This window comes from Equus quagga, chromosome 4 (genome assembly GCF_021613505.1).
Source record: "Equus quagga isolate Etosha38 chromosome 4, UCLA_HA_Equagga_1.0, whole genome shotgun sequence".
Lineage (NCBI taxonomy): Eukaryota > Metazoa > Chordata > Mammalia > Perissodactyla > Equidae > Equus > Equus quagga.
In genome coordinates, this window is record NC_060270.1 from 26,675,237 (window position 1) to 26,808,774 (window position 133,538).

General features: G+C 41.0%; 5 protein-coding genes and 1 pseudogene across 10 annotated transcripts in view; 1 reads left to right on the forward strand and 5 right to left on the reverse strand.

Moving 5' to 3' along the window:
* LOC124238642 (palmitoyltransferase ZDHHC19-like) overlaps positions 1 to 9,349 on the reverse strand; it is a 17,066-nt gene extending 7,717 nt beyond the window's left edge. Inside the window, 5 exon segments of the mRNA XM_046659825.1 lie at positions 277 to 449; positions 1,280 to 1,419; positions 1,958 to 2,079; positions 2,428 to 2,802; positions 9,333 to 9,349. Coding sequence (XP_046515781.1) covers positions 277 to 449; positions 1,280 to 1,419; positions 1,958 to 2,079; positions 2,428 to 2,802; positions 9,333 to 9,349 — 827 coding nt within the window.
* Positions 9,350 to 31,171: 21,822 nt separating this feature from the next.
* On the forward strand, positions 31,172 to 51,315 carry SLC51A (solute carrier family 51 subunit alpha). 2 transcript variants are annotated; one of them, XM_046658238.1, is made up of 9 exons: positions 31,172 to 31,367; positions 31,985 to 32,079; positions 42,956 to 43,110; positions 44,033 to 44,109; positions 44,577 to 44,735; positions 45,306 to 45,417; positions 45,701 to 45,847; positions 48,254 to 48,359; positions 48,872 to 51,315. In XM_046658238.1, the coding sequence occupies exons 1-9, from the start codon at positions 31,330 to 31,332 to the stop codon at positions 49,006 to 49,008; spliced, it is 1,026 nt and encodes a 341-aa protein (XP_046514194.1). In that variant the 5' UTR covers positions 31,172 to 31,329; the 3' UTR covers positions 49,009 to 51,315. The 2 variants fall into 2 exon arrangements, with proteins under 2 accessions (XP_046514194.1, XP_046514195.1); XM_046658239.1 differs by having other exon boundaries at positions 44,036 to 44,109.
* On the reverse strand, positions 49,720 to 89,528 carry PCYT1A (phosphate cytidylyltransferase 1A, choline). 3 transcript variants are annotated; one of them, XM_046658234.1, is made up of 9 exons: positions 89,061 to 89,528; positions 76,056 to 76,182; positions 64,201 to 64,300; positions 60,281 to 60,397; positions 59,438 to 59,589; positions 57,177 to 57,255; positions 56,349 to 56,491; positions 54,744 to 54,932; positions 49,720 to 53,837 (listed from the first exon to the last, which is right to left on the reverse strand). In XM_046658234.1, the coding sequence occupies exons 2-9, from the start codon at positions 76,170 to 76,172 to the stop codon at positions 53,631 to 53,633; spliced, it is 1,104 nt and encodes a 367-aa protein (XP_046514190.1). In that variant the 5' UTR covers positions 76,173 to 76,182; positions 89,061 to 89,528; the 3' UTR covers positions 49,720 to 53,630. The 3 variants fall into 3 exon arrangements, with proteins under 3 accessions (XP_046514190.1, XP_046514191.1, XP_046514192.1); XM_046658235.1 differs by lacking the exon at positions 89,061 to 89,528 and adding an exon at positions 88,710 to 88,986; XM_046658236.1 differs by lacking the exon at positions 89,061 to 89,528 and adding an exon at positions 80,322 to 80,442.
* LOC124238800 (uncharacterized) lies at positions 76,795 to 76,960 on the reverse strand (annotated as a pseudogene).
* A 1,301-nt stretch (positions 89,529 to 90,829) lies between the features above and the next one.
* DYNLT2B (dynein light chain Tctex-type 2B) lies at positions 90,830 to 108,807 on the reverse strand. Its single transcript, XM_046659826.1, has 5 exons — positions 108,353 to 108,807; positions 105,165 to 105,298; positions 102,002 to 102,071; positions 93,852 to 93,915; positions 90,830 to 90,982 (listed from the first exon to the last, which is right to left on the reverse strand). The coding sequence occupies exons 1-5, from the start codon at positions 108,805 to 108,807 to the stop codon at positions 90,935 to 90,937; spliced, it is 771 nt and encodes a 256-aa protein (XP_046515782.1). The 3' UTR covers positions 90,830 to 90,934.
* Positions 108,808 to 113,192: 4,385 nt separating this feature from the next.
* On the reverse strand, positions 113,193 to 121,474 carry TM4SF19 (transmembrane 4 L six family member 19). Of its 3 annotated transcripts, XR_006888151.1 has the most exons (7): positions 121,284 to 121,474; positions 117,045 to 117,246; positions 116,557 to 116,634; positions 114,387 to 114,556; positions 113,930 to 114,113; positions 113,554 to 113,652; positions 113,193 to 113,370 (listed from the first exon to the last, which is right to left on the reverse strand). XR_006888151.1 is itself a non-coding variant. In XM_046657877.1 (6 exons), the coding sequence occupies exons 2-5, from the start codon at positions 117,225 to 117,227 to the stop codon at positions 113,933 to 113,935; spliced, it is 612 nt and encodes a 203-aa protein (XP_046513833.1). In that variant the 5' UTR covers positions 117,228 to 117,246; positions 121,284 to 121,474; the 3' UTR covers positions 113,193 to 113,652; positions 113,930 to 113,932. The 3 variants fall into 3 exon arrangements, 2 of the variants coding, with proteins under 2 accessions (XP_046513833.1, XP_046513834.1); XM_046657877.1 differs by having other exon boundaries at positions 113,193 to 113,652; XM_046657878.1 differs by having other exon boundaries at positions 113,193 to 113,669.
* Positions 121,475 to 133,538: the final 12,064 nt, after the last annotated feature.

The following is a 133,538-nucleotide window of genomic DNA, read 5'->3' on the forward strand; positions in this document are numbered from 1 at the left end:
GGGTAAACCTCACCCCACCCTGCTGTCCAGGCCCCGGGCCAACTTCTGCCCACCTCCATCCACCTCGCTGCTAGATTCTCAACTCTCCGCAGAGCCTCCGAGACCCGCCCATCTCCCCGACCCTACCGCCCTCACTCCTCCCAGACTGATCCTCCCAAACGGCTCCTCTCTCGGACCCCGCCCACCGCTCGCCCCGCCCCTGTGACCTGGTCTGTCCCTTGGCTGTCCCTGCCCTCCCCACTGCTCCCCTGGAGGGCGCCACAGCCTGGCGGATACGCGACGATCTCGTCCATAGAGAAGGGAAGCTGAGTCCTGTACACTGGGAACATCAGGACGGTGACCAGCATGGCGCCCGAGAACAGGCATAGCGACAGGACCTACAGCATGAAGACACGGAAATTGCGGTGACAGACGCAGTTGTTGACCCACTTGCAGTGGCGGTCAAAGTCCTGGGCAAGAGGATGGGGGGCTCCCCTGCAGGACCAGGCCTGGCCTCCATAGCCCCCAAACCTGAGCCTTACCCTAGATGGTCCCCGGCACTGGCTCTGTTTCCTGGGAGAAACGAAGCCACAAAGTCCCAATCGCTGGCTTTTCTGTGGTTAGAGCACTTCAGGGCTCTGTGGCTCAAGGTCACCTGTCAAGAGGCCTCTAGAGACTAGGCCTGCCTGGCCTTCTGTGGGAACATCCTGATGTAACCTTGGGCAGGACAGAGAATATCTTGGGGCCTCTCTTTCCTCATCCACTGAATGAGAGTAAGGTTGACATCCCCTCACCAGCCTCCCAGGGTTTTGTAAGTAGCAGATAAGACAGCACATTTGTAAACCTTGGCAGGCCATGCACGAGAGAGAAAAGCTCTCAGAACACAGTTGATTGTCTGGCATGGAACCCCAGAAGAGGACAGGCAAATCCTCCCAGGCCGGGCCTGCAGCTGGCCATAGGGCCCTGGGGCATCTAGTGTCAGCGAGGCCTGGTGTAGGACAAGGGTGCCTTTCCTCCCCCTGGCCTGACCAGGGCAAGCATAGATGTGGATGCACCTGTGCCTGTCAGCACCTGGCTAGGCAAGGGCCAGCCTCCCAGGACAGCTGCAGGCACAGATGCAGTGACCTGCATGAGTGACCAAGAGTGGCTGGGAGTGACTGCCACTCTTGGCATTTAGCAGTCTTGGAAGTAGTTTCACACCTGCCACGGGCACCCCAAGTAAGTGGACCTTCTAGTCCCAGCCAGGTGCTGGGCAGGGCAGTGGGTGGGGGGCAGGTGGGCAGATGAGAGGGGCACTCACCTCCACACAAATGTTGCACCATGGGCAGTGGTGGGTCCGGAGCGGGTGGTGGAAGCAGCACCTTGGGCACCACTGCAGGCGGAAGGCCCTGTGGTTCACCCACACCACAGGCACCATCATGGGGCCCAGTTCGTTGGAGCCTGGCATGGGAAGAGGATTGGGCAGCAGCAGGAGCCTTTCCATCACTCTGCTGCTGGCAGGGGTGGGGGCAGCCCCGCAGCATCACAGGGCTCCAGGAAGGGTGGGGAGCAGGTGGGCATGGGAATTCCCGGTCCCCACTCAGCTGCCTGACCAAACTGGGAGAGGCTGGTAGCCCAAGGGAAGGTAATTTCCAGCCAGAGGAGCTCTGTGATGACACAGGCCTTTGGAACTGGGATTGATGCTTTAAGGAGTGTGTGCAGTGGGAAGGAGGAGAGAACTGAGTGGTTGTCAATACCTGGCTTCTCTCCCTGGCCTGCCCCGCCCTCCCCTCCAAGGCAACTGGAAACCTCCGGAATTCTGTTTTCCACATCCCGGTGGATTGGGAAATGAAGCACAGAAGCAGGGCCCAAGCAGAGGAGGATGTGGGGAGAAGGGGTCTTGAGGCCAAGAAGGGGAGTGGGGAGCACGTTAGGAATCATCTTTGCAGGCAGGAGCCTTTAGGTTGCTACCTCCTTCTCCCAGGGGCTGAGAACTCACCTTGATGCAAGATGCCAGGGTCTGACACATTGAGGGAAACGAGACTGAAGAAGGTCAGGATGAAGAGGGGGCCTGTGACAACGGGATCGACCCACTCCCTGTTCTGGACCAGCCATCTGCAACTGAGACCAGAGCAGGACTCAGCCCTGATCTGCGGGAGGTCCTGAGCTCCCCCCAGGACTCAGTCCACCTGGTCAGGACTCATAGACCTTAAAGCCTGCCATAAATATCCAGGCTAGTGACAGATCCACAGAGGCTCCACCAGCTGTCACCCAACACTACCCACCACCACCAGCTCCCAGGGGCACCAAGCACTCTATGCCTCAGTGCCTTTGCACATTCAGGGCCCTCTGCCTAGAATATCCTCCCTTCCCTGACCCCTCTTCTGCACTTCCCCTGCTCCATGCTATCATCATCTCTTTTTCTTTCTGTGTCTGTCAGAAACCTGCTGGCCTGGGTGGGAGACTCACGGGAATGCGAAGAAGAGGCCACTAAGGACGAGCAGCAGCTCGACACTGAAGGCAGCGAACAGGCTCAGGAGCATCCAGGGAAGTGGGTCCTGAGGTCTGCCACCCCGCAAGAGAGCGGCATGGCGGCACCTCCAGTGCCCACAGGCGCCCTCGCCGATACTGGCTCCAGGAGCCCTATATCCATAGCGACTGTTGAAGACATATTGAGCGCCCAAGCCACAGCCCAGGGTGGAAGGCAGAAGTCCCAGTGTGACATCACCGAGGCTGAGGAGAATGTGGGCTAGGGGCTCTGCAGCCTGTGACCAGCACTTCCAACGGCAACGCCCGCCACCCCCACTGGCTGGGGACTGAGAGGTCCTGCCCCTGCCAGGTTGGCTTCACTCCACAGGGTAGAGAAGCACATGGGGAGAAGGGGTGATTCCAATCGCCCTTTCAGGGGAAGTGCTGATCGAAGCAAACCGTGCTCACTGCTCACTCTGTCTTCAGCTTTTCCTTTTTGCTATCACAAAAGTCCACTTTGCAGGAGGGGGCAGCAAAATAATTTCACAGCTTCCCTTGTTTCCTGGCTTTTCTTGATGAAATTCTGGTCAACGAGATGTAAGCGGATGTCTTTCGAGGGTTTCTAGAAAAGCTTTTGCCTTCCTGATAAAAGGGGAAAAGGGCACAGCACAGCTCTGTTTCTTCTTCCTGTCTTGAACCTAGATGTGCTGGCCAGGGGCAGCCTCTTGGACCCGTTAGGCAACAAGTCAACATGCTACAGAGACAACATTAGATGACATTGTTGATTCACTGCCCCAGTCTTGAACTGCCTGCCTCTGAGCTGCTTATGATGTGAGAAAATAACTGGCTTCTCTGTTACATGCAGCTGACAGTTGTCATTCATTTTAGCTACTGAGCATCTAAACCCCTCTGTGTTTGGAAGATTCCCCCAACTGTGGCTCACAGTTCCAAAAGACCTGTGACTCAAGTGCCACCAATTAGTCTCAGAGCAACTACCACAAACCCACTGGGGAGTCTTTGCTGAGAGGCAGCCACTGCAGACATTTTCAGAGCTCCCATGTGTTGAAGTGTAGTGGCATTTTGATAGTCACTTTAGTTTCAACAGTGATTGTATTATTCTTGAACATGGATAAAATATGTGATTCCAAGATTCTTACTTTGCTTTAAAAACTTGGGCTGATATCGAATGGGAGTAATTGACCTGGAACATTCTCAGGAAATTAATTTGATTAAAAACAGAAGGGGCCAGCCCTGTGACCCAGTGGTTAAGTTCACCCTTCTCTTTGTCAGCCTGGTGTTCGCTGGTTGGGATCCTTGGCAAGGACCTATGCACTGCTCATCAAGCCTTGCTGTGGCAGCATCCCACATAGAAGAAGTAGAATAACCTGCAACTAGGATATATATGTTGTGGCTTTGGGGAGGGAAAAAAAAAAAGGAAGATTGGCAACCTATGTTAGCTCAGGGCCAATCTTCCTTACCAAAAAGTATATCTTAAAAAAAAAGAAAAAGTAAGCTTGGGCCAAATGCAGCCTGCCTGACTCTGAGGTTAAAAAAAAGAGAGAGAGAGAGAGCAAAAGTCCCTCATCAACATGAATTATTGTTACTTTTATTTTGACTATACAAACATATTTTTTCTTAATGACATTCAAATTAAGAAGTTAAAAATCTGTGTTCTAAGAATATTGTCTTATACTTGATAAGATTATATTTTAAATACTAAAGTTGAAAGCTTTAGATATTCTCATTTTTGCAATTTCATATAACTGTATATATGTATGCACATTTAAAATATCTACATATTGAAATATATTAAAATTAATTTTTTAAAAGTGTGTGTATCATAGAGAGGAAGAACTGCTAGCTTGGAAGAGAAATGATGTTTGGATCACAGTCTCTTTTCCACCTGATGCGCTAAAATGTTATTATTTTATCTCTGTCTATTCTACCTGATGGTAGAGAGTTATTATCTCACTTAACATAAATGAATAGTCTTAATTTTAAGCAAATTAATAGAATGATAAGATAGAATTAATAGAATGATAGAAGATTCCTCACTTCTAAAAAAAAGCTGAAAATGCTCAGTGTTTTTTATGTTACCTTCTGCTGTGACATCTACAAGACTGTTAGTCTGATTAATATCATGCCAACACTATGACCTTTCTTCTCCTCAGACACCTGTACTCACACAGAGCAACAACTCTTGCATGTTGCTATTTTCTGATGCTGAGCCCCAAATTCAGAAGAATGAAATTGGCCTTGTGTCTTTTTGGCTGCTAGGTATCACCAAAGGCTTGCTACCCACCCCCAAAACCCATGACATGGCACTCTCAAGCATCAAAGGATGTTAAAAACATAGAGATAGGGGCTGGCCCAGTGGCATAGCACTTAAATTTGCACACTCTGCTTTCGTAGCCTGGAGTTCACAGGTTTGGATCCCAGGTGAGGACCCACACACCGCTGGTTGGGCCATGCTCTGGCAGCATCCCACACACAAAATAGAGGAAGATTGGCATGGATGTTAGCTAGGGACAACCTTTCTCAAGCAAAAAGAGGAAGATTGGCAACAGAACTTAGCTAAGGGACAATTTCCTCAGCAAAAAAGAAAAAAAAAAAAACAGAGAAAAACTGATAAATAAAAAAGAATATTTAATCTGGGTTTTGCATGGGTAGGGGTTAACAATATGAAACCAAGCATGAAGAAGTTAAAAAATCTTCCCTAGAGCAAAAAACTTTGAAAGAAGCTTTGCTACCTGCAGCTGTGCACATTCAGCATAATCAACTGTTGCTCAAAACAAACGAGGTCTTGGGGCCAGCCCCGTTGCTGAGTGGTTAGGTTCGCGCTCTCTGCTTCAGTGGCCCAGTGTTTCACCAGTTTGGATCTTGGGCGCGGACGTGGTACCACTCATCAAGCCATGCTGAGGCAGCATCCCACATGCCACAATTAGAAGGACCCACAACTAAAAATACACAACTATGTACCAGGTGGCTTTGGGGAGAAAAAGGAAAAATAAAATCTTTAAAAAAAAAAAACTAACCAGGTCTTTCTATCCCTCCTTAGTATGTGAGTGAGCTGCCTTTCCCAGAAAGTCAAGGTCCAGACATCAAGATTCAGCCTCACAAAGCCAAAAGCAGGCTGAAGATGAAAATTAACCAGAAAAGTCCAGTTGGTCAAGGAAAAAGAAATTCAGTCTTCAAGGCCCAACACAGGCTGGCAGGAAGGCCCTAACCTGCATGGCCACAGGCTCCCACCCACCTACATAAAACCCCAGCACATGCTCTCCTTCCCCTACCTAAAACCCTAGAGAAAAACCTACCTTTTTCCCTTCAAGGAGGTGGATCTGAGTTCTAACTCCCATCTCCTCCTCTTTCAATACTAAAGGTCTTTTCTTGCCACAAGACTGGTGTTTCAGTTTTTTCTTTATTGGCCCTACTGTATGGCAGGTAAATGAACCTGTGTTTGGGTTTGGTAACAAATATGAATAAGTTTTCAGCAATTTGGATACTCTTGCAGAGTGGGGAAAAGCACACTTGAATTCAAGTGCAAGGCCCAACACAAAGACTGTCAATGAATTGGCTTCTGAGAATATTTTATTCCTTGGTTTAAAACACTTATGTCAATTGGCAGCAATTGTGGCACATGCTTTACATACAGATTAGTCTGTGTTTTCACTGTCCATTAATACATTTTCTCCTTAGGTTAATTATCAGTGGAGTCTTCATGAAATAATTATGGGAACCCATGCACATATCTACCTCACCCCAATACAGATTCCACTCTCCTCTATTCTGAGAATGTTAGCTACTCTAATACGTTAACCTGCCTGGTATCAACACATGGTTTCTCTGCTCCCTTCATTTTTGACTGAAGGTCCCTAGAGAAGCTACAGACCAGAGATTGGGTCTTCTGGAAGAAATGTCAGACAAGGAAAGCCTGAGAAAGGGATACCTGAAACAGACCCATGCTTACAGCCTTCCTAGAAGAAGCTAACTTGACCACCAGAGCAAACACCAGGGGGGACCTAACACTCGGGACTCCAGGACTACAGGGCCTGGGAACAGATGACTTCAAGAACATAGACTGTTGAGCCAGGGTTGACAGAATGAGAATTCATGACATATGACTGAATAACACCAATGAGAGATATCAGATGGTGGCTATTTGTTTCAGAATTTGTAGCTATTTGTTTCAGAATATTGTTGATCAGTTTTAATGTTTTCTGATGAGCATACAATAAGCTCCCTTTTTATGCTTTGTGTTCCATCTCCAAAGTCTGACTTATGCAGGCTATGACCATGACTATGACAATGGTCAAACTTATCTGATTGTTGGTTTTTCATTTAAATCTTTACTTGTTTGACATATTGGTCCAAAATATGTGAAAAGAACAACCCAGTTTTAAAGAGCAAAAATACTTCTTCACTGGGGCACACCGTATCTGAATCCAGGCATATATAAGAGGTCCTATATACTATCACTGTGAGTCTTAATATGGAAAACTGTGAATATATTTTACAAGCTAATTAATTCTCAGGAAATGTTTAAAATGATGCCCTAATAATTGGAATTCAGAGGAGTGCTTTTACACAAATTTAAGCCTGGGAAAATTTCAGCAGCCCTTTGAACATTCTATGAAACATTGAAGTGTGTTTTCTAGATAGTTCCACTTATTAGTGTCTATGACAACTCAATGGGAACTATAACATATGTTTAAAAATAAATACTTAGTCCATGCATGAACACTTTCCTGGCTGGTGGGTGAGCCCACCATGCCACAGTGGTCCCAAGGACTTGACCTGGCTCTGACCTCTTGAGGAAGCCCTACCCACCAAGCACAGCATCAGCACAACCATTAGAAGAGGTGGTGGCAGATCTATGCACCTGGGCAAATGCCTTCTGAGCCAGCACAAGCACCCAAAGGATTCCTACAACTTTCAACCAAAGGGGTGGGATCAGAAACACAGCTCCTGCTTCCCCCTAGCAGTAGCTGGTGGAATCTGTGACCTGATATGACCAGAAATATGCCAGAAAAAGATCAGTTCATCAAACATCATGAGAAACTATAGTAGTAATTCAGAGCATGAGGAAAATGACAATTCTCCAGAAACCAACCCTGAAGCCACAGAAATTTATAATCTACGTGACAGAGAATTCAAAATAGCTATCATAAAAAAACCTAAACAAGTTGCAAGAAAACTCAGAAAGTGCAATGAGATCAGGAATACAATTAATGAACAGAGGGAATTCTTCACAAAAGAGATTGAAACTATAAAGAAAAACCAGAAATGGGGGAGATGAAAAACATGATGAATGAGATAAGGAAAAAGCTGGATCCCTAAAATAACACAGCTGATATTATGGAGGACAGAATTAGCAATTTAGAGGATGGAAATATAGAAATGCTTCAGGTGGAGGAGGAGAGAGAATGAAAACTAAAAAGAAATGAAGAAATTCTTAGAAAAATATCTGACTCGATTAGGAAATGTAGCATAAGGATTACAGGTATTCCAGAGGGAGAACAGCGGGAAAGAGGAGCAAAGAACTTGTTCCAAGAAATAATAGCTGAGGACTTCCCAAACCTGGGGAAAGCACTGGAATCACAAGTAAAAGAAGCTAATATGACTCCTAATTACATCAATGTAAAACGACCTTCCTCAAGGCATATAGTAGTAAAACTGGCAAATGTCAATGACAAAGAAAAAATGTTAAGGACAGCAAGGCAGAAGAAAATAACCTACAGAGGAATCCTTATCAGGCTTCCACTGGATTTCTCAGCAGAAACCTTACAGGCTAGGAGAGGGCAGAATGATATATTCAAAATTCAGAAAGACAAAATCTTTCAGCCAAGAATAGTCTATCCAGTGAAAACATCCTTCAGATATGATGGAGAAATAAAAACTTTCCCAGATAAACAAAACCTGAGGGAGTTCATCACCAGAAGACCGTCTCCCCTACAAGAAATTATCAAGAAGTCTTTTACTCCTGCAAAAAAAAAAGACAACATGTTTACAAAGCTGTGAGCAAGGAGATAAATAGGCAGACAAAATCAGAAAATTGCAGCTGTCTATCAGAACAGGTTAGCAAAGAGTTAATTACAACATTAAAGATCATAGAAAGGAAAACATCAAAAATAACTATAATCATTTCATTTAAACCACAAACTCACAATACAAGATGGAATAAGTTATGACAACAATAACTTAGGGAAGAGGAAAAGGATGGAACCTCCTTAGACTAAGGAAATAAGAGGCTATCAGAAAATGGACTATCATATCTACAAGACCTTTTATACAAACCTCAGAGTAATGACTAAACAAAACATCAGAGCAGAGCCATGAATGATAAATAAAGAGAAAAGAGAAAATCATCATAGAGAATCAACAAACTGCATTGGCAGTCTGAAATACGAGGTATGAGAAACAAGGGAAATACAGAACAACTGGAAAACAAGTGACAAAATAGCAGCATTAAGCCTTCATATATCAATAATCACTCTAAATGTAAATAGATTGAATTCCCCAGTCAAAAGACACAGAGTCGCAGGATGGATTAAAAAATAAGACCCAAGAATATGCTGCCTCCAGGGAACACATCTCAGCTCTAAAGACAAACATAGGCTCAGGGTGAAGGAATGGGAGACAATACTTCAAGCTAATTGCAGACAAAAGAAAGCAGGTATTGCCATACATATATCAGACAAAATAGATTTCAAGATAAAAAAGACAAGAGACAAAGAGGAGCCATATATAATGATAAAAGGGACTCTCCACCAAGAGGACATAATATTTATAAATATATATGCATCCAACACGGGAGCACCAAAGCACATATAGCAACTATTAATTGACCTAAAAGGAGACATTAACAACAACAACATAATGGTAGGGGACCTTAACATCCCACTTACATTAATGGATAGACCATCGAGACAGAAAGTCAACAAGGAAATAGTGGAATTAAATGAAACATTTCACTAGATGGACTTAATAGATATATGGAGAACATTCCACCCAAAAACAGCAGAATACACATTTGTCTCAAGGGCACATGGATTATTCTCCAAGATAGACCATATATTGGGAAATAAGGCAAGCCTCAATAAATTTAAGAAGATTGACATCATATCAAGCACCTTTTCTGACCACAATGCTGTGAAACCGGAAATCAACTGCAAGAAAAAAGCTAGGAAAGTGACAAATATGAGGAGACTAAACAACACCGTAGTGAACAACAATGATCATTGAAGAAATTAAATAGAAATCAAAAAATATCTGGAGACAAATGAAAATGCAAATGTACCATACCAATTCATACGGGATGTAGCAAATGTGGTCATAAGAGGGAAATCATAGCAGTGCAGGCCCACCTTAACGAACAAGAAATATCTCAAATAAGCCTCTCAAACCTCACCTGACAGAATTAGAAAAAGAAAAACAAAGAGAGCCCAAAGTCAGTAGAATGAGGGAAATAACAAAAATTAGAGCAGAAATAAATGAAATCGAAACCAAAAAAGCAGTAGAAATGACTCATGAAACTAAGAGCTAGTTCTTTAAGAAGATGAACAAAACTGACAAACCCTTAGCCAGACTCACTAAGAAAAAAAGAGAGAAGGCTCAAATAAATAAAATTGGAAATGAAAGAGGAGAAATTGCAATGGATACTAAAACAAATACAAAGGACTATAAGAGAATACTTTGAAAAACTATATGCCCACAAATTGGATAACCTAGAAGAAGTGGATAAATTCTTAGACTCATACAACCTCCCAAAACTGAATCAAAAAGAAATAGAGAATCTGAATAGACCAATCATAAGTAAATAGATTGAAACAGTCATCCGAAATCGCCCCAAATATAAAAGTCCAGGACCAGATGGCTACTCTGGAGACTTCTATCACACATTCAAAGAGGATTTAATACCTATCCTTCTCAAACTCTTCCAAAAAGTTGAAGAAGATGGAACACTTCCTAGCACATTTTACGAGGCCAACATCACCTTGATCCCAAAACCCAACAAGGACAACACAAAGAAGGAAAATTATATGCCAATAATGTTGATGAACATACATGGAAACATCCTCAACAAAATATCAGCAAACTGAATACAGCAATACATTAAAAGGATCAGGGCAGACAATGTCAAGAGGGTGGCATAGGCAGAATCGGAATTCACCTCCTCTGACAGACACAACAAATTTAGAACTACTTCTGGAACAATTAACCCTGAGAGAGAACTGAAAACTAGATAAAAAGAACCCGCACAACAAGGGATGGTGCTGACTGAGATGGAAGAGCCAGAAATTCCTTTCCAGAGAGGAAAAAAAAGCCGCCTTCAAGCCATGGTGCTTCACTGCCAGCTGGGAGAACTCTTAAGGTACGAAGCCTTCCCTGGAGGAGTGGAGGATCTGACTGAGGGAGAATTACCACACTAATCAGCTTTTGGACTCAGCACAATCAAGACAAGTGTCATAATATCTAGCTTTCCTGGATATTAACTACATCAGGGAATACCCCCAGAAAAGCTATTGGACATAAGGGGGAAAAAAGCCTGCTCTTAAAGGGCCCATGCACAAATTCATCCATTACAGAAAGCAACCTAAAATCTCTAGAAGGAAAGGTGCACAGTTCTTTGATAGGCTCTGGGTGCATCTCAGTGAGAGGTGAGACCTCCCAAGACACTGAGATATTGGTAGTAGCCTTTATTGTGACCTAGTACAAGCATGCTAACACAGACACTAGTAGACACCTTTGGAGTTCTTCCCCTGGCCTGTTAGCCCAGGGTCTGCCCCACCCAATAGATGACCAATTTAATCCAGCTCAGCCATGGCAGCAGTCCACCCTAAGGACTGACAGCCCCCAACAACAATCCCTCAGGCAACATGTGAGCCCACATAGGTGAGGTGCCTGGAACCTCTGCTGCTGGGTGAGTGGGTCAGGCTCTGCATGGCAGAGCCTGTGTGAGGAGCAGGCTTCTGTTGGTGGAGTGTGTGGGATCTCTGCAGTGGAGTGATTGGGTCCACTTCAGTGGGTCAGGGCATGTGCACAGGGTAGGACTGTGTTGATGGTGTGTGTGGCCCTGTTGGTGGTGGGTCTTGTCAGCTGCAGAAGACTTGTGCTTCTCAAACAGCCACATAGGGGATCATCCCCACCTTCAAAAGCCTGAAACAATTCAGTGCTCCTATGCCTAGGGCCAGCCCCATTCAGCTGCAATGCTGAGAGTGCTAACAACAGCCTTGCAGGACAGAGGCTTACAGCAATTGTAAGCCCCTGAGCCTCACAACCAGCCATGCTTGGGGCCTACTCACTTAACAGAAAAACTGCAACAGGAATGTGCTATGAGACCTTGCAGCCAACTGTGCTGTGGCTCCCTATGCCAAATAAAGTGACTAAAGGGTCCATAGCAGCCACACACAGCGGAGCATTACAACTAGCTATCCAGGGGGACAGCCTAGCCTCCACATACACCTGCAGCAAGAGCAACCCTGCCACAACAGAAGGACACATGTAGTCTTCACAGGGAACACTCCTAAAACATTTGGAACTAGTGACAAGAGGAAAGCACACTGCTGGTCCTCATAAGGCATCTTGATTTTTTTAAGATTGGCCTTGAGCAAATATTTGTTGCCAATCCTCCTCTTTTTTTTTCTCCCCAAAGCCCCAGTCATAGTTGTAAATCCGAGTTGTAACTCATTCTAATTCTTCTATGTGGGATGCCTCCACAACTTGGCTTGTTGAGCAGTGCATAGATAAGAGCCTGGGATCAGAACCAGCAAACACTGGGCCACTGAAGTGGAGCACACAAACTTAACCACTCGGCCACAGTGCTGGCCCCTAAGGCATCTTTTACATAAGGCCTCTCCAACATCAGGAGATATAACTGACCTACCTACTGTGTAGATATAAGCACAGAGAAAGAGGCACATGAGGAGACAAAGGAATATGTTCCAAGTAAGGGAACAGGACAAAACCCCAGAAAAAGGATTAAATGAAACAGAGATAAACAATCTACCTTAGAAAACGTACAAGCTAAAAGTCGTTAGGATGCTCGCTGATCTTGGGAGAAGAATGGATGGACTCAGTGAGAATTTCAACAAAGAATCAGAAAATATAAAAAAGAAGCAATCAGAAATGATGAATACAATACTGGAAATGAAAATTTCACTAGAAGGAATCAATAGCAGAGTAGATAATACAGAAGAACAGATCAGTGAGCTGGATGAAAGACTAGAGGATATCACCCAAGCTGTACAGATAAAAGAAAAAAAGAATTAAAAATAACAAAGACAGTCTAAGGTACCTCTAGGACACATCAAGCACACTAACATTCGCATTATAGGTGTCCCAGGAGAAGAGCTAGACAAATGGGAGAGCGTATATGTGAAAAATTAATAGCTGACAACTTTCCAAACCTAAGGAAGGAAACAGACATCCAGGTACAGGAAGCACAGAGTGCACCAAGCAAGGTAAACCCAAAGAGGCACACATCAAGTCACATCATAATTGAAGTGTCAAGAATTAAAGATAAAGAGAAAAGCCACAAGAGAAAGGCAACAAGTTACATACAAAAGAAATCCCATAAGGCTACCAGCTGACTTCTCAGCAGAAACCTTACAGGCTAGAGGGGAGTGGCATGATATATTTACAGTACTGAAAGGAAAAAACCTACAGCCAAAAATATTCTACCTGGAGGGTCGGCCCCATGGCTGAGTGGTTGAGTTCACGCACTCCACTTCAGTGGCCCAGGGTTTCACTGGTTCGGACCCTGGGTGCAGATGTGGCACCACTTGTCTGGCCATGCTGGGGCAGAGTCCTGCATGTCACAACTAGAGGGACCCACAGCTGGAGATGAACAGCTATGTACCTGGGGGGTTTGGGAGAGAGAGGAAAAATAAAACTTTTTTTAAAAAAAGAATATTCTACCTGGTAAGGTTATCATTCAGGATGGAAGGAGATATAAAGAGTTTTCCAGACAAGCAAAAACTAAGAGTTTATCATCAAGAAAACAGCCTTACAAGAAATGCTAAACAAATTTAAGTGGGAAAGAGAAGATCACAAATAGGAATAAGAAAATTATCAAAAAGATAAGCAATAAAATCACTAGTAAAGGCAAAAATAAAGTAAAGGTACCAGACCAACCACCTATGAAGACAATATAAGGTCAAAAGACAAAAGTACTAAAATTATCTATTTCCATGATAAGATGGTAATGGATACACAAACACAAAAACAGAGGTTAGATATGATATCAAAAACATAAAATGTAGGAGGAGGGAAGTAAAAGAGTAGAGCTTTTAGAAAAACATCAAACTAAAGAAACCATCAAATTAACATAGACTGCTATATACATAGGTTATTATATATGAATGTCATGGTAATCGCAAACCAGACACCTGTAATAAATATACAAAAAATTAAGAGAAAGGAACCCAAACATACTACTAAAGAAAGCAATCAAATCACAAGAGAAGAGAGGAAAAGAAGAAGAAAGGAACAGAAAAGAACTACTAAAATACCCAGAAAAACAGTGACAAAATGGCAATAAGTGCATTCTTATCAATAGCTACTTTAAGTATCAATGGACTAAATGCTCCAATCAAAAGGCATAGGGTGGCCAGGTGGATAAAAAAAAGACCCATATATATGCTATTCACAAGAGACACACTTCAGACCTAAAGACTCACAAACTGAAAGTGAAGGGGTGGAAAATGATACTTCATGCAAATGGCAATGAAAAGAAAGCTGGGATGGCAATACTTATATCAGACAAAATAGACTTTAAAACAAAAGCTGTAACAAGAGACAAAGAAGGGCAGTACATACTGATACAGGGAACAATACAATAAGAGGATATAACAGTGGAAAATATCTATGCACCCAACACAGGAGCACCTAAATATATAAAGCGATTATTAACAGACATGAAAGGAGCAACAGACAGCAGCACAATAATAGCAGGGGACTTTAACACTCCATTTACACCAATGGATAGATCATCCAAACATAAGATCAATAAGGAAACACTGGCCTTAAATGACACATTAGACCAAATGGACTTAGTAGATATATACAGAAAATTCCATCCAAAAATAGCAGAATAAACATTCTTTTCAAACGCACGTGGAACATTCTCCAGGATAGCCCACATATCAGGCCACAAAACAAGTCTCAATAAATTTAAGAAGATTTAAATAATACCAAGCACCTTTTCTGACCACAACAGTACGAAATCAGAAATGAATTACAGGAAGAAAATCGGAAAAAGCCACAAATATGTGGAGATTAAACAAAATGCTACTGAACAATGATTGGGTCAATGAAACAATCAAAGAAAAAATCAAAAAATAAGTGGAGGCAAATGAAAATGAAAATACAACATGCTCAAATTTATGGAATACAGCAAAAGCAATTATAAGAGGGAAGTTTATAGCAATACAGGCCTACCTTGACAAACAAGAAAAATCTCAAATAAGCAATCCAACAGTGCACCTAAAGGAACTGGAAAAAGATGAACAAACAAAGCCCAAAATCAGTAGAAGAAAAAATATAATAAAAATCAGAACAGAAATAAATGAAACAGAGACTTAAAAAACAATAGGAAAATAATCAATAAACCAAGAGCTCATTCTTTGAAAGGATAAACAAAATTGACAAAAGTTTAGCTAGCTGTACCAAGAAAAAAAAGAGAGAGAAGCCTTGAACCAACACAATCATAAATGACAGAGGAGAAATTACAACAGACACCTCAGAAATACAAAAGATTATAAAAGAATACTATGAAAAGCTATATGCCAACAAATTGGATAATCTAGAAGAAATGGATGAATTCTTAGACTCATACAACCTTCCAAAACTGAATCAAGAAGAAATAGAGAATTTGGATAGACCAATAACCAGTAAGAAGATGAAAACTGTAATCAAAAACCTCCCAAAAAATAAAAGTCCAGGGGCTGGTCCCATGGTTGAGTGGTTAAGTTCACACACTCTGCTGCAGCGGCCCAGGGTTTCGCTGGTTCTGATCCTGGGCATGGACATGGCACTGCTCGTCAGGCCACGTTGAGGCAGCATCCCATATACCACAACTAGAGGGACCCACAACTAAAATGTACAACTGTGTATTGGGGGGATTTGGAGAGAAAAAGCAGAAGAAAAAAAAAAGGGAAGGTTGGCAACAGTTGTTAGCTCAAGTGCCAATCTTTAAAAATAAATAAATAAATAAGTAAGTAAATAAATAAGTAAGTAAATAAATAAATAAATAAATAAATAAATAAAGTCCAGGACCAGACGGCCTCCCTGGTGAATTCTACTGAACACTGAAAGAAGACTTGATACCTATCCATCTCAAACTCTTCCAAAAAATTGCAGAGGAAGGGAAGCTTCCTAACTCATTCTATGAGACAAACATTACCCCAATACCAAAAACAGACAAGGACAACACACAAAAAGAAAATTACAGGCTCACATCACTGATGAACATCGATGCAAAAATCCTCAACAAAATACTAGCAAATCGAATACAACAATCCATTAAAAAGATCATACGCCATGATCAAGTGGGATTTATTCCAGGGATGCAAGATTGTTCAATATCCGCAAATCAATCAATGTGATACACCACATTAACAAAATGAAGAATAAAAATCACACGATCATCTCTATAGATGCAGAGAAAGCATTTGACAAGATACAGCATCCATTTATGATAAAAACTCTGAACACAATGGGTATAGAAGGAAAGTACCTCAACATAATAAAGGCCATACATGACAAACTTCCAGCTAATATCATCCTCAATGGAGGAAAACTGAAAGCTATCCCTGTAAGAATAGGAACCAGACAAGGATGTCCATCATCATCACTCTTATTTAATATAGTATTGGAAGTCTCAGCCGGAGCAATCAGGCAAGAAAAAGAAATAAAAGGGATCCAAATTGGAAAGGAAGAAATGAAACTGTCACTGTTTGCAGATGACATGATTTTATATATAGAAAACTTTAAAGAACACACCAAAATCTTTTAGAAATAATAAATGAATACAGTAAAGTTGCAGGATACAAAATCGACATACAAATAATCAGTCGTGTTCTATACACTAACAATGAAGTAGCAGAAAGAGAAATTAAGAATACAATACCATTTACAATTGCAACAAAAAGAATAAAATACCTAGGAATAAACTTAACCAAAGAGGTGAAAGATCTGTACACTGAACACTATAAAACATTGTTGGAAGGAATAGAAGACACAAAAAAATGGAAAGCTATTCTGTACTTTTGGATTGGAAGAAAAATCATAGTTAAAATGTCACACTTCCTGAAACAATCTACAGATCCAATGCAATCCCTATCAAAGTTCCAGTGACACATTTCACAGAAATAGAACAAAGAATCCTAAAATCTATATGGAACAACAAAAGACCCTGAATAGCCCAAGGAATCCTGAGAAAAAAGAACAAAGCTGGAGGTATCATACTCCCTGACTTCAAAATATACTACAAAGCTACAGTAATCAAAACAACATAGTACTGGCACAAAAACATACACAGATCAAGTAGACAGAATCAAGAGCCCAGAAATAAACCCACACATCTATGGACAGCTAATTTTCCACAAGGGAGCCAAGAACATACAATGGAGAAAGGAAAGTCTCTTCGATAAATGGTGTTGAGAGACTTGGACAGTACATGCAAAAGAATGAATGTAGACCACTATCGTACACCATACACAAAAATTAACTCAAAATGGAGTAAAGACTTGAAGGTGATACCTGAAATCATGAAACTTCTAGAAGAAAACATAGGCAGTATGCTCTTTGACATCGATCCTAGCAGCATGTTTTCAAGTACCACGTCTGACTGGGCAAGGGAAACAACAGAAAAAATAAACAAATGGGACTACATGAAACTAAAATCTTCTGCACAGAAAAGGAAACTATCAACAAAACAAAAAGACAACCTAACAATTGGGAGAAGGTATTTGCAAACCATATAGCTGATTAGGGGTTAATATCCAAACTACATAAAAAACTCACACATCTCAGCAACAACAACAACAAAAAACCCAATTAAAAAATGGGCAAAAGAAAAAAATATGGGCAAAAGATCTGAACAGACCTTTCTCCAAAGAAAATATACAGATGGCCAACAGGCACACGAAAAGATGGTCAATATCACTAATTATCACGGAAATGCAAATCAAAACTACGATGAGGTATCACTTCACACCTGTCAGAATGGCCATAATTAACAAGACAATAAATAACTAGTGTTGAAAAGGATGTGGAGAAAAAGGAACTCTCATACACTGTTGGTGGGAGTGCAACTGGTGCAGCCACTATGGAAAACAATATGGAGATTCCTCAAAAAATTTAGGATAGAGCTACCAAATGATCCAGCTATTCCACTGCTGGGTATTTATCCAAAGAACATGAAAACATGAATGTGTAAAGATATATTCACCCTATGTTCACTGCAGCATTGTTCACAATAACAAAGACTTGGAAGCAACCTAGATGCTCATCAAGGGACAAATGGATAAAGAAGATATGATATATGTACATGATGGAACACTACTCAGCCATAAAAATGGATGAAATCTTGCCATTTGTGACAACATGGACAGACTTGAGGGTATTATGCTAAGTGAAATAAGTCAGAGGGAGAAAGTCAAATACCATATGATCTACTCATAAATAGAAGATAAAAACATAAACAAACAAACACACAGAGACAGAGATTGGATTGGTATATACCAGAGGGGAAGGGAGGAGGAAGGAGGGTGAAAGCAGTAATTATGCACATGTGTATGGTGATGGGTTGTAATGGATCTTTGGGTGGTGAATATGATGTAATCTACACAGAAATCAAAATATAATGATGTGCACCCTAAATTTATATAATGTTATAAACCAATGTTACTGCAATAAAAAAATTTTTTAAATGATCATACACCATGATCCCTGGGATTTATACTGAGGATGCAGAGATGGTTCAACATCCACAAATCAATCAATGTGATACACTACACTAACAAAGTGAGGAATAAAAACCACCTGATCATCTCAATACATGCAGAGAAAGCATTTGACAAGATCCAACAGCCATTTATGGTAAAAACTCTCAATAAAATGGGCATAGAAGGAAAGTACCTCAACATAATAAAGGCCATATATGACAAACCCACAGCCAACATCGTACTCAAAGGGGAAAAACTGAAAGCCATCCCTCTGAGAAGAGGAACAAGACAAGGGTGTCCACTCTTGCCATGCTTATTCAATATAGTACTGGAGGTTTGGGCCAAAGGAATCAGGTAAGAAAAAGAAATAAAAGGTATCCAAATAAGCAATGAAGAAGTGAAATGCTCACTGATTGCAGATGACGTGATTTTATATAGAGAAAATCCTAAAGAATCCAGCAGAAAACTATTAGAAATAATCAACAACTACAGCAAAGTGGCAGGGTACAAGATCAACTTACGCTAGTCAGTTGCATTTCTATACTCTAAGAATGAAGTAACAGAAAGAGAATTCAAGTCTACAATCCCATTTACAATTGCAACAAAAAGAATAAAATACCTAGGAGTAAATTTAACAAACGTAGAGAAAGACCTATACACTGAAAACTATAAGACATTATTGAAAGAAATCAATGATGACATAAAGAAATGGAAAGATATTCCATGCACATGGAATGGAAGAATACACATAGTTAAGATGTCCATACTACCTATAGCAAACTACAGATTCAATGCAATCCCAACCAGAATCCCAATGACATTCTTCACAGAAATAGAACAAAGAATCCTAAAATTCATATGGGGCAACAAAACACCCCGAATAGCCAAAGCAATCCTGAGAAAAAAGAAGAAAGCTGGACACATCACAAACCCTGACTTCAAAATGTACTACAAAGCTATAGTGATCAAAACAGCATGGCACTGGTACAAAAACAGACACACAGATCAATGGAACAGAATTGAAAGCCCAGAAATAAAACCACACTGTATGGACAGTTAATCTTCAACAAAGGAGCCAAGAACATACAAGAGAAAAAGGAGAGTCTCTTCAATAAATGGTGTTGGGGAAACCGGACAGCCACATGCAAAAGAATGAAACTAGGCCATTATCTTGCACCATACACAAAACTTACCTTAAAATGGATTAAAGACTTGAATGTAAGACCTGAAACCATAAAATTCCTAGAAGAAAATATAGGCAGTACACTCTTTGGCGTTGGTCTTAGCAGCATCTTTTCAAAAACTACGTCTACTAAGGCAAGGGAAACAAAAGAAAAAATTAGTAAATGGGACTACATCAGACTAAAAAGCTTCTGCAAGACAAAGGAAACCAGGAACAAAATGAAAAGACAACTGACAAACTGGGAGAAAATATTTGCAAATCATATATCCCACAGGGGGTTAATCTCCAAAATATATAAACAACTCATGCAACTCAACAACAAAAAAACAAACAACCCAATCAAGAAATGGGCAGAGGACATGAACAGACATTTTTCCAAAGAAGATACACAGATGGCCAACAGACACGTGAAAACACGTTCAACATCACTAATTATCAGGGAAATGTAAATCAAAACTACAATGAGATATCTCCTTACACCAGTCAGAATGGCTACAATTACCAGGACAAAAAATAACAAATGTTGGAGAGGATGTGGAGAAAAGGAAACCCTCATACACTGCTGGTGGAAATGCAAACTGTTGCAGCCACTATGAAAAACAGAATGGAGATTTCTCAAAAAATTAAAAATATGCAAAAAAGTTAAAAATAGAAATACCATACCATCCAACTGTCCCACTACTGGATATTTATCCCAAGAATTTAAAATCAACAATCCAAGGAGTTCACTGCAGCATTACTCAGAATAGCCAAGACGTGGAAGCAACCCAAGTGGCTTCTACGGATGAATGGATAAAGAAGATGTGATATATGTATATGTATATATATATATATATACTACTCAGCCACAAAAAAAGGACAAAATTGTCCCATTGGCAACAACATGGATGGACCTCGAGGGCATGATGTTAAGCGAAATTAGCCAGACAGAGAAAGACAAATATTGGATGATTTCATTCATATGCGGAAGATAAACACATGGATAAAAAGAACAGATTAGTGGTTACCAGAGGGTAAGGGAGCTGGGGAGGTGGGCAAAAAGGGTAAAGGCACACATATGTATGGAGATGGATGCAAATGAGACTGCTGGTGGAGCGCACAATGAAGTCTATACAGAAATTGATAAATAATAATGTACACCTGAAATTACACAATGTTATAAACCACTATGAGCTCAATAAAATAATTTAAACAAAAATAAATAAATAAAAATAGATACTCAGGAGGCTGGTTAGATATACAAAGTGCCTTTGTTGAGTCCCTTTACTTGTCATGGCAACGTAATTATTTTCAAAGTTTCTGTAAGAACTAGTCCTCTTTCCTAATTGCATAAATCAAATGTTATCCATGACTGAAATGTCACTCTTAAAAATAAATTTCATTTAATTAGCTATGACCAGCCCACAACTATGGAACAAGAACTATACTTTAAAAGTGGAAAAACACTAAAATGTCCTCCCAGAAAAATGGTAGCTGGCCCCTGGCTTCAGGAACATTGGACAGCTTGGGGCTCTCAGAGAAAAGGGAAGCTCCCACATTTGTAGTGACTGTAAGCAAAACCTGGAGGAGAAAGGACACTTGACCTTGACCTTGGAACCAACAAAAAAATATTTCTGGAATTTGGGAAGCATCTAAATGACTCTCCAGGCAGAATTTAATTCTCTAGTCTTAGTGCCTTCAGCTCTAGATTTCTTGGCCATGAAACAAGGAGGTCTTTGGGTATTTTTTATGAACACCTCTTCTTGTTTTACATAAATCCAACAGCCCAAATAGAACCTGGCACGCACAAGACGAAAGCCAAGGTCCTCCAGCCACACAAGATTGCCATCCCTGACCTGGTCACTGGGAGATTCATTTGGAAATCCTTGCCTAATGGAGGAAACAGGTGTAAACAAACAATATCAATGTGTGTAAAAATATAGCTGGTAATTGTGACTGTGTTTGTCTTCTAAAAATTAAGGTATACTTATGCTAATTTCCTAATTATTCCTAATTTCTACTTCCTATAAGAAATGTGAAAAGGCAACACATTCAATTAATGATATTGGCAAAACAAAACAAAAAAACCACAGCCAAAATGGAACTTCAAATATTATCTCAGTCAAAAAGAGATACTGAAAAAGAATTTAGTGAAAACTTAGTCTGGGACTTTTTATGTATAAAAAATTGCTAGCTGCTTCTGGGGAATAATTGATGTGCTTGATAAAATCTGCTAGATTTTAATCAGATTAAGATTTCTTCCAGATAGTTACCAAGATGACCTAGCCAACTGTCAATCAGAGGTCTAATTGTCTTGAATAAGACATTTATTTGAACTTTCTTTCTTTCATTCTTTTTTCTTTCATTTCCTTCCTCCTCCCGTCTCTCTCCCTCTCTCTCTCTCCCCCCCCGCCATCTCTCTTCCTATTAATGTTTTAATCAAGAGAGAAATCTTTGAATTGGACTGCTTAGAGTCCTCTGTACTTGCAGCAAGTTTGAAACAAAACTTTCATGCATGCTTGTGGTCAATTTGTACAAAAAGTTGTATTGTTGTATTGTCTACAATTTTTAGACACCACAATCTCCTGGTTTTCCTCCTTTATTTGCTACTCTCAGTCTCCTTTGCTGGCGCTCCCTCCTCTTCTGACCTCTAAATATTACATCACCCCGTGCTCTTCTCCATCTCCACTTCACTTCCCAGATGATCTCATTCGGTCATAGCTTAACTACAATCCACGTGTTTTTAACGCCCAGATCAATATCTCCAGCCCTGATGTCTCGCCTGGACTCCAGATCACATTTCCACCTGCTCAGACTACATCTGCACTTGGTGTCTAACAGGTATCTCACATTTAACTTTTCCAGATCAATCCCTGGATTCCTTCCCCCCAAAACCTGCTCCTCCTAACTGACCCACTGCCTCTCCTGCACTTGACCCTTAATAGACTCTGCTCCTAACAGTAGCCAGTGCTCCTTTTAAAACTTAGATCATGACCTCTGCTCAGAACCCTCCAATTGCTTCCCTACTCACTCAGAATGAAGGCCAAAGTCCTTACCATGGTGTTCAAGGCCCTTTTTCATCTGGGGCCACTAACTTCCTGACCTGATTTCCTAACACTCAACCCCTTGCTCACTCCATGCCAGCCAGGCACACTGGCCTCCTTGCTGTTCCTCAGACGCTCCTGGTATATTCTAGTCCTGGGTTCTTCAAACTTGCTGTTCTCTCCTTGGAATTCTCTGCCACAAATATTCATAGAGTTTGCTCCCTCGCTTCACTGAGCTCTTTATTCAAGTAGTGCCTTCTGCCATTATCCAGATGCTTGCATCTCCAATTTTATCCTTAGAATAGATTCCTAACAGTTGGATTTTGGGTCAATGGATATGAATATTTAAAACATCTTTTGCATAATTTGCAAGATACTTTCCAGAAAGTTTGTACATGTTTATAATACTATTATGAGCATACCCATATTATAATACTAACGCTATACTTAAATATTAACATAAAATAAGATCTCCACTTTTACAGATGACAAATGATACCTTGATCTTTTCATTTATGTCTCCTTAAATTACTTATGGAAGACAGTCCGATTTAGGTTTTTCACTGATAACTGGCTTCTGTGAGAGGAAAGGATTCTAGGAGTGCCAATGGGAAGACCCAACCACAAGGCAGGTGAGAGATGATAGTGATTTGAACTCGGGATACAGCATGGCAGAAGAGAGAAGTGGGAGACTTGCCTACGGAGGTCATGGTGGGGCACGAGAGGGAGGGAGGAATCCCATATGCCCCTCCTCAGGTCCAGGTTTGATGGGCTCGGGGGAAGAGAAAGCTGGATGTGGTGGGGAGGATCTAGGGAGGAGCGGGGTTGGGGTGGGGAGGACTGAAGGATCAGCAGAACCTAGATAAGTATTCAGAGGGTGAGCAGAAAGACTGTTGGGCATCTCTCACTCTAGGTGGCCTTTTCTTCCCTGGACCTCAGTTTCCCTGTTTATAAAGTGGGTATGTCACTGACTTGTCCTGAGGAACTCAAGGGTGGGTTTAGAAGCATTTAACTGTTTAATTGTTTTTCCAAATTGTCTTTTTTCTCTTTTGCTATGTTAAGGAGATGCAATTACCACCCTGAACCAGACCAAACCTCACCACAAGAGCTACGCCTATGACCTTTGCCTTATTTTTAATGCTAAGATCTCTCCAGGAGGAGTTTAGGCCTTATTCCTGCAGTGTGTGTGGAAGCATGTTTTCCAGCTGAGCCTGTGCAAGCGAATACCCACCTCTCCCTTTTGATTATTCATTCTGCATCTGAAATAAAAAGTCCCTGCTTCCCTTTGTTCAGGGACGCCATGACTTTGGAAATGATTCCGCATGGTCTCCTATTTGCTGCAAATACATCTTACTTTGTGAGACAACTACTTCTGGTGGACAGTCTGATTTAACTTGCCAGGAGGCAAATCCACTTTGGTTTCGGTAATAGGCACAGGAGGTGGACCAAAGGGTTCCTTTGAGATAGACCAGTTTTGCCCCCTAGTACTCAGTGTTGTGACCTCAGCAGTGAAGGAGAAGCCTCATGCCCTCCATGAGGAATCTGGGAGCAGTCACAGATGTGCCATATTCCAGCCCAGCACCCACCTAGCAACTTCTCCTCCAGCACCTGTGCAGGCAGGAGATGAGTTCCTCTGGCAGGTCTCATAGTGCATCCCATCAGCAGGGCCTGGCAACCAGCCTTCTCTTGGATCCCTGGAAGTGCCTGCTAATTGCATTCCTCCCTGACACTCTGCTAATTGCATTCCTCCTGATGGCTCTTCCTTCTGACCCTGCTGGAATTATTGAGGCAGCTCATTCACTTGAGGACCTGGACTCCAGTCCACCACCTGGCTAACCCTGAGGCTGCCAGCCTCAATGGGCCCCACATGATGCCTTCATACAGACGAGAAAGACACAGCCCTTCCTGGTGGCATCAACCTCTCACCAGAACCCGTCTAATGTCCAGCTGAATATGAAGTAAATTTTAGCCCCTGTCGTCCATCAGCCAGCTGCCCTTGTGCAGTGAACAACCTGTACAGCTATACTCAACAGACTTGTTTCTGAAAATGATGGAGAGAAATAGGAGACTGGGTTAGGGGCTGAAAATGTAAGAGAAAGAGGATGTGTTTTCCTGGGCAACTAGATGAAGAAAGTGTGAGCAACTGACATGAAATTTCAAAAAGGGAAGTTTGCAAGTAAAGGAAGTGCAGAGTAGGGATGACACCAGCACCAACTCCTTGGGTGATGGGACTGGGGAAAGGAGTGTCCTCCCTGGAAGAGTTGGAAGGGAACTGCAGGGACAAACGAAGAAACTTTGTAGAAGATAAAGATTGTAGAGAGTTAGAAGTCATCTACCCAGGCTGGGTAAAAACCTGGGGGAAGGTGGTTGACCAGACAAAGGATTGCTTATCAAGGTGCCAAAATGTTTGTGGGGACCAGTCCTTTAATTCGTGGTCTGCATGTCTTTTGTCTGTGGTGTTTTTACCTTCAAATTTATGAAGAGACTTTTTTTAGAAGAAAAAATATTTCCTTGAGAAAACCCCAAAAAATTGCTTATGGAAGTAAATATTTTTATACACCTATAGGTCATTTTATTGTAGTTGTTTTGTGAATTGCCCTTTTACATCCTTTGCTTGCTCACATTTCAATGGGGACGTTTTGGGGTATTTTTCCCTTTTTTTGATGTGGTAAATATACATAACCACGTAAAAAACAAAACAAAACAAACATAAAAATTTACCATTTCTAAGCATACAGTGCATTAAATGCATCCACATTGTTGTGCAACAATCACTACTATCCATTCTAGAACTTTTTCATCACCTCAGAGAGAAACTCTGTACCCATTAAACAATGACTCCTCACTCCCCCTCCCCCTAGCCCCTGGTAACCACTGTTCTACTTTCTGTCTCCATGAATGTGACTATTCTAGGTACTGCATATGAGTGGAATCATACAATATCTGTCCTTTTGAGTCTATCTTATTCCATTTAGCATAAGGTCCTCAAGGTTCATCCTTGGCCTTTAGCAGTCTTGGAAGTTGGTATGTTGTAGCCTATATCAGAATTTCCTTCCTTTTCAAGGCTGAATAGTATTTCATTGCATGTAAACACCACATTGTGTTTATCCACTCATCTGTTGTTTTCACCTTTTGGCTATTCTGAATAATGCTGCTGTAGGGGAGGAAGACATTTCCTCTACCCTCTCTGGGTTCGTCTGGCCAGAGAACAAATTAAATTTACATAAGACAGAATAACAGGAGAAAATTAAACAAAGCTTTATAACATGTATACATGGGAGAGGCTCAGGCAAGCTGAGCAACTTGCCAAAATGGCTGAAGCCACCACCTTAAATATCATATCCAGCTAAAGACAAAGGAGGATGTTGGGGGTGGGGGGAGTCAGTTACAGGAGGTTACCAGAAACAGGAATAAGATTATTATGCAGATTTAAGTCCTTGCATTCTGTATTGATAGGAGTTTCTAGAGATAAGGTCATCCCCCTTCTTCCTGGTAGAGAGAGGGAGGGACCTTTACATGTGGAGATTTCCTTTACAATGTAAATGTCTCCTAACAAAGGGCAAGCAAGTTCCACTCCTTAGAGCCTCCTTTTATTAAAAGTAACCATCCCCAAATAATCCTCATGCCAAAGAGACATACCTTGGGGTGGCCAATGCTGGTCCCCCACACTGCTATGAACATGGGTGTACAAATATCTATTCAAGTCCCTGCTTTCAATTCTTTGGAGTATAAATCCAGAAGTGGAATTTCTGGATCATATGGTAATTCTATGTTTAATTTTTTGAGGAATTGCTGTACTGTTTTCCACAGCAGCTGCACCATTTTACATTCTCATCAACAATGTGCAAGGGTTCCAATGTCTCTATGTCCTTGCTAACACTTTTTGTTTTCCTCTGTTGTTTTTTTATAACATCCATCCTAATGGGCATGAAGCAGTATCTCATTGCACTTTTGATGGAAGTATTGGGTTTTTCTTTCTAACCTACAGGAGCTCTTTTCTCTCAAAATTTCAGCTGTGTTTATTGCAAATATGTTCCCAGTTTCTTGTTTGCTTTTTAATTTTGTGTGCAATTTTTAATGTAAAGTTTTTGTTGTTTTTATGTAACCAAATCTATTGATCATTTCCTTAGCATCCTCTTACCTTACTTCTAAGTCTTTCCCTCTCCTACTGTCTGACAAATGTTTACCTATACTTCTTGTTTTCTTTGTTATTTAACTCTTTAATCTATCTGAAATTAAAGTAGTGGTAAGATATAAGGTAAAGGTCTAATTGTGTATTTCCCTCACATTGCTATAATAAATTGTCCCAGCATCATTTATCAGATAAGCTTTCCTTTCCCTCTTACCACGGGTACTCAGTTCTTGATATATACTAAGATCTGTGGGTGGTACTGTGAGGTGCCTCCCAGACTCCTTCCAGGAATGAAGAACTTATCCCCCAGCTGCTGGAAGACAGCCTCAGCTTTGGGGATTGCCTCCTCTAAGGAAAATTGCCCCACCCAAGGCTCCACCTCCTTTCAGGAACAGTTTGTTTGCATCCCAAGAGTAGTCAACATGAGCGTTTAAAGGCACAGCCACTTTGCCCCAATGCAGGACAATTCTGAAGGGCCATCTCAGCCCCCATGTGACCTTCAGGTTGGCCAAGGCTTTTGTTGGGCCCTTACCGCAGACCGACTTCTCCCTCTACTCAGTCCTGCTTCCTTCTCTTCTACTCCCTTCCACAGACGTTGAGCCCCAAATCATTCCCTAGTAAATGTTCTACATGACAATCTCTAGAATGTTTGTGGAATTTTTGTTTCATTAATTTATTGAATTTAGCACCATGTATTTCCATTTTTGTAGTTTTAGAATTCAGGGGGCTTTTTGCATTCTTAGTTATCATCATCTGAATCCCTAAAGTCATGATGTTATGTAGGAAACAAAAATATCATAACACAAAACTATTCACTAATGAATAAGAAATGAGGCCCCACTCAAACAACACCTTTCATTCAAAAGTAGCATCTTTGTTTCCACCTCAACTGCAATGTAAAACAATGCCAAGTGCAGGTACAATGAAAACTTATTGCAAAGTGAAATTTAAAATCTTGCAAAACAATCAGAATGTGATGATGTTTATAGAAGTCATATTTAAATCACCATTTAAATCTCCCAAAAAGCCATCAACCAACGAGGAGCTAGTCTAAAACAGCTAAAAATTGAAGAAGGGACAACATGGTAGGCTCTTCAAAAAAGAATGGCCTATGGCTTCCCTGGTAAATTCTACCAAACATTAAAGGATGAACACGAATCCTTCTCAAAGTCTTCCAAGAAATAGAAGAAGAAGGAACACTTTCTAATTCATTCTATGAGGCCAATATTACCATGATACCAAAGCCAGATGAAGACATCACACAGGTACACAAAAACTACAGACCAAGATCCTTTATGAATATAGATGTAAAAAATCTCAAAATACTAGAAAACTGAATCCAGTGCATATTAAAAGGATCACACACCATGACCAAGCAAGATTTATCCCAGGAATGCACAAGGGGTTCAACATATAAAAAGTCATCAATGTACTACACCATATTAACAGAGTGAAGGGAAAAAACAGCACCATCATCTCAATGCAGAATAAGCACTTGGCAAAATCCAACCCTTTTTCATGATTAAAACACTCACAGACCATACTAGGCATTTATGAAAACCCCACAGTTAACATCATATTTAACGGTGAAAGACTGAAAGCTTTCTCTATAACATCAGGAACAAGATAAGTGTGCCCGCTTTTGCCACTTCTGTTTAACATTGTGCTGCAAGTTCTAGCCAGAGCAGTTAGGCAAGGAAAAGAAATAAAAGCATCCACATTAGAAAGGGAGAAGTAAAAGGATCTCCATTTGCAGATGACACGATCTTGTCTACAGAAAACCCTAACAAATACACACACACAAACAATTAGAGTTAATAAACGAGCTCAGCAAAGTAGCAACGATATTCATAATAGCCAAAAAAATGGAAACAACCCAAATGTCTATTAACTAATGAATAAATAAAACAAAATATGATATATCCATATGACAGAATACTATTCAGCCATGAGAAGGAATGAAGTACTGATACATACTATGACGTGGATAAACCTTGAAAACATGCTAAATGAAAGAAGTCAAATGCAAAAGGCCACATATCATGTGATTCTATTTAGATGAAATGTCTAGAATAGACAAATCTGTAGAGACAGAAAGAAGATTAATGGTTGCCAGGGTATGGGAGGAAGGAGGAATTGGGAAGTATGAGGCTTCTTTTTGGGATGATGGAAATATTCTGCAATTAGATTAATGGTGATAGTTGCATGACATTATGAATATCCTATAAACAGTGAATCATCCAATTTAAAATTACTAAAATGGTGAATTTTATGTTACATGAATTTTATCTCAATAAGAAATTTCTTAAAAGAGAGAGAATGGCTCTAAATAGCAAATGATTGAGGAACCCTGGGGAAAATCAATGAAACTCATGTTTCTGTTTTATATTTTGATTTTTCAAAAATGACCCTTACAATGAGAAAGCCAAAACTGAAATGATAGGTGTCCTATCACGTTATCATACAATTTTGTGAGGAAAATTAAGCCAAAAAAATGAAGTGAAGGAAGCTTTGTTCTTCTTGGTTCTAAAAATCAGTGTCTGAGAGGTAGCAGTCCAAAATTAGCAAGAGAATCTGATTGGCTGGTCCAGCTCGTCCTCTCTTGCCACACCTGAGCTATAAATGGGCTGGCCTTGAGTCAGGGCATTACCCTGGACTAGTCATGGATCACCCTGTACAGAAGATAGCCACTTAGGGACTTTGGGGGGGTGGCCAGAAGTACCCCATCAGAGCCAAAGCCCTTGCTCTCACCAACACCTTGCCATTCCTCCCACCATCCTTATCCATCCTGAGAATTAGCCAGTCTCCCCTGGGTCCCCCAGCGCCTACTACCCAGCTGCGGAAGCACTGAGTGTCAGCCCAGCCACCTTCCCTTCCTGACTCCTTCCTGCTCTTCAACTCCCCTCTCTTGCCTCCCCCACCCCCCAATTCTGTCCTGAAGAAGTTTCAGAGAACATCCTCAGTGCCCTGTTATCTGCTCTGGGGAAGTCTAAAGTTCAGGGCTGTGAGCAATTAAGCTCAAAGCCTCTCATCAGCCAGAGATGAATGACCCAGGGAGCGCTCGGTGAAAATGGTTTGAGGAAGCTGAGTCAGCCTGTGTCTTAGTCAGGGGTATGAGGTGATTGACCCTTTGGGTGTCAGTGACCTTGCTTCTTTGTTGTGCCTCTACCTCCATCTTAGCAGGTAATAGGGCCCCTGAGACTCCTGGTTCACTGCATTGTCCTGTTCCCAGAAGTGCACTTTGGGAGGAGGGCGAAAGAGGGAGAGGATTCTGCTTGACCCCTGGGAGATATTTTGAGGTACTTTGGGACAGGAGTAGGGAGTCCTCTTGGCACCACATCAGTAACTGCTTCCTCTGATCATGTCTACTCACCAGCCCAGCAGGGGCAGGAGCCTCCTCTGCCTTCCTAGAATTGACTCTCTTGAGTCATGGGCCCTTTCCTTACTATCAAAAATCTTCACCCGAACCTCAGCAGAGGCCCTAACCCAGGTCCCTCTGCCTCTCTCCACACCTCCAGAGTTTCCTTTCTAACCTGGTGTCATAACCTCTCTGAAACTCAGTTTCCTTATCTGCAAAGTGGGACTAAAGATAGTATTCTATAAGAGTGATTGTAAGGTTTAAACGAGATAAGGAACATGTTGCATTTCCTACAGCACCTGGTGCACTATAAATGCTTAACAGACATTAGCTGCTGCTGTTTCTGTGATTTTTATTATTTTATCAGTCATGCAACCAATTCACAGGAGTACTGAGTATGAGTCAGGCCCTGTGCCAGGAACCTAGGGTCACTGTGTTTGGCCTCAAATAGGTTTAAATCTATTTGGAGAGAGAAGAGAAATCACCAATCAATAAAATAGTTCATAAGCACATAATTTGGCACAGCTTTTCAAAATCTGTCAAAATGCTCAGAAATCTCACTCAGCAACTCTGCCTCTTAAATACAGCCTCCTTCCCACTCACTGCATCTTTGGCTGCTGTTTGGCTGGATAAGCCTGTCATCAAGATGTGGTGGGCTAGGCTTTGGGAAACCCAGACGGACCTCAGCTGGCTTTTCCAGCTAGTCCTCCCCTCCACATGCCAGGCCAACAGTACCAACACAGTCAAGGCCTCAGCCCTGACTCTCCTGTCTCCAGGGGACCAGAGCCTGAGCTCCAGACAGGTTCCAGGGTGAGGGGTTGCTGACCAGGAGGTATTGCAGAGAGGATTGAGAACTTTGTCCCTACCCCTGCCCTAGAAGGCTCCTTGGCGGGGGATGTAGGATGGGGGTGGGCCAGGGACAAGGGGTGGCCAAAGGCATTTGTGGGAGGGAGGCAGGAGGGACCACACCTAGGGACAGGGAGGAGTCAGGAACCAGGGAACTCAGCCAGCTGAGAGGATCAAATTCCTCCTGGGTGAACTCTGAGATAGACTCTAGGAACTTGTGGGCACAGGAGGCCCGAAGAGGGGAAGAGCCAGAAGAGAAGACCCAGCCACTCCACCTATCTGCAGCCTGGATCCTCTGAGAAAAGCCAGCAGGCAACGGGGCAAGCGGGAGCCTCCTCTTTCAGTGCCCCCACCTGCCCTCCCTTCCTTGCCCTTCGGTGCCTGCTGGGAGAGCCAGGGAGGGAGAGAAGACGATGGAGTCAGGCAGGACGCAGATAAAGCTTGACCCCAGGTGAGTGAGAGCGGCAGGCCCTGAGCCAGAAGCCAGCTGCTAAGCAGCGGCCAGCTGCCCCTATCGCTCTGGCCTGTCTCTCCCTCCCTCCCAGGGCCCTCTGGCTCCCAATACACAGAATGAGATGGGACTGATAATGTTCATGATGTTCTCAAAGACACTGTGGGGTTAGGCCAGTGTGTGACCCCAAGAGCCTTGGCTTTGCCCCTCAACTGGAGAAAGATCCCAGAGGTGGGGACTGTGGGGGGCATGCACAGAATGTTGACCAGCTGGGGACCCATCTCTGGTGCTAAGGGTCCCAAGGCTGCTAAGCTCTTTCTCTAGGACCCCGCTGTTTCTCCCTAGCCAGCCCCTGGGCTGCTGCCTCGATGGAAGTAGAGTGAATGGACTGTGGGCTTTTTGGGCACCTCAGCCGGACCTGCCCGTGGCGTGGGTGGCAGCCTGCCTTACACACTAGCCTGGACCAATTCTCCATTCCCTCGAGGCCTTCAGGGGAAATGGACAAGCTCCCTGAACCCAGGAGTATTTGAGGGAGTGTCAAATAACTAGTGTCCCTTCTGGTACCCTCCTCCTTCCCCAAGTCCCCATATTCTGAAGTCAGGCTGACGTCTCTCCAGGTACACGGCAGATCTTCTGGAGATACTGAAAACCAATTACAGCATCCCCTCTGCCTGCTTCTCAATCCCTCCCACTGCAACGCAGCTTCTGAGAGGTAAGTCAGGGACCCTCCCCAGAAGGAACTGAAAGGAGGAAATGAGCATCCCAGTGGGAAGTCAGCACAGCTGAGAGGAGCTGAGAAGAGGTGGTGCTGAGCTGGCCAGCCTGGAGAGCCTGGGAGGATGGCTGTCCCAGAGTCCATCATGGTTTAAAGCCTTGCAGAAGAGCAACTCCTCAAGGAGCCAGTAGGTCAAAAAAGGGGAATGACACCTCAGCCTGGAAGACAAACCTGCATATGGGACCTCCCACAAATCCCAGACTCAAAGCTCATTCAAATTGGGGACACTGGCCTGGAGCATTTTTCAGACCCCAGGGGCATCCAGGGACTCAAGACTGTATCATTCTAGAGGGGTAGTTACTATGAACAGCATTCTTAAAACTTAGTGAACCTGTAAAAGTATTCTGACAGTGTTGGCCCACTAAATCCAGTACTGAATTGCTTTTGAAAGTGAGAGGCAGAGGATGGGACTCAGTTTATTTCCTGGACACCTAAATCATGAATAATCAAATGAACCTAGCATCTTTATAGCAAATGTGTTCATATCTACGTTTTATTTTGTTTTCCTACTGCACGATTAACTACACCTTAGACACTGATAAATAGGAGTCTGTGTCTCTATGGTATCCTTAATGCTTTCCCAGCCTCCTTCCTGATGTTGTCACCTCAAGGAGCAGACGCTTTCTGAATAACAGGATGTGGTCAATGTGCGTTAGGAGACAGACATAGGCATGGCCTGGGACAGTGTTCAGCCCTGTTTCAGATGCTCTGAACCAGAGCACATGCCAACTGCCAGAGAGTAACCAGAAATACCTTGTAGCTGTTCTGTGGTTTGTGCCAGAGGGCAGCTGCAACCTCCAGCTCCCGGAACCTCTTGTTCAGAGAGTACAGTTGGTGGTACAAGTCTTCCCTTATATCAGTGGTTGTCAACCAGAGGCAATTTTGTCCCCAGGAGACTTCTGGCAATGTCTGGAGGCAGTTTCAGTTGTTACAACAAGAGGGTGCTACTGGCATCTAGTGGGTGGAGGCCAGGGATGCTGCCTGGAAACAAAGGAAAGCCCCCTACAACAAAGAATTTTTTGGGTCAAAGTGTCAATAGTGCTGAGATTGAGAAACCGTACCTGACCCTGTGAAAACAGAGCTCACATTGCTTTGCTACAAAGTGTGCAAATAGAGGGATGTTCAAAGTAGGGAGACCATACTGGGTCTGACAGTCGGGCGAGCTGCCTTGCTCCAGGTGCAACTGTCGGTGTTGGTAGCAATTGGAGTGTGGAGAGCAGGCAGTGGGCACTGCTGGAGGGGGGATAGAGACAGAATGAGCAGGCAGGTCCCCCAGACACTGAGGAGCTGGATCTAGCAGGATTCAAGGTTATTGGTGGGAAGTAGGGGACAAGCGAGAGGGCTGGGCAGGAAAGGTGGGGCCTGATGAGTGTCAGGCAGAGGTGTTGTACTTTATCCAACAGATGGAAGGAGCTGGTGAGGGCTCTGGGATTGGGAGGGGCTGAATGGTGCATCTGGACCATTAATCAGTAATCAGGGTGGCTTCAGGGAAGAAGCGCTTTGAGAAGCAGGGGTATAAATGCGAGGTTATTGCCCCAGCCCAGCATGAAGGACAAGAGGCTGAGCCAGGGCAATGTCAGGGAAAGGAAGGGAAGGTTGGGGAATATAGGCATTTCAAAGGAAAAGCAGGCAATCTGGTAAATATCTATACAAGGTAAGTGAAAGAAAAAGAGACTCTAATGATGACTAGGGATCTGGGCAATGGTGATAACACTGACAGAAACAAGGAGTCAGGAAGAGGCACCCATTGGAGGATGTGGTGAAACCCCTTCCTTCTTCATTTGTAAACTGTGTTGTTCCTTAAATTAAAAGCTGTTTAAAAAAGAGCTATTCTGGGAGAACTATTGAACCTTTCAATAATCTGTTTTCGAAATGCCTGTGATATGATTGTAATTATAATCCCAACAGGATTTTTTTTAATGATCCAAACATGTATATGGAAGAGTGAAGGGCCAAGAAAAGCCAAGACAATTTTGAAAAAGTGTAAGGAGAGTACCTGCCCTACCAGAGATTAAGGCTTATACTAGGACTATAGTAATTAAAACAATGAGGTACAAACTGTACCTGATGAGCAGACAAATGGAACAAAATCGAGGGCCCAGAATAGACCCCTACCCATTCGGGGACTGGCTTTATGAAAGGATGCTACACACACCAGGAGGCAAGATGGATTCTCCAGGAAGTGATGCTGGACAATTGCCTGTCCCTATGGCAAATAAATAAACATGAAAATAGCTCCAGAGTAGCTTTAATTCAGATTAAATACCTAAATGTAAAATGTAGGCATTTTTACAAAAGAAAATATAGAAAGATATTTTTATGATTGGGAGTAGATAATAATTTCTCAAAACACAAGACAGCACAAATGATCACGGGAAAGATTGACTATATAAAGTAAACAAACTTCTGCACAACTGAAAACACTAAAAACAACATTAAAAGCCAAACCATACATCAGGAAAAGATATTTTCAAGCCTCTAAGCAATGAAGGATGAGTAGGCAGTATAAGAAAAATTACCCAACAAAAACTGGCTAAATTATATGAACAGATGATTCATAGAAGAAGAAATCAAAATGGCCAATATACAAAAAGGTTATCTATTTTGTTAGTAATTAGGAAACTGCGAATTAAACAACAAAATATCATTTATTACTATCTTATAGGGAAAAAAAGGCTGATTTTTCCCAAGTGATGGTGAATTTGAGGCAAACTATGAACTCTCATAGACTGCTGGTGGGAGTAAAAAGTGGTGTAGCCACTTTGGAGGGTGATTAGTTATCTGTAACACTCACGATTCTCATCTCCTACCCCCCCAGCAGTTCGAATCCTACGTGTAGGAATAGAGGAATTCTCCTATACGTGCCAAGGAGACACCTCCATGAATGCTTACTGCATCATTTGTTTGTCATGATGAAAACAACCAAAAATCATGAAAACAATGTTGGGTGGAAAAAGCATTTTGCAGGATGGTGCCATTTATATAAACTTTTTAAAGATGCAAAGCAATATCATATGTTGAATATGTACATATGTTGTAAAAATTAAAACATAAATGGAAAAGATATACACCAGCTTTAGAGTAGTAGTTACCCCTGAGGGGTGAGGTCAGGAAGGGAAAAGGATCTGGGAGACATATACAGGGGCTTTGAGATACATCTGTAATGTTTTATTTTTCTAAAAACAACTTTTGGAGCAAAATTGGCAATTTGGTAACACTCTTTAAAATGGGTTATGGTTATATTTACGTTTGCTCTATTATTTTTTTTTCAACTTTTTTTTTTTTTTTTGAGGAAGACTAGCCCTGAGATAACATCTGCTGCCAATCCTCCTCTTTTTGCTGAGGGAGACTGGCCCTGAGCTAACATCCATGCCCATCTTCCTCTACTTTATATGTGGGACGCCTTCCACAGCATGGCTTGACAAGTGGTGTGTAGGTCCGCACCCGGGATCTGAACCAGCAAACCCCGGCCGCTGAAGCAGCACATGTGCACTTAGCTGCTGTGCCACAGCGCCAGCCCTGCTCTATTATTTCCTTTACTTTTGAAATATTTTATAATTTAAAAAATAATTATAAAAATAGTTTTTGAAAGGCTGTGATGAAATGTTAGATGTAAAAACAGAATACAAAATTTTACAGTATGATTGAAGTAATGTAACGTGTATGCACTTTAACCAGGATATTTTTTTAAATTACTTTTTTATTGAGGAAATACTTCATACCAGGTGCTGTGCTAAGAGATTTAATAAGAGGATACATAACCTGTCCAAGGTCATAGAACAAGCAGTAAGTGGAATTTTACTTTGAACTCTGGTGTCTCTGATTCCAGAGTCTATGCTCTTAACCTCCGTGGTAACAAATATGCAAAAATGAAAATAATTTTTGGCTAGGAACTAGCTAGGATTATGCCTCATCCCCCTTTTTCAAAATTTTAAGGCTCTGATATTGTTTTCATTATTTAAAAAGTAATCTTAACTATTTCGAGACAGTGGGAAATGTGCTAACTGCTAAAGCTATAATTGTATTCAAAATGGTCAGTGAGACAAGCATTTCCCAAAGTGTGTTCCCTGGCACACTAATCCCAAGGAGTGCTTCATGAAAAGAGTCCACAGAAAAACAAGCTTTGTAAAAGCTGTATTCTATGACATCCTTTTGGAAATTAATAATATAAATCAGATTAAAAACTTCAGTATGTTCTGAAGGAAAGAAACATGTTTAACTTTGTTTAAGGCATTTCCAAAAATTTTTTGGTGATAGAACACTGTTGCCCCATAATATCTATTAAGTTTCAGAAAAATAAGGTAGGGGACAATCTTCTAAGAAGACAAATGAGTTTGATGGAGAGCAGTGGTGTCAAACTCTGGATGCTCAGGCACTTCTCTCTCTCACATTCTGCGCTGCGGAAGTGGATAGGGGAGCCTGTAGATACTGCAAGTATGAGAAACAATAGAGTACCAAAGCCAGCAGTTACAAGAAACTGCAAAAGCCTTTCTGTATTGAACAGTCAGGATATGCCCCATCCCCACCTTCATAAATTTAACCTTTTAGGTTTGCATTTGATTGCTTCTATCACTCCACACTCTCTCCCATGTCTGTGAGAATACACACCAAGAGTGAGCATGTGTAACAGTTAAGATTATGGGCTTTTCATCAGGACCCCTGGCTTTAAACCCCAGCTCCTTCACTTCCAGGCTGTGTGACCATGGACACGGTGCTTAACAATCTATGCCTAGTTTCCTGAAAAACCCTATAAAATGGAGATGACAATAGCAATCCTCATGGGGTTATTTTCATTCAATAGTCACAGGCAGTTACTGTTCCAGGCAATTGGAGGTAGAACAGAGAAAAAGCCTGACAAATCCCTGCTTTTGTGGAGCTTACGCTACATGGGGAGAGCGATAAGAAGCAAGTTAGTAAATACATAAATCATCTCACTGCGGAAGGTGGAGTGGGGGGGAGGGCAACATCACACGGGGCCCTCGGGAGGCTAGCTGAGCAGCGGCATGTAAACAGAGAGCTCAGTGACGAGAAGGAGCCAGCCACATGGAGCTCAGGGAGAAAAGCTGAACAGGCAGAAGCCAAGTGTAAAGTCCTGGAGGTGGGAACAGCTCACGTGGTTGCTGGGAGTCTGAAAGAGTGGTAGGGAAATCCTAAACCTCTGTAACCAGAGAAGAGCTGAGCTGCCTTGAGCATGATCGGGTTTGGAGAACACAGGGTGCGGGAGAGGAGGAATCAGTAGAAGAGAGCTGAGGTCAGAGGCCGCAGGAGGACTGCGGTTCTGGGAGGCAAGGGGAGGGAGATTTTCAAGGAGGAGAGAGCAGTGAAGGACTGTGACGACTGGGAGTCTTGGCTTTGACGGCTTGCGAAAGTGTAGCTTCCGCTCTCAGCTCTCAATGAGCTGATGAGCGCAAGAGTCAAGGGGGCGGGGTCTGGGGAGGGGGGTGGTGCGGCGGGCTGGGTTGGGCAAGGAGAAGCTTCCAGCAGTGTCTCCCCCTCCTGACAATGGACATTGGTTTTAGAAATCTACTGAATTAATTTTGGTTTACACCTATTTGGACTTCTATCTTTCGTCCGTACTCTTTTAAAACTAAACATTTCTATTGTAAAAATAATTCAGGTTCAGTAAAGTAAATATGAAAATACAGAAAAGTAAAAAGAGGAAAAGTCGTATGTAGTCCTACCGCTCAGAGACAGGCACCGCAAATATCACAGTGTAATTTTCTTTTTCTATGCTTTTATTTAACATTAGTAGAAATCATACCCTACCTACAATTTTACTCCATATTTTTACAAGCATGACATCATATAAATTTTTTCACATTATTATATATTTGGCAAAATGTGTCCTTTTAAAAAAACATATTTTTTGTTATAAAATACATGTTCATTATAGAATAATTGTAAAAGATAGAAAAAAGTAAGAGGAAAAGACAGAAAAGACAAAACCACCCACAGTCCCATCATCTAAAACAGCATTGCTAATTTTGTTTACTGTTTCTAGTCATTTTTCTATGCAATGATTTTTTAATGTTTTTATTTTATCAAAGTAATACATGAACTTGGTTAAAAATTCAAATAGTACCAAAGGGCTACTAATGAAAATCAACAATCCCCTGCTGTCTCCTTTCCCATTTCTAATCTTCCTCCTCCTTTTAGCTGATGATTCTTCTGATAGTTACTTTCAAATCACCAATATGTGCACACCATTATCTCCTGGGGTATCAATTTTGGACATCATCTGTGGTACCTCTGTGATACATGAGGATTTATCTCACTTGCGCCAATCTCCTTCCATTCTCTCTATGTAATTATGTCAATATTTTTAGTTATTTTTTATAGTTATACACTATAGCTATAGTCTATTTCTAATTCTGCCGACTATGGACAGTTTTTCGTGACTCTCCATTTTGTAAGATAGAGCTATTAGTGCCCTACTCTTTCCTTCAACTCTTTTTTACCTTTCTCTCCCCAATCAAATCCTTTAAACATGGCTATAATTTTACTGTGCTAGTTTTGCATTCTGCTTTGTTTACATAAGCGGTTTTTTTAAGGTATACATTACATACAGTAAAGGGTAATGATCTTAAGTATATAGTTTGATGAATTTTTATCTATATGTACGTCTGTGAAACGACCACCCAGATCAAGAAATAGAACATTTCCAGCATGCAGTAGAGTCTGTCATACTCCCTCCAGTTAACATTCCTCCAAAGACCACAACTCTAACCTCTGTCACCTCTGTAGATCAGTTTTCCCTGTTTTTCAACTCATATAAACAAAATCAAACAGTATGTACTCTTGTGTCTGGCTTCCTTCACTCATCATTATGTTTTTAAGATTAATCCATGTTGTTGCATGTATCAATAGTTCATTCTTTTTTATTGCTGCATGATATTCCATTGTGGGAATATATTACAATTTATTTATCTATATTCTTGTTGAATAACATGTGGGCTGTTTCCAGATTGGGCTATTATGAATAATGCTGCTATGAACATTATTTCAGTGTTTATAAGCACTCATTTCTTATTGAATATGTATCCAGGAGTGAAATTTCTGTGTCATAGTGTAGGTGTTGTTTAGCTTTTTTTTAAATAAATTTATTTTATTCTACTTATTTTTTTTAAGGAAGATCAGCCCTGAGCCAACATCTGCTGCCAATCCTCCTCTTTTTGCTGAGGAAGACTGGCCCGGAGCTAACATCCATGCCCATCTCCCTCTACTTTATATGTGGGACTCCTGCCACAGCATGGCTTGATGAGCGGTGCCATGTCCGCACCCGGGATCCGAACATGGCGAACCCCGGGCCGCCGAAGCGGAACGTGCGAACTTAACTGCTGCGCCGCCGGGCTGGCCTCATATGTTTAGCTTTAATAGATACTACTAAACTGTTTTCCAAAGTGGTTGTTGATCCTGCCAACAGCAATGTATGAGAGTTCCAGTTGTTCCTCATGTTCACTAGCAGTTGGAATCGTCAGTCCTTTCAGTTTTGGCTCTTTTGGGGAGTACGTAGTGACATCTCACGTTTGTGTTTCCCTGATGACTTCTCTAAGCTTGTCTTTTCATTCTCTTAATGGTTTCTTTTGACAAATGTAAATTCTTAATTTTAAGGAAGTCCAATTTATCAATTTTTTTGTTTAAGATTAGTGCTTTTGTGTCCTATTTTAAAAGAACTTGCCTGTCTCAAAGTCCAGAAGATACACTTCTCTGTTTTCTTCTAAAAACTTTATTGTGTTGACTTTCACATTTAGGTGTTTCTGTGTGATGTGAGGGAGGGGGTCCATGTTCTTTTTTTATCCCTGGAAAGATATCCAATTAACCCATGCATCCTTTCTTGAAAAAACATTCTTTTCCCCTGGATTGGAGTGGAGCTTTTGTCATAAATCAGATGACTGTATACGTGTGGGTCTGTTAATGTTTTTTTTTATTGAGTGCTAATAAGTTTTGAAAAAATATTTTTACATATTCTTTGCAAAGACTTTTTATGGCGTCCACAAATTTTTCACACCTGCGTAAAAACTACCTGTTGGGTAGTTTACTTAATAATTCCAATTTTGTTGGATATTTAAGTTGTTTTTTTAATTTAGGGCTGTTAGTCAATAATATTATAAACATTATCTTTTAATAGAACAAAAATAATATATCATTGTTATTTTGCTCTTCCTGACTACTAGGCAGGTTGACTATTTTCCCACATGTCCTGAACGGTGTTAATATAATTTTCCCATTTATTTGCAAGAGCATCCTGTTTTTGTTATCAATTTTCCTTATGTAATAAATATCTTAAACTTGAGTACACTTTTATTAAAAATGCTTTCCTCCAGTCTGTTTGCTGCCTTTTTTTTTTAACATTCAGAAGTTTAAACTCTGTATATCAAATTTGACCATCATTCTCTTTGTGATTTCTTGGATTGCTCCTAAGCTTAGGAAGGTTTTCCCTCTTCAAAGCTTTGATAAATACAATTCTCTTTTTTTATCTCTCAATTTTTTGCTTGATTTTTAAAGACATCTCTTTAATCTATCTGGAATTATTTTGATATATGGCAGGCTTTATGTGTATCCCCATGACTGTTTTAAATACACATTTTTGTTGTATAATGGTAAAATTGTGTAAAAAAGTCCTCTGTGATGTTTATCTTTTCAAAGTTTCAAGGAAGAAAAGGTAAAGTCTCTTTTTAAGAAAGGACTGCAACCAGTTTTTTAATGTTTAAAACTTGCAGAGCCTACTGGAGTGGTGTCTGGAGAGGTAATTGAGAAAGAGGCAACAGAGCTAACAGTAATAGGATGCCAGGCCAGAAATTTAGTCCCCCAGAGGGCTGTATCCTAACTAAGTAGAGGTGGGTGGAGGAAGGGATGGGTAGGAGGAAAAAATAGCACAATCCTGTCGTTTTGGCCTGTGATAGGAAGAAAAAATTTACCACTGACTTCAAAAGTCCAGCTTGGGGGGCCAGCCCGGTTGCGCAGTGGTTAAGCTTGGGCACTCTGCTTTGGCGGCCTGGGGTTCACAGGTTTGAATCCCAGGCATGGACCTATGCACTGCTTATCAAGCCATGCTGTGGCAGGTGTCCCACATATAAAGTAGAGGAAGATGGGCATACATATTAGCTCAAGGGCTGTCTTCCTCAGCAAAAAGAGGAGGATTGGCAGCAGATGTTAGCTCAGGGCTAATCTTCCTCAAAGAAATAAAAAAATAAAAAAATTTAAAAATCCAGCTTGGGAGCTGGATTCCAAGGTCCACCTTCCACCAAGGGCAGGTCCTCTGTATTGGTCATTAGACCATAACTGTGGTCAGAGGTAAAGGGCTCCCTTTGGATAAAGCAAAGAAAGAGAAAAATGTGTGCCCCAAAATAAGAACAACCAGGATGAAGGTGATATTTTTTGACAGAGTCACCTTTGTCCTGGATGCTTCTTGTGAAGCCACCAGAGCCAAATGACAATTCAAGTCTTTAGTGTGGTATTGTCTCCTTCCTCCCTGTTTTCGTTTCAGTGGTACTATCTCTGATTGAGCTGCCTTCAGCCACCAAAATATAGGGCAGACTAGCCAATACCTTCCTCATACTTTACTCCCAATACAGTAGGACAGTGGACTGGGCTCTCACAGTCTTCTCCCTCTTCCACTCATCTAGCCAGTCAGGAGGTGGAAAGAAGAGAGTCTGCCAACTAGGGAAGAGACTTAGATAAATTAGGGTCCAGGCTTAGTCACGAAGGACACAGAACCATTTGTTTAATTGTTGCATTGATGAATAACATGTTCAGAAACACATATTGTGACCATATTAATTTTTTCCTGTTAGCAATGATAAGCCCCCAGGAGCTTCACTGGTATTTGTTAAAATGTTTGTTATCCTCTGACCATTATCAGGTGAGACTGTTAAATATGCAGATTATTGGGCCCATCCCAGATCTATTGAAGCCTGCTCTCTGAGGGTAGGGCCTAGACAGTTACTTTTTAATAATTCCTCAACTGATTGCAATAAACACTAAATAGAGCTACCGAACAACATTTAAGTGTGAGGCCAACATGGGAAGAATGTCTTCGGGGTCTTTACTTGTATCCATTTCACTTTTGTTAAAATTCCTTCCTAATGTCCCAGTTTCGTGACATAATTTTTGAAATAAAATTTAAACAGCTCTTAAGTATCCCATTAATTACATTCTGCTTCAATTATAATGGTAAATAGTCCATGTCTGCTAGCATGACATCTGGCACTGGAGGTAGAAAAGTGAATAGAGGGGCCAGCCCAGTGGCGCAGCGGTTAAGTTCACACATTCCGCTTCTTGGTGGCCTGGGGTTCACAGGTTTGGATCCCGGGTGCGGACATGGCACCGTTTGGCACGCCATACTGTGATAGGCGTCCCATGTATAAAGTAGAGGAAGATGGGCACGGATGATAGCTCAGGGCCAGGCTTGCTCAGCAAAAAGAGGAGGACTGGCAGTAGTTAGCTCAGGGCTAATCTTCCTCAAAAAAAAAGAAAAAAAGAAAAGTGAATAGGTCCTGCCGACTGCCTAATTCAAAATTTTTGGTAACTATGTAAAAACTTTTTTGGTGTCTATACTCTGGTTCAGGTAAGCCTTACCATACCTAGAATTATCTGGTCTATCTTCCATCCATGCAGAAGAATGACTATTTCTTACTCACATGTTCGATACCCTCTGTCTAAGAAAAAGCCATTCTTCTGCATGGATGGGAGCCTAGACCAGATAATTATACATATGGTCAAGTAATTTAGACCCAAGTGAGGAAACCAACATCTTCTGCCTCTCGGTCCTGGTCTTCAGCTCACTGGAGTCTGCCCTCTCTTTCCACTCTAGCATTGGGTCCTTTGCAAATTGCCCTCACAGTCATCTTGACCTTGCTTGCCCTGGGCTCGATTGCCATTTTCCTGGAGGATGCTGTCTACTTGTACAAGAACACCCGTTGTCCCATCAAGAGGAGAACTCTGCTCTGGAGCAGTTCTGCACCCACGGTGAGGGCCCTGTACTTGTCCTTTGGGAGAGACTGGGGAGGAGGCAGGGACCATTTTGATAATTCCTCTAAACTCAACAATTCAAGGCAGCAAAGGGTTGCTGCCTTCTCCACCTTAGGGTGAGGACTGTAATCTGATCTCCGTTTGCAATCAGGACTCCATGCTTGGAAGGCCAACAGGCAGTGGGATGGAGTGTTTGGATTCTTAGGACCACAGAGCCAGCTGGAGAAAGTGCTCAGCCCACCAGCGGCCCCACTCACTACTCCCTTGCCACAGTACTGCTGTTAAAAGCAAGCTTCCTGTACAGACAAGTAGTGCCTCCTCAGAGTGTAGGAGGGAAAGAATATTTTTCCAACAGTCATACTCAGCTCTACTCTTACGTTGTAGGCCTTTTTAACTCATTCCCACAGCCATTAGGGAGGCCTTTGGCTTGCTCCTAGGCCATAAGGTGGACTTCTGTTTCTTTGTGGTGAGCTCTGTGTGTCTGTTTGGTGTGGAGAGTAGAGCCCTTGAGGTCCTCTCCTGCCAGATGAAATCTGCCTGGGCCATTGCAAGTCATCAGAGATGCTCTAATAACGTGGGATGTTGAAAAGTAAGGGTTGGATCTTGATCCATTTATTCCTAAAGATGAACTTACCTACTCCTACCCCAGGCATATAAGATAAGATAGTCTTCAAAAGAGCCCCTGTCTCAAGGTGACTTGCTGTCTCTAACCCTAGACCTAGAAGAAACTGACAGCCGAATTAAAAAAAAAATTTTTTTAGTTAGTTGATTTAATTAGTTATTTTTCCAGCTGGACCCTTTTAATAATGGTGCCTCAAATGTTTAGGTTTTGCTTCCTTGGGCGCTTGCCACAAAAGGCCCAGAGGGCAAGCGCAAAGTCTCCTTCCTTGCTCTAACTGGCTTCTTGCTCCTTTCCAAGCAGGTAGTGTCTGTGTTCTGCTGCTTTGGTCTCTGGATCCCTCGTTCCCTCACACTAGTGGAAATGGCCATAATCTCGTGAGTGTCCTGCCCCATCCCTAGCTCTGAGCTGGGTCTACTTCTGGCATTCCCTTCTGCTCACCCATTCACCCAGGACTCCAGAATCTGTGTCTTCTTTTCTTTCATCCCTCTTCCTTTCCATAAATCCCTACAAACCAATTAATTGATCCCGAATCTAGCCCTTTCCAACTTGTGCTAATCCAGGTCTCTTGAACTTCTGGTTCTGTTCATCCTCAGTCACCATTTCATTCCCACAGCCGGAAATTCCCCTTTCCAGACCCCTGGAACCTGTCCTCTTTCTCACTCCTCTTGGGTCACACATTTATAATGCCTGCTCCCTACCGTGTGATCCCCTGAGTAAACCCCACTCCTTCCTGCTCCCTTTTCAATCTGTCTTTCTTTGGCAGCAAAAGGTGTCCCCTCAGCTGGCTGCTGCCTCCCCTCTGTGCACTCCAGGCCCATCTCTCCCCCTGCCCCTGCTCCAGGTTTTACTCTGTGTGCTTTTATCTGCTGATGATGGCCATGGTGGAAGGCTTTGGGGGGAAGGAGGCAGTAATGAGGACACTGAAGGACACCCCAATGATGATCCACACAGGCCCCTGCTGCTGCTGCTGCCCCTGTTGCCCCAAAATCATGCTCACCAGGTAAGGCGGGAGGGAGAGGCATGCTTGAGGAACAGGTTAGCCTCTTCCTGCACTCTCCCAAGAGCCTCTGCTGGCCCTCTCGGCCCTGCTTCAAACCTCTTGGGATTAGCCTTGTATAGAACAAAGCCAATGATGAAAGGGTGGGCAGCCCACACCAGGACCCACATATTAGGCACTCACCCAAGGGTAGGGGAAGCAGAAGAAGGAGAACTCCAAAATTCCCATCACTTAAGCTCACTGCCCCCTACAAACTTTAGTCACACAGAGCAAACTGGGCCTTGGGCTATTTACTTGCCCCTTTTGCCCATTTTGTTTAGTGAGGTTGGGTCAACACTCTGATAGTTCTTGCTCAGAAGGCAGCATTCTGGTCTGGAGGTGAGTGGGAGATAAGAAAGAGGGTTCCTAATGCTCTCAACATTCTTGCTTCTTCCTATGTCCTCATCCATTTAACCGTTTGGGTGTCTGTGATGGCAGCCAAACTTCAGCCCTGGAGGCCAGTGAGGAAACTGAGAGGTCTTCTTGGGATGGGTAATTTATTGGTTCATGTTCCTAACCCTCTTCTCCCTTCAGGAAAAAGCTTCAGCTGCTGATGTTGGGCCCATTCCAGTATGCCTTCTTCAGGATAACAACGGGCCTGGCGGGCCTGTTTCTCATCCCTGATGGCATCTATGACCCAGCAGACGTAAGCCAGGAGTAAGGGGTAGCAAAGTCCAAGACTCATTTCATACCTCTGAGCTCTAGAAGGAATAGCTAGAGCCAACATCCCCTGATACAGGGCTCCAGGGGTAGGGTGGCCCCAGGGACAGGGTGGTTGCAGAAAAGTAGAGACTCTAGTGGGAGAGGAGACTGGAATACGCCAAGGCTTTGGGGCTCTTTTATTACCTTTCGCACCAGGGGAGAGGAGAAATAAAAGGAGAAGAAAAGGGCTTGCTTCCATCACTGACTACTTTCTGGTCTGGCACCAGATTTCTGAGAAGAGCACAGCTCTATGGATCAACACTCTCCTTGGGGTGTCCACCCTGTTGGCTCTCTGGTCCCTGGGCATCATTTTCCGTCAAGCAAGGCTGCACCTGGGTGAGCAGAACATAGGAGCCAAATTTGCTCTGTTCCAGGTAACTATACCCTGGGAGAGAAAAGATGGTTAATAATAGAGCTGCAAATAATTGGGGTTAGGAGGTGAGACTAATAAAGGCTAAAAGTGAGTCTGGGAATCTTCTTAAGCCTTAAGCCTCCTGTGAGATTTTGAAAATGATCGCTGTCACTTCCCAGTTTTTTCTTTTCTGTGCTGTAATACTTTCCTAGGGCTGCTGTAACAAAATACCACAAACTGCGTGGCTTAAAACAACAGAAATTTATTGTCTCACAGTTCTGGAGGCTAGAAGACAAAATCAAGGTGTCATCTGGGCCATGCTCCCTCTGAAACCTTAGGGGAGAATCCTTCCTCACTTCTTCTTAGCTTCTGGTGGTTTCCAGCAATTCTTGGCATTCCTTGGTTTGCAGCTGCATCATTCTGATTTCTGCCTCCATCGTCACACGGCCTTCTCCCCTCAAGTGTCTGTGTCTTATGTCTCTTTTCCCCTTCTTATAAGGATAACGGTCATAGTGGAATAAGGACCCACCCTACTCCAGTATGACCTCATCTTAACTGATTACATCTAATTAGTTAACCGAAACAATGATGCTTTTTTGAAATAAGGTCACATTCTGAGCTACTGGGGGTTAGGACTTCAACATATCTGTTTGGGGGACACAACTCAACCCATAACATGTGTATTATCAAACCTTAAATTGTTCTACATTAGCTTTTTTTTTCTTTTATACCCATTACTTCTTAAAACCTTATAATCCATCACCACCAACAGTATCACAGCTACAACTATGAACTACCATGTGCTAGGAACTTTTCATACGTTACACTTAAATTTTCACAATAATCTTACGAGTCATTATTATTTCTATTTTACAAATGAGGAAACTGAGACCCAGAGATGTTATGGGACTTGCTCAAAGGCACATAGGGATGGAGCTAGAAATCTGTTAGAGCTAAACTCCCAAACCCACATTCCTTCTTATCACACTGCCTCTTCCTCTTCACGCCTTGTCTGAAAGTTCTCTCAAGGGCACGTTTGTTCACTTTTTACACATTTCATTCTCTAAGCCCAAAGATAATTTTTCCACCAAATGCAATGACATCTAGCCCAATCTAGTTTTCCTTCTCTCTTCATTCTGTCTGTCTCTGTGATGGGCCTGTCTCCTGCTCCCAAGGCGTAGTGACCACTTTATAGTTAACAGAGTGATTTCACATAAATTCTCATTTCATCTAAGCAGATGCCTCTGAAACGTGAATCTCCAGGCACATAGCAGGTAGAATTGAAGGGGCAATGGGAAGACAGAAGAGAGAAAAGCCTGAAATTGAGTCAGAGACTGAAGGGCAGAAAGGATCTGGGCCCCAGAAGCACTTAGGGTGAGGCCACAGCTAAAAGCCCTGTGACTGCCCCATGATTACTGTGGGGAAGCCTGGACAAGCCATGTCTGCCTAGAAGAGGCTGATGCTTCAGGAAAGTATACTCAGGGAGGGCAAGTACTAAGACAAATGGTGCTCCTGGGGCCTCTGGACAGGGATTTTCTTCTTCTTCTTCTTTTTTTTTTTTATTGTGGTATAATATACATAGCATAAAATTTACCACTTTAACCATTTTCAAGCGTACAGTTCAGTGGCATTAAGTGCATTCATCCATCACCACCATACATCGCCAGAGCTTTTTCATCTTTCACACAGAAACTCTGTACCCATTAAACACTAATTCCTCTTTTCCACCTCCCCCTAGCCCCTGGCATGGCAGAGGTTTTTCAAAGTGCACTTTAATGGTTCACTGTCCATCATTCTAGGAGTAGGGATCTCAGGTCCTTGAGCTAGACGGAATGACTCTTCTCTAATTATCCACCCTTTTCATCCATCAAGTGCTCATTAGTAGCCATAGCTGAGATAGGGAAATAAACACAAACCCCCAATCAGTTCTTGTTGTTTCTTATCAGGAACTCTCAAAAAAATATTGGGTAGGGGGCTGGCTCAGTGGCGTAGTGTTTAAGTTCAGGCATTCCACTGCAGCAGCGCAGGGTTCGCAGGTTCAGATCCCAAGTGCGGACCTAGCACCACTCATCAAGCCAGGCTGTGGCGGCATTCCACATAAAATAGAGAAAGATTGGCACAGATGTTAGCTCAGTGACAATCTTCCTCAAGCAAAAAGAGGAAGACTGGCAGCAGATGTTAGCTCAGGGCCAGTCTTCCTCACACATACACACACAAAATATTGGGTAGAAGACGAGATTACAATTTGCCTAAAGGTTAAAAGTCCACTAAATTTTAATCAAGTGTGAGTCTCAGCCCTCTGTAACCACACTGATCTAAAGGTCAGCCAAATGTACAGTGGAAGGACAAGCACAGCAGCAGGCCAGCCGGCCTCAGAGCCATGGATGCTGGGCCCACCCTGCCCTCGCTTCTCTTTTCTGTTTTACAGGCACTCCTCATCCTGACTGCCCTGCAGCCAGCCATCTTCTCAGTCTTGGCCAATGGCGGGCAGATTGCTTGTTCACCTCCTTTTTCCTCTAAGATCAGGTCTCAAGGTGAGCACATAGGGGATCCTATCCCATTCCAGGATAAGTAAGAGGGGGAGGGTCAGGGAAGAGAGGACCTTAGAACAGAGGTTGGGCCAGCCTGGTTTCTGCTCAGAACACTCAGAAAGGGATCTCCAAGAAATCCCAGCAGAGGCTTTAAGGAGACTATGACTTCTCCAATCACAGAGAAGAGAGCTGCAGTCCCATAGCTTGAGGCCAGTCCTTAGCTCCTGGGAGAAGAATGGGGATGGTTGGGAAGCAGAAGGTCATGCTGATAAAAAAAAAAAAAAAAAAAAAAAGAGGTTTAATGCTAGCCTTAGATTGCAGAAGGTAAAGAGCCAAGTTCTGTTTCTGGCTCTACCATTAACTTGTTATGTTAGTTACGACAGCTTAGTATCTGTAGGTCCTGGTTTGAGGACAAATTGGAGAAAGTGTTGCTCAACTCATGTGTAAGGGCTGCTGGTGGGATACCACCTCTATAATTTAGCATAACGTACGTTATATTTCACCCTATGCTGCAGTGATGAATTGCCATCTCCTCATACTGGAGACTTTTCTGATAACTGTGCTGACACGAATGTACTACCGAAGGAAAGACGACAAGGTTGGATATGAACCTTTCCCTTCTCCAGACCTGGATATGAGCCTCGAAGCCTGAGACAGATGGCTTGGACAATGAAAGAGACACTTTACTCATTAGATGAGCACAAGATTTCTTCACTGTCCCTCAACCTTGACCAAACAGGGAAGGATTCCATTGTCAGCACAAAATGGCAGATTACCTTTGACTATAGAGATGAAGATGAATTATGCAATAGGATGAAATTCTGTTGGATCTTGCCTGGGAAAGGTATTTTAAGTTTTATAATAAAAAAACAGGATGGGTTTGAAACTCTATAACTGGGTACACTGCCTCTGTGGGTGCCATTATTAGCCCTTAAAGCTTGTATACTGAAAGGTCACTCTGAGCTTTCCCAAAGAAAATGAAAGGGGGAAGAGTATATGGTAGTTTGTCTGGTATAAGAACTGGAGTAGAATTCAGCCAGGCAAAACAGTACAAGCCCCAAGTCTCAAAGAAAGCAGGCTTCTGAAGAACAGATGGAAGGTGCTCTTTCCCTTACTGATATGTCGTTAGGGCACTGATGACATTAGACCTGGGAGATCTGGATCAGCCTCCATTTTGGGGACAATGGCTTTTTGAGTCTTCTATGCCAAGCTGCAAAAGGAATCCCCCAATAATATGGTCATGGAGCTTGATTTTGAGGAGACAAATTAGGACGCAAAAGCAAAGGAACTGAGAGTACAGGTAAAAGCCCAAACACAAAACATAGCACCATGGATAGCAGGCCAAAAACACAGGAAATGAACATTAGGTAAAACCACTTTGCCTTTATTTGGCTAAATGACAAAAGCCAATATAACTCTGAACAAATTAATAACACTCAGACAGGAAAATGATATACTCAACACCGACTGAGGAAAATGTCCCTGTGGATGCCGGCACTGGTGATGGGGCTAACATTCACGCCAAGGGCAGCATTTCTTTCCAAGACTTTTTTTTTTTTCAGGTTCCTCAATACAAAACAATCCAAACAATCAAGTCTCTGTATTCAAAACAGTCAGTGTCTCCCAAAGAAGGGTGGGAAAGCCCACTTTATACCTAAAGGAACACAACCTGAGTCATCCTAATGTTAAACTTAGCACTTTTGTTTTCTACCCCAATCTGAGTACTAACATAAAACTTGAGCAGACAGAAAATCTTCCTTCTTTCTTTTAAAGAAAATTAACAATTAATAGTATAATCCCAAGAACATGTTCTACTTATCTGGAAAAATAGAAGCTAGGAACCACTCTTTATCCCATGACAATCTATTCTATGAGAGAAAACAAGAACAATCATTGTATGACTTTGAAAAATATAGCCTTTAAACATACTTATATTGGTAAGCTTAAAAAAAATACCATTAATTAAAAACACTGGTAAGGGAGCTTTTTTTTCCTACCTGTATTGGTTCAGCTTCTGGTGAGAGTGTGTGCTGACAGAAAACATAGAAGCTATGGCTTTTAGGAAATTACAGAAAAGCAGCAAAATATAATTGATCTGGAAAGATTTTAGATAAGGGATCCGGAACAAGATTAAAAAGGCAATGGGGAGGGGGGAAGCTACCCACAAATCAAGAGATTCTAAAAAGAGAATAATGAAAGCATTGTGAAAAATCATTGTAGAGAGACTATCCAGAGACTGCCTGACCAGCTGTGTGGTCGCAAGTAAAATAAGAAAAATAAGCAACTCAGGTGCTGCCTAAGAAGTTATCAGTGATCACAAAAGGTCAAAAGTTCTCTTGACCTCCTTCATATTTTTTCTCCTCTTCAGGATGTTCAACCTCCTCACATCCCCAACCTTCTTACCCAAGTCTCAGCAAAATAATGGTCTTCAGCTCTAGCTATCAGAAGCAGCTGAAGCAGTACAAACGATCCATTTCTATTCCCCTAAAGCTTCAACCTCTATTCTTCAGTGCTCCTGAGTCTAGTGTATGAAAAGAACAAACTTCCTGCCCAGCGCATCTCAAGGTAACTGCTGAAATGGCACCTCCTCAGCACCAGATACAAGGCTTCTGTCTCCATTCTCCTTCTGTCTTGCAAAGGCTCTGAAGCCAATCAACTTTTAAGGCTCTCCCATCTCTGCCACATTTGGCCTATTCAGGCTGACTGCTTTGTGCATGGGGTTCAGAGAAAGAGCTCCACAGCCTCAAATATTAATATTAGAAGATTTATATATCATAGGGACGGTCATGGTATGCAAACCTCTAACCTCATTTAATTAGGCACAAATGATCAAATAATGCATCATCCCAACAGCTTCTTCCAACCACCCATCCTTGTCCAGCCCCTAGGCTCACATTCATCCCAAAGTACCTAACATGCCACACCATAAAAGTTTTGCTTCCAATCAAAATTATTTGAAGATATACTAGTGTTAGGAGACCGAAACAGTAGAGGCTTGCCAAAAGGGGCAAGAGAGTTTTCCAAGAACATGTGCACATGCTGGCCCCAGCAGTCTCACAGAGCTTATGAGCCTGGAGGTCATATTCCAAGGGCAGGGCATGCCAAAAGCAGCCCACTGACAGAGCAGAGGAGGATGGCCCAAACATTTGGGACCTAGACAAGACAACATACTTGAGAGGAGAGACTGCAGGGAGGAAAACCACATTCTAGGCATCTCCCTTTCCAAATACACTTGGATAACGTGTACGTTGAGGGAACAAGTAGGTGGGCTTCAGTGGTGACTTGTGTTTCTATACTAAGGAGAATAAGACAGAAATAGGCAGAATTCCCAAAGAGGAAAGACTAAAGCAGAAAAATTAAACTATGTGATCATATGAAGCTGAGTAATGTAAGAAAATATTAACTGTTTCAAAAAAAAGAATTCCAAGCCAAAGCTCATGTAAACCAGATTTGATAGCAAAAATAGCACTTCATGAGAAGAGTTAAAAATGTAGTTTTCCTAGGCCATCAGGACAAGAAGTTCCCCCTCTTTGTCCCTCTATCCGCCATGCTCTGTCACTCTGGGTGATCTGAATTTTAAGGACCTAGGGAGTCCTGCTGTGCAGGTAGGCAGTGATTTTAGCCTCTGATCCTCAGGCAGAAGAGTAGGTTTTATCAGAAAGTGTTTAGGAAGGGGACTATGAGATGCTCACAGCCCTAGCAGAGGGACAAGAAAAGATAAAATGTGGTTTTCTTAGCTGAAAACACTAAAACTCCACCCCCACAAGGGGTATTTATGAGTGACAGGGTAGGGCTTGGACATAAGCAATTTCCCTCTGAACTCAGCTATAGGATTACTGATGGATGATGATCTGCTAGGTCATGTAGCTATAGGATGCTGGAGGTTTAAAATGAGCTCACACTCAACAGCAAGTGTTAAGCTTCAGCATTCTCTGATGTGCAATTCAAGAGGTGAATCCCCCTGGGGAATCTAACAGGGAAGGCAGGACCATAACCACCAGGCACACATGGCGAGGGAGAAAACCTACCATACTCTTGTAATGTGAACCCATGCTTTGTGGCCTGCTGGAGGGGCAGTGGAGGAAATCTCTGCCAGCTGCAACTCTGAGGAAAAGAAACACCACGTGGAGCACTGGTTCCAGACAAGAACATTCTTAAGAGGAGCAGAGGTCAAGATAAGGCTTTAGAAAAGGGGGTGTTTCCTTATGCTTTTGCATCTATGTTGTGTGCACATCTCTCTATATATTCAATATGGCTATGAGCAACATGGATTAACAGATCATGTTCAAACTGCAGACATTTACAAAGTACTTTGTAAAAAGCTAGGTAATAAGAATCAAAATAGGAGTAGCAGGGCCAGGGACTTACTCCCAATAGAAAAATTAATCTAAACTGATTTTGTATAGGATTAGGTATTGCCTCACTCCCCTCCTCAATCACAGTAACCAGAAACTGTCCCTTTCTTTAAAGGTAGATTGCAGGAAAGAGATTGATAAGCGCTCCCAAATAACTGGGCAACAGAGTTTTCTGAGAAGATGAACACAGCAGAAAAACCGCAGCTGACGCCATGTGGTCTGGTTCCATCCCCATCAGTGTCTTCATGGACCCCATTGGGTCCAACAGGAAACTCCTCAGGGAGTAAGAAAAGTTAGGCTCAGATCTCCTTCTTCCCACAGCCACATGGACACATGTACCAGCAGTACATTTAGGGGATTTGTGACTGTAACTCAGCTTTTAGCTTTTTTTTAAGGAAACCAAAAATATGATATTTCGCCCCCCAAATCACCCATCAGCATGACTGCTTGCTTGAAGGACTTGGCTAGCCAGTTTGCCTCAGAAGAAGGGGCAAACACTATAGTGTATCAGGAAGAAAAGGCCTCTGGGTATTATACCGCTTCCTTCTGCCCACTCCTCAGGGGCAAAAAATTAGTTCTACTTACTACATTTGAAAGATTAATTTTTAAAAAGTAATAAAAATGATTAATTTCCCTGTCAAGATCATATGAACATAAACAGTAAAGCAAAGTCCATGGAGAGGGTATATGGATGCAAAACAGGCTTCTAAGGTGTAGTCAGCCTCCTTCTTGGTATGGGTGGGTGATGTCTCTTGGAGGACAGGCTGTCTGGTCTCCCCATCCTAGGTTCTCTTGCCCCAATTGTCTTTCCTTTGTAGCTGTCCTTAGGTTTAGTGTTGGGATCACAATTTGGAATTCAACAAAGAGCTTCTGGAGGTGATGGGACAGAGGGAGGGGAGAGGAAAGGAGGGATGAAAAATTAGTCTTCTTCATCCTCACTGATATCATAGGCTGCAGCCTTGTGCCTGGAGAGGTTTGCTGGGGAGGAAGGCGGGGAAGTCTTGCCAGAGAAAGGCCATCGGAAAGAGGGGGAAGGGGAGCGTTCACGAGTGGGGCTGCTGCTGGGACTCTGCTTTGGACTGATGGCCTGCAGCATCCGGCCTTTCCCCTCTTTCAGCATATGTTTCTGGGGAGACCAAAAGGAAGAGTTAGAAAAAACGCTACAGATCCTCCCAAATCACCACTAGAGGATCTAAGACTTCAAATTATCCATGAGTGCCCTCTGCAATGTCAAAAATGATCAAGTAAGCCAGAACAGGGACACAGCCATGATTCTGGGCAATTTCCTCCCTCAAGTGGTCTATGCTATACTACTTGTCTAAGAGTTCCCGCCTGCTATCCACAGTCACCAAATCCTTGACTTCTATGTCAAAGGAATTCTTAAAAGGCTACTTGGTCTGTAGTCCAGGCTCCAGGCAAAAACAAAGGAACTAACTCAGACAAAAGGGTACCTATCCTAGTTTTAAAGTTCTCTGAAAAGAAAATTCCATATTCTCCCTGAATAATCTATTCTGGTATCCAAACACCCTCACAGTCAGATCCTTCCTGATATCTAAGCTAGGGCTCACTTGTTGAATAGCTACACATACACCTTTTATTTGGCTTGCAGAGACCTTGCTACTCCTCAAGGACAGAATTCTCACCTTGCCCAGCTATCCTGCAGCAGTTGTTGTACTGGAGGCAGCTTTCTTTCTAATCTTCTTTGTTCTTTCCTTTCCTTCTATCTATAATGTAATGTAGAAGCAAGCTGGGCAAGGTTACTCGCTTACCTGGTCACCAGATTTGGAGGGTGACAGAGAGCAGGCAAAATTATTTAGGAGAATGTATAAATGTTTTAAAGAACTCCTCTGTAAACATTTTAAAGAGCCTCTTGGGGATAGCTGAGATACAGTTCTGACCAATAAGTGGAACAGATTAGACAACTTAATGTCAATGTCCCTTTCTGCTTAAGGATTCTATAATTCTTTCTGCAGCATGAGAGTTCCCTAAATTTCCTGAAATTCTCTAAATTGTCTGGCAAAAAAGAACATACCAGTGCTCCTTCTGGACCAAACATTTCCAGGAAACTTCCAATGAATTCTCGGGATTTCTCTTCCCACTTCTGAATGAGGTCAATGCTTTTTTCCTCTACCTTCTGAACAAATTCTTTTGATTTTTCCTCCACATCTTTCACTTTCTTCTTTACTTTGTCAACTCGCTCCTGCAAGTGGTATTTCTTCTCCTAAGTAAAGAAATAACTGTTTTGAGAAATAATACTCACCCTGACCTTCCTTACAAAAGGGGCAAGAAAAAACATGGTTTGACACTCTATTGACACTATTTTCAATCTTTAGAATTTCACTTTGCTTTACTCTATCCTACACTTCTCTAGCATAATAACAGATAAACATGCTCTGCATGGTCATCTTATGCAAAAGTGTGATAATTCTAACATTGTGAAAGCCCGAGACTAAATTAAATATATAGGGTAAGCCTGTTAACAGACAGGCATGTAGCCAAATGAAGTCTGATTTTTAAAGACAAAACATAAACATGCCAACATGACCCAAACCCCATTCTAGACGGAGATGCATTGGGAGCAACAAGATCACTGCACAACATTGCCATGAATAAGCCAACTACAATAGGCTGAAAGCAGAAGTTAGATCTTTTACATAATTCATTTATTGTTCTGGATTTTTTCCCCTCTATCACTGGCTTATTTTACAATTTTAGAAGAGTTGTTTGTTTTATTTTTAGTACTTGGAGGTCTGTTTGTTCATTCGCAAGACGAAGATGAGACTCTTTGGTCCTATCAGCTTCCCTAAAGATAAGGGAAAATGGTATAAACCCCCTGGGAGTGAGGTGGGAGTGGGGGAAGTCTTTAGCCAAATGAAAAGTATTTTCATAATTTCCGGATCATAAAAGGGAAAGGAATATGATTAGAGTTTTTAAACACCTGAAAATAGATAAAGATTTGTAATAGGTGGTTAACAATAGTTAGGGTTTATCTGCATAGATAAATCATATTTAGATGAAACCAATTCACCTATTCTTATAATTCACAGAGCTGGGAGCAGGTGAGGGAGCATAATAAACTACTTACGTAGAAGATGTAGTTAGCATCTTTCTTCTTCTACTTAACTCAACTTTATTGAGGTAAAATTTATATACAACATATACAGCAGTTTGTTTGTAAAAGGCAATATTAAGCTAAGATAGGCTTTGCTTTCATAAATCAACATTTTGCATGCAATTTCTCAGGGCACATGGAGCTAAGTTTTAAAATTTGTGTGTCACTACCCACAGAGGGAGAGGATCCATAGTTTTCATCAGATTTTCAAAAGACCATCCAATCAAAAGAAAAAAGGTTAAGAATGACCGTTTTAAATGTGTTTGATATAAGTACTGTACTATGTAAGTGATACATTCTTATTTACTTAATTGGCTGTGTATCCTTAGCCCACAAAGGCAGAAAATGCCTCTTTTTTACTCTTTTTGTAAAGAGCTTAGCATAGTGTTATCTGCAAAGAGGCGTTCACTGAGCTTTTGGAGGTAATAATTATAGCAGACTGAAAAGCAAATTCAGCTCAGATGAAGTAGCAGGCACCGTGTATCCTACAAAGCCAGGGAACTCTGGGATGAGGTTGAAACTCACGTTGATAAAGCTGACATTGAGCTCCTTGGCTGTGTAGCCCCTCTGTAGGTTCCGTCTCGCGTACACATCATAGTCCCGGACAATTCGGGTGATGATGTCTGATGTGGAGATACCTTCTGTCCTCTGTGTTGGAGCAAACATGCCTAACCCAAGAACACATACAAACTCTGTGACATTCTGGTTAGCTCAGGCAGGAGAACTAGATGGAAACTGGTAACAACATCCCTCTCCTCTCCTCAAAAAGCAGAATCTGCTAAGTGAAGTCTGGAGATACTGACATACAGGAGGAGGACTGACTAAAGTCTTGGGGTAAGGAAAGAAGGAGCTACACAGCCCTAATCTTAAGAAAAATATGGGGCTAGAAAAGGGTTTCCTGGGGCCAGGCCGGTGGCTGAGTGGTTGAGTTGGCGCACTCTGCTTCAGCGGCCCAGGGTTTCGCCAGTTTGAATCCTGGGTGTGGACATAGCACCACTCATCAAGCCATGCTGAGGCAGCATCCTACATGCCACAACTAGAAGGACCCACAACCAAAAATATACAACTATGTACCAGGGGGCTTTGGAGAGAAAAAGGAAAAATAAAATCTTAAAAAAAAAAAAAAAGAAAACGGTTTCCTGAAATTAGGAGGTATCAAAAGTGGATGTTTAGACTGCGAATTGATGGATATCAGTGCTATGCTCACCTTAATCTCTTACCCAAAGTATGACCTGAAAGTGGATGCTGAATTTCTCAGTGTATAAATTTTCCTCTCTAAAGTAGCAATGTGGTTGAATCTCTGTCACTGCCCCTGAGACTCCATAAAGTGAGGATGCACATCAACTTACTCACCTGCTTCTTTGATGTGCTTATAAACATCATCGCTCCCAGCAGAAGAATAAGGTATATCATCGTGGGCTACAAAATCAATCTGAAAATAAGAAAACGTCATTTAAAACCCATTTCTGCCATTCATTAAAAAAACCAGTACATACTCTGAGGCCCAGAAGAAAGATAACAAACAGAAGCCAGGGCTCAAATGGACTTTTTCTCTTTATTTCTCTTTGCTTTGGTCAAAAACCCCTCGATTCATTCACAAACCATCCAACCTAATTATTTATGGATCATAAATATGAAGTCAGCCAGTTTCTTTTTAGCTATTTCTCCTGTTCTACTGGAAGTGCTACTCCTACATGGTATACCAGTCACCACGCTGTGGTCAACAGGGCTGGAGGATTTGCTGGTAAGCTAGTTAGTGGGTGAAGCCAAGGAAAGAAGAAAGGACATCTCCCCACCCTCCTGGATCTTAACAATCGGTTAAATAAGGATTTCTAAAAATATGAGAAAGAGGTCACTTTTTTGTTAACTGGTTTCTCTCTCAGTCCATGAGATGAGTAGGAATATAAAAATAGCAACCAAGAGCCCTTTTAATGGAATAGATACATGTGTACTCCTGAGAAATGCAAAACCCAAAGCCATAAAAGACCTGTAGGTCTTGGGATCTATCACTTTACTACTGTCAGTATCTCTTGCAACAGTGAGAAGAGGTCAATGGCACTGGGATCAATGATCTTTCTGAGAGCCCTGCTAAACCTCACATATTTACTCTTTCCTGAATAAGCCATAGGCCCTATGCAAATATAATTGCTAACACCACCATACCCAACTCCCAGAAGCTACTGTAGTGTGAAGCATGCTCCTCAGGACTATGTCAGGGACTCTCAGCTAACATCTCATTTACCCATGAACAACTTGTCAGGGATCCATAGGCAGCAAAGTAAACATAAGAATGGCGGGCAAGTGAGGCTCATGGTTGAGGACACACTACCAACAAGCAGAAAAGAGAAGCTGGAAGTTCCTCCAACCTCTTCTGTCTGGGTCTGCCTGGCTGTGTTGCTGACAATAATCTTTCTTATCACCTTTGGTGCCACTAGCTGCTAAGTGTTGATGAAGAAAAGCTAGAGGGGCAGGCCTGGTGGCTTAGCGGTTAAGTGCACACGTTGTGCTTCGGCGGCCCAGGGTTCACCGGTTTGGATCCTGGCTGTGGACACGGCACCGCCTGGCAAGCCATTCTATGGTAGGTGTCTTACATATAAAGTAGAGGAAGATGGGCACGGATGTTAGTTCAGGGCCAGTCTTCCTCAGCAAAAAGAGGAGGATTGGTGGCAGATGTTAGCTCAGGGCTAATCTTCCTCAAAAAAAAAAAAAAAAGAAAGAAAGAAAAGCTAGAGAACTATAAAAGATCTATTCTAATCTTAAATAGTTATAACAAATATCCCTTAGCCTCTGGCCTCCCCAAGTACTGCTTTTGAAGCACTTTGGCTAACTTTGTTCCTTCCTGCTCACTGAACAATTCACCTGTAACATTCCACACACTCTTGTAGAAAACTGACAATATGCTTGCTGGTTCCTCAAGCTTGAGGGCCTCCAACCTAGTCTGATAAGTCCTTCTCATCTTTTATATCCACCTTTTGTAGGAAACCTGTTGCTTTAGTGTGAGAGAATTAAAAGGAGGTAAGGGTTTTACAATACTAACTCATTGAGTAAAAAAGAAACATCCCTGGTTTCTGATCCCAGACAACTTCTAGTCCAAAATCAAAGCCCTGAAACTAAATTTAAGTCAACACAAGAGAAGTCTATGTCTATCTTTCTTATTTCCTGGAATATGGACTCCTTGAGAGCATGGCTGGGGCTATGTATATTCTAAAGAGACTGACATTCTATGAGGGTGGACACACCTACAGTACGGGAGGAAAAAACCACGTAACTGAAGAGCAGTTTCTAACCCTGCTACAGTGTAATCTGGAGCAGGTTATTTGGTCTCTCTGGGCCCTGTTCTCATATGTAAAATGGAATAATAACTACCACACAAGATCATTGTGGGGAGCAATGAAATATAATGGATGTAAAAGTGCTTATAAACCAGCAAACTCCATATACATGTCAGGGATGCCTATTATTAGTAGTAATATCACCATCATCTCCTCTATGTGAAACTTACAGAGAAGATAGAAGTAAAATAGGGCTAGTGGAAAACTAGCGGAAGTACCAGAAGCCTTCAGAGTTGAGGGAAATCTGGAACAAGGAATGGGGACGTGTGCCCAGTTTCTTACCCTGTGTTCTGCCAAGAACTCTGGCGTCAGGGTCCAGGGGGCATTCCTCACCACCTCATCCACGTAGCGGCAGTGCTGCACTGCATCATAGCGCTCATTTTCGTTCATCACTGTGAAGCCTTTGAAGTTGTGCGTTAGCTCATCACTGCAAACTGAGTTCACCACATCATAAAGTTGTAAGTCAAAGTCCCCTTTGCTTAACCACTCCTTAGTCATCAACCTCTCTCATCCTCTCCCATTTCCTAGGACTGTAACCAATCTCCCGACCTGGAGAAGAATCTTCTGGATGTAGTTCAGTCTGGGTAACAGTGCTTTTCCTAATCCAAGATACACCCTCAGGAGCAACACTCACTAAATAGTATGTTCACACTTGGGAGAAGAGAGGATACAATAGGCTTTGAAATGAACCTACTGGGCATTTCTGCATCAATTAAGTCTTTAAAAATGTTTTCCTATTATATGTTTATAAGCCTGGACTGAACCACATAACATTTGCTTGGAAGACTTGTATTTCAGAAGATTCAAAACGATAAACTGAAATCTAGAGCAAATGCTCTTCTTAAGGAGGCAATGGGGTCAACATTGCTCCCATGACTGCAGAAACTCAGCTAAAAGCAGTGAGATAAATACTGACCATCTCAGGTCAATGAGCTTGGAGCTCTTCTCTCCAGGTTTAGGTTGCTAGTACTTCATATACTTTATGTTTTAGAGAGGTTGTACTATATCCCTTATTTAAAAACTCAAACGAGGGCCAATGTACTCAGGTTATAAAGATATGAGAGAGAAAAGGACTACTATGATTTTTCTCTGGACAGCACCTAAAGTCATTAGATGTTTTCTTACCTCCCACAATGAGGTATGTATTAGGGAAAAGGTTCTTTGCTTGCATCAGAGCCCGGGCATGACCAGAGTGAAATAAGTCAAATATTCCATCTGCATAAACTCTCACAGGCCGTTCACCTAAATCCAAAGGCAAGAATTTATTACAGAAATAAACTGATTCAACACCTTGCATTTGACAAATGGAAATGGCACTATGTGACCGTTCCATCCTGCATACCCCTCTCTTAAGGTGTTTTCTGGATATTCACCCTAATTTGGGGGTGGATTGGCGTTGTGAGGAATAATATCACAGACTTCCTTGGCTACAAAGACCCTCTTGACATCAAATCCCCTAACTCTCTTTGTTAGCCTGGTTGTACCAAACTCCTCAGGTAACTGGATTTCATGATTTTTCTTCAAGTTATTTTAGAAATGAAAGGGAAGAGTTATACAACATATATGTCCTAAACTTCAAAATTCTCACCTTCAATTTATGTTTGAGTTTCAGTTATGTTTGAACAGAGTGTAGTTAAACCATATTCTGGCTGCTTGCTCTCTCATTTTCAAGAAAGCTGCCTTGATCACTAATGACTAATGCTTTGCTTTGAAAATAAATCTCCCTCCTATTGCCTGGAGAGTAAGGAGTGATCCAGAGGGTTGAGACTGAGAAAGATGGAGGGTAAGTACCAGTTATTGGTTTAAAATTCATTAACTATGGCATGCATAGATTCTTTATGGGTTTATTCCTTGTCTAGCACTGGCATGAATACAGTCAGTTACTTGATTGTTTAACATAAAACTGAAAAGACAGAACGAGATACAGGAGAAAAATGGAGATTAAATTAGACTGGCAAACTTTATAGGCTAATTTGTGACTATTTGTTCTACCCAAAATGCAATCAGTTTGCTGATGGCTTTCTATTGTTTATAACCAATGTCTACAAAGAGTAGCACCACTCTGGGGTGAAAAGAACACAAGGAAGTAAAAACTTAAGTTTTAGCTTCAATTCTGTCACCAATTATCTGTTCTACTGTAGGGGAGACTTCACTTCTTAGTTTCTATGAACTTTAATTTCTTCATTTATATAATGAAGAGACTATAAAGTAGATAATCTCAAAAATGACTTACTTGTAAAATTATATTATTCTAAAATTTTTAAAAATTAGGTTTATTAGTTAGTGGTTGTTAATTATAAGCTTCAAAACTTGGGAACAGCACACTTACACATATATACATTTTATGTACCACAAATGGTATGTGGCTAGATTAGCAACAAGCTAGGTAATATAACTAATGTGATGAGTGTGGTACTGCATTCTGAATGTGTGCCATTAGAGAGTACATGAAACGTTCTTGACCTCAACAGGGTCTAATATCACATCTGAATGAGATCCTTGAACTGTTTAGTGGTATTTTGAAATCTGACCTACTACCATTACACCCTGTTACATATAGCCTCTGCTTCTCTTTGTTGTCATTTTACTCTGCACCATTAGCCTGCCTATTACTCAAGTAAGGGGAGCCAAACCCAAAAACTTACATGATGAATCAGAAGGTTTGTGATCAACATGAGCTATATCTAAACACTTTTGCAAAAGGAAAGTATTCTCTGGAATTTTGTGGACCCCAAAATCATACTCCATATAGCCAAGATATAGCCAAGGGGTATTGAGATCCCTGGCCTGACACTGTCCAGCATTCATTTCTATTCCTATTTAGCTACTCCTAAGTTACAACAGAGGGCAAACATACCAACATAATTAAGAAGTAACCACGCATATCTTCTACATACTGGAAATACACAGATTTGTGGCTATAACTGCCTCTTATTCCCTTGTGCTTACTTAAGCTTGAGTCCAGCCCTACATTTACAGAGTAGAGAGAACACTTATCATAGTAATCAGAAGAATTAAAAAAGAATTGGGAAAAAAAGGAGAATTGGAGAATTTATAGAGAGGTAAGGAAAGCTGCCTATAGGGTTTTATATTTCTAACAAATGCTCATGAAAGTTTCTATTTATGATGATCCCTAAAACCAACTGTTCAAAACAGGAAGAATATCTAGAATATATATTAATAATTTATGTGGTCAAAAACTGCTCATTAATTATGTAAACTAAGCATACAAATTAAAAGTATGGGCTTTGAAAATAATATAGTGAGTCAAAAAAACCCTGGAAAATTATAATATCAATAAAGATAAAATTAAGTGATGAGCATCTCCCAACCTGGGATATTTCTGTCCTCTATCAATCAGCAGCATCATAGCTAGAGTACTGACTACTAGAATGCAGGAAGATTACAAGGACAATTCTGAAGGCTATTAAAAATGTGACAGCCTGGGGCCAGCCCTACGGCCAAGTAGTTAAAGTTCCACATGCTCTGCTTCAGCAGCCCGGGTTTGTGGGTTAAGATCCCGGGTGTGGACTTACTCCACTCATCAGCCATGCTGTGGAGGCATCCCACATACAAAAAAATAGAGGAAGATTAGCAGGGATGTTAGCTCAGGGCTAATCTTCCTCAAGTGAAAAAAGAGGTGGATTGGTCAGGGAAATGCAAAACAAAACTACACTAAGATATCACCTTACACCATTAGAATGGCTAAAATAACCAAAACAAAAAATAACAAATGTTGGAGAGGTTGTGGAGAAGAAGGAACCCTCAGGGGCTGGCCCTGTGGCCGAGTGGTTAAGTTCGCGAGTTCTGCTTCAGCAGCCCAGGGTTTCACCAGTTTGAATCCTGGGTGGGGACATGGCACCACTCATCAGGCCATGCTGAGGTGGCATCCCACATGCCACAACTAGAAGGACCCACAACTAAAAATAGACAGTTATGTACCAGGGGGCTTTGGGAGAAAAAGGAAAAAATAAAATCTTTAAAAAAAAGAAAAAGAAAAAGAAACCCTCATAAACTGCTGGTGGGAATGCAAACTGGTGCAGTCACTATGGAAAACAGTATGGAGATTTCTCAAGAAATTAAAAAGAGAAATACCATATGACCCAGCCATCCCACTACTGGGTATCTATCCAAAGAACTTGAAATCAGCAATTCAAAAAGACCCATGCACCCCTATGTTCATTGCAGCATTATTCACAAAAGCCAAGAAGTGGAAGCAACCTAAGTACCCATCAACTGATGACTGGATAAAGAAGATATGGTATATATATACAATGGAATACTACTCAGCCATAAAAAAGGATAAACGTGTCCCATTCACAACATGGATGGACCTTGAGGGTATTATGTTAAGTGAAATAAGCCAGATAGAGAAAGACAATCTCTGTATGACTCCACTCATATGTGGAAATTAAAACACGTGGACAAAGAGAACAGATTTGTGGTTACCAGGGGAAAGGGGGGTTGGGCACAAAGGGTGAAGTGGTACACCTACAATATAACTGACAAACAATAATGTAGAACTGAAATTTCACAAGATTGTAAACTATCATAATCTCAATAAAAAGTAAATAAAGAATAAGAAATAAGAAAAATTAAAAAAAATTTTTTAAAAATAGGTGGATTGGCAACAGATGTTAGCTCTGGGTGAATCTTCCTCACCAAAACAAAAAGTGACAGCCTAACATATTATTGCAAAAATAGACAAGATTATAATCCAGCTTAGACTAATATCTTATTGTCTCTGCTCTGCTGTATCTCATAGTTGTGACGACAGTCCAGGAAGCAAGTATGTACCACTATATCTCAGAGCTATGATATAGCTTGTGACCTGAGAAACAAGTGTACAATAAGAAAAAACAAAATTTTATGGAGTAGAGTTATCCTCTCAAATAGAACAACAAGCAGATGGAAGGAACTCCTCTCCCAAATAGTCTCTGCAGATAAACTGAGAGAAGAATATAGACAGTAGGTATAGATTTGATAAATACAGTTGAATGCTAAAAACAATAGTAAAATAGCAAAGTAAATAGGCATTTACTCACAAGGAGTTCCTCTGCTGGCTTCTTCCATAGTTACCCTGACATAGGGCTTACTAAAGTCTTCTTCAATTTCATCAGAAAAAGGAGCTGGCTGCCGTAAGCCCTTAAGAAGAGGAAAGTGAAAGAAAAGAAAGCTAAATTCAATGGTACAAACTGAAATACTCAAAAAATGGAGCTTTAAAGAACAATCAGTTATTCAGCATGCTGTGATTAAAATTCCTCCTAAAACTTCATAACATAAAAAAGAAAAAAGGCATTCTAAAATGACAAGTAAAAGTTGGCATATTTTACCAAATGAGTAAATCACAGCATGAAAAATAAATGTCTTGCTGGTGATTTCAGGGTAAGACTGAGCAATGAACAAGGTGGCTGGGAACCTAAGCACAGTGCCAACTAACTGGGTCCAGAATGACGGTTCCTCTGTCACATGGCAGAACAGCCAACCCTGTTCTGTGGGACAAAATTGCCAAGGTTCATAAGTGCATTTTCGTACCACTTCAACCAGGGGACTGGGAAGGCAAACAGTTCCTGTGTATTTTATTAAGCATGATTATCACCATGTAATGCTTTACACTGCAAATATGTTCTAATGCTCACGACGGCCCTGTGAAACAAGTAGTACAACAGTTAGTTATCTTCAATTTAAAGATGAGGAAATCAAGGTTCAGAGAAGTTATATGAATTGTATGCAATTACTCAGAGGCAAAGCTGAAATAAAAATGCAGGTATGTTCTTTCCTCTATAGAGGAAAGCCTCACTTAACAGTTTTTGTTAGGGGCTGGCCCCGTGGCCTAGTGGTTAAGTTCAGCAGCCTGCGTTCGGTTCCCAGACACAGACTTACATCACTCACTAGCAGCCATGCTGTGGTGGTGTCCCACATACAAAATAGAGGAGACTGACACAGATATTAGCTCAGGGCAAATTTTCCTCAGCAAAAAAAAAAATGGGGAGGGGTTTTGTTAAATTTATTCCTAAGTATTTTATCCTATTTGATGCTATCGTGAATGGAACTGTATTCTTTTTTAAAAAATTTATTGTATTGAGATCATAAATGGTTTATAACATTGTGTAATTTTGGGTGTACATTATTGTTTATCAATTTCTGTACAGACTTCATCATGCTCACCACCAACAGTCTAGATAAAAACTAGAACTGTTTTCTTAATTTTATTTTTGGATTGTTCCTTGCTGGTATATAGAAATGCAACTGATTTGTATGTGAGTCTGTGTGTATAATTTCAGTTGATTTTTGTATACTGATCTTAAGTCCTGTGACTTTGCTAAACTCAATTATCAGTTCCAGCAATTTGTTTATTTGTTTGGTAGATTCCTTAGGATTTTCTACGTATGAGATCATGTCATCTGTGAATAAAGACAGTTTTACTTATTCCTTTCCAATCTGGATGCTTTTAATTTCCTTTATTATCCCTTATTGCACTAGTTGGAACTTCTAAGACAATGCTGAACAGAAGTGGCAGGGACAAATATGCTTGCCTCCTTCCCAGTCCTAGGGGTAAAGCATGCAATCTTTCACCATTACGTATTATGTTAGCTGTAGGGTTTTTTGTAGATGCCCTCTATTAGGTTGAAGAATCTCCCTTCTTTCTGTAGTTTGTTGAGAGTTTTTATAATGAATGGGTGTTGGATTTTGTCACATGCCTTTTCTGCATTACTGAAACAATCATATTTGACTTTGCCTTTTATTTTATTAATTATGGTATATTAGATTAATTGGTTTTAGGATATGTTAAACCAACCTTGCATTCTTGGGTGCAATCTTGAAATCTTGGTCATGTATAAATCTTTTTATAAGTTCATGGATTCAATCTGTTAATATATTGTTAAGGATTTTTGCATTTAAGTTTATGAGGGGTTTTGAACCATAGTTTTCTTTTCCTGTGATGTTTTTGCCTGGCTTTGATATATCTGGCCTCATAAAATGGGCTAGGAAGTGTTCTCCTCCATTTTCTGAAAGTGTTTGCACAGGATTGGTATTATTTCTTCTTTAAATGTTTGATAGAATTCACCAATGAAGCCATCTGGGCCCGGACTTCTCTTTGTGGGGAGATTTTTAATGACTAATTCAATTTTTTTACTTGGGATAGGTCTACTCAGATTTTCTATTTTATCTTGGGTCAGTTTTGGTAATTTGTCTCTTTCTAGGAATTTGTCTATTTCATCTAAATTGTCAAATTTTGGGGCATGAAGTTGTTCATAATATTCCCTTATAATCCTTTTAATTTCTGTTGGGCTACACTGATATTCACTAGAATTTTAAATTCTAAACAGAACACATCACAATTGAGCTGAATCCAGAGACTAGGAAAACATTGCTTTGTTTTACTTTCAGATAAGGTTAAATTTTTTTAGTTAGGTTTTAAAATTAAAACATATTTCTTTTAAAAATCACTCAAGTAAGCTTACTTTAAGATATGCTAAAACTCTAAGATAAGCAAAAATGTTCATTTTTAGGAGACATGTGTGTGTGCTATCCTTTTTTAGAACATTTTTAAAAAGAGATAAGATTAGACCAAGGACCCAAATGTGCAATTTTCAGAAGTTATTAGAGATTTTCCTACAGATTAAACAATTTATTCTCTAGAAGTTAGTACTCAAAGAGTTGCTTAGTAATAATTTGTGAATACGCTATTCACAAAATAATATATATTCTATGATGCCTTCTATACGAAGGTCAAAAACAGGTGCACCTAATCTATGGTGAACAAACGTCAGAGGACAAAGAAGAAATTTGGGGAAAGAGGATACTGACTAACAGGGGTGTGAGGGAGTCTTCTGGGAGTACTGGTGATTACATGGATGTATACATATGTGAACATTTATTGAACTGTATACTTAAGGTTTGTAAGCTTTACTGTATATGAGTAACACCTCAAGAAACAAACGACATTTGGCCATAAAAAGGGATGGAGTACTGATAACATGCTACAACATGGATGAACCTTGAAAACATTATGTTAAGTGAAAGAAGCCAGCTACAAAGACCATTTATTATATGATTCCATTTATATGTAATCTCCAGAATAGGAAAATCTATAGACATAAGTAGATTAGTGGTTACATTGGGCTGGAGAAAAATGCAGAGTGACTGCTAATGGGTACAGGGTTTCTCTCTGGGGTAATGAAAATGTTCTAGAATGGATTATGATGACAGCTGTACAACTCTATGAATATACTAAAAGCCATTGACTTGCATACTTTAAATGGGTATGTGAATTATAATGGTATATGAATTATTTTTCAATAAAGTTGTTTATATATATAAAATATTAAAAAATATATGAAACAAATAGAAAAAAATGCTTATTAACATTACCTGTAGATGAAAGACTAGCCTTACTGTATCTCTAAAAGTTAATTATCAATGGTGTGTTGAAGTCAGTTATTAAATATTGATAAATTTTGGGGCTGGTTATTAAATCATTGGTAGCTTGAAATCAGCCACACAAATCAGCAAATGCTGCTTATCAGAGGTTTTGCTTTTTCCCCCAGTGAGCCAGTTTACCAAGACACCGCTGGCTATTTTGCATACTTAGAAAGAGATCAATTCAGAGGTTATTATAGGGAGGAGGAAACAGACTTATGGATTTGTCCATTAATATTGCAGTGGGAGTAGAAAGGGTGACAGATAAAAGATTTTGTGAATGAAGAATAGGCGGGACACGGTAAAAAGAAAAAACATTGTCACTTGAGAAAGAGAGCAGTTTACAATAACTGAGTTTTTGAACTGAGGAAAATAGGATTGCGGTATCATTAGCAGGAATGGAGAAGTTTAAAAAAAAAAAGTTGAGATGAAAGAAAATGAGAACTGAGAAAAGTCTTTTTTTTTTTTTTTGGCTCTGAGCTAACAGCTGTTGCCAATCTTCCTGTTTTCACTCGAGGAAAACTGTCCCTGAGCTAACATCTGTGCCCATCTTCCTCTATTTTGTATGTGGGATGCCACCACAGCATAGGTTGATGAGTGGTGTATAGGTCCACACCTGGGATCTGAACCCACAAACCCTGGCCACTGAAGCAGAGTGCATGAACTTAACCACTGTGCCACGGGAGCAGCCCCAAAAGTCTTTTAATTTGGAGATTCAAATGACTGTTAGAGACTTTCTAGAATATATTAGTGAAAGTCAGAACACCTGTGCCGTTGAGAAAATTAGAAGACAAGGAAATAGATTAGTAATAATCTCTCATTAGAGATGTATGGCCATAAAGGGAATGAGAAAAACAGAAAGGTACCCAGAGGGGACAGAAGGATCAAGCAGCAGGTTTTTTTTTTTTAAGTTGAACAGATCTGTAAACATCCAAGACAGAGGAAAAGGAGCCAAAGAGGTTGAAAATACCAGAGAAGGAAAAAATAGATAATTAAGGGAGGAAGAGTCTAGAGGAACAGCAGGGAATGGCCTCAAAAGAGAGCAAGTGGGGGAGATGTTAGCCCTAGAAATAAGAAGGATCACATTTTTCTAAAAGCAGAAGAAATGAAAGTTATAAAATGACAATGTTGGATGTAAAGGAAGAAAGATGTACAAACTTCTATCTGATGTCCTCAACTTTCTCAGTATAGCAAAGAAGGAGGTGAAGTTGTTTATGAAGAACAGGAAGGCTGGAATGAGACTGAAAGCTTGAGGGAAGCAGAAAATATTTGGAATGGCCGTGATGGGAAATGTATTAGAGCATCCAGCAAATGATTAATGGAACTATCAAGCACTATATTCAGCCCAAATCAAGCTAGAAATTTTAATCTTTAGAAGGCCAAGTTAATAGGTCCAGGAAGAGAATAAAGAATTAACAGAAAATGTGAAAAATCTGGGGTTAGACCCTGGTGAATGGAAGGGAAGCAGAAGGGGGAAGTAAAGAGTTAGGGAGACAGAGGGATCTAGACATTTCTCCGAAAAAGATACACTAATGGCCAAAAAGCACATGAAAAGATGCTCAACAATATTAGTCAATATGGAAATGCAAATCAAAACCACAAGATAGGGGGCCGGCTCCATGGCCGAGTGGTTAAGTTCGCATGTTCTGCTGCGGCAGCCCAGGGTTCGGATCCTGGGCACGGACATGGCACCGCTCATCAGGCCACATTGAGGCAGCGTCCCACATCCCACAATTAGAAGGACCTGCAACTAAGATATACAACTATGTACGGGAGGGTTTGAGGAGATAAAGCAGGAAAAAAAAAAAAGGAGGATTGGCAACAGTTGTTAGCTCAGGTGCCAATCTTTAAAAAAAAAAAAACCCATAAGATACCACTTTACACCCACTAGGATGGCTATAACCAAAAAGACAGGCAGTAACAGTGATGGCAAGGATGTGGAGAAATTGGAACCTTCATACTCTGCTGCTGTGAATGTAACCTGGTGCATAGCTTTGGAAAATAGTTCTTCAAAATGTTAAACATAAAATACCATATGACCCAGAAATTATACTCCTAGGTATATAACCAAGAGAATTGAAAAAACACGTTTAAAAAAATTTCTACATGAATAATGTTCATAACAGCATTAGTCACAATAGCCAAAAAGTGGAAACAATCCAAATGTCCATCAGCTGATGAGTGGATAAACAAAATAGTATGTCCATACAATGGAATGTTATTCACCTATAAAAAGAAATGAAGTATTGATACATGCTACCACCTGGATGGACCTTGAAAACATTACACTAAATAAAAGAAGCCAGACACAAAAGGCCACATATTGTATGATTCCATTTATATGAAATGTCCAGAATAGGCAAATCCCTAGAGACAGAAAGTAGATTAGCGGTTGCCAGGGGGTGGAGAGAGGAGGGAATGTGGAGTGACTGCTAATGAGTACAGGGTTTCTTTTTGTGGTAATGCAAACATTCTGGAATTAAAACAAGTGGTGATGGTTGTACAACATTGTGAATATACTAAAAACCAATGAATTGTACACTTTAAAATGGTTAAAATGATGCCACATCTAGAAGGACCTGCAACTAAGATATACAGCTAGGTACTAGGGAGGATTTGGGGGAGATAAAGCACAACAAAATAAAATAAAATAAAATAATATGGTTAAAATGGTGAGTTTTATGTTATATGAATTTTATCTCAATTTAAAAAAATACATTAAGTATCCTATCTTTCATAACTATTTCTTCAATCTTCCTCGTATACTGTATATGCTTGAAAGCAGAAGGCAAATGCAGTTGTCCCTCCTGGCTAGGGTTTGTGCTGAATCAATTCCTCCTAAGTATAGAGAATGAAACCTAAGGTTCTTCAGCTACAGCAGATCAGTGAAATCTTTCTCTCTCTAGGGTTTGTCTCCAATTAGTATGAGTACTATTTTTATTTTTTATTTATTTATTTTTTTTTGAGGAAGATTATCCCTGAGCTAACTGCTGCCAATCTTCCTCGTTTTGCTGAGGAAGACTGGCCCTGAGCTAACATCCACGCCCATCTTTCTCTACTTAATATATGGGACGCCTACCAGAGCATGGCGTTGCCAAGCAGTGCCATGTCTGGACCCGGGATCCAAATTGGGGAACCCTGGGCCACGGGGGCAGAATGTGTGAACTTAACTGCTGCACCACCGGCCCAGCCCCTGAGTAGCGTTTTTAAAAACACACTTATTCTCTTCTCAATTAGAGAACAGTTTCTCTAGAAGCTGAGGTTTATAAAAGTAGGACTAAGTATTTCTACCTATATTCTCTTAAAACATGCCCCCTTCATTTGAACCTCAAGAGAATCCTATAGAATAATATTGCTTTCAAGTCTTTTGACTATCTGGTAGTGAAGTATAAATGAAAGGTCATGGGTTCACAACTTGAAAAAATTTAGATCTAAATCCCAGCTCTATCACTTAATAGCTGTGAAATCACAGCAAGATTCTAAAGCTATCATTTCAACTTCTATAACATGGAAGATAATAATACCTGCCCCACAAGGTTACTATGAGGGTTAAATAAAATAGCATACGCCAAGTAACTAGCATAATATTTCACATATAGTAGGCACTCCACAAATTTAGTTCACTGTGAAAAATGTTAGCTCACTTTCTCTTCCATTTTACAGAACACAAGTTTCACTATGCCAACAAAATTAACTAAATTGTGTTAATCTCAGAGGTTAGCTTCTAAACGCTATATAAAGTTTCTAAACCTATGCAAGTTAAAATTATAACTAATAATGATCATCATCACCCCCCAAATTATGAATGATCTTCTGAATGCAATATTACTTCCATTAAAACTTTTTCCTCATTATATTTACATACATTAACTCACCATTCCAGTGAAAGAGGAGAGATTCTGGTGTCCTTACTAACAGGGAAATGGAGATAACTCAAATAATATAAGACTAGAACTTGATACTGGCCTCCTAGTACTCTTTCTTCTTCCAAGGATTCTTAGACTTTTTTTTCAGGAAGATTAGCCCTGAGCTAACATCCACTGCCAATCTTCCTCTTTTCTGCTGAGAAACATTGGCCCTGAGCTAACATCCATGCCCATCTTCCTACTTTCTATGTGGGACGCCTGCCACAGCATGGCTTGGTAAGTGGTGCATAGGTCCGTGCCTGGGATCTGAACTGGCAAACCCCATGCAAACTTAACCGCAACGCGACTGGACCAGGCCCCTTAAACATTTTTCAGCAAAAGAGTTTTAGAATGCCACAGAGAAACATTTTCCTTTTACCCAAACATTCTACATAAATGGTACCAAGTCCTCCTGAGATCCAAATTATTTCACCAATGTCAGGGGAAAGGCTACAGAGTCAAGATGAATACCATGTGGCGTGACAAAGAAGGGATAAGGAACAAAATAGAAAGATTCCACCCCCTAAGGATCTGTTAAAAAAAGAAAAAATAATAATAATTCTCTCTGATTCCTCTTGCCATTTCAATGAATGTAAACAAGGAGTTCATCTATCTACCTACTATTTGGATGTCTCACAGACCTTCTAAATTGAACTTGTACTAAATTAAACTCATCATCTTCCTAAACCAGCTCTTCCTCCTGTATTTCCTATCTGAGTGAGAACCACCTCATCTACATAATCTACCTAGGAGCCATCCTTAACACCTCTCATCCTCTGCATCCCAATAATTTCTGAGAATTGTCTATTTTCTCTCTTAAAAACTTAAAATTGATCTCATCCTCTACATCTACTGTCCTAGTTTAAGCCCTCATCATCTCCAACCTGGATCATTACAACACTCTCACAACTAGTCCTCGGGCTTCTGTCTATCCCTGTTTCAATCTATCCTTTCAGGATGATCCTTTTCCAACCAGGATGATCTTTCTAAATTGTAAATCGGAACACATTACCTATAGGATAAAGTTCAAATTCCTTAGCACAGCATATAAGATGTGCATGTATGCTGATCTTCATGATCAGGCCCTTGTTTACCTTATCCATTGCAGATTCTTATGCTGAACTTTAAGCTCCAGCAATATTACTTGCAGTTTGCTAAACATACTATCATTTCACACTTCTGAACTTGTACTCTCTCTTTTGTCCATTTCTTAAATTTCTACTTATGTTTTAAAGTTCACTTCAGAAATAATCTCCTTGATGAAGCTTTTGTTTTCTTTTTTTCATAAAGTAATTTTATTTTATTTATTTATTTTTTTGAGGAAGATTAGCCCTGAGCTAAGATCTGCTGCCAATCCTCCTCTTTTTGCTGAGGAAGACTGGCCCTGAGCTAACATCTGTGCCCATCTTCCTCTAGTTTATATGTGGGACGCCTACCACAGCATGGCTTGCCAAGCAGTACTGTGTCCGTATCCAGAATCTGAACCGGCGAACCCTGAGCCGCTGAAGCAGAATGTGCAAACTTAACCACTGTGCCACCTGGCCGGTCCCACTGATGAAGCTTTTCTAAAACCACTGTCTCCACCCCTCAGTCAAAGTTCATCTCTTGCTCCTCTAGACAGCCATTGTACCTCTAACTTCCTTCTATTTGGCACTTTTGTACTGTATCTTAATTATTTGTGGCTGTCTCTTTCCCCTATTTGTCCGTGAGCTTCTTAAGGGCAAGGTCTTTTCATCTTCATGTCTCCAATGCATAGAAACTGGCACACAGAGGTTCTCAATATAGTTGGTTGAAATGAGATTGTGAGCTCTATCTTCACAAGCAGAACTGTGGCCAACTTTCCCCAGTTTAGGTACTTTGTACCTTATTCATATATATGATGAATATTAAGAAAAGCTAAATGTCTTGCTCTTTGTAAATATTTTTATGATCCTTTTGAAACATCTGTATCAGCAAATTCTTTATACTTATAAACTAGCCATAAAATTATCCCTTAATTTTTCTTCCTTAACTCTCTCTCTCTTCTATCCAATTCATCCTGACCGACCAACCCAGGTACCTAACACTTGGTGATCCTTCCTATTCCTTTCCCCTGGCAAGACCAGAACTTTTCTAAAGTTAATGAGCTCTCAGTTACAGCTTTACATTATGTTCACATCTCTCAAAAGGAAGGCCTTGTTTATCTTTACACTCCTAGTACTTACTGCCATGCCGGCACATTGTAAGTATGCAATAAAATCTGGTTTGCTCAACCCAAATGTCAACTAATGAATAGATAAATAAAATGTGGTATGTAGTATACAATGGAATGTTATTTGACAATAAAAAGAAAGGAAATACTGATACATGCTACAATATGGATGATTCTTGAAAACATGCTCAATGAAAGAAGTCAGCCACAAAACACCACATATTATATAATGCCATTTGTATGTAATGTCCAGAATAGGCAAATCTATAGATACAGAAAGTAAATTAGTGGTTGCTAGAGGCTGGGGAGGTTGTGAGGAAAAGGGGAGTGATTCCTAATTGGTACAGGGCTTCTTTTTGGGGTGATAAGAATATTCTAAAATTGGTTATAGTGATGGTTGCACAACTCTGTAAATATACTAAAAATCACCGAATTGTACAGTTTAAATGAGTAGATTATATGATCTCAATAAAACTGTTATAAAAAAAGAAAAAAATCCTGTTTGCTTTTGCTTCAGAGTTGAAGGGGGCTCAGAAACCAGGAAGGACATAGAGATGTACAGTGTAGATGACAGACAAGTTTATTTGGCAGCTACTCCTCAGTAGAGTTGGTCCAGCCTGTTGAGTGAGTGAATCTTTGACCATTAGCCCATGCTAAATGGCCAATGTGTACCAGAGAGGAATGTGGAACAGGCGGCAAGTTGCTCAAATGATTTGTGACATGAATAAACGAAGCAAAGTAATTTAAAGCATTGAGATTCCTCAGATTCTAAGGACCAAGAAATTTAATGCTTCTCAAAGCCCATTCCACTAAGACTGGCCTTCCTTGCTCTATTCCTGTCTATGATGATTGGATGACAGCATCACCTACTTGGTTATAACTTGTGCATACCCCAAGTAAGATTCATGCATCAGTAGCGACTACCATCTCCTTAATCTGAATTCTCTTAGAAACATTCAGAAATTAACAATGCTCTGTTCTGTTGACTGCTGAGTCATTTTCTGAGTTTACTTGCTGTGGTATGCAGAATAATGGCCCCCTAAAAATGTCCACATCTTATTCTCTGGAACCTGTGACTATGTTACCTTACGTGGCAAAAAGGGCTTTGAAGATGTGACTAAATTAAAAGATTTTGAGACAGGGAGACTATCCTGGATTATCTGAGTCTGTCCAACGCAATCACAAGAAGTCTTTATAAGTGAATGATGGAGGCAGCAGAGTTAGAATCAGAAAGAGATATGATGACAGAAGCAGCAGTCAGAGTGATACAACTGCTGGCTGGCAGCATGAGCAAAGCAATGTGGGCAGCCTCTAGAAGACGGAAAAGGCAAGAAAACAGATTCTCTCTGAGAACCTCCAGCCCTGCCAACGCTTTTATTTTAGCCCTCTGAGATCCATTTCAGACTCCTGACCTTCAGAACTGTAAGATAATAAATCTGTATTGTTTTAGGCCCCTAAATTTGTGGTAATTTGTTACAGCAACAATAGGAAACTAATTCACTTGCCCCCATCAATATCATCAATAGCAGGCCTGGAGCATAAGGCTCCTATTTGTGGAGTCCAGTTACTTTTATTGCTCAAGATAGAGTACTGGTTTGGAACAATTGTTAACTGTCTCACAGTAGAAATGTTTTTCTCTTTGGGCTTTGAAGCTCCAGAACTAACCCAGTGGAAACTGCAGTTTGATCAATGGCTAATGGTCAATATAGGAAAAGAAAATACAGAAACATACAATTCTGTCACTGGGATTTTGAAACATGGATTTCATAATAATACTGTCTATCAATAATAACTTCAATTGGGTATAAGTATTCTTTAACATGTTTTTTAGGGGAAGCTTTAGGAAGGGTACCAACCTGAAATAGGATAAATTTGGAATGGGGTCTTTTATCCAAGGTTTGGCAGTAGTTAGGAGATAAAAAATAATGTCTCAGAGATAAAGAAACATAAGGTAGGCAGTAATAGAAAAAGGTTCTTATCTAACATATAACCAGTAATAGAGTGGAGGAATGATACGGGAGAAAAAGATAGTAAGACACAGAAAACTAAATACCATGAAATGAAACCAAGATCAGATCACTGTCCGGAGCCCCCAGTTTTTCTATTTCATTAGTTTGAATTTTATCTTTAGCCTAATATACATACAACCTCCAAATTTTCCTCACATTCTTTTTCCAATTCCAACATAAAGCTCTTGTAACTAAGCTGTGAAAGAAAGCATAAGATTTCCAACAGCTGTGAAGTACTTACTATTCATACTTAACTATTCATTCTCTCCATTATTTAAGAAGATCTGTAACACTGATATCATCAATGTTCTATCAGTTTCTACCCTCCCCCTGCCAGGTTAAGTGTTCAACAAAGAAATCTCTTTACTCACAATTGCACAGCGTGGCATTTTTAAAGGAATTCCATCTTCCTCTGTTGCCCCATTGGGTCCAGGTGCCTCTTTCCTCCTCTTCCTCGTGTTGACTTTGGCTGAACTCTGTGCATCCATCTTCTTTTAACTAGTCATAGAAAATGAAAACGATTTCTTTTTCTTATTGTGGTGGAAAAAATTCTGTCACTAGCATTTCAGAGATGTTAACACGGATACACTCAGCAAAAGATCAATTCCACAGCACACATTTCATCAAGATAAGCCAACTGCATCTGGCAAAAACAGAGCTCCACAAAACACGGGTTCTAGTATAAACACTGAAATGCCTCTCTGTGGAGCAATGGCCACAATTAATCACCTGACCTTAGAAATTATTCCCCTTGACCAATGCAGCCTGTATACTAACTGCTAATTTCATATCCTGAATGCATGCAAAAGATTGGAATAGCTTGGCTGAAAAAGTTAGTTATACAGACTTTACCACTACCCCTTATATCATTCCTGGGACACCTGGAAGTATGACAGGTGCAAGGAAATGTGAAAGGTGTGTCTTTGGTGCAGATGGAGAAAACAGCCTTTTTAAAAGAGACGGTCATCACCAATTCCTGATTTAACAAAGCATGGGTTTCTTAACTCTAAAGGCTCTATAGATTTCAGACACTACCCCACCAGGGTTAGCTCTATGAAAATTGTGGAGTAAGTGTACTGTATCTTTTAAATGTCCTTCCTCTTTCATTTTTAATACTCATTTCCTCTTTTCCTTTCAGAATCTTAGCACCTTAAGCATTTTCAGAGTCCCCAGCTATTAAAACCCCATCCAGGCTTCTCCTTTCCCCAAGAAAAACTTATTAAACTGATAAGAACAGATACTACACTTGATCTTAGCCAAAAGGCTGAGAAGCGATCCCCAAGAAAAAGTTATTACTGTCTCATTTAGCAGAGAGCTTCTAGCAACTAGCTATCACAGAAAAGTTCTGAATATTCGATGTTACATGTTTAAAAGTTGGCTTGTGCTACCTCTCCAACCCCCTACCAGGATATCTACATTTTTCTTGGGTAACATAATTTGCACAGATAAATTAATTTCTTGATAATCATGAAATTTTAGGCATCAGCCAAAATTGGGGACAGAGGAACTTTAACGATCAACTGCCATTTCTGTCCCAGATATGGTATGGTGAAAGACGGAAGATCCTCAAAGCAGACGTGGAAAACAAAACAAATGCCGGACAAAATCAGGACATTCTGTTCTGCCTCACTGCCTCCAATAAGCCCTCCCGAATAAGATGTTCATCTAAACACCCACAATTGTGCCTTACTTTCTTTCTTCCAGCTAAAACCCAAGTGGCAATGTGACAAGATTCACAAGAAAACTGACCTAATTGTTAGAGACTGAAAGTGACACCCATGAGTCATGGCTAAGTATTAGGCTGACATGAAAACACATCAGAGTCTAAAGTGAAAGATGAACTCCACCCAGAAACTTCCTTTCATCACAAATGCAAATTAAAACAGAAGACAGGTATTATATGTATAGTACTGTTTTTCCAGTGATGATGATCAGAGCTATTCTTCACTGTTGTTATTAATTATTCTTTCAAAATATCCAGAAGTCAGTATATTTCTCCCATCTCACTCATCTGAGAGGCCTGCTAAGAATGCCTAATTAGTCCAATTAGTAATCATTTCCAATTTGCATACAACAGGACTTTGCTGTAAGTTATCTGTTAAATTCTTCTCAGGGTTGGTAGACAAAATCTGCTATGAAAAATGTAATCAGCTATCTGGTGTCAGGCAGCTCAAGGTCAAGTAGTCAATAATATTGAGTACTTACTGTGTACAAGGTACTACTATAACATAATTTTTAAAGTAAAAACTATTTTCTCAAGAAGCCATTAATCAAGACAAGGAAACCACATACAGAGCCTCACCTTAAAAAATGTTTATGATATAAAAATGCTCCATACTATTCTAAAACCATCATAGGAAAGTTTGTTGAGGAACAGGATATTTACACAGTTTTGAAGTATCTCCTTATAGATAAGAGTTACCTTTATATGTAGTGAAAAAATCTCTTAGCAAAGTGATCAAAGTTAATTAACATCACCAACAATGCCTCCTGGTATGAGGTACTGAGGACACATTACCTGACAAAAATGCATAACCTGTATTGATTTATGAGGTACAAGTTGACAGACCCCAATTAAAGGACATTCTATGAAACAACAAGCCTGTATTCTTCAAAAAATGTCAATCACGAAAACAATGAAAGGCTGAGGGACTGTTCCAGGTTAAAAGAGACCAAAGAAATGACAACTAAATATAATGCATCATTCTAGATTGGGGGAGAAACTATAATACAAGATAGTTATTAACACAATCAGCAAAATTTGATATAGACTATGTGTCAGATAATAATATGCATCCATGTCAAAATAAACTTCCTGATTTGATATTACACTGTGTTATGTAAAAGACTGTCCCCGTTTTTAAGACAGAAATGCTGAAGTATCTAGTGATAAACGGTCATGATCTCTGCAACTTACCCTCAGCAAAAAAAGAAAAAAATAAGAAGAAAAAAAATGTGCATACTACATACAAAAAAGATAAAGCAAATACGGCAAAATCTTATCAATGTATGAACGTAGGTGGGGCAAAAGGGGTTCATTTTAATCCCCTTGCAACTTATCTATAGGCTTTATTTTTTGTTTTTACAAAATGAAAAGTTTAACTTTAAAAATGCTCCGTAAGAATTTTCTACACAAATAGGCCCTCATATAAGATTGTCTTTTGGGGTCTCAAGAAACTGATCTCTCCTTCCTAACTCTTTGAAACAGTATACATGATACATATATTCCAAGAAGTATGTTTTCATAATCTAAATGTCTTGCAAGGAAGTAAGGTAATAACAGCAACAGCCATAACAATGGCTATCTTTTTTCAAATATTTACTATGTGCAGGTACTATGCTAAGAACTTTATATACACTATTCTCATTTAATCCATATAAGCTGAGAAGCAGGTATTATTAGCCCCAATTTACAAATGAGAAAACTAAGGATCAGGAAGGTTAAGCAACTATCCAAGAGATAACGCAGCTAGTAAGTGCTAGCTGGGAGCGCCAGAATTTAAATCCAGACTTGTCTAATTCCAAAGTCCTTGCCACTATATTCTTCTGTCTCCCAGAAATCCAAGATTTTTAGAAACAAGCTGTCTCCTTACTGCTGCTTCCTTCTATCAAGAACATTCTCTCTACAGCATAGGTCCCTTAAGTTTTTGCAGACTTCTGTCAGGCCAGCCTAACTAAACAGTGGAATAAAAGGTCACACTATCTAAAGGTAAACAGTGTCCCAGGACCAATCAACTAGAACTGACGTGGCTACTGGCTTGATTCAGAGGCTGCCTGATTTGTCAGCTGTACAGGTGTGCAGATCCTTCTCATTGGAGAGTTTTGCTAGGACTTCCTGACAAGCTTTCAACTCAAGCAATAAAGAATTCTTTAATTTCTGCTCCTTCCTCTTCTGACATTACAAATAGGTGGTATTTTAAAGGCATGTGTACTTTTCATTCATGATACAAAACAGAGTTTTAAGGATTCCATAATGAATCAAGGGGAACGTCATGTCATATTTTTACCAGTCATGTTTCATAACTTCAAGTTAAAATTCCTTAATGTTTAATAGAAAAATACTTAACATGTCCAAAGACACGTTTACAGGAACTTCTCAGAAGTCTTTGCTTTGTGTATGGGAGGGTATGTGTACAAAAATATTTTCACAGCTTTACTGAAGTATAATTGACATACAATAATTACTACTATTACTACTAACAATGAGCACTTATTTAACACCTGTATTTTACCTAAACACTTTAAAAATACTAAAACTCTCTTAACATTCACAACTCTTTGACACAGGTGTATTATTTTTATCACTATTTTATAGATGGTAAAACAGAAACACAGAAGATAAGGTCACACAGCTAGTAAGCAGTGAAGCTAGGAATCAAATTCAGTCAGCCTGGCTACAGATTACACACCCTTTACTCTTATAGTATATGATACAATACAATACTATACTATACAAGAAGGCATCTGATAACTATCTCTAAATATCTGAATGCCTGTCATGTTGGATAGGACAGAGACTTATTCTGTGAAAGTCCAGACAACAGAAAATGGCTCACTGGTTGGAAGATGCAGAGACACAAATTTTAACCAAACATAATAAAAACCTTTTTAGGAACAAGTTATCTGAACTGGGTTACCTCAGGAGGCATTGCATTTTGGTACACCAGGACGTTCAAGCAGAGGTTATGTAGAATTATATTTATTCATTTCATTGGTCATAATCCTGTTGAAGTTCCTCTTGGTTGATCTTTTTGTTTATTGCAATCTGTTAAAATAATTTCAAATCTTGACTGCCATTTATCATATTAGCTGTTTATCACAGCTTTATGTAATCTATCAATTTGAAAAGTATAATAGTTTTTATGTCTCCATCCAAGTCACTGCTGAAAATATTGATCAGGATAGATACATGTCACCATACATCAATGTGACAGTGTGACATACCACCAGAACCTCTCTCCTCATTGAGATCCACCCTTAATACTCTTTAGGTTAGCAGAATGTAAAACACAGTAGAGTTTTTCCTTAGAAAACAGAATAGAGAATATATTTAGAATTCTTAATGATTAGTGTATTCAATCAGATGTAAACCTGTTTCATTGTACTATCACACAATCGACATTTCTCTATCACAGTCTCAAAGATTAGATGATAATAGCAATTATAATAATTATAGCTAACACATATGGTACTTCCTATGAGTCAGGAAGTTATAAACCTTCTGCATATGTTAAATAATTTAATCCTCACAAAAATTCTATAAGGTAGGTAACACTATTATCCCTATTTTTCAGATGAGGAAATTGAGGCACAGCTAGGTTAAATGACTTGACTAAGGTCACACACCTAGGACAGGGTAAAAACAGGGTTTGAACCCAGGCATTCTCACTCTAGGGTCTGTGTGCTTAACAACACCACTATGCTGCCTAGTATATAAAATGGTCATACGTGAATTTAATCAAAACCACTTATTGCACTCTGGCTACGTGCAATAACCAGCCAGGCAGGAATTTAATTTCATCTTTCATAAAGACTGGGCTCCCTTCCCACTGGGCATATCACTGACAGACTTCCAGGCACTCCAGGGGTTTGTTTTGGTTTGGGCCAGAGTAGAAGAGTAGAGGGGGCACTAGCACTAGACCAGGAATCACATCATATAAACTAGCATTTAATTTTAGCTCCTCCCAGTACCTTAACTATAGGTTAAGCTAAGTCCCTTGACTCTAGAAGTTCCTTCACGTGATTAAGGAAGGTTCTAACAAAATGTACTTAATTTCTAAGACATGGTAAGGATCAAATGAGAAATTAGACCACAAACCCCCTAATGAAGTGGGAGCTTTGTTGCGCTATCTTTGATACACTTATAAATTGACAAATACCTGCCCCCTTTCCATCAAACAAAACTAGTGTTCGTGGTGCTTTTCAAAATTTCAAAGGAGTTTTCTATGCTTATTACATTTATTCAAATAGTTATTGAGCACCTACTTTGTGCCAGGTCTCATTGCTAGGTATTGGATGTATTTATTATGATGTTTGTGGTTCCAACTGATAAGAAACCCAGCTTAACTGACTTAAGCAAAAAGGGGAATGTATTGATTGACACAATGAGACAGTTCAGGATCTGGCTTCTCTCCATCATTAGCTTTGGTTTCTCTAGGTTGACTGTTTCCAAAAAGGCTCCTCTGGTTATAGGATGGCCACTAGATGGTCACAGGATGGTTCCTAGAGGCATGTCTCTAGGTTCAAATCCATAAAGAAATGATAATAATTGTCCAAGTATTCTCATTAGGTGAGTCCTGAAATTCACTCTGATTGGACCAGCCTAGGTCACCTATCACTGACCTCCTCTCCTTCCCTAATCTGTGGCCAGCAGAGTGATGTGCTGCTGGTTTAGGTTTGGCTCATGCAATCTAATGCTAGGGCTGAGGGTGAAGCCTACACAGACCAAATGAGGGTGAGTCTCAAAATGAAAATGGCCTCTTTTCAGAGCAGGAAGATTGAACAGTGGGAAGACAAAATCTGGGCGCTCACATGCACATGCTTGTGTTTTAAAGATGAAAGCCTCCTACAAGTGCAGTTTTAGGAACTCCCACCCAATCCCCTCTATTCTACTTCCTTATTGCTAGTAGATCTAGCAAGTACCCCAGGATGAAAGAGGAGGTGGATTCTGCTTCCTAAGCTATACAACAACTGAAATAGTAGGAAGGTGCAGTCACATATACTCTTCAAGTTTCAAAAATCTAATTCAAACTTGACTGATTATCACACTGAACTATCTGCAAAAAAAGGAGATATGAGTTTTTTCTTTGCATTCTGTTCCCGCTTCCCCCATCTCTGGGCCTACCTTAACTTCCTCAGTAAAACCCTATACGTACTAAGTTTCTACTGGTATACCAATGAGTGAGCAAGCATACCTCATATTTGAGATCTTTATCTGCTTCTACCATTGTGGAGCTTAATAAAGTGGTGCTCTAAGAGACAAGCTCTGTAAACTCCTATGTTAAAGTGCATGTAATACTCTTGGGAATCATGTCATCTGCTGTACATTCAGGTCTTTCTGCAGATAACTGCAGTCAAATCACTCCTTGTGTAAAGGCCCTTGAAGCTTGAGAGAGGATACGTCTAACCCATAGTGGGAGGAGGGACTGGATTCAAGAACCAGCAGACCTCCTAGATGAGGGGTCAGCAAACTACAGCTCACAGGCCAAATATGGCCCACTGCCTGTTTTTGTAATTAAAGTTTTATTGGAACACAGCCACACTCATTCATTGATATAGTGTCTATGGCTGCTTTTGTGCTACAACTGCAAAGTTGAGTGTTGCAACAGAGATCGTATGACCTGCAAAGCCTAATATTTACTATCCCACCCTTTACTGAAAAAGGTTGCCAACTCCCATCCTAGATGAAGTCAGGACCAGTTCCATCAATAATGGGGTGGGAAATTCTACCTAGATTATGCAAATGGTTCTAGAGTAGAAGACAGTGCTAGGAATGGGATTATTTCAAGAAACTGTACTTTCTGATACGGAATTTTCTGATACAGGATTACTGCAGCTTCTGTCACTAACCTGTATATATCACCACATTATATAGAATATGTCAAAAGAATGCCTGATTTGGGAATTCTAAATGTAAAAGTGAATTTCACAGTATGACCTAGACTGACAAGATTAGTTTTAAACCAGAGCTCAATGTTTCTCCTCAATATTTGAGGCCAGTAAATCGCCACATCTAAGATCTTAGCTTCAAACTTGATCTCTTCCCTTTAATTTCTTCAGAGAAACCTTTATTCCATAAACATTGAGTGGGCACTTACTCTAAGCCAGACTCTGGGTTAGCACTGGAACAAAATAAAGCTTATACTCAGGCCTGGCCACACAGCAGAATATTTCAGGAAAGAGATTATCCTAAAAACCACAAAGGACACTTATAATAGTTCTTACAGTTGATGATTTTGCTCTATCGCTATTCTACTAGAAGATTCAGTGAGTTAACCCTGCATTTAGATTGTGTTCTCCCTAGAGTGGGTTATAGAACTTACATCTCTAAGGCAGGATCTATGACAGATTCAGGGAGACCGTGATTTGAAAAAAATTATATCTTTATTTTTACTAACCTCTGGCAAATTCACCATTGCCTTCAATTATGAACATAAGCCACAAGAGTAATAGTAGACTTAGTAGCAAAATAGAGGGGGCCTGCTCTGGGGATGAGTGGTTAAGTTCGCACACTCCACTTTGGTGGCTGGGGGTTCCAGAGGTTCGGATCCTGGGCGCAGACAGGGCACCGCTCATCAAGCCATGCTGAGGCCGCATCCCACATAACACAACCAGAAGGACCTACAACTACAATATACAACTATGTACTAGGAGTTTTGGGGGAGAAGAAGAAGAAAAAAAAGAAGACTGGCAACAGATGTTAGCTCAGGTGCCAATCTTTGGAAACAAAAAAAAAAGAAAAAGAAAAATAGACTTTGTCACCAAAGAAATCAGATATTTTCATATATTATACTTGCTACAAATATCTTGAAATATTGTTCAAACTCATGATCATTTTAAAATTATGAGTTATAAGACCCACTGATAGATAGTAAACACTATTTACTATGTTAATAAAAAGCACGTATAGTGCTTATCACACATTTAAAAAATATTTTGATAACTATATTTCATATAATTTGTTTCCTTTATAATTCTATGTATTTTATTTTTTGCATATAAAAATATTATTCCAAAAAGGGAGTCCACACAGTTTCGCCATACTGCCAAAGGGGTCCATGGCACAAAAAAGATTAAGACCTCTGCTCTAGGGTCAAAAAATAAACAAACAAACATAATCACATCTAAGGTAATTCTCTATAAATTAAAAAAACTCCCTCTGTTATCTGTCACGTGCTATACACTCAGTATGTTCTCTAATAGAGAGCAAAGACCATATGTCACTATTTTTAGCAGCCCTCACTTGAAAACTGGTTTGCAAATAGTTGTGAATGTGCTATAACAGCCCAGCAGATGCATGGGTTCTCCTGGCTCACTGGCAGTCATTCTAGTCCAAACACAGAAAGCTTTAAACTAATAGAACTTTCAACTTTCAACAAGAGAGTTACCAAAAGAAAAGGAGAAAAAAGAGAAAAAAAAAAAAGCATGCTATATATCTATCTACTAATTTGGTTTGCAAACAGTAAAATACAGGTAATTCAATCATTTAAGTTAATGAGGTAACGTATGTAAACGAACCTAACCCAGTGCCAAATCTACATTAGTGACTCACGAACAGTTCTTTTTTAATTCTGGAGTGGAGCTCTGGTATATACTGCAAAATAGAGTATGTAAAAGTGTGTATTCCCTTGGGGCCGGCCCCAAGGCCGAGTGGCTGTTTGCGCGATCTGCTGCGGTGGCCCAGGGTTTAGCTGGTTCGGATCCTGGGCGTGGACATAGCACCACTCATCAGGCCACGTTGAGGCGGCGTCCCACATGCCACAATTAGAAGGACTTGCAACTAAGATATACAACTATGTACCGGGGGGATTTGGGGAGATAAAGCAGAAAAAAAAAGATCGGCAACAGTTGTTAGCTCAGGTGCCAATCTTAAAAAAAAAAAAAAATGTATATTCCCTGAATTTACTGACTGACTTGTCGAAGAAGGGAGTTAGGATTTAAATTTTGCCACAGATCATTCATAAAGCAACTAACAAAACAAATCACACTTCAAATACATGTCCAGGTACCTATTTGAGAGGAACATTGTGAAAAGAGAAGTTTAGGACTAGAAACAGAAAGGTTTAAAGCTTAGGAAAGAGTAGGTGCTGAAGTCATCCTCTGAGCAAATAAGCAAGAGAGTTGAGCCTGGAGCCCTGATCTCCTCACTCTCTCCTTCCTAAGTCAATGTTTTTCTAACGTGACTGATGTGGTGATAAAATAAAAGATGTACAAGGAGCCACAATTTTGAGCAAAAAGGAACTGTACAGTCCACTGATGATTGGGAAATACTCTAACTTTAGAGTTTCTCTAACTGAAAAAATTCCACCAAAAATCAGGACTTCAGAAAACTTTATTCTTTCCAATCTATTTTAGGGTAACACAAACTTTGGTGTAAGAGAGACCTATTTCTGTTTTATTCAGAAGGGGAATTACCTCTATTAGTAGAAAAGCCAGAAGATCTGGCTTCAGATCAGTTATACAAATACTTGAAAACAAAGGCATGAGTAAGGAAATTACTATTGTTACTATTTTGTCATTATTTATCATTAATAACAATAGAAAATCATAATGCTTGCTTCTTCTATGAATATTTCATAAATTAATTCTCATCAGCACTTATAACATGGAAAAACTGGTTATTCAGCTCCCTAGGGGAATCACATCTAACCTAGAGGTTAGACAGCTCCGTAACGGAATCATGAACAGGGTCAGGTGGTTTACAAACTCAACGAGGTTGTATAAAAAGTTTGATGAGGGCTGGCCCAGTGGCGCAGCAGTTAAGCACGCACATTCAGCTGTGGCGGCCTGGGGTTCACCGGTTCAGATCCTGGGTGCGGACATGGCACCGCTTGGCAAGCCATGCTGTAGCAGGCGTACCACATATAAAGTAGAGGAAGACGGGCACGGATGTGAGATCAGGGCCAGTCTTCCTTGGCAAAAAGAGGAGGAATGGCAGCCAATGTTAGCTCAGGGCTAATCTTGCTCAAAAAAAAAAAAAAGTTTGGTGACTATGCATATATTTCACATAATTACAGGGCTGTTTAACCAGAAAAACAGCTACCTCTGCCATAGTTAGAAAATCTAAAACAAAAGAAAGTGATAATTCTTCCCACAGTCACAGAGTGAGTCAGTGTGTAAACATCAGATAAAGTAACCTGGGACTTCTGAATCCAAGGCTTTATCTGACTAAATCATTCTCTTTAAGGGATCACATATCCAAAGAGGAGGACCCCAAGAAAAATAAAACCTAGCCTGATTATGGAAGGAGGTATCATAGGCTGAGGGAGGAATAAGGTTCATTCTTTATCAATCAGGCCATTATACTAGTTTGCGAAGGGAATTTGCAAAGCAGGGTAGGTCAAAAAGAATCATTTCATTCAGAGAACACAAAGGACCCCAGAGGCAGTGCTGCAGTCCCCAAGCCTAAATGTCTTCTCTTCTACAGTCGGTTACCTTAAAGCATATATTGTGTTCTGGAAAGAAATCCTTTAAGATTTTATTTTTCTTTCTTCTCCCCAGAGCCCTCCAGCACATAGTTGCATATATTTTTTAGTTGTGGGTCCTACTAGTTGTGGCATGTGGGACACTGCCCCAGCATGGCCCAATGAGCAGTGCTAGGTTCGCGCCCAGGATCCAAACCGGTGAAACCCCAGGCCCCGGAACCAGAGTGTGCAAACTCAACCACTCAGCCACCGGGCTGGCCCTAGAAAGAAATTCTTGAGTAGTTCTTTTCAGTTATGTAGAATGTGAGCCAAGTAAACATCTAATTGTTCTAGAAAACGGTGTAACCAGCCATTTTTAGCTAAACAAAGGCAATGCCTCACCATTCCCAACTCATTCCCATTCAACAATCTTTCTGAACTCTCTACGCCCACCACAAAGTGTATATGTGTCTAGGAGGTGGGGGTGACTATTACGTTATCAGATAAGTTAAAATTACCTCAAGCTTCTTCTATTAGATATTTTTTTAAAAAAACATTGGGTGGCACAATCAGTAACACCTTCTACAAAGGGCTGTAAGAGAGGAGGAGGTAGTGAAACTCATTTTAGTTCTTTTCATCCACATCATTAACAGGCCCTCACAAAAGGGAATCAGCAGCTAAAGTATCATTTGAATTACCCACAGCACAGTACATCCCCAGCATGCCAGTCTTGGCCTCCAGTGCACAAATCACTGAGCTGGAGAGCTAAACACATTAAAGCCTCTCCCAAGCGGCATTCTGGTCACCACTGTCGACCGTCCCAGCGGCATCCTTTCTTCCTCGTGATGGTCATCATCTGTTTACCACGGTTTACTGCACCAAATCCCATTCTCAACCAATATCTTTTTACTAGCAATTCTCTGTACTTGCAGAACCACTAAATATCAAGATTGAAAAGGACCCTGAAGGTCCTATCTCCCTACTCCCTATTCATTCTCGGCAGAACGTTTTCTGTCTTTAGCTTCAGTTCCCTTCCTGCGCGTGTTCCTACCCTCCTGGAAGCTTCCCCTTCTTCAATGTCTATTCCCAGCAGTTTTTCCTATCACTGTCTCTATATATCCTCACTGCCTCTATAAATAGCACTGTCCCAATTTCAATATAAGTTCTGGTTCTCCCAAGTGAGATCCTGAGTTTCAGTCCTCAGTCATTACTAGTCACCTCAATTGCATTCGAGAAGCCTCCTCCAGGTAAGTCAACCTGATAGACTGTGTTGCAGCCATTGCAGTTTTCTCTATTGCACATTTGTGCTTCCAAACAGGTCCCTAATAACAGAATCATGGCATTTTAGACCTAAAAGAAAACTTGCAAATCATCTGATCCAATGTTTTTCAAACTTTTACCACATTTTATTTCATACATTCTAAGATATATGAAATCCATTTTATGTCTTAATCTCATACGCACATAACTGAAACAAGTTTCATGAAACAATAGCTACCCTTACCATGTGAACACGCTGAAATTTTCTACTCTAGTCCATTCTTTTTAAAAATTTCATCAGAGGCCATCCACTAAATGGATTTCACCACCCAATAATAGGATGGAAGCCACAGTTGGGAAACATTAATCTAGTGCAAACTTCCCACTGACTGATGAAGAAACTGAAGCTCAGGGTGAGGGAGGTTTTCCAGCCACAATTACACTCGGGTCTGTCTGGTAAGCCCCAGACCAGTGTTCTCTCCACTGAACACCTCCTCCGCCCAGTCTGCCACTCAGTCACACCCGCGCCCTAACACAAGCCCACCGGACCACGTCGGGCAGGGATCCACGCTCTTCCCCTGCTCAGCCCCGCAAGGCCGAGCTCCTTGGTCAGAGTCCCCCGCAGCCCGGGCTTCCTGTTACCTCAGGTCAGAGTCCCCTCACAGTCACCAGCCATCGATCAGAGTCTCCCCGAGTCACCGGCCCTAGGTCACAGTCCCTTCCAGTCGCTGCCTCATACTTCCTCTGTCAGAGTCCTCTCGCAGCCTCTGCCTCGCGCTCGCCGAGGTCAGAGGCCCTTCGCAGAGCAGTGGCTCTTAGGTCACAGTCCCCTCGTTGTCAGTGCCGCTGGGTCACAGTAGCCTCGCAGCCCCCGCCTCACACTCCCCTCGCTGTCACTGAGCCGCTCTTCCTTCAGTCACTCTCCCGGCGGTCCCAGCCCCACAGTGTCTCCTCTCAAACAGCCGCAAAGACGTGCACACCCCGGGTCCTCACCTGCAGCTCAGGCTCCCGGACCCCCGGCCCGCCGGATTCCTGCCGGGCGCCGCGGCACGGACAAGGGAAGTTGAGGAGGTTGCGGGGAGACGCCCGGGAAAGGCAGCTGACGAGGAGCGGGCCGGAAGTCCCGCCTCCTGCCCGCCCGCTGGTCAATCCGACCACGACTTTCCCCTGAAACCGCGAGCCCTGACACGGTAGTTCCGCCTCCACGGAGTCCCCGGGGAAGGAGTGACTGAGCGGAAAACTCCAGAGACAGCAGGTGAAACGGCTAAGGGTCAGCCTCCACGCGGAACCGGCGTAGGCGGCCACGACGCCTCCCGGCGTGAGGGACGGTGTAACTGTCCCGCATGCTCGCTGGCAGTCCGTCAAGAAGCGTTAATCCGGCGGCTCCCTTCTGCCCAGCTCCGGACTGGGTCCCGCTCGGGCGGACCCGGCCGCCTGGGTCCCTCCGCCCGCAGCCCCAGCCCCTGGCGCAGGGCCGGGCACCCGTCCCCGGGCGGTCACAACGCAGGTGGCCGTGACGCCTTCCGCCCAACGCCCGGTCTGCGACCGCCTCACAGAGCGCCAACTTTCCCCTACTTGGTGACGTAAAGAGAACTCGCGTCCTCCAGTCAAGTCCTATGAAACCCTGTAGTGGGCCCCAAACCCTCCTCCAGCCTATTTCCCACCCAGGTAGCTCACCAAAAAAATGATCGCTAGGAATCAGCCGAGGGCTAGCTGAGCGGGAGCGGATTCCAGGGAGGCCACTGGTAGGACATCACATGGCAGGGTGTCTGGTGAAGAGAAACGTTTTCCTTTGCGATACTCAACTTTTGCAGGGGTCCCTTTTGCTTCTATAGATGTAAGGCAAGTAGATATCCAATGTTACGGAAGAAGTAGGTAAAAGAACTTTGTAGTGTATTTACTTATTTATGCATTATTATTTTTGTTGATATACTTGAAAGTGACTGAGAAGAAAGAAGGTGGGTAAACTTATGCATCTGCTGAGGAGCCTACAGAGAGGAAAGGATTTAAATTGTGACCTTTTCCCTTTTGAGGTTCAAATACTAGTTATTTGAACATGACCATAGACTAAGGTGCTCCAAATAAGGAGAGCTAGCTTGAGAAGACACCAGGGACTCTAAGGGAAACATTACTCCAAAGATAGTGGGACTTAGGATAGTAACTAACATATTATGGGAGAGTCGTAAGGGAGGGCCAATCTCATACACAGCTTGGAAACTCTCAGACCCTGACACTGGACAAACCCCAGAGAAAACATGTATATGTAAGCTAATAAGCTGTGTAAGGTGTAGGGTAACAGGAGTTGAGTAAAAACACTGGATGAAAGATAAAGGCAACAATTGAAAATGTAGAAAAAAACCTTTATGCACAATTAAATTCATCTCAGTGTTACTTATGATAATGAAAAATTAGAAATAATCAGTACCTCAATAAGGATATAGCAAAAATAACAGTATAACCTAATGGAATAAATGCAACTATAAAATTCTGCTTGTGAAAATCATAACGCAAATAAAATGATGTAAAAACAATACATGATGTGAAGTGAAAAATCAGGTTATGATATTGTATATATGATATTTTAAAAACTCTGCAAATAAAAAAACTCTGGTAGAAAACATACCAAAATATTTACGGTTGGTTATATTTGAACAGTTGAATTATGGATTTTCCCCTGATTTTTTCTCTACTTTCCAAATGTAATAAAAATATATTATAACAAAATCAAAACATTAAAATATAAGGCCTAAAACTCAACAGACTCAGTTGCCAACCTGCCAACTCATCTTTATTTTGTCAAGATAATTTAACAATATAAAAAAGTTCATATTTCTTCATGGTCATTTCTTTTCCCAGCTTTCAAAGATTCAATAGTAGAAACAGCCGAATGCCGCTACAACACAGAATAAACTGTCCTAAAAAACAAACAAAACAGAACACACACACTCACAAATCCAGAATGTTAGTACTAATGAAAGACTAAGGGCAGCACAGACCTGAAATTGATACATCTCAGATCTTTGCCAATTTTCAGTCATAAAGACTTCTTCCTTCTTCAAGAAACAAACGGTTTCCAGAGTATAGCTATAAAGTTGCTTACCTCAGGGTAACTACAAAATTGCCTGCTAAAAGGGTAAGATGGGTAAAGAATTAGATTTTCTGAAAGTAGAAATAAAATGCAAACTAATGAATTTTATATAATGCATATTCATAAGTATTCCCATTTTTCCTGATTTACCAAAGAAGTAATAATATTTATCAAAGGAATAATAAGTATGAAATGCTTTGAGTTTCTTGGAGTAAATGCACTAATCAGTCCAAGGAACTATATTATAATATCATAGACAATAAAAATAACAGCACCTTGTCATAAATTCTAGATAAGGGCAGATGGTCTCTGGGTGTTTGTTCTTAACTGATAAAATTCATTTGTCCATCTTTTAGAATCAACTCAGAGTGCTTTCCAGATCCCAGTTAAACTAGTTAAAACACTTTTTAGGTGTTTATTACAGGAGTTCCACTTGCCTCAGCAACTCCTGACCCACCAACTTCACCTCCAGCCTGGCAGTGATGGGAGAAAATCTGAACTCAAGTACCTGATTATTAACCAAAAGCAAAATTCTTTGGTTAGCCCAGTTCCCTCGCTCCTTAGGTGGGATAACTGTGAACTGTGTTCTACAACAGTGCTGAGGTGAGGGACTTATTTTTGTTTTTGTTTTAATTTCCAATCCCTCATCGATACTTTTGTAAAATACAATAAAAATTAACTAGGAAAATGAAATGAAAAAAACATAAAAATACAGCCTAAACTTTTTATTATTAGATTCAATGGACATAAAAATACTTCCTATAAGAGTTTCTAAACCCTTACACTCAATTTATGGACTTATCTCATCGAAGACCAGTAACAAACAGTTCATGGACTGGCACTGGTCTGTGAACCCAACTTTGATGGCACTGTTCCACAGCGCCGCCCAGAGTTCCCCAGCAGGATTGAGCCCTGGTTATCCACGGCGGTTATCAGCTCAGCAGCATATGCTTTTCTCTCCCCTCTCTCATTTCCTCATCCTCTACTGGTGGTTCCTAGGATCTTCTCCCAAATAAACAAAGTGCTTTAAGCTCTGAAAATGAAACCTAAACAAATACTCAACAAACTAAAGATACAGTAGACTAAGTCAGAAACCTAGACAAGGCTCTCAAAAATGATTTTTAGGCACTGCCCCCACCAATCCTGTTTATTAATCTTTATTAAGTAATAATTGATAACTAAAGTTTTAAATTACATATTTGTTAATTTGAGTATTGTCTGGCCCCCAGTGGTTTATAAGGTCTCTACAGGCAGAAATCATGCCTGTCTCATTCATCATTTTATTCCTAGCAACTCCAGGACAGAGGCTAGCACATAATAGGAGCTCAGAGTTATCTGTTGAATGAATGAATTGACTTGTATAAGGACTCAGAGAAATATACATTTTTACTGCTAAAAAGCAGGGGAAAAAATCACCTTAGCTTTATTCCTCTCCCAGAGAGCTAATAAATGAAGATTTACATAATAATACTTTCCACTGTTCAGCCCTTGACCCCTAGGGTAGTTGAGCATAACATGAAACTTTGGTAGGACCATAGAATTTCAGAGCTAAAAGATCATCTACACAAGCAGCTTCTAAAGCTGGCAGTAAGCATAATGATGTGGGGAACTTTTTTTAAAAAAATTCAGATTCACTGATCCAACCCTTGGCTTATTTGATCAGAATGTACTTGACTAGAGCCCCAGCGTCTGTATTTTAAACAAGTTCCTCAAATGAGTCTTAGGCAGCCACAGGCAGTCTTGGGGAAAATCTAGTACAGCTTCCTAATGTTACTGATAAAATCAGAGAAAAGTCCAATGACTTACCTAAAGTCATTCAATTAGAAAGTTACAGAGCTGGAAATGGAACCTCTCTCTTAATTCACTCAATCCAGTTTCTGTTCTACTCTACTCTACTTGAATTATGACTCCACTAATTCACAACCTGGGAGCATTTGTATAGAGGATGGGGTCATTTCTGGAAGCAAGTATAAAATAACAACATATGATTAAAATATTTTAAAAGTTCATGTCAATAACTTACCAATGTTTAAATGAAACCACTTTTTAAAAATTCCTCTTTATTTTTTCTTAGTTTTGAGAAATAACTTTAAGATAAAGTAATTAATTTTAGTATTACTGAAAGAAAAATCACCTTTTCTTATGGAATCCCTGCCACCACATTTCTTTGCAGCTTAGCAAAGTGCTATATATCTATTAGCACTAAACAATATGCTAGTCCCTAATTCAAACTTGTGAAGAGTTACGTCATCTATATACATACAAGTCTCCTTGCCTATAAGCAGCTCAGTAGGTTTCTGCTTTAGTTACACAAAAAGGAGCAGTAAAATCATCTAATCCAGAAGTCTAAGATAAATATCTAAAACTAAAGTGTCCTCGCATCTTTTTTGTTTTAAAGATTTTATTTTTCCTTTTTCTCCCCAAAGCCCCCCGGTACATAGTTGCATATTTTTAGTTGTGGGTCCTTCTAGTTGTGGCATGTGGGATGCCGCCTCAGCATGGCTTGATGAGCGGTGCCATGTCTGCGCCCAGGATCCGAACCAGCGAAACCCTGGGCCACCAAAGCGGAGAGCGTGAACCCAACCACTTGGCCATGGGGCCCGCCCTGTCCTCACATCTTAATATATATTAAGCAATTTGATTTGGAATGTCTGCAAGTCCTTAGAAAGGAAAAAACGGTTTCCAAATAGACTTACATTCATGAAAACATCATGAGTGTAGTTGTCAGTGTCAGCATCCCAGAAACAGCGAGCAGCCATGCTAAAAAGTCCAAGAATGAAGAATTATCAACAATATACAAGGATCTGAACTACATATATCTGCCATAAGCAAAAAATTTCCTTGATACATTCTTATAGATCAGTACTTCCAAACCGTTTCACAGGTTGGCACAGAGAAAACCATATTTGTACAGCAGAGTATACTTGGTAAACTAGAAGGGATCGGAGTCATAGATAAGGCTGTTTGCAGCTGGAGGTGATCAGCCCAGGAGTCTAGCAGCCTCAGACTGACTGGCTACCCGATGGCTGAAGAGGCCAATACCTTGAAGTCTTTGGTGCTCTGGGTGGGAAGCTTTGTTATTGATTACTTCACCTAAGATATTTGTGTGTGACTTTTAGAGGAAATAATACTGAAGACTTATGACTGAAATTGGCTCAATTCCTGCAAGATAAGATGAGGAGGTAAGTCTGGACAGGACCCAACAGATTATTCAGTCCATCTTGATCACTGTATAGAGTCCTAGAAAAGAAAGGGGCAAACTCTGAACTAGAATTCAATCTTCTAACTAATTCTAAATCCAGTGTTATCTCTACAGGATGCTATGCTACTTCTAAATTCTCAAATTGGTCATCCTCCTCTCTCCAGTTCTTGGGTAAGAAAAAATGTCAGTCAAAATAAAAGCCAATTAAAAAATAGAAAAGACATAAATGCCCAGTAGTATTGGATTGGTAAATGAAATTATGGTATTTCTTGGCAATGAAACTCTATGCAGCCATTAAAGATATTTTTTACAAAACAAACAAGGACGTGAAAAGATGTTCATAATATAATGTTAAGTAAAAAAAGTAATCACAAATGTTTTACATCTTTAATTAAATGTATGTATGTGATGCAGCATTAACATTGATTGAGCACTTACTTTGTGCCAGCTATACATGTATTAACTCACTAAATCCTATGAGGTAGGTACTATTATTATACCCATTTAATAAAAATGGAAACTGAGAGTCAGAGATAGTAAGTAAATTTGTCCAAGGTCACTCAAATAGCAAGTGACAAAGCTTGGCTTTGAACCAAGGCAGTTCAGCTTTAAGTCCGTAGAGAAAGATATATATATAGACCATATTATATTGGTTCATTTTTGAAAACTTTTTTTAAAGTTTTAAATAAAAGAGTCCCCTCCAGCCTAATATTTCACACCTTCTTTTTTTCCTTTTTTTTTTTTTTTGAGGGAGATTAGCCCTGAGCTAACATCTGCTGCCAATCCTCCTCTTTTTGCTGAGGAAGACTGGCCCTAAGCTAACATCCATGCCCATCTTCCTCTACTTTCTATGTGGGATGCCTACCACAGCATGGCTTTTGCCAAGCGGTGCCATGTCCACACCCGGGATCCAAAATGGCAAGCCCCAGGCCACTGAAGTGGAACGTGCACACTTAACCGCTGTGCCACCGGGCCAGCCCCTCACACATTCTTAAGTCAAAAAAGTTCCACCTATTTCCAAACTGTAACATTAACAATATGAAATTAAATTAATCTACTTAATTGACCAATCAACAAGTATTTATTTAGCAACTACCATTTGTCCAGAAAGAGTAAAATCTGGCTCTATCCTCAAACATTCCCCATTTAATTATGTGAAAAAATTAACATACATCAAAAGAAGCAGAGAATGTATAGCTGATGCTATTGTACAGGTTATTAGGATTAAAGGGATTGTAACGTCTATCTAGTTCAAGCCTTGAAGGACAAGTTGCACAATATTTGAATTAAACCTGTAGAAGTGCTACAGAAATTTAGAGAATTCAGAGAAGAGAAAAAGCCAAAGAAGACTTCATGAAGCAAGTGGTACTTAAGCTGAGTAGAATCAAGTGAAGACATGAATATAAAAATTTATTTAACAAATATTTGTTGAGTATCTATTACGCATGATCAAAGTGCTAGGTGCAAATGATACAAAGATGCATAAAACACAATCCTTGCCTTCAAATTGTGGTCTCTTTATACCACTTCCCAACAAAAGGAACCAGAGCTCCTTAGAGAAATGGCCAATTCCAGGTCTAGGACTGGACATTTATAAGATAAACCTGCGACATCTGGGTCACATCAAAACCCCGGGCTACATCAAAAAGAAATACACACACACACACACACACGTATGTATAAAGTTGTCGCAAAAGGACTTAGAAGAAATATGATGGAACAGCTTGTGGCAGGCCAATGCTCCCACCAGGATCAATCAGAAAAACTGGATAAAATGAATCAGAGAGCTGCTGAAGTAAATAGGAGTAGAGGAACCAAAATTCCAGAGAGGCGAACCCCAGGAGGTAAGCTGATATTCTGCAGCAGCGTCCTCCCTGGGGCATTTGCCAACTCTGGGCACAGGGCTAGAGGCTGAGAAGCTGGGCTTTGCCCAGGTCAAGGACGAATTACTGAGAGAAAAAGGACTAACAGCAGTTTTGCAGGGCTAGGGAAATAAAACTGGAGACTTGAGGGACCAAGATCCCTGTAAAAAAGTAGAGAGTAGAAATGAGCCTGTCACATAGTAGGTTTCCCCTCAAGACACATGCTGAGCTCTAAAACTGTGTAAGCAGGAACCTAAAAAGCTAAGAGTGGTAAGCAAAATAATAGCCTCTCACAAGATATGTCTATGTCCTAAACCCCAGAACCTATGAATATGTTATATTACATGGCAAAATGGGTTTTACAGATATATGATTAAGTTAAGGATCTTAAGATGGGGAGATTATCCTGGATTCCCAGGTAGGCTCAGTGTCATCACAAAATCACTGTAAAAGAAAAAGGGAGGTGGGAGGGTCAGAGTCAGAGAGAGATTCGAAGATGCTATGCTGCTGACTGTGAAGATGGAGGAAGGGTTTATGAGCTAAGGACCTCAGGCGGCTTCTAGAAGCTGGAGTGGGCAGGGGGGTGGATTCTCCCCTGGAGCCTCTAGAAGGAACACAGCCCTGCCAACACCTTGATTTTAGCTCAATGAAACTCCTTGTGGATTTTTGATCTCCAGAACTGTAGAATACTATATTTGTGCTGTTTTAAGCCTATGGGTTTGTGATTTGTTACAGCAGGATTGGAAAATAGTACATTAAGGAAAAAAACTCTGAACTGAAGAGCAGTTTTATGCTGAGGAGAAAAGAACTAAAAGTCAGCACCTGCTGGGGGTGGGGTTCCAGTGAACACTCCACATTCTTGGTTGAAACATCTGGAGGGCTACATTCAAGAAAGAAGGGTGAACTGAAGATAGAGCCTTATCCAAACTGCAGCCCGACCTTAACTCAGCTCAGTACCTGACTGGATTAAGGTAAGCAGCCCATACTCTACTGAATAGCAAAGGAAAGGGTAAACTATCTCAGGAAGAAAATAATATTATCTGGAGGTTCTACAATTTTTTTAACACGTCTGGGATTCAAACTAGGCATGCCAAGAGACAGAGCCATATGAAGGATTATCAAGAAAAAAATAATCAATGGAAACAGACTCATACATGATCCAGATACTAGAGTAAGCAGACAACGACTTTTAAATAACTGCTATGACCAAAACATAAAAAGGGAGGAGAGAGGGAGGATGGAGAACATAGATAAAAAATAAAGAATTTCACTAGAGAATTGGAATCTATAAAAAAGAATTAAATGGAAATTCTAGACCTGAAAAATACAATAACTGAAATTAAGAATTCAGTAGGTGGGTTTAGCAGCAGATTTGACACAACAGAGATTAGTCAAGTGAAAGGTCAATAGAAAAATATCCAAACTGAAGCACAGAGAGGAAAAATGAAAATGCAGAAAAGAAGATGAGAGACACATGGAATACAGTAAAAAGACCTAAACACATGTAACTGGAATCCAAAAAGGAGAACAGAGAGCAAATGGAGCAGAAGGAATATTTAAAAAGGCAATGGCCACACCTAACACCCAGATCTTAGTTTCTAGTACAATTCTCCAATAAAATGAACGAGGGCTCCTTGGCGAAATGGCTGATTCTAGGGCTGGGGCAGTGAATGAATAAGCTGGAGCATCTTATAGTGCCAGTAAGTAAGGAAGCGTTCAAAAAACCCCACAATAGTAGGTATGTCAAAGGGACCAAGAGTCAATGGAAAGAACTCCCAAGGGACAAAGCTGGAACAATCTGAGCAATAAATAGCGTAGTACTGGATTATAATTCAAAGTATAAAAATCCATGAATCCATATTGAAGTAAATAAATGACTGAATAAATAAATGGGAGAGAAGAGACAAATCTCCTGTGCCGAAAAATTACAAATAGTTTATGTAGATGCTCTGCCCTCAATGAGATGGAGCATAACTCCATAAGTGTAGGCTGCACATAGTGATTTCTTTCTAAAGCATACATTATGGAAAGGGGAAGGAAGAGTACCTTTACCATGGGAAACTTGACAAACACTACCTCAGGCAAGTGATCAAGGTCAACATCAACAGTAATATTGACGTTGATAATATGCACCCTGATATGATATGATGAGAACAGCACTTTACCTCTGTGATCTTCCTCCCAAAAACCTATAACCCCAGACCAATCATAAGCAGACAAATCCCAATTGAAGGACATTCTACAAAATACCTAACCAGTATGTCTCAAAACTGTCAGGGTCAATAAAACCAAGGAAAGTCTGAGAAACTGTCATTGCCAAGAGGAGCCTAAAGAGACAAGTAATGTGGTGTCCTCGACAGGATGCTAGAACAGAAAAAGGACATTAGGTAAAAACTAAAGAAATCTGAAAAAAGTATAAACTTTAGTTAATAATAATGCATCAATGTTGGTTTATTAATTGTGACAAATGTACCATACTAATGTAAGATGTTAATAATAGAGGACACTGGATGTGGAGTATATGGGAACTCTCTATACCATCTCTGCAACTTCTGTAATCTAAAACTATTCTAAAATACAAAGTTTATTTAAAAAAAGAAAAAAGATAACGGCTAAGAATTTTCCCAAGCTTATACAAAACAGATTCAAGAGCCCACAGATTCAAGAGGCTCTGAGAACCCCAGCAAAATAAATACAAAGAAAACCATATACATCTGAGTAAAAAGACAATGAGAAAAACATTTAAAAGTGGCTAGAAAAAAAAGACACAAAACCCCCAAAGGAACAATAGTCAGACTTAAAGCTGACTTCTCAACAGAAACAATGGAAACCAAAAGACAATGTCATCACACCTTTCAAGTTCTGAAAATGGGGAAAGGCGCACACCCCTTTCCTTCGATTCCCCTCCCTTAAGGAATGTAAATGCAGCATTGAGCCATCTTAAACCTGGCAGATGAGGACACACAGAGCAACAACTGAGGAGAGCCTATTTCCGTGACACCAGTGAGGCACCACACCAGGCTTTACACTTCTACCTGGTATGTTTTGAGAAGAGAAATAAAGTTTCTGTTTCGTTAGAAAAAAAAAAAGAAAGAAAAGAAAAGAATCAGGAGTTAACTTGAAGAAGCTACCAATGGCCAAAGATGGGACAATTTGAGCATCAATAAGGTAATAACTGCAGTGGATTCAAGCACATCACATATATTTTAAACCATGGGTTCATAGATAGAAAAAAAAAACCTCATTGGTAACCTTTGGTGGATGCTAGGGAACCAATTCATTATTCTGAAAATTGGTAAATGTATCCTTCCTTTCCTGTACCAATCATACCTCACTGTAATGAAACAGTTGAAAGAAAAAAGAAAAGTCATTCTTAACAGAAGAATTCCAGCTAATAAATGAAGAACAATGATAGAATTAGAAGACCACCATTTTGTACCCTCTGATGAATACTGGATCTAGGACAGACAGTCAAAACCGTTAATGGCAAAGCTGCCAGGGAATTTTATAATAGATGGATCCATCTAACAACATCTAAACTCTAGGACTAAGCTTAACAACAAAAAAACGACAACCAGACATTTTTGTGCCTCTTGATGAGATGCAATAGGATGTATACTAAACATCTATGTAATATTCTTGCCAAAAACTCAAACCTATGACTAACACTAGATCCAACTACTTATTTATGAGAAATATAGGAAATACAAGACATTAAACAATAGTATGGGAATATAATCAGCAAATGCCAGAATGTAGGAAACTCTACAGGACAACCAACCCAATTTCTTCAACAAGCAAATGGCAAGTTAACAAAAAGAGAGATAGAGAAAAAAAAAAAAGGAGTGAAAATGATAGATTAAAAGAAATTTAAGACACATATCAACCAAACGCAACGTGTGGACTTTGGATCCTGATTTGAACAAATTGTAATAAAAATACATACATAGATATACATACACACACATATATATGAGACAAGTGGGGATATTTGAACACTAACTAAATATAAGATTAAGGACTGAAAATATTTAGATGTGATATTTTACTATGTTAAAAAGAGTCCATATATTTTAGAGATACATACTGTCGTATTTACAGATGAAATGGTATGATCACAGGAATTTGCTTTAAAATAACCTGGTGGGGACAAGGAGAGTAGGTGGCGATATAAATGAGCATCAGTTTGTGCTGATAACATTTGAAGCTAAGTAATAGAAATGTGGGAGTTCCTTAGTCCCTGCACTTTTGCATATGTTGAAATTTTAGATGATAAAAGTCTTAAAAGCGGGTGGGGGAGGCCTCATATGCCATGCTTTAGAGTTTGGCCTGATCACATTTAACAAAGCCAATCATAGCCAGTTTAAGGAGTTTATACTTGACAGGATTTGAAATAAACTCTATAGTTTATGGCAAGAAAGTGAGGTATACTTCTGGGAGATTGGTCCGGTATGCAAAATGAATGGTAGAGGAGAAAGAGCAGAGTCAGGAAGTGCTGATAAGGGGCTGCTAAGTAACCCTGGCATCCAGATTACAGTGCATGCAACAGGAGAGAGTAATGGTTAAATAAGATAAAAGAGAACTCCCAGGTTTTAAGCCTGAGTCAAGGGAACCTTGGTAATACGGAGAGAGACAGAGAAATTAAAATGGCGGGCTGATTTAAGGAGAGGAAGGGAAAAGAAATTTGGAATTCTATTTGAACATGTTGAATCTGAGGTAACAGAATAAAATATTTTTTCATCTCTCTGTGGTGAGGAACTCTTCAGAAGCCTTTTGACCAAACAGCAGAGGGCACCATGGTGAAGAGAATGCGCCGGTATCAGAAGGCTGGGCTCTACTAGTGACCCTGACACCAGCGAGATCTATAATTTTGGGCAAATCACACTGACCCTCATAAGTGTCATCATAAAATAAGGGAACTGGACACTAGAAAATATCTGTAGTCCCTTCGAAACCTAACATTTTATAGTGAAAAATCTCAGTGATAACATCTACAAGGTACTTTTTTTCATTCATTCAACAAATATTTTACAACTTTCTTACAAAATACTATACCAGGCACTGTTTACAAAGGGAAACAGGAGATTAACACTTGGGCATAGGAAAAGACAAAGAAATACAGATTTTGAACTCACCAATACAGGAATGACAGTTTGAGGTCATGAGAATGAATGAACTCACTGAAAAAGCATAGAGAAGAGCAGAAGATAAGAACTGAGCCTTGAAGAAAGCTCACAGGTAGGGATGTAGGGGGGCAAAGAGGAACCAGTGAAGGAAAGAGAAAAATCACTTAGAAAAACAGGAGAGAAACAAGTCAGATAAGTGACATCAGGGCCAAAAAAAACAGAGTGAATTTTAAGAAACAGAAGCCCAGGCCAATAACAAGAGCGAGGAAAGGGCTATTAGACTTGCTAATTAGGAGGCCTCAGACAATTTTAAAGAAATTATTTTAGGAGAATGGTAGGACCAAAAACCAGGCAACAAGGAATATGGAGGAAACATATATACATAATCCCACACGCTCTTTGGGAACATACATACAGAAACCCTAAAAGACTTACTAGCCTAGAGACTACGAAAAGTGCGTTACCCCATGGAGCTCACCCAGACTGCACACCTCCCTGCTCAGGACCAGCATCTCTTCGGGTCACAGCTGCATTTTGTTATACTGTGCTTTCCTCTCACTTTTGCAAAGACACCATCTTATTGAATTGTCAACAGGATGAATACCTAACAAGAAACACACAAGAATAAAAACAAGAAGGAAAAACCAACTACTCACAATACTCCTTCACCTCTTTGTTCTCCAATCACTACTTGCACCACCATTTTATATCGGTCAAATCCCATTTCTAGAAAGAAAAAAGGAGAAAGTTATCTATAAGTAAATATACGGTAAAATTACTTAATGAAGGTAAATTTGCCTAGAAATGGACATAAGCATTCAGTCTACAAGCACTTCCTGAGCATGACAATAAGCTTGGGAGTCAGAGAGAGTTAAGAACAAATCCTAAATGTAAGGTTAGTCAGTGTGTAAACTTAGACAAGTTAACTTTTCAGTTTAGGTCTCACTCATCTGTTAGATGGGAATCTCTTAGTTACCTCCTGGAGAGCTGGGAAGTGTTGTGAGGTTAGATGAGATAAGCTTCCTCCTTTCTCTACCCATTTCTCTTCCATAGCATCTCTCAATTGATCTTAGCCTCCTTCCTTTCTTCCCTATTCTAAGTCAGGTACCTTGAGCTAGGCCCTCAAGATACAGAGATAAATAAGACACTCTTCTTGCCTTAAAGAACTCACAGTAGTCAGGAAGGAAAGCATGAAAAATAAAATGAAAATGCAATATACTAATAATTCAAAGAGTGGCATGTATAATATACATTAGGAGGACAGAGCTAGGCAGCAGGGAAGGGATGACCCAAAAAGACTTGTTGGAGGGTGTGATAAATGAGCTGAGTCTTGAGAGATGAATGGGAATTTACCAGGTGTACAATGTCTCTCCACTCTAGGGAGAAAGAACAGCATGCGCAAAGGCATAGGCATGGGGTCTTCAGGAAACTGTAAGCTGCTCAGTAAGTTAGAATAGGAAAAACCCATAAGATTCTGGAGTATACTGGGGTGGCCCACCACAACGCAGCTGCTTCCCTGGAAACTATACTGCCAAAGCTGCAAAATCCTCAAAATTCTCACTAACACCAAATCTGGAGAGAAGAAAACTGAATGGGCATTTTTATCTTCCCCCTTTTCTGACCAGGGAATAGTGGAAAAAGTTAAAAAAAGAAGATGAAACAGGCAAAGTTAAAACAGAGTCAACTCTCTTTGATGAAACTAAAAGCTCCAAGATTTTACAGTAAATTAGGCAAACAATCTGAACCCTACGGGTACCCTCCCACGTTGGACATGAACCCTAATTCTCAGAAAATTCTCAGAAGAAGACAGAACTCAAGTTATTCTGAAAAAACATTGCACACAGCTTAGCTGAGCTTCCTCTTTTCTTTACCGACTTCTCTCCTTCCTTTTCTCATACCCATGCTTTAGAAATGTGGCTAGAATATTAAATACCCAGCCCTTAAATTATCATTCTGAGGGAAAAATAAAATAGTCTCAGATACAGTGAGAGGAGAGTAAAAAAAAAAAAAAAATCACCCCACATCACATCAGAGCAAAATGAAAAGAAGGTGAACAGCAACATGAAAGGTGCAACAGCAAAAATAAACAAAATAAGGAGAAAGAAAGAAATACACTCTTTAAAAGACAAAATAACTCAACCTGGAATATAAATCAAGGAACAAAGAGAAATTCCTCACAACATAGAACAACACAAGCTCATAAATTCATTAAAATAAGAACTCAATCAGATTATAAAACAATAGAAAGATGAAAAGGGAGATTATAGCCCTAGGAAACAAACTGAATACCTACACAATATCAGCATACAGCTAATAAATTAAAATGGTAAGAGACAGGACAGACACAGATGAAAACTGAATCACTGGCTTAAGATAATCACAAGTAAATATAAAGAAAAAGAAGAAATTACAGCAGAGGAGAGTTAATAGATATGGAAGACAAAAATGATTCAACATATCAATATTTGGTGTCCTGAAGAAGAGAATCTAACAAATGGAACAGGAAATGTATTCAGAGATACAAGAAAGTTTCCCTGATATAGAAAAAATAAAATCCTCAGATTAAAAGATTTAAATAGCATTTGGGGTGCTTTTTCTAATTCTATTAATTTTTCTACACTGTTTAAATTTTTTTGTAAAGAGCATGTATTTTTTACAATAATTTTCTTTTTCAAAAGGCTGGGTGCCTTCAAAGACTTTGGGCAGCCACACACCTTTTTTTTTTTTAAGTATGCTTTTTGGTGGGGAAGATTGGCCCTGAGCCAACATCTGTTGCCAATCTTCATTTTTTTTTTTTCTCCCCAAAGCCCCAGTCCATAGTTGTATACCCTAGCTCTTCTCTGTGGGACACCACCTCAGCATGGCTTGATGAGCAGTGTGTAGGTCTGCACCCAGGACCCGAACTGGTGAACCCCGGGCTGCCGAAGCAGAGCACACAAATTTAACCACTCAGCCACGGGGCTGGCCCCCCTACAATAATTTTTACAGTGAATTTTCATTAAAAAGTCTGAAAACAAAAATGCTAATATGCTAACAGTTAATTTGGGTGGTAGAAATACATAGAATTGCTGTTTTCTTCTTTGTACTTTCCCACATTTTTTTCATTTCTAAAAATTAAAACAAATTTTGAAAAAGAAGAAAATAAGCCAAAACATTAAATAGTAACTACCTTTGGGTAAGAGGATTTGATAAAATTAAAAAAAATTTTATGTGTATCGTCCAGGCTTATTACAATGAAAATGGATTACTATTACAAAGACATCTCTTCCCTCCAAAAAATATCTTTAAAAAACGGTAGATAGAAAGAAAGGACTTTTCAGATAGTTTAACATTATTAACAAAAGAGAGAGACAGACAAAGAACAAGGAGAGAGAGCACAAGATCTGCTCTGTAGACGCAGGGTTCGGCAGTAGAGGGTTGAGTAGGGCAAGGAGTTAAGGATTCAGCTGGAGAGACGGACTGAAGTCAGACTGTGAGGGCGCTGAATGGCAGGCTGAGGAGCTCATGTCTTGGTAGCAAAAACAACCAAGAATTCTGGGGGGAAGGAGGCCGGGTACCTCCTGGTCTTTCCACATCCTCAGATTTCTTGGATAGTGGTTCCACACAATGTTTTATTTCACATTTTTACTCTTTCCCACCGTCTGCAAAAACCTACACAAGTAAAAGTTACCAAATAATTGAGAAGATGGACAGTGAAGAGAAATTTGTCTTTAAGAGAATCCACCATTTATGTCCTTTGTTTAAAGATAAGGAAGGAGATAAACGGGATTGTTGAATGTTTGAAGGGAACAGGTCATTTCCAATAATCACCACTATTACCTTTTAATTTATCTTTAATACTTTCTGATAAATGTTTTGTGAGCTGAGGCGTTTCTTCTGGAGAGTATTCAGCATTTGCCAGTTCCTCCTTGAGCACAGCATGGATACAGTCTTTAACCACGGAGGGTCGGAACCTAAATGAAACAGTTCAACGAAACAGTTCAAAACATCTAATTGGTAACTCTAAAACCAAATTACCTTCACAGCTCAACATCCCCCAGCTTTTCATTATTAGAACCATTTAATCCTTCTTTTTCACTTTTTTTATTATAAAAGTAATAAAAGCAAATTAAGAGAACAAGTCATATTCAAAATTTATATCTCCAGCCTGGACCTCTCCCCCGAACTACAGGCCACATATTCCAAAACATATTCCATCTGGATGTCTAGAGGCAACTCAAATTTAATACATCCAACACAGAGCTTCTGATCATCTCTTCTCCCCAAACTAGGTCCTCCTGCAGTCGTCCCCATCTCAGTCAACGGTTACTCCATTCTTCCAGTTGCTCAAGCCAAAAACCTTGGCCTCAGTCTTGTTGCCTTCCTCTCTCACAGCCCACAGCCCATTCATGAGCAAACCTTATCAGTTCTACCTTCAAAATAATCTAAAATTCAATCACTCTCACCACCCCACTGCCACCACCTTGCTCCGAGCTACCATTACTCTTGCCAGCATTACAATGCCCTCCTAACAAGTCTCTCTGTGCCTGCCTTTGCCCCCAAATCCCGTTCTCAACACAGCAACTAGACCGGTCCTCTTGGTCCTATCCATGTCAGATCATGACTCTCCTCTATTCAAAATACCCCAAATATTTCCCACCTCACTCAGAGTAAAAGCAACACCCCAACTGTGACTTGCCATGTCCCATATGGTCTACCCTACCAAACTCCCTGACTGTGTTTTCTACTACTTTCCCCCTAGTTCTCTCCACTCAGCCCACACTGGCTTTCCCTGTGTTCTTTGATCGCACCAGGCACGCAAACCTCAGTGCTTCTGCACTTGCTGTTAACCTGCGCCTGAAGTTCAGTTCCTCCCGTTATATGCAGAGCTAGCTCCCTCACTTCTTTCAAGTCTTTATTCAAAAGTGACTCTCCCTAGCCACCCTCTCTAAAACCTCAAACTACCCTCCTACCTCATCACTTTATACCTCCCTTCTGAGGACTTATTGCTCTCCGATACACTATATAGGTCACTTATGCCTTCATCTTGTTTGTTGCCCTTCTACCAGCTAGAATGAAGTTCCAAGAGGGCAGGGATCTTTGTCTGTTTTGTTCACTGTTATAGCCCCATTTCCTAGAACAGTACCCAGCACATAGCTGACAATATTTTTTTAAGGAATGAATTATTGAACAAATGAAGACAGGAAAAAAAAGTTTCCCCTGGGGCAGGCCCCGTGGCCAAGTGGTTAATTAAGCTCCCGCGCTCCGCTTCGGCAGCCCAAGGTTTCACCGGTTCGGATCCTGGGCGCGGACATGGCACCAGTCATCAGGCCATGCTGAGGTGGCATCCCACGTGCCACAACGAGAAGGACCCTCAACTACAAATGCACAACTATGTACCAGGGGGACTTGGGTAGAAAAAGGAAAAATAAAAATCTTTAAAAGAGTCTCCCCTAATTTCACCACCCTAACAATACCATTAGCATTTTCGTTGTATTGATCATATATTACAACTTAGGTTCCTTTTCTGGGCTATATATTCTAACTATGTCTATATATTATATATTATATCTATATATATGATTTGTCTATCATGTGCCATGTTAACAATGTTTTAAGTTTTGAGCTTATAATGTGGTGCAATATTTGGTAGTATTAGTGGCCCTGTATTACTTTTTAACAGTATTTTCTTTGCTTTCTTGCCTGCTTATTCTCACAGATAAACTTCTAAATCATTGACAAATTTCCACGATTTGATCTGTTCAAAATGTGGTCTTCCTATTAACAAACATACAATATCTGATTCTTCCCTTAAGCCTTTTCCATTCTCAGTAAAACGTTAATAAAAGTTTTCTTCAGGGGCCACCCCATGGTGCAGTGGTTAAGTTCAGCGCCCTCTGCTTTGGAGGCCCAGGTTCATGGGTTTGGCTCCCAGATCCCAGGTGCACACCTATACCAATCATCAGCCATGCTGTGGCAGCGACCCACATATAAAAAAAAGAGGACTACTGGCAACAGATGTTAGCTCAGGGCGAATCTTCCTCAGGAAAAAAAAAACATTTTCTTCAAACAAGTCACAAATAATCTCATAGGATTATTCCTATATAATATATATTTGTTAATCTTGTTCTGCACTGTTATACAATAGAAACACAGATGAATGGCATTCTAAGCATTTAGAAACTTTTACCAAGATAACTGAACGTATCTCTTTTTTTATGTCCATTCTACCCACGGGAAAACTGCTGCATGAAATTTTTTATCACATTGTGACCAAGGGAAGTTTCTGGCTTCCAGCATTTGCCAAGCATTTGATTCAGCAATCTAGTTTTAAACAACAGAGTAGAGGCTTGGGAAATCTATTTTTTATCTAATTTTTTTACCTTGTGAAGATGAAGTTATTGATGGATCCTACAGCCCTAGCAGAATGTCTTCTGCACTACACTGTGTTCCTTAATTTTGGGAAGGTATGGGGGTGGTGGGCCAAGGGCCAAGGGCCTCGGCATGTTACTTGGGTAAGACTTTGTATACATACAGGTCCCACACCCTGCAGAGGAGTAAGCGTATTCTGCCACACGTACGCACACAGCAACCTTCAAAAAGAAGACTGAATGGCATTCCATGCAAGCCGCTTGTTTTCTGCCCTTCTCTCTATTCCATCCATCTCCTTTCCCCTGTGCCCAGGTCCTGAGCCTCCCGGAACCAATCATCCCCACTGTGCGCTCCCAGCGCTTTAACACTGCAACTGCTCATCTGGTCCTCCGGGGCCCTCTGCTACTGGAACCCCAAGATCAGCGCCCCGCCCTCCCGAGTCGTCCCGCCCTCCTCAACCCAGCCCCGCCCCCTCCCCGCCCTCCCTCTCCAGCCCCGCCCCGCCGCCTCCAGCCCGGCCCTCCCTCTCCAGCCCCGCCCCACCCCACTGCCCCGGTGCCCGCGCGCTCCTTCCAGATGCCCAGGCTTCCAGGTGAGCTCTTCCTTCCCGACCTAGCAGTCTCGCACGCCTCCGCCACAACCCGTCCACCACTCGCCTTTGCTGGAAAATGGGCCGCAGAATATAGGTGTTCTCGGACTCCCCTGCGTTCTTCTCAGTCTCAGGCAACGAGTCAGCCACAGAGAAGGACACACCCGCAGAAAAGGACGCATCTCTCGGGGCGGCCATGGCCAGGACTTCTTGGCCCGATGTGTCTCGCGACGAAGGCCTGCCGGTTGCAGCACGGGGCTGGGAAACGGTTGCCAGGACACCGGGGCCGCCCTTGGCCGTGACGGGACGCGGCGGCGCGCTCTGCGCAGAGCGGCCCGCCCCTCTGCGGACTGTCGCCGCTTCCCCCGCGCCTGCGCACCCGCTGCTGGGCGGGAACTGGCGGAGCGAGAGCGCTGATGACTTCGGCCTAGGTTGATTATCTCCGTCCGGTTTAGAGAACAGTTTAACGCGCGTTGGCTCTTTTATTAACTGCGCTGCAAGCTTAGGAAGTTGACACAGCATGATGCCCATAGAGGTCCCGGGAATACCCAGCGAGAGAGCAGTGGGGCCCTGACTCTAATTATGTAAAGGGTCTGCGTACGTGGCCTCCCGGCCTAATCCAGCCCACATCCTGCTGTTATGACTTGTGAACGAGTTTTACATTTTTAAATGATTGAAAACAGTCAAAAGAATAATATTTCATGCCACTTGAAAGTTACAGGAAATTAAAATTTCAGTATTCATACATAAAGTTTTATTGTAACATAACCATGCTCACTTACATATTGTCTATGGCTGCTTTGCTATATTAGCAGAATTGAGCTGTTGCAACAGAGACCGTATGGCCCTCAAAGTCCGAAATATTATCTGGCCCTTTATAGAAAAAATTTGCAGTGCTCTGCTCTAATCCATAACTGCCAACCCACACCCTGCTCCAGTGCAGAAGTCAGAAAGGAGCGGACTTAGGGTGCATTCTCTGCTTATGAGCACCAGTCTCTGGTTCTGTTTTAGAAAGCTGTAGTATCCTGGCCTCTGCTAGCTTCAAAAACTGAGAAAAGCAATTCCCCCAATATCCATCCATCCTGTTGGTTGGATTAACAAGTTCCAAAACTTGCTTATATAAGATGCAAAAGGGATAGTTTCTATAAAAGTATATCGTTGCAAGCTCCAGTAGAGACCAACTAATTTTACTATTCCAGATTTTGGTTTACACAGTGTTTTCTTGATAATATTGCCTGGATTGGTCTTCCTGGCTCCAATAAACTCCTCTCAACCTCATTTTCCCAGTCCACGCTTCACGCTGCCCCAGAATGGTTTTCCTTTGTCACAACTCTGCTTGAAATCTTTTGATGCCTCCTTATGGCTGTGCCCCTAGCATTCGCACTTCTTTGCTTGCAAATAAGAACCTTCCTCTTGGCGCTGGCCAGCAGACTGGGGTCTGTGCAAGGGCCACAGGGGCAGGCGTACACCCAGCGTCGGCTCAGTGCTGCCTCAGCCACACCCTCTTTAGCAGCCCTTTTGTTCAGCAGCACCAGCCCCATCTCTGGCTGGGGTGGTGCAACCACAGCCTACCTGGCACAAGAGTCCAATGTCTCCCACGGACAGATAGTATGTTTTCTCCTTGCTGTTTCACCAGCTTTAAGAAATTATACTCCTAGCACACAGACGTTTCCTCACTTTTTATTATTTCTTCAACTGTGTTTCTCTCACCCAATCTACTGTGGTCCAACTAAAAACCCAGACAATTCGGTGTGTAATTCAATAAATATTTAATTATACCCTCTATTCTCGGGGCTGGAGATACAAAAATGAATTGTCAACTTAAAAGGCAAATTCCCCAGTTCTTTTACCCTCAAAATGAGCTTATTCAGGAATAGCCAAAAGAATCACAATTTGGGATGTGCATGCAGTGGGGAGTAGGGATGGCTGTTCTAAAGGAAGACCTACTGGGAGAAAGGAACAGTTCAGGGTGGCAACGGCTTCTCATTGGCCAAGCTGCGGCATTTCTCATTGGCTGGGCTGTTGTGAGTGCAGAGAGAAATCTACCTATAGTAATAGTTTTACTTCCTGTTGAAGATGCAAGTGTCTCTCTCTTCCTGTTTGGTATAATTGATGATGTGTGATAGGATGTGAGAGCTCCCCCTACAGGCCTTCCCAACTCCAATTTAGTTAAGCTTTCTTTTATTAATTTCCGCACACTAAAACCCAGGGCTTGTGCTAAAGAATGAACAGATTTGGCTGGGACACAGTGGACCAAAATAATTATTACTAAATAGAGTTCCACTTAACAAAACAGAAAGCTGAAGGACAACCTATTCCAAAGAAGGACCTACTTTTCTCTGAGCGGCATTATAAGCAAGGCACCATCTTCTTCATTCCAGGATAATATTCAAGAAGGCACACGCAAGGTAAGGGACAGACAACGTTTCTTCTTAATAAAAAGTTTACTTAACACCATTCTGATGAACAGACTAGCATCAGCCCCTCTGCCCAAAACTTGGTTGGAAGCCAAGCCAAGAGCCAAATGTAGCTTTTGTTTGGGGAGAAAAAAACCAGGTGAAAGCCCCTTCTGAGTGTGAGGTGATCCTGGGATGTAGGTAGAAGGAAGGGGATGCAGGTGCCCTCTGGAATCCTACAGGGGGCAGCCAACAGCCAGATGTGAAGGGCTACTGGCCCGAGGTAGAATGAATGCAGAACTCCCTCCCCTCCCCTCCCCTCCTCTCCCCTCCCCTTCCCTCCCCTCCCCTCACCTCTCCCCTCCTCTCCTCTTCTCTTCACTCCTCACTCCTCTTCTACTCCCCTCTCCCCATGGCCTCTCCAAGGCCCTCTCCCTTCCCCCTGCTTCTAGGGCCCTAAGTTGAATTGTGAAGGGAGAAGATAAGTCTGCTGCTCTACTTCATCTCTAGAGTCAGGCACGTTGCACCCTCACCTGGTGGAATTGCACTTCAAACTTGGGGAAGGGGCTGTGAGTTTTACTTCCAAACTTCCATTTTTGATCTTCTTCACTTTGAGATCTATGAGTGTCAGCAGCCAACTGTGGGAGGATTCACCCTAAATGTGCACAATCTGAAGGAGAAAACCATCAGCCTAGGTGGGGAAGAGGTCGGAAACATTGTCCTTTGAAGTCCTGTCAAGTTCTACAGTAACGTCAGTCTGAGGTTCCTAAAAGAACGGAGGAGACTCAAGTGAGAAAGAGTCAACTCACCACTGTGAATTGTCTTGGTGCCAAGGACTGACCCCTCTGGCTTTGGTGTCCTGCTGAGCCACCAAAGAAAGTAGGACTGAGCCAGGATGGCGATTGGGAACCTGGCATGTGTGTGAGTGTGCATGTGTGTGTGCCTAACATGTCCAAAACTAGATGCAAATTATCTTTCAATTCTCCATTAATTATGTGGAGGTATCCGTACCTTCCCCTGCAGGAAAAGCTTCTGTGGTCGGGCACACCCTAGCCATGACCCTGAAACTAAATCAGCCAACACGAAAGTGTGAGACAGACACAGGCAATGCTTCTTGGACTCTGTATGTGGGTATATGATGTGCTGTCTGGACCTCAGGACTCCCTGCCTGCTCAGGAGGCTGTGCCTCTTTCTGTCCCTGACAGCTCTGTCTGTCCACCTTCCCCACATTGGGCAGGCCTGCTGCGCCAGCAGCTCTGGAGAGGAGAGGGAGGGACCTGACTCCTACAAGCTCTGCTAATTCGACGAACCATGCTCCTCAGCCCTGCTCAGGAGTCCTAGGAGCAGAGGAATTGTTTATACTCTGGAGGCCATTGGTGATTCAGCAACTCCTCCCTGACCTGGGATAGAGCTGGGGTCCAAGGGATATAGCAGCACCTGGACCCCCACATTTCCTTCCTGGCTTTGTCCACTCTATGGCCCCAGAGCCTGGGGTTCTCTAATTCATTTCCTGGACCTGCGCACTACCTCCTTCCCTGCCAGTACCCATCTTCCTGGTTCTTCCCAGGCTGCTTCTGCCTGCTTCATCCTCTTCCCTATCCATCAGACTTTCCCACCAGGATCTCCTTCATCCCACCTGACTCTACTCACCATCCAGCACCACTTCCTGACCAAAGATCCTAAAGTGGGAGAGAGGGAGGTCCCCTGCTGTCCACATTCCACACTGAAGCAGCTGTGACATCACAGTTCTCCACCCACACACACCATCCAGTGTCTGCTCTGCATGCCTTTGAGTGTGCTGTTTCCTCTACTGGCAAAACCCTTCCTTCCCTCTTTGCTGGGCTAACTATGTCAAGAATCAGCTCAGGGGCCCGCCCAGTGGCGCACTGGTTAAGTTCTCATGTTCCACTTCAGCAGCCCTGGGTCTACCGGTTCAGATCCTGGATGCAGACCTATGCACTGCTTGTCAAGCCATGCTGTGGCAGGCATCCCACATATAAAGCAGAGGAAGATGGGCACGGATGTTAGCTCAGGGCCAGTCTTCCTCAGCAAAAAGAGGAGGATTGGTGGCAGATGTTAGCTCAGGGCTAATCTTCCTCAAAAAAAAAAAAACAAACAAACAAAGAATCAGCTCAGACAGAACTGAAGGCTTCCTTGATCTCTCACGGATCCTCTCCTTGGAGGTCCGCTACTTCTCCGAGCTCTCACTGCACCCTGTGTTGATGTCGGACGTGGCCCTGAACATATGACATTCAGATTATTGGTCTATGTGTTTGTTTCCCTTACCTGACTATGAGCTCTTCAAGGACAAGGCAGAGCCCACGGGCAAGGACCGTGTCTCAATCATCTTTGGATGTGTGGCATGCATGGCAGTGCCAGGCACACTAGCGCACACTCAGTGTATACCACTTACTGAACTGCACTGAACACTAATGAAAAGAACACGGGTGGATTAGTCAGCTCGGGCTGCCATAATAAAATACCACAGACTGGGTGCTTAAACAACAGAAATTTATTTTCTAGAGGCTGGAAGTCCAAGATCAAGGTGCCAACAAAGTTGATTTCTACTGAGGCCTCTCTCCTTGGCTTGCAGATAACCAGCTTCTCGCCATGTCCTCACATGGCCTTTTCCTCTATGCTCGAGTGGAGAGCTCTGGGATCTCATCTTCTTATAAGGACGCCAGTCCTACTGGATTAGAGTCCCATCCATATGAATTCATTTAATCTTAATTAGCTCCTTAAAGGTCCTATCCCCACATAAAGCCACATGGGGATTAGGGCTTCAGCCTATGAATTTTGAGGGCACACAATTCAGTCCATAACAACCAGTGAACTTGAATTTAGAAGATAGGGGTTCAGGTACTGACTTTACCTGAACCAAGGGGAGTGCTTTTGGGCAGCAAGTCCATTATCCTCTAGGAGCCTCAGTTTATCTGTAACATGTGGCCAATTCCACGGAGTTGTTGAGAGGCTGAAATGAGATCATGGCTGGAGAATAAGTTATGGACGTATAAGTTCCTACAAAATAATAATGACTTAATTATCCCTTCTTCTAACATATCATCTTGCATTTTACAGTGTGACTTAAAATGCATTCTATTATTCAATACACGTCCAAGGAATTATCACTGTTATTATTACTACAGAAATACCTAAAAGGGAAGCTTGTTTATAATTCATACCCACTACTTGCAGAAAGAATTCGAGGCAGCTAATAATGAAAACACTTGTGCATGAAAGGGCGTTACCTGTCACTCCTCACAGAGGCTGCAGAAAAGGCCCAGGAAGCTGTTGACGAAATGAATGACCACCAGGAGAATCTGGAGGACGCTGATGCACAGAAGGGTGGAGAAGAAGGACACATGCCAAACGACGGCTTTAGACGGCTCCAGGCAGACAGAGTTCCAGAGTGAATGGTCATACAAATAATTCCTAGCCCAAAAAATACGGACACCAGGAGTTGAGGAATAAGTAAGCAAAGCCAAATAAGCCACCTGAATAGAAAGCTGGGGCCTTCCCCAGCTCAGGTCATAGAGCTCGCCTCTTCAGGGTGACTATTGCTGCATTTGCAATTTTCTGAGAATCAGAGGATAGAGATGCTAGAATGCATGACCAAAAGGAGTTTGTAGTCCATCTGTGTGTCTTTGTGTCTCTTTCTCTTTCTCTCTCCAAAAAGGCTACAAATCCCAGTCGCCATCCATTTACCTGGTATGCAGGTCTTTGAATGGGTAACCATATTTCCAAGGTTGCGTCTGATTGAAGGATGAGACATCAAACACGCAAAAAGGACCATCTTTCAGGGCTGCTCCAGAAGTGATAAAGCAAATCAAGGCTCCAAGCAAAGCCAGGCCACTTGACAACAGAGCAGTGAGCATCTGCAGAGGGAGAGAGGAAACACTGAGCCTGAGATGGGGTTGTGACTAGATGACTTGTGGGGCGATCTGGACCAGTCTAACTTGTCTGGTGCTTGGGTTTCCCCCCATCATATCACATGGGGATAATCCTACCCATGGTGCCTCCTTTAATGCATAACTAAGGTGGGGTGGCTGATGAGGGGTCACTGGGTAGAGCCAGGAAGGGGTGAGGAGAAAGGACTGAGAATGGGGAAACACTGGCTCTTGGATCTGGATCACCCTGACTCAGCAGGCTCTTGGGAGCCTCTCAGCAGGTTGGCATCAAAAGCTTCTACACCCAGGGGCTGGCCCCGTGGCCGAGTGGTTAGGTTCGTGCGCTCCGCTGCAGGCGGCCCAGTGTTTCATTGGTTCGGATCCTGGGCGTGGACATGGCACTGCTCATCGGGCCACGCTGAGGCGGTGTCCCACATGCCACAACTAGAAGGACCCACAACGAAGAATATACAACTATGTACTGGGGGGCTTTAGGGAGAAAAAGGAAAAAAAATAAAATCTTTAAGGAAAAAAAAAAAGCTTCTACATCCAGACTGCAGTCGTTCAGCCTCAAGGTTAAAGGGTCAGAGTGGTTATTGCATGCCCACGTCTGACTCTTTTAAGGGAAAGCTATATTTTCAAAAGTTCCTAGCTCCCATCCCAGATTCCTCTCTTTCTCAAATCAAGCATGAAAGGAAGGAAGGGAGGAAAGAGGGTAGGAAAGAAAGGAGGGAGGGAGAGACAGAAATTGCACTCAACTCTGAAATGACTCCATTGCCATTGATTTCTGTCATTGTACTTTTCTAGTCTTTGTACCACTCACTTCCCTCCCAAAAGATAACAATGAGTTTATTTCCTTGGCAGCATTCTAGTTTGCTTCCAAATTGGCTCCTTTCTCAGGATACTAGATTTTTCCCCAAAGAATACATATTTTAAGAATTTAAATAAAACATATATATAGTTTTCATACAGAATCAGAGTCGTTTTCTCACTGATGTCAATCTGCTTTGGAGCTTGGAAGGGGCCAGAGAAAGATACATGGTAAGTTCTGACTCTAAGTTAAAAGATTCAAAATGAATTAGTCTGGTAAGCCTAGGACAGTGGTTCTCAAAATGTGGTCCCAGTTCCAGCAGCATTGCATCACTTGGAAACTTGTTAGAAATGCAATTTTCCGGCTCCACCCCAGACCTACTGAATCAGAAAGTCTGGGGGTGGAGCCCGGCAATGTGTTTTCACAATCCCTGCAGGGATGTTGATGCACACTCTAGTCTGAGAGCCACTCGCCTAGGGGAAAACCAGACGTGACTGAGAACAGATAGTGAATGAAATGTGTGGGTGTTTATATTTAATTCTTTAACATATAATTCTGAATCAGTGGAGTTCCCAATATGTGGGCTGCAGATATCAAAGCAGGCTGCAGAGTTACTGTAAGGGGACCACAAATTCATGTGTCTGAGACTGAGTAAGCAATATATCTTATCATATATGTACTGAGATTTTTCAAATATATATAGATGCTGCTTTAATTAATAAAGTGCACATTTATTCTGGGCCTCAGTGTCATTATCGGTAAAACAGAGGAGTTAGACTAGAATCTAGTCATTAAATGACCTCTGGAGAACCTTCCAGCTCTAAGAAAAATAGCCAGGAAATTCTCTATCAATGACACATGATTACAGTGTACATAATTCATGTCCAAATTGTTCAATAGGCTAAAAAAGAAATAATAACAGCTATTCACATTTATATAGACATTTATGGTTCATTAAGCACTTACTCCCTTGACTTGATCCTGTTAACTCCCATTTTACAGATGAGCACCTGAGGCTCAGAAAGGTTGAGCAACTTGCTCAACAGCTTAGGGTTATTAAGGGGCATGGTCAGGACCTCACTTCAAACTCCAACATGGAAATTGTCTCTTTACCACTCGCCTCTAAATAGAAGGTGGGGACATTCTAGGTATTAGGAGAGTGGAGTCTGGTGCTTACCCTTCGGCAGGGCCCACTCTTCCTGAAGCAGCCATATCTCCAGCCCGTCAAGGAGATGAGGGTGGCTGCAGTGAGTACCTGGGACAGGAGGAAAGAGTGTTAAGAAGAGATTGGGTAATTTACATTTCTAGCTGCCACCTGTGGCTGTTGACATACAGTGGTGGGGCACCTCACGTGGACTTGATTATCCTGTCTTTCCCAGAGAATTTGGCTTTGACTGTCAGGACCCAATTTTGGATGACTAGGCTGATCTGACTCTCGGGATGGCATCGTTCACACCCAGCCTGCCTAGTGCCAAGCCAAAAACCCAGCAATCCTTGACAAGTCTTCCTAGAGTCTCCCATGCCTTGGAGCTGCTGTAGACATAAGACCAGCTTGTTAGATCAAACCTTTTTGCAAGGAATCAGAACACTCCTCCTTCCCCACCTCCCCGCTCCTCCCCAGGGGGCACTTTGGGAGTTCGCACCCAGGGAACCCTGGACACTTACCATGAGGCCTCCTCCCCAGAGCCCAGTGCCCAGCTTGGCATGCTTGCCAATGAGGCCCCTCAACAGGTAGGTGACATCCCAGTTAGGAAAGAGGAGCACCACGTTGGCCCCAGCAGCAAATAGAGCTGTAGTCCCGAGGCTCAGTCCCAGGATGCAGGAGCAGGTCCGTGAGCATGCCATCATGCAGGGAGGGGACAGTGTCCTGGAACCAATGGAATGAGGGTCATGGTAGCTCTGCTATTAGGAGCATGGATTAGGGGAACTGCTGTAGCATAGGGTGGGGTGGGCAAAACAGACTACAGATACTGTCACCTCCCAGAGTTAGATCAAGAGGAGCCAAGGAACTTGTTTAAAAACTCTGCCTCTTATAAATATTCCCCAATGGATATGACTTAATTGCTCCATTTTCTGCCAATCTCCATTCACACAGACACACTCCTCATCCCATCATATTTTGCTTGTACCTCTATGACAGCCAGTGATTATTTCTATTTAATTTGCAAATTAAAACCAAAATAAGATACTACTACACATCCACTGGAATTGTTACAATTAAAAGGTTGGACTATAGGGGCCAGCCCAGTGGCATAGTGGTTAAGTTCATGTGCTGCACTTTGGTGGCCTGCAGTTGGCAGGTTTGGATCCTGGGTGTGGACCTACACACCACTCATCAAGCCACACTGTGGCGGCATCCCATATACAAAGTAGGGGAAGATTGGCACAGATGTTAGCTCAGGGCCAATCTTCCTTACCCCCCCCCCCCAAAAAAAGTGGACTATACCAAGTGATGGTGAGGATGTGGATCAACTGGAACTCTCATAGGTAGCTGGTGAGAATGCAAATGGTACAAACACTTTGGAAATTAGCTTAGCAGTTTCTTATAAAGTTAAATATTCGGTAACCAATTGATCAAGTAATTCCACTTCTACATGTTTATCCAAGAAAAATGAAAACACACATCCACACAAAGGCTAGAACTTGAATGTCCATAGTAGCTTTATTCATAATAACTAAAAATTAGAAATATGGAAACAACCTAAGTGTCTACCAACAGATAAATGGATAAACAAAATATGGTATATACAGACAATGGAATAGTATTCGGCCATAAAAAGGAATGAAGTTCTGACACATGCTTGAAAACATTATGCTAAATGAAACAAGCCAGACATTAAAGGACAAATATTGTATGATTCCACTTATACGAAATATCTAGAATTGGCAAATTCATAGAGACAGAAAGTAGATTAGTGGTTACCAGAGGCTGGGGCGGGGGGAGGAATGGGGAATTATTGTTTAATGGTTACAGAGTTTCTGTTTGGGGTATTACTACTAGGTAATAAAAAGAATGAACTACTGATACATGAAACAACATGGATGAATCTCAGAAGCACTGTGCTAAGTGAAAGAAGCCGGAAACAAAAGACTACTCACTATGATTCTGTCTATATGAAATTCTAGAAAAGGCAAAATGAGTGACAGAAAGCGGCTCAGTGGTTGCCAGGGGCTGGGAATGGGAGAGGGGATTAATGCAAGGGGCATAAGGAAACTTTCTGAGGGGATAAAAATGTCCTATATCTAGATTCTGGTGATGAATACACAACTATATGCATTGACAAAACTCATCAAACTGTACCCTTAAAATTGGTGAATTTTTTTGTATTTTAATTATATATCAATAAAGTTGATTAAATATTAAATATCATGTCTAGATAAGTTGTAAAATGCCTCCGCCACACCTTTACTTATAGCCATTTCTCTCTTTTATATTTTCACTGATATGTGAACTTATCGTTGTTGTTTTTTAAAAATATGAATTAGAATAGAACTAGTGATATTTGAGTAGACTCGTGTCGATGTGGATCTGAAAAAGACCAGTACCATGACATCCCCAAGAAGTGGCCTGTTGCCACTTTGCATGTGTGTCTCACCTCAAGGCTCTTGACACTGCCCTCCTAACACATAGCTGTGCACATAATCAGAAAATATGTATAGATCGGAGTCCCCTCACCCCATCTCTGTCTTAGACATACAGCCACACATACATACATAATGAAATATTTCAGTTTAAAGAAATAAACAGAATGTATATAATATATTTGTACTTGTAAGTTGTATGGAATGATTAAACAACACCCATGTAAATACAACCAGTTCACGAAATAGATGGTTATCAATAATACTATCGAAGCCCCAGGTGTGCCCTCTCTAATCCTACCATCTTCCTGATCTCCTTCCTAGAAACGACTATCCTAAATTTTTATTTTATCATACCTTTTAAAAAACAATTTTACAACTTATGAATTCAATTTTTCAAAAAAACTTGATTAGCCTAGCATTTTCTATTTGTCCAGACTGCAGTTTGTGGTAGAGCCTGCTGCTGGACACAGCATGGAGCAGGCCGTTTGGTTGGGGGTGTGCTCTGGGCCTCAGCCCTTGGTGACCTCTGCTTCCCCGAATCTCAGAGCCCATGCTTGTCTCCTGCTGCTCCTCCCAACAGAGAACTTCTTGCTGCGGTGGCTAATATTTGGGTGCCATGTGTTGCCTTTACCGTGTGCCCTCTCCACAGGGTATTTGCTCTCTAAGCCATGTTGCTCACAGTGAACAAAATAACTTGTCCCTGATGAAAGGAAGTTCAGGTCTTTGGCGGGTCACACTTTAGGGGAGTTGGGGGTAGGATATGAAGGAACAGTGGCCCTAACCCCATAGGTAGAAGGGTCCTGAAGGGAAGGATGGAGATCAGGGATTAAGAGGGATGGTGTGTCCTTTCTCCTCCCCGCTTCCCCAGCTGGCCCACCACACGGGGCCTCTTTTCCTGAAGCAGGCCTCCTGGCACCAGCGGCTTCCTCCTCAGGTCCTCAGGGTGAGGAGTCTGCCCTGCTGTCAGGAGGCAGGGCACCTATAGGATAACAGTCCTCCCCACCGTCCGTCATGGTGATGCAAGAGCATGTCTGGGCAGCCTCCCTCCCCAGACCGTCCCATCGTCGAATGCAGGGCTCTCAGTTTGTGTCTCTGTGTTGGAGTGAATTAGCAGTCGAGGGTGATAGCAAATAACAACTTTAACCCACACCCCTCCCAGATGACTGACATTTTGTCAGGGGCCCAAATGAGGACTGGTGGTGGTTGGACTGTCAAGCACGCTCTCTAGACCACGGACTGAGAGAAGCTTCTGTTCAGGAATGCCTTCAGCTGCCTTTGAATCATTCCACCTATGAGTAAGGCCTGTCTAGACAGAGATCACCAAAATAAACCCCCCTGACAATCGCTTCTGTGGACATTTTTCCTACCAGGAAAGAGTTTTAGAAGGGAGACTAAAAAATATGGACACACAGAGGCCTTTAATGAGTGGAATCCTGGCTGTCCCACTAATCTTACACCCAAAGCCCTTGCTGTGCTGCTCCATCTGGGAGGGCTGTGGCTTAGTTCAAACTTCACTTCTTCTCCCTGACTTTGTTCCCCCAGAAATCACAACATTCTGAGAAATGCTTCCAAAAATGTGAGCCAGGAGATTAGCAAAGAGATTGGCTAATTTGATATCTGAAGAGACAAACAGGTTTTAAGGTAAAACCTTAAAACCAGGCTTTAGGGGAGGCCCCATTCTAACCTGAGATCCTGGCTGGGTAATCAGATCACCGGCTACATGTTTGGGCAGCAATATAAGTGATCAGCTAAGTTACATGGGGAAGAGACTGCAAATTCTCTGTGCATCTATCTACCTCACTCACCACTAGCCAGGCTTTTCTTTCATTTCTTCATCAGTTAAATATTTATTAAGTGACCACTGTCTGCCAGGCACTATGCCAGGGGCTGGGGATACGATGGTGAATCGGAGACAGTCTCTTCTCTTGAGGAACTTAAAGTCTAGTGGGGACAGTGACAAGGCAAAAAGTCAGTGCCGAGCAGAGGTGTCCGACTTAAGGTGCAGTGGAATCTCACAGAGGAACACTTGTTCCTGTCCTGCAGAAGCAAGGTAAAACCCTCTGGAGGAAGTGCTGTCCACGCTAAAACTTGACCAACAAGGCATGCAACGGGCAAAGTTGGGGAGGGAAAAGTATTCTAAGCTTGTGTGAAGGCCTGAAGTTGACGGAGAGACGGAGGCAAAGAGAAGTTAAACGAATTGCCTGAGGTCATACTCAGGCCCTGGAAGAGCTAGCATTTGAGTGCAAGCTTGTGCTCCTAACTACTAGGCCAAACCATTCCCTGGCCGTCACCTCACTGGACCCATCCATCTCTGCTTACCTGCATTCGGTGGCAAGAATCAGGATGCGAGAGAAAGAACCTGGAGAAGGGCTCCGTTTTCAGAGTGGGCCTGTGCTCCCTCAGCTCCAGCTGGCACTCCTGCAGGGCCCAACACAGAGCTTCCTCTTTCAGGACTCTCGAGGAGGGCCAGGGAGGCTCCATATATATGTAGAGGTCACCCAGGCAGGTGCCCCCACACCACTGCGCACAGGCCTCCATCAAAGGAGCTTTCCTCTTCCGGGAGAGCCCTCTCCTAATGGCCCATTCTCTGCTCATTTTCATGTGACCCTAAGGAAGGAACCAGGAAGTGTGGCCTCGTGAGCTAAAACGTCTTAATGAGTCAGAGGATGCACCCATGAGAAGTACTTTATCCTCCCTTCTTTCCCAAGAAGCAGCACTTTCTCATGCTCTAGCTGCCCATATTCATTCCACTCATTGCAGAATTTGGGTTCTCTGGAAGAAGAGCACTGAGCAGAACAGCTGCCATTTTTCCCTTGTGGCCCTCTTTACTTTGCGCTTGGCTGACTCACAGTGTTGCATGATTTTTTTACTCTTACATAGTGCCTAATAACTTTTTTGTTCAAGTCCCAGGCCACCATCATCTTGTACCACAGTCACACCAGACTGCTGAGCGTTTTGTGATGCTCTCTGCATGGGAGACCTGTGACTGCCCTTTTGACAAGCTCCTTTCCAGATCCAGTTTCAATACCTCCAGGGAAGTCTTCCCTGATTTCTTCACTCACAGTTAGACACTTCTTTCTCTGTGCTCCCATTGCACTTTATTTTTTTTTAATTTAGGTGTTGCATACACACAGTAAAATACACAAATCTGAATTATAAAACTTTATGAATTTTTACACGTGAACCCAGGGTAACCACCACACAGATCAAGACATAGGACATCTCCAAATCCCCAGAAGGTTCTATTGTGTTCATTCCCATCGTTATCCCTAATCCCCACTGTTAACTTTCATTCTGGCTTTTATCATCCTTTAGCTTTTGGCTGTATATGCATATATATATGAGAAGGCATATACGTATGCATATATATGAGAAGGGATAATTATAACTGGCTATTACATTCTTTTAAACTGCATTTTATATATTCCATTTCATACAAATGAAATCATACAGTTTCTACTTCTTTGTATTTGGCTTTCTTCACTCAATATTATATCTGTGAGTTTCATCCATCAAATAATTCATTCTTTTTTATTGCTGAATATTATTCCAGTGTATGACTATATAACAATTTTTCTACTGTTGATAGACATTTAGATTATTTTCAATTTTTGCCTGTTACAAATAATGCTGCTATGAATATTCTTATACACGTCTTTTGGAGGCCCCATGCACTAATTTTTCTAGAGAATATACCTAGGAGGGGGCAGGGCTAGGTCACATGATTGGTGAATCTGTAATTTGGGGAAATGGTGTTGCCAAACAGTTACGCAAATTGGTCCTACCGATTTACACTCCCACGAGCAGTGCATGAGAAGTCCAGTTGCTTCACAGCCTCACCAACATTTTTAATTTTAGGCATTCTGGCGGGTGTTTAGTAGTATCTCATTGTGGTTTTAATTTGCATTTTCTTGATAAGTAAGCACCTTTTCGTATACTTATTGGCCATTTGGATATCCTTTTTTGAGAATTGCATGCTCAAGTCATTTGCCAGTTTTTATTGATTCTTTGTCTTTTTCTTACTGGTTTGCAGATCTTCATAATTCCACATATGAGATCTTTGTCAGATAAACGTATTATGAATGTTTTGTCCTGTCTGTGTTTTGCTTTTTCACTCTTAATGATGTCTTTTTTTTTTTTAAAGATTGGCACCTGGGCTAACAACTGTTGCCAATCTTTTTTTTTTTTTCTGCTTTTATCTCCCCAAACCCCCCTGTACACAGTTGTATATCTTAGTTGCACGTCCTTCTAGCTGTGGCATGTGGGACGCCGCCTCAACGTTGCCTGAGGAGCAGTGCCATGTCCGCACCCAGGATCCGAACCCTGGGCCGCCGCAGCAGAGCACGCGAACTTAACCACTCGGCCACGGAGCCGGCCCCTTAAAGATGTCTTTTGATGAAGAGAAGTTGTTAATTTTAATTAAGTTCCATTTATCAATCTTTTCCTTTATGGTCACTGCTTTTTGTGTCCTGTTTAAAGAATCTTTGCCCACTTCGCAATGCATTTTTATTTACCTGTGCTATTTATAAGCCACTTCCCCTACAACTGTGAGATCCTCGAGGGCACAGGCTGTATCTTATTCAGCTCTGTATCCCCAGAACCGAGCGTAGAGCTTGGAATACGGTAGGAGTTCAAGAATCACTCGCTTAATAAATTAATTCATGCACTGGATGAAGTAACACACATAGTCTCTGTGCACAGAGATTTTACTTCTAATGATGAAATAAACAACATTGAGAAAACCCTTGATGCACATATATGAAAAGGGATCATTATCACTGGCTTTTCCATTCTTTTGAACTTCATGCGAGCTGCTTTCTATGTTGAAATCTCTATGTATGCAGTTGTAGATATGCCTGAAGCAAAAGCTGGTAAACAACTATTGAAAAGTTCATTAAATAGGATCTAGTTTTCATCTCCATTGTAAAAGGGAATCATTTAGAGCCTAAATGAATTCTTGCATCTTCCCAGAGAATTGAATTTCGATAGAAGATACTAGGCTGATGACTCACAAAGATTTATAAGAAGAAGAAACATTTATTCATCTTATAAAACATATTTACAAACTATCTCATTAGATCTTTACAAAGACCTAAAGCAAGTAAAATAAATGTTAGGTTAGCTTCATTATGCAGATAAAGAGATTCCAGAGGAATGTGACTTGCTCAGAGTAACAGTGTGTGAGGTTGACGAAATGATCCTATGTTGTCTGACTCTACACTCTGCACAGTCCCACACATTGATGCTTGAGACTTTTTTTTCCTCAATCTAGATTCTACCTACCTTAAGGTATTTCTTCTTGGAGGCAGTACTGTGGTGCTGTGGCACCTGAGAGACCAGGGTCTCAATTCCTGCTACAAATACCTACTAGCTACATGAACTTGGGTAGTTCACTGAGCCTCAGTGATAATCTGAGCCTCCCTTTCTCACTTATAAAATGATGCCCTACCTCACAAGTTCATTTTGAGAATTAAATAAGATGCAAGATGCCCAGAGTGGGTTAGTCCTCTCCTCTGTTCTTGGATCTCAGCTTAGAAAAAAGGATTTTATATGCAGTGTCTGTTAGAACATCTTGTAGTTAGGCAATTAGAATGATCCGATGGTTAACTGCGAGATATCACTCAGATTTTTAGAAGGTATCTCTGTTCCCAACCCAATGGCTTATCTAACAGCAGACACTCTCATATGGATATCATGAAAATGGTGCTTGTGGAGCAAAGGAAAGTGCTGGAATTTGGCTTTAACTCCTTAAAGTGCCAAACTTAGTTGGGGTTGGTGATGGGTCTTTGTTCCTTTGGGTAAATTTGTGACAATTAAAGCAATGATTAACCTAAGGAACAAGATGTTTCTTTTAGAAACTATATACTTGCAATAAACAGTTTTACTAAGTAAGGCCAGCTTTAGGTCAAGTTCTTCACGTCCCTGTTGTAAGCCCTCTGTGGTAACAGAGGCCTGGTCCCTGCCATGAAGGAACTAAAGCATTACCTTTCACAGAGGTGTTAACAATCTTAGATTTTGGCTCTGTTGGAGACACAGCTATTAGTTACTTCCTCGCTGGTTCTGGAGAATCAAATGGAGTCTGAGGTCACAAATTAAGAATGGGGCGTGGGTGGGAAAGTATTTTGCCTAATGCCATAAAAGGCTGACAGGCTTGGGAGAACGCTATAGACAGATGTTCCATTCTGGGGGGATATTGTGGGGTCTCGAGGTGGGATTTGGGCAACGAATAGAGGACAATGAAAAAATGGAATTCACTGGCGGAAGGGAATGGGAAAAGATGATGGCAATCCGACCAGTCTTCCTCGAAGAATGACAGACTAATCAGCTTCCTTGTGGGTGGGCCCCAACCTCAACTGACAGCTGACTAAACAAGAGAGCACATTCCCTTAATTGGAAGGAGAAAAAAAGGAAGCTAGGAGATGTTGAAAGAACTCCCATGCATACCAGTCCACTAGAGGAAGATTTTTTTTCTTTTTTCTTCATTAGTATAAAAGTATTACAAGCTTCCACCCACTCTAATTAGGCTTCCATCGCCAAAAGCATACTGAAACTGTTCTTCGTCTCCAGTGACTTCTTGTATATAACGGACACTTCACCGTCCTTTTTACTTGACCCCTAGGCAGAATTAGATATAGTTGGCCACTAGATCCTTCTTGAACATTCTCACTCTTGGCTCCCTTGACACCCTACTCTGGTGTTTCTCCTCCCTCACTGGCTGAACCTCCTTAACTGGGTCTCTTTACATTGGTGATCTCCACGCCTGTGTTCTGGGCCCCCTTTAATTTGCCCCCTAGGTGACCTCACTCTTTCTCATGGTACTAAACTCCATCTGTAACACTGATGATTTCTCAAAACTCTAACTCAAGCCCACCTCTCTTCCAAGCTTCAGACTCACATGTCCAACTTTCACACCTGCCCTTGGAAGTATCATAATGAACACATCCAAAATGATTTCTCCTCCACAAAACCGGCTTGATCCACCCATGTTCCCACCTCAGTAGTTATACCACTATGTACCCACCTGCCGGAAACTTGAGTCATTCTTAATTTCTCTTTCCTTCATCCTCCTCACATCTAATCCAACAGAAAGTCTTGTAATTTCTACCTTCAGAATGCATTTCTAATCTATACACTACTTCCTAGTTCCATTGCCACTACTGGTCCAGGTGACCTCTTCTTTGTACCTTGATCATTGCAATAGTCTCTATTATTGATCTCTTCCAATCCACTCTCCACATAATGGCTTCTCGTTGCACTTGGAACGCTATCTGAGCTCCTTACCAGGGTTTAATTAGGCCTTGTATGATCTGGCTCTTACTCATTTTATGCCACTCCCTTTGCTCACTACTTGCCAGACACATTGGCCTTCTCTCAATACTTCAAAAACTTTCCTCCTCCTCGGCCTTTACATTGGTTGTTCTGCTTGCAAGTTTTCCTCCAACTGTTAGCATGGGCCATCTTCTTTTCATCTTTCAGGTCTCAGTCTAAATGTCAACTCTCCAATATCTTATCTAAAGCAGAATTCTCTACCTGCTCCTTTTCTAGTTTTTTATTTTTCACAGTATTTGAATCAGATCTATATTTTTTCATTTGCTTAGTATCTGTATTCCTAACTAGAAAGAAAGTTCCTTAAGGGCAGAGGCAGTGTGTTTTGCTCATCACCATATATCTATTATTTGGTACCTAGTGAGACTAGTTAAGGCTAAGGATAGGGAGTGTGGCTGGAGGAATGGGAAAGGTACCTTATCACCCAATGTAGGTAGGGTGCCCAGCCCTTGAACAGTCCATGTGGCCAGGGAGACAAGGTCTTGGAAGAAGATGGCAAGTCCTATCAGGATATGTTGCTGAGGCACAGGGATGAGAAGGAAGAGGAGTAACACAAACAGGTCCCTGGGGTTACTGTTTGCTAGGCAGCAATTCCAATTTCTACTACACAATATAATCATGTCTTCTGGCTTTTCTCCCATTAATTTAGTAATTACTTTTTTCCTTCACTTGTTTAAGCTGAGTTCTTAGTCACCAGTCATTATTGCTGGTCTGAAAGACTATAAACACTTGAATTTTCCAAATATGCCAAATACGCCAAATACAGCATTCTACTTTCCTAACAAGGCAAGCTAACTCAATGATTTCATGACAATTTGACCAATATTTATAGAGCACTTGCCATAAATGTTCAACATACTACTAAGAGCAGAGAAGAAGCTAACAAACATTCTCCTTGACAATAAGACTATGAACTAAACCTTGTCAATAAATACAACAGCGTTGTATGAGAATGTGAGGGGAAGCTTTTAAGACCTGAAGTGTATTAATAAAAGTAATATCCAGAGAGTCTTATCTCACAAAAATAATTAAAAAAACTAATACTGAAAAGTTTTTGATTTTATTTCCAAGATCAAATATTACAACAGGACATTTACATGTATTTATAAAAAAATGCAGCAGTTGAATTTATAGATCAGAGGTTTCCTTGAGTTTGGTCCCTCTCTCAGCACAGTGAGCTGATGTCTTCAAAAGACTTATCGTCCCACTCCCCTCCCTCCCCCACCCCAATTGTCCCACCCCCCCTTCCCAATTCAAGTTGCAGTATCAATATAAAGCAACTGGGTACAACACAGCAAGAATATTCACAATTTGGTACAGCCAAAACCAGAGGATCACCAACTGAGGGAAAGATCCTCATTTTATAAAGTATTTACCTATAGACTATGTGTATCTATAGATACATCACACCCAGTTATCTAAGATTTCCCTGGTTTTAGAGCAAGTGGAAGTTCCATTGAGTCTTAGCCAGCAGTTACAGCTCTATTTTATCTATGGCATGTTTTTCTCCTCCTACAACTTTAGATTTTCTATGGTCTCCATGTGTCTTCAAATTTAAGGCTTTCCCTAGCACCTTTATTATCACTTACTAGATACACAGGAGGGTCTCTAGTGTGTCTTGAATAAAAAAATTTAGTGGATGATCCAGTTGCCCCTTGCTTACTGGTCCCAAAGCCTTCTTCTCACTTTCGAGAAGAGCTGCAGACACAAATGATATCTCCTAGCACCATGGGATTAAAAGCTCAGAAAACTGAGGATTATATGTGCATTTTAAGGAGCACTTGCCAGAAACATTACAATAGGAGCACTGTCTCTGTCCATTACTTTCTTGGATTCAAATACAAAGTTACACTACAGATGAAATTGAGAGCCTGTCCTGCCTGAAGAATGCAAATCTCACTAAGACCACCACTTTATCCAGAATAAACTGAGTACACAAACATCCCAGGGAATCTCTAAATACTGTTTAGGAACTGCTTGAGAAACACTTTAAAGTAAATACCCCAAGTTGACTTCACTCAAGTCCCCAACCCACCCCCATCCCTATCCCCAAACAAATTTCATTCCTTGATTAACCTCTCTGAATAAGATGGGAAGTAAGGTTTGGAAAATGACATGAAAAATGTTTAAAAACACAATTAGTGAAGACATGCCAGAATTGGACATCCTAGATGATTCAAAACGCATTGTTCAAACTGAACTCATACAAAGCATGCACAGAGCCTACAAACACTCCTGAGAGTTTCCATGGAACAGTCAATACCTACTGGAAAAAGGACTTTGTTTCTTAAAAAAAAAGACACCAGATGCTTAGAAGTTGTTAACAGTAAAAAGGAAAACCGTTCTAGAAAAAAGATTCTTAAAGGAGTGAATAAAATTTTGTCTAACAGATTCATGCCAAAGCTTGGATGGAAGCCCCTCAAAGTCTTAAGTATCATGTTAGCATCAACTGGTACTCATTTCTCTATCTCTAAGACTAGAGAATTATCTCATAGCTTTACTGTCTGTTTCCCAGCAAGTGTTTTAAATAGCCTTTCCAAACTGAAGGGACAAACCTAAGAAAGTAATAAGGCCCAAATCCCAAAATGGGTAAGATAAACAGCCCCTACTACAAGCTTGCTACTCATTAACTGAAAAGCGGAGGTCACATACTACTTTCATTCTAATTAGCAGGTAAAAGGGAATTTTCTGGTGGCAATTGTCGCTCTATGTGAGGTTTAACGTACAGGACAATAAATTATCAAAAAGTGATTGTTAAGAGCATATGATTAGTGTCAAAAACCTATTTATATTTTGAATCACACCATTTAATTTATTGATATTTTCCATTAAGAACACAGAAGCTTTGAGAAAGCATACTATAAAACCATTTTGTTGAAAACAGCAAGATATCCAACTGAGCATCAACATTCCAATGTAATTAACTTGAGATCCTTGTGACATGTACTCTAAAGCCAGCAACCTTAAAAGAGGAAAAAACAAGCAGAATGGCAGGGAATGGTTCCAGATCAAGAATCTCTCCCTTATCAGTTAATATGCCCACATTGAGTCTATGAAAAAAGCAAATAAAAAATATTTTAAGGAAGGGAGAATTCAATTCTGGGTCAGTTTATCTAATGATTTGAAATGTTTCCCATTTTATCTACTATGTCTAATAAATGAATGATTCATACTAGCCCACTTAAGATTAATAACTTCTTTTGATGGAGATAAATTTTTTCTTATGTTCAGTCCAGCTTAGCTTGACTATTCTTTCTATTTGAAAACCCAAGTGACCTTATAAGAGATAAAATCTTAGGGCATTCTGATCGCTCTAGAGGAAATACCATTAAGCAAACAACAAAAACTTGCTGTTTGTTGCAACAGAATTAAGTACAAAAAGGCAACTTCTCATATTGATAGTTTAGTAGGTGATTGTTCTTAGGCAAAATTCTACCATTGGTATTTGTATCTCTAATCCCACAAGTCAATCTGGTTATCTTTTGAACATACTTTACAAAAATTCTAAATTATATTTTGTGAAAGTAGTTCATATTGAATTGCCCAACTCTACTTTGAGACCACATGGCAAAGAAAGGCCTGTACCCAAAATTATCCTGTTTCTGAGAATGACTGAGACTCTAGGCAATGCAACAGTATTCTGTGGGCCAAAAATTATCCTGTTTCTGAGAATGACTGAGACTCTAGGCAATGCAACAGTATTCTGTGGCCAAAACCTGGGGAGGGGGGTCCTGGAGCTAGCCAATCCATACTTGGAATAAGAGAATTCTTAAGGAGAGAGAAAATGATCTATTAAAACGATGCTTGCCTCAAATTCTTCCTTTGTATATTAATTTATTAAAAAAAGAAAAATATCACATATTAAAACCTAGAAATGGAATTTCATATACATAGGCAATTTCATTAAAAATCATGACGGATGTCAAAAATCAAGAATAGAGAATGGAAAAGTAAAAAAGAAAGCATTAAAAGATTTTTCTAATTAAGGGTCTCACCACTACATCCAATAACTTTAACAAGTTCACTTCATGAGATTTAAACAACTGAGGTTATCACTATCTCTATAAAAAAATACTCTTGATGCTAAGTTGCCTCTCTAGCAGGATTGACATAGGTGAGTCAAAGACCAAAATAACCAGTATTGAAACACTGAATTTCTAAATAACAGGAGAAATCAATATATTGGCTTGGTATTCTCTGTTGGTTGTTTTCAGTGCTAAAGAACATTCTTGTCACTATTCTAAAATGTGTACAGTGCAATACTAAGTTTCATGGCAAGACAATAACTGAAATGCTAAGCAAGGCAAACCAATGAAGTTGAATGTTTGTAGTACACAGCTGTCTGTAAGTAACCTTTTCATCAAGGCTCGTATTATTAGAAAATTGCCACATTCATCAGAAGGGTTGGTTCTTCCTACTCTCATTTAATTTTACACGAGACATTACTTATTCATCAAGCTGCATCCCATGATTTACTATTGAGTAGTTAAAGGAAAGCGGGTCAGAGAAAGAGAGAGAATGACACAATGGAGATACAGTCTATGGGATAAGAAATATTTTTAAAAGTCCACCTAATTGAATCTGAAAAAGTTGTTTTTGCCAAACCAAGTGTGAATTCTACAACTTACACAAATTAATTTCCTAACAATTGCTCAGCCAGCAAAGTGCTTTTTTTAAGCACACAGGTAAAATAAAATTTAACTCTGATGTCAGTGAAATGTTTAGTTCTCATTAATTACATTTTAGTCATACTCAACACTGACTAGGAACACAGTATTAAATTTTAAAATTAATGAATTGTGTTTAAAAGATCATTACTACATTTGTAACTATCACACTCTCCTTTTTGGAGATTTCAGTCATCACAATGAGGTTAGATCAAGTATGGGCAAATGAAACCTCAACACAGGGAAAAAAGCAAAGGAAGTGATTGACAAACATACTTTTAATTAGCCTAGGGATAATAAATAATAAAGGGGAGAGGCTAGAAGCATAAAATTTTGGAGTGGAAAGGACTTCAGAGATAATCTAATTCAGTGGTCAACAATCTGTGGGTTCCTAGAGTTTCTGCAATCTCATCTGCACATTTACATTTTCTCCATTGATGGAATTAATAATATTAATATTTAACTCCAGAATTCCCCACCCCATCAAATTTTTAAGATTACAAGTCTTTTTACTTGAACAGACTGAGAACTATTGACCTAGTCCAATTCTCTGTTAATTAGTAGCAGAGCTGTTACCCAAGTGCACTTATGCCTGTATATAGTGGTCCTTCTGCATATCATATATGATATACTATACATTTAATTTGTACCTGGGTAGAGAAATTAAATCTTTCTTTCACTTTTCAGTTGCTAGTGGTTCCTTCTAGTATTTTCCTAAGTGTCCAAGTGAGATCCTGCTAGCTAAAATCTTTAGTCCTGGGATCAGTAATTCCTTCTTATGTAGGTACTGGACACGCTTCACTGGTAAACATGCCCTAAGTCTCGTAGGGATAAAACGGGAACTAAAGAATACAGATGAGTCAAAAGAAAATTTGAGCTACAGTGTTTGCCACTTTTCAGTTTTATTTTTTGTGAAGACTTCTAACTAAAGCCTACACTATTCTTTCCCCTTTCTAAACTTCTATTGTAATTATAGTTCGGTCCCACAAATGTAAGCATTTACATGTTCTCTAATTATCTTATGTGTAGTGTGTCTCTCCAACTTGATAAAACAGGTAGGAACCAGAGCTTAGATTTCAAGATATTTCCAACTTTCATTAAGGATTCAATAAATAATTGTTGACTTATAGAGTCAAGGAAGTAGAATTTTATAGACTATTTTAAAACATACACAGAGGGTTCAATAATCTGATATGGATGGGACATAGAAAAGATAATTGCATCTTTTCTGAAAAATGGTTAAAAAAGGTAAAATCTTTTTTATCCTTTCCATTTATTCTTGGCAAATAATGCCACATATTTTCCTTTCACATTTTCATCAGTGCATCATTTTACAAAAGCAATGAATAATCAGCCCCTCAAAATAATGGTGTAAATAAGAACGTATAGGCAAAGCACAAATCCCACAAGCTTTAAGGAAACACAACCAAATGATAATTTACAGAGCCGAACGATGGGAAGATACTCTTTTGGGCAAACTGTCGTAGAAGACTACAACATGGGAGTGAAAACAGCAGGGACTCTGGATGCCAATTTTTATTTTGCCACTTACTAGCTGTGACATCCTGAACAAGTTCTCTGAACTTCAATTTTCTTCCTTATCTATAAAATGGGGAAAATACGCATTTTGTAGAGTTCTTAGCAAGATTGGAGAAAATGTACATAAAGCACCTAGCACATGCTAGTCACTCAAAACTAGTTCCCTGTTCTCTCATTTGGCTGTTCTTTCTCTTCTCTGGTTCCTTGCTAAGTCAAATTCAAGGCTTCCTGTCACTTTTTCCCCACTAGTTTTCACTTCATCTCCCTGTATTTGTCTCATCACTTACTCTCAAAGTGTATCTTGTTCTTTTCCTCTCTACCTTTTAAACTCTCTTTCAAGCTGTTTCCAATACCTATAAGGAATGACTATTTTTAACTATTTTACTAACTTCATTTAATCTATTCAATAAAACCTCTCCTCCAAAGAGCAAAGGAATTTGCAGAGGAAATAAGACAAACAGGAGGAAGCATACTCCCTAAGAGGATTAAGTTCTTGAGCAAAGCAATACTCCTTATTTACTCTTCCCAAGTAGTAAAATCCATAATCCCTCCCCCATGAGCCTCTATATCAAGCCCAGGATAATTACACTCCTGCCTTGAAATAAAATACAATCCTCCACATCTTGTACTCTAAACACCCCAGCTGTATCCAGTTGGATCAATATCTCATGCCCTCTTTGATATGCTGATTTAAATCACTTTATATATACTTGGTCATCTCACAGAAATCCAAGTTGAAAAAGTCACTTTGGTTTCTCATAAATGGATATGCCAGGGCCGAGCTTATCTAAAAGAACTACATCCTATCATTAATAAACATGTTGTCTCAAGTTCTCTAAATATGTTTCATAAAGAGAAGCTAGTAGGCAAAAGAATGAAACAGAGTCCTATTGGGAAAATTCTCGACTTCACATTTTTGACAGATTTGGGCTTTAGCTGTCACTTTACTGAGAATAGAGATGGGTGCCATCATAGCACCAAAGCTGGGCATATCCTCATTTATTACCCTGTGCCTCCCTGAATTTTCAGATTTCTGACCTCG

Bases quoted from the DNA above. Each gene is read 5' to 3' on its own strand.
- SLC51A (XM_046658238.1), top strand. From the start codon at position 31,330: ATGGAGTCAGGCAGGACGCAGATAAAGCTTGACCCCAG. The intron at 31,368-31,984 runs GTGAGTGAGAGC...ACGTCTCTCCAG, and splicing joins CAGATAAAGCTTGACCCCAG to GTACACGGCAGATCTTCTGG. The intron at 45,848-48,253 runs GTAACTATACCC...TCTGTTTTACAG, and splicing joins CCAAATTTGCTCTGTTCCAG to GCACTCCTCATCCTGACTGC.
- PCYT1A (XM_046658234.1), bottom strand. From the start codon at position 76,172: ATGGATGCACAGAGTTCAGCCAAAGTCAACACGAGGAAGAGGAGGAAA. The intron at 59,590-60,280 runs GTAAGAAAACAT...TGGTGAACTCAG, and splicing joins TACATACCTCATTGTGGGAG to TTTGCAGTGATGAGCTAACG. The intron at 56,492-57,176 runs GTGAGTAAGTTG...TTCTTGGGTTAG, and splicing joins TAAGCACATCAAAGAAGCAG to GCATGTTTGCTCCAACACAG.
- DYNLT2B (XM_046659826.1), bottom strand. From the start codon at position 108,807: ATGCTGTGTCAACTTCCTAAGCTTGCAGCGCAGTTAATAAAAGAGCCA. The intron at 105,299-108,352 runs GCGAGTGGTGGA...TGTTTCATTTAG, and splicing joins CGGCCCATTTTCCAGCAAAG to GTTCCGACCCTCCGTGGTTA. The intron at 93,916-102,001 runs GTGAGTAGTTGG...TGGACTTTTTAG, and splicing joins CAAAGAGGTGAAGGAGTATT to CATGGCTGCTCGCTGTTTCT.
- TM4SF19 (XM_046657877.1), bottom strand. From the start codon at position 117,227: ATGATGGCATGCTCACGGACCTGCTCCTGCATCCTGGGACTGAGCCTC. The intron at 116,635-117,044 runs GTAAGTGTCCAG...CTCCTGTCCCAG, and splicing joins TCTGGGGAGGAGGCCTCATG to GTACTCACTGCAGCCACCCT. The intron at 114,557-116,556 runs GTAAGCACCAGA...CTCCCTCTGCAG, and splicing joins AGAGTGGGCCCTGCCGAAGG to ATGCTCACTGCTCTGTTGTC.